The following is a 144,179-nucleotide window of genomic DNA, read 5'->3' on the forward strand; positions in this document are numbered from 1 at the left end:
ATATATATATATATATATATATATATATATATATATATATAATATAAATAAAATAATATAAAGAAAGATCCAGCTCTAATGTATGGTTTTTGTATTGTCCGATTCCTCACTTTCAACCAACCACAATTTCTCAAACACAATGATAATCTACTTGAACGGTAATTTATGTTGGCTATAAAAAATTACCGAGTGACTGCAATTTTTTCAAACTATATATATATATATATATATATATATATATATATATATATATATATATATATATATATATATATATATATATATATATATATATATATATATATTTAAAAATATATATATAGTTTTTGGAAAAATTATATTGTCATTCAGTTAAATTTATATTGCCAACATCGATGACTGCTGCAACATTAGATTGTGTTCATAATCATGTTCTAGAATCTGTGGTGGGTTGAACCTGAGAGAATCGTATAAAACAAAATCCATATATCAGCACAGGTTTCCCCTTATGTAAAAATAATGTAAAGAAATGGGTATTGTTTTTGTCTTTTCCGGATGTTTCTGAAAGAGACCGAGACAACTGTATGGGCCAGCACTCCAGCAGAGGTAGCTTGATAGTCTTTACTGGCGTGCGTGAAGAGTTAAGTGTTGTTTGTCAGTTGAGGGAGTTCAGGAAGCAGTCACTTTAACACTTAGTATTAAGAGCAGCATTAGTAAGTGCCGCAGGTGGGTGAGTGGACCGTTCCTGCTATAGATGTAGAGGGAGAGATTGAACCGTCGCGTGCAAGGAAGACACCAGTACGCCATTGCTATGTGTTGATTCCCAGAAGTGGCAGGATTGCACAAACTAACAGGAACAAACCCTCCTCCGGTAGGCAGTGCTGGGACATCAACTGTGTCACATACAGAAACTGGGTCACCAAAGAACAGTGGATCACATTTCTCAAGTAAGTGACATTTTCATTCATGAAAATCTTTATAACTATGTTGAAACAACCTCAAACAAGTGAAGGTGTTATATCACAGCCAAATAAACGCCTGCTTTTTGAGCTAATGAAATAATGAGTGTTGTAATAAGCTTTTTATTAAAGCTTACCCTATTTTACATTAAATTCATATAGCCTAATAAATTAGCATTAGGGTTACCGTCAGTCCATATAACTTTGGTAAAGGCCGACAACATGGTAAAATTTTATAAGTTGCCAATAGGCTAAGACTCCCTAACTTTAATCTAGGGGTGTTTACTGATTACAATTTTGCTGTATTACAGTATCTATGGACGGGGCCGGGTTATTGTTTTACCTTGTAAGGCTTAATTCGGTGGATTTTTATTTATCATTTGCACATGGGTTCAAAATAACGAGGATGAAGAGCTCTTTTCAAAAAGGTAGGTTACGATTTCATCTTATTAGCAACTTACAAAATAATACCGACAATTTACCATGTTATCAATAAGTTCTCAAACCCCCTGCTATGCAGAGGACTCAGCTGTCAGAAAATGCCTGCCCCACTGAATTTGATCTGCCAGAACACTTAAAGGCAGTACTGTACTTCAATTTTACCATTATCATTTTTACCTGAAAGGATACTTCAAATTCATACTATATTATAGCTTTATTTAAAAGTAAACTCTACCAACTGGCTTTTCTACCAGGGTTTATCATCAAATAATCGAGGGTATCCTACCACAGCCTAACCTTAGCTTAGCAAAGGTAGCGTAACTTAGCATAACTCTCAGGAATGCTGATTTTTCCATCTGTCCCTCTCCATGGACTACGAAATACAGCTTAGGTCTTGGTTAGCTGTGAAAGTCTAAGTTATTTTTAAAGGCTTACCTACCTTAGACTGTACAATGTAAATAAGTATGTTGAATTTCAGGTCAGTATGACTGAGACATGTTACACAGCTTTATGTATGTACCTCCTGGTAATAATTGAAGCTGTACAAATAGCTTATATGTCATGTTTCAAATGCTTTGATCTGGATCTGTACAGTATGTACAGTGTACACGCCCCTAAATCACAACTGTATGAATATAAATTAATGCACATTGTAATTACATGTATACTGTAACTAGTTTCCCTTATAGGATCTGTGATAGCCTTGTAGGTTCAAATATGCCTTAAAATGTCTTCAGATCAGTGTAGGAAGCCTGTTATTAATAATATGTGACATATGAGATTCAGGACTGATTTTTGTCAATTTTGTGTTTGAGATTTCCTGACAAGAACCATGAGCGAGACTGCTACCTTACTTGGGTTAGAAACTGCAGAAGGGATAAAGAACCAAACAGTGGATCATGCATAAGCAGCAAGCTTTTTCTGCCAAAGTACATTTTCAAACCTCCTGGTTTGCATGAGCTTAAGTTTCTGCAACAGACTTTTGAAGTCCAGAATATGTCGAGAGGCAACATTGTGGCTACCAAAGCAGAATTAGCAATGGCAAGATTTACATAGCCCTGCAAACTACAGTGTTAATTGTATCCCTGTTAATAGTATCAGGTACAGTAAATTTTAAAATCGTATAAAATGATTGTACAGACTATTGAATATTGGCTGTTATAATCAGGCTGTTAAACCTAGGCTATTAATAAGATTATTATGCCTATAGATGAAGCTTATATGGGATGACAGCGTTGGAGATGACAACTAGTTTAGCATAATGTCAAATTTTACTGCCTGTCAGTTTGACCCATGAGTAGAGAATGATAATAGTTAATTCTGCCTCTAGAGAGTAAAACTGAAAATTTATGGTGGAAAGAAAGGCATATAACATTGGCAAATTGGTCAACTTTGTGGCCCAGATAAGGAAATTCATGCATGAATTCCAGATGATGATTTCCAGGGAAAATATGTGGTTCTGCAATATGCTTAAGGGATCTCGGGAGCAGTGACATACCCTGGGTCTTGGTTTCATTTTATAAGATATCAAATCCCTGTGCATATTGGCGGCAAGTGTCGATGAGTCGCTGGAGACCTTGCACTGATGGGGAAATCAGAACCATATCGTCGGCGTAACAGAGGTTGTTTATTGTTTCGTTGATAGTGCATCCGATTGGGAATGTGTTCAGTTCGACATTCAAGCCTGTAGAATTGTTAATAGGAGTTGACAGTGTGTACAATATTTTACATCCAGGGTTTATGAAATTTGAAAATTTAGTATTGCTACCAACCATATTTGGTTACGTAGTAACTGGAACCTGTAGTCCCCTCACCAAGGAGACTTATGTTTCCATATTAAAACTAGCAGTGGAAACCGACAACAGAACTATGGCTGAAGGGGCTACTCATTTAAAGGATCTAAGGGAAGATCTTGAAACTGTATGGAAATTAGATCATTTAGGCATTGACTGCAGTGAGATAACTGAACAGGAACGGAAAGTGTTGGAGAACTTTGAGAGCACTGTAACCTATTCTGAAATAGACAAATGGAATGTTGTGACATTGCCTTGGAAAGGCAATAAAAGGAAATTAACTTCCAACTTTGGGTTGGCTTTGAACAGGTTAAAGCAACAGTGTGTCAAGTTTTGGAAGGACACTCAGTGTCTAGAACACTACCAGAAAATCCTGAAGGATCAGGAAGATAGGAGATTAATAGAGAGAGTGGAATATTTTAAAACTGATGAAGACTGTCATTTCTTGGCACATCATGGTGTTAAAAAGGACAGTACAACAACCCCTATTAGGATAGTATTTGACTGTTTGGTCAGACGGGGGAAAAGTGGGTCAAGCTTGAATGATTGTTTGTGGACAGGACCACATATAACAGCTGACCTCCTCAAAGTTCTACTACAGTTTAAAACAAAATTGTTTGTCTGTATTAGTGACATAGAGAAGGTATTTTTAATGGTGCAACTTAGGGAAAAGGTAGAGACTATACTAGATTTTTATGGTTGGAAGATCCAACAGACCCTAACAGTAAGTTGTTGGTGTATAGGTTTCGAGTTTTATATGGAGCTACATGTTCTCCCTTTCTGCTGAATGCAATGATTAAGAAACACCTGTCTATGATAGAAGGTAACGTAGAAAGGATCAAAAGAAGACTATATAGGTAGCTTGCAGTTCACCAGCAATGATGATGATGAACTGGTAAATTTTTTCTTTGAAGCAAATAAGATGTTTGTGTAGGCACATTTATATCTGAAGGAATGGACGAGTAATAATAACTTGTTGCAAACTGTTGCTAGAGCATATGGGATTAGTGCCAGAGAACAAACAACTCATAAGGTCTTAGGTCTGAACTGGGACAAAGAGAAAGATACCTTTGCATTACATCTTACTAATATAAATAAGTCCAGCCAGACTAAGAGAGAAGAGTTAAGAATTGTTGCACAGATTTACAATGAGCACTTCTACCTATTACTATTAGGGCAAGGATATACCTGCAGAATTTGTGGAAGCAACAGCTGGATTGGGATGAACAACTCCCAGACCCATTACAGAAACAATGGGTTGAGTTATCTGAAGACTTGGAAAAATGTCTCGATATTTCCTTTCCTAGGAATACTAGCCTAGGAGAGGGGGACTTCTTACACACATTTTGCAATGCCAGTGAGTTAGCAGATGGTTGTGTAGCCTATAGAGTTAAGAACGAAAACTCTTATTTAATGGTGACAAAGACAAGAGTAGTGCCCATTAAAGAATTAATTGTTCCAAAACTTGAGTTGATGGCAGCGTTGCTAGCAGCAAGAATGACCAAATTTATTAAAGAATCCTTTGAGAAGGATGAGTTTGTTGAACTGTTTGTTTGGTCAGACAGTAAAGTCGCCCTAAGTTGGCTAGTATCGAAAAGTGTTCTCCCTGTATTTGTGAAAAACAGAGTACAGGAAGTAAACTGTTTAATTCCAGAGGCGGTCTTGTCCTATGTGCCTACAGATGGTAGGCACATAGGACAAATGTCAACCAGTGACTGGTTGACATGTGGGAAAAGGACAGAAATGATCTCAGATGGTTCTTTTTGTGGGAGGGACCCCCCTTGGTTGAAAAACTCTGCTTGGCCAGTAAATAGGTCATGGGTTGGTGGATCACTTGTGCAGGTTAGGGAAGAGAACAGTTTGGTCAATACTGTAGGGGACAGCCTGAATGGTGACGCTCACTTGCTGAATGGAGTGCCGCTTTACACATTTTTGGAAGATTAACTGTAGCCACACTGCTTGTATTTCCAAAGTGATGTGCATATGAGGTGTTCATCCACGCACCTGAAACAAACTCTCCTCTCAGGTGTGCATCCCAACCTTCGTGTCTGTAAACAGAAGCATTTTTGGAGGGTGGGGGAAAGCTCAATGGAACTCCCTTCAATAGATTTCTGTCATTTGGCCACCCTCTTAGGTCTTCATAAACTTCTGACTCAATGGCACAAGTTGTGAAGAGGGATCTTGGACAGTGGACCAGTTCTGCATCAGTTGCCACTGATGCTACCATAAGTGAATGATTGCAATAATATGGAGTGCTGCTCCAGCTTGGCCTGCAGGGGTTGCAGAAGACAGACCTTCAGGGGCTGAGAAAAAATCTCACCAGTCTTCTGCTCCCTCACTCGTCCCCAGTCTTTCCTGGAACCAGACAAACTTCTTGTCAGAGAAGGCAGCTGAGATCCAGCCGTTTCACTATCATAACAGAATTTTCACTTTGACCCCCCTGCCCCCCTGCTCCTTTACTTGGTTGCAACCCAGTAAGAAGACAGGGGGGAAGAACTAGAAGGTGCACTGCCCCTCTCACATGGCTAAAGCCCATGCAACAGAACGTGCATACAAGAAGTGGAACAGATCAAAGGACACCTCTCCCTCAAGCAAGAATGCTTGGATTGCACATGCCCTGAAGAGAGCAAGATGGGGGTGCTGGTTTCTCTATAGGTTCCCCCAACGGAGTGTGTGAGGGTGAACCTTTCCTGTTGCCAGAACTAGTCTAGAGACCATTTGTGCACTGTACAAACAGGTTGTGCCTGCTCACCCTTTTGCAAATCCATGGAAATTAGGGGAAGGGGCTACTCTAAGCTGCAACACGCAACTGTCGACCAACCCAGTATAGGTAAAGCAAGGGGATATCCAGATCCATCCCAATGTGAGCCTAAGAACACACAGGGGGATGGGGAAGGAGCAGTCCTCTCATCTTCAAGTGGACATGCATGGAGGTGACAGACCCTACCTTTAGGTACAATGATCACATGGGTGCTGTGGCACTTCCACTCCCCTGCAGTAAAGTCCTCCTGGACTACTTATATTCTCCTGCAAGGAGAAAGTGAGTATGGGGACGAGGAAGAAGAAAAGCTGAAAGATGACAGTGACAAAGATCATAATGAATAGGAAGAACAGCGAGTGTTTTTTCATACTTCCCTGGTATGCCCTACTTGTCTTATGCACTGAAGGGTTGGTTGCAGCTGGAAAGGGAGATATTGAAACACCTGCCAGAGGGTTGGCTACTAGAAGAACCACTGCAACTGGAGGATCCCCTTCCTTTTTAGAAGATGATGAAGCTGTGGGGGATACAGGAAGAGCAGCAGACAATTTAGAAGGAGACTTCTCCTTTTCTACAAGGTTGGTGAGGAATGCAACCAAAGATGGACTCCCTGGAATGTTTCTTGATATACAAATGACTACTCTTGAGCATCACCGGTTTCGTTGTTCCCTGACATGGAACAAAAGGGTCTCTCACGTTTTGTGGAGCTAACCCTCCATAAAGGTGTAGATCCAGGAGTAGGAGGACAAAGAATGTAAGTTAGTAGACGGAAAGAACTGGAGTTGTGCGATGGCATCACCAGGGGAATGTTACCTCCCAAAGAAGTGGACAAATGACTTTGGCCTCTTTCTTCCTCTTACCAAACTTTTCCAATTGGGAGGAGGACCAGGAAGGATATATGGCAGTCTTATTTTTTTGTGTATTTTGATGTGAAAACTAGACCAAAGTGAAAAAAGAAACAATATCAAAGGGCGGAAAAAGAAGCAAAAGTAATTGTAAAGCAATGAGGGAAGCAAGTTTCTTCTCCAGTCCAATGAATAACACAGGCTAGAGAGTGAGGAAGCATGTCCTCTCTATCTGGCAGCTGAAGTGAATGGCAAAATTGGGTAAGTGAAGGGCATCCCACTGCTCTCCCCCCACCAGTTAACTACCTTGTTGCCAAGTTCAATGAACAATCCAGGTTGTGCTGAAGGGTACTACAGTACTATTATATTATACAGTATAAAATTTGATGTTTGTATCCCCAAAGGAACAAATTATTTATTTTTATTTATAGTCTTTTAAAAATGGTATGATTTCTGAGTTTGTGCATTTTCATATCTTTATTTTTTTCATTTATTTTTTTACTGAATCTACTGTGCGTTTCAGGGCCGTGTCTAATTGATTTTCTTCTATAAAATCTTACCAAAGCATCGCATATGGATTGTATTTTGGAAATGGCTAATTGAAGCCACAGCCTAATTGGTGGAAATATGCAGTGATGTCTAATGTTGATAATTAAGGCACGCATCAGAGTAAATCCAAGAAATTTAAAGGGAATCTAGGCTAAATGTAGCAGGCTCATAGATGGAGGCGAGTAAAACGTCATTACTGATGGCCCTCCCACTCATTGATACTGTAATATGATGTACTTTACTAGACACCCTGCCCATGTACTTTATGAATAGGAATTGGATGTTAGTACTGTAGTAGTAGTACTGTACAGTAAACGCACCGGATTCGCGCTCTCACAATTCGTGGAATTTTTTGTGGCACCTATCTATAAATTATTTGCAGGAAAACACCCATTCGCAGATTTTTTCATACAGCGCTATTATGTATTTTCATATTTTCTTGATTAAGATAATGATTTATAGTACTAATTTTCAAATATTAATACAGTAATACCTGGATGTTACACAATTCGAGTTGCGTGAATTCACAGACACGCGAACTTTTCATTGAAACCTAACATTGTCACACGCGATTTTTTTGATCCATGAGAGAGAGAGAGAGAGAGAGAGAGAGAGAGAGAGAGAGAGAGAGAGAGAGAGAGAGAGGAAGGGTTGTCCTTACTTAAGAGAGTGAAATTATTTATCAGTTATTATGGAGACAGAGAATAACACATGAGAGAGAGAGAGAGAGAGAGAGAGAGAGAGAGAGAGAGAGAGAGAGAGAGAGAGAGAGAGAGAGAGAGAGAGAGATTGTCCTTACTTGAAATATCAAGTTAAATTATTTATGAATTATTGCACAGAGAGAGAGAGAGAGAGAGAGAGAGAGAGAGAGAGAGAGAGAGAGAGAGAGAGAGAGAGAGAGAGAGATAGCACCGGAAATCTTTTGATGCTGTGGGCAACGATTGACACGTCTGACAGCTTTGCCCTCGCCCCTCTCTTCAAAGGTTTCTCATAAGATCGGGAAATGATGTTTCTTTGTTCAAAATATCACAATTTACTGTAGAAATGTAGAAATTTTGTAATTACAGTTATAAATTATTATTATTATTATTATTATTATTTGAAAATTAGTACTCATTATTAGGTAAATCATCATTTATTTGATCATACAAAACAAATAAACATATAGGCTACATGTAACCATGAAAATTCTCTTACAGAGAATTTTTATGGTTACATGTATATGTTTATTTTTTGTTGATAAATAAATGATTTACCTAATAATAAGTACTAATTTTCCAATATTAACAACAACAACTAGAATAATAATAATAATAATAATAATAATAATAATAATAATAATAATAATAATAATAATAATAATGAACCAAACAAAAACTTCTTTCAGTTTTCTTCTGAAGATGGAAAGAGAAACCCACAAGATTTTTGTGTATAATTTGTTTACTTGTAAATATTTACATATTACAGTACTTGAATCTCAAGTACTTTCAGGTCCTAACTGTGACCCTTTTTCAAGGTGGTCAGGCTGGTTCAAGGCCCAGCGATCTTCTGGAACTTCTTCCTGTGCTGTCATTTATATGATGGCTGTCCTGGTTTCCATGCTCTTGAGAGTTGTTAATCCCTTCCTGTGGGTCTGATATCCTGATCTGATGGTCAGTGGGATTAACCCTTTTGGTGAGTGAGTGGTCACCATCGGTCTGTTGGGCAGGAGACCTAACCTCCAGGTCAGAAGGGTCGATCTTAGCTTCTTTTAATATTAAAGCTCAGCTTATGGCATCTTCTGAGGTAAATAATTTGTTTCCGTCTATCACTACCCTCCTATGACTGATGTTATTGCTTTTGTATATAAGCCTACTGTTTTTAAAATCTATCCTGTGGTCGTTTTCCCCAACAATGCCTAGATATAGCACTCCCCTGTGTAAACAAGTAAACAAGTTATACACTGGAATCTTGTGGGTTTCTCTTTCAATATAATAATAATAATAATACAACTGTAATTACAAAATTTATACATTTCTATAGTAAATTATGGGATATTTTAAACAAACAAATATCATTTCCTGATCTTTTGAGAAACCTTTGAAGAGAGGGGCGAGGGCAAAGCTGTCAGACATGTCAATCGTTGCCCACAGAGTGTCAAAAGATTTCTGGTACTCTCTCTCTCTTTTCTTCTTTCTTTTTCCTTCATAAATCATGAATTTCTATCTTTTGATATCTAATGTAAGAATAACTTTCTCTCTCTCTCATTTGTAGTTAGCGCTCACACATTTTTACAACTTGCTATTTCTCTGTATGTCTTTACCTGTACAGTAGATAGTTTAAATTGATCTAATTTTACCTGTACTGTCTATGAACTGTAAATGCACTAGTGTGGCAAATACATTCTAAAACAGACGTAATAACTGAGAGTTGCAAAACATAGAGACATAATAATTAAGAGTTGTATTAGTCGAAATAAAAAACACTGCTTGTTCATGAAAAAGCATCTCAGAACAAAGAGAAAGAGACATAGAATGAAGAAGTTATTAAAAAGGGGTTGAGAAGACTTGTAAAAATAGATTGGTTGGAAGGGGAGAGGGAGAGAAATTTTCTTCCAACACTATTTTTGTCAATCATTTATTTCTTTTTTGAAGGGTAATGTATTAAGCTAACTTTTAAATGAAATTATCATAACTTTAATTTCATTTAAAAGTTAGCTTAATAATTTGGGAGCATGATTAGGGTCAGATTTAGTGTTAAACTTTAGAAATAACCGTTTATTAGCATTTTTAGAGACCGTGCCAAACTTACGTGAAAATTGGCCTTGCGCGAGGGGTTGTGGAACCTAACCTTGTGTAATTTCGGGGCATGACTATCAAGTTTAATAATATTGAGTAATAACATTAAATGAAAATAATAATTCTCTCTCTCTCTCTCTTACAGAGATGAGAGAATTTTTATACATATGTAATACATATGTTGATTTGTTTTGTATGATGAATGATTTACTGATTTTCAAATATTAATACAGTATTGATGTATGAAACACAACAAAATATTAGTTCATTAAAGAAAATAGAGTGAATCAGTAAGATCTTAGTTCAGTATAAATTCTTTTCCTTATCTTTTTCTGAAAGCTTTGGAGCGGAGGGTGGGGTGTAACCTGTCGAATATCATGATATACTGACCACAAGGGTAGATGATGTTGCTACTTGGTGGTCAAATATCTTATGAAGGATACCAAAAAATCTCTCTCTCTCTCATCTAATCTAAATTATGTTCTTTGTATTTCATATCTCTCACAAATTTTTTTATGCATATGTAACTTATGTTTTTTTGTTTTGCATACTGTAGTTTTATAGATAAATGTGACACTACTTTATTAATTTTTTCATATTTTCCATGCTATAATTACAACTTTTTGCATTTGTATAATAAATCATTAAAATTTTAAACAAATACATATGATTCCCAGTCTTGTTCTTGGATTCTTCAGAGCAAGGTTGGTTGCAAGTACCTGTCAGTTAACTTGACATATTGACATAGACCACGAAGGGGAGGTAATGTTGCCCACAGATGGTCAAGAATACTGAAAAATCTCTCTCTTTTTCCTTCATAAATCATGAATTTCAATCTTTTGATATATAATGTAAGAAAAACTTTTCTCTCTCTTTCTTTGTCATCATAAATCATGAATTTCAATCTTTTGATATATAATGTAAGAATAACTTTTCTCTCTCTCTCTTTCTTTGTCATAATGTGTAAGAACAAATACCCTCTCTCTCTCTTTCTTGCCAATGGTTACTCAGAATGTGAGGGAGAAAGAGATAGATAGATAAAAAGGGAGAGTGGTTGATAGAAAGATATACAGTGAACCCCCCGTATTCGCGGGGGATGCGTACCGCACCACCCCGCGAATAGCCAAAATCTGCGAATACTTAAAACCCCTTTAAAAACACTTAGAACTGCCCATTTTGATGGTTTAAACACAAGAAAAACCCTGAAAAAATGCTTATACCTGAGTATTTTAATAGTTTTATCACAAAAAGTCATTTATTCATGAAAATATGAAAATACAGTAATTAGTGAATATTTCTCAGTGAAAAAAACCGCGAATGGGCGAATTATCCGCAAATAATGGGTAGATATGTTCCACAGAGAAGCGAATGGGTGAGTCCGCGAATCGTGAGAACACGAATACGGGGGGTTTACTGTACTCTCCCTCTGTTATTGGCTGGAAGGCTTAGAAGTACATATGCATATATTTTTAAGGGTAAAATGTTTAAGATGACTTTTAAATATTATTAATATCTTTCAAAGATTAATACAGTAATATGATAATAGTTTAAGGTATATTTGAGGTAGGATGCTAGTTTAAGGTATACATTTGGTATTCGAACTTTTGAAATAGGCAGTTATAAGCATTTTTAGAGGCAGGGGTGGTAACTGTTCACGGATTTAAATATTCGCAGGGGGTTGTGGGTTGCATCCCCCACAAATACGAGGGCCTTACTGTATATGGAATTCTTACATTGTTTCACACACTCAAATACCTACCTTACATTCTCTCTCTCTCTTCTTCTTGATGAGTCTTGTCTCTTAAGTGTAGTACAACAACAAGGGAATGAACATAAAATGAGAATATTAACTGTTTAATACAGTTCCATGGCTCAATTCACTTTTCCTTTAACTTGAAATATGCACCAAGTCTTACAGTAATGCACTCTGTGAAAACAACCATTATCCTGGAGTTTCTGTTGCTTCATATTGTCTCCTCAAAAGTCCTGGGTCACGTGCACCTGCTTAGTCCTGATGAATGAATGTGACATCACGCAAGTGTTCTAACCTTAACTTCCTTAATGCATGATCAGTCCCATAATAAATCCACAGTGCTTGGTATAGCACCCTACTCCCCCTTCATTATTTTATTTGTTGTTTCTGTACGTTAGATTCATTTACTTGAAATTGACACTTAATGTTTGTTGTAGGGTTGTTGAGTGATTATCAGCAATTCTATGTATTCCTGGTTTTAACTATTTATGTATTTTTCTATGGATTGGAAGTTACTCATTCTTTCAATTTTCAGTTATTTTGGTTATTTCATGTATACTGTTTATTATCTATATATTTGTATTTTATATATATATATATATATATATATATATATATATATATATATATATATATATATATATATATATATATTTTTCATATAATTATAAATACATTGTAGTGCTGAATGATACTGGTAACTCACAGTCCAAGTGCTTGGGCTATGCCCTAAGTTTTATAATCCACTAATCCATTGATTATGCTGAACTTTGTTGAAATTGAAGGAAATATGAAATAAAAAAAAAAATATTGTAATATAAAAGTATATAAAAGGATATGCTGTTGTTTAAGATATAAGCCAGCTTTTTGTGAATCAGGGTCTTGTGCTTTGAGCGGACTACAAGTGAACTTTTGATGGAAATAGAGAAAATAAAATTTCAATAATTATCACATATCGTAATCAAGGTATTGCTTATTGTACAAGAGGGTCAAATATTTGTGTTTCTATGATCATTATCATACTACTGGGAACCCTGCTGTTACGTCTGATGTCATAGTTTACATCACAACTAGCTTCTCTCTGGGTGCTTACTAAATTTAGCTAAGGTTCCCTTTAAATTTCTTTGATTTACTCTGATTAGTGCCTTAATTATCCATATTACACATCACTGCATATTTTTGCCAATCAGGCTTTGGCTTGAAATGGCTATTTCCAAAATAAAATCCATATCTGATGCTTTGGTAGGATTTTATCAATGAAAATCTAACAGACACGGTCCTAAAATGCACATTACAGTAGTTTGTCTTTGTTGATTTGTTCACTTTCATTATATATTTTTGGTAAAATTACTGTTCCTTGAGTGCTTGTCTTGTGGCAGATTTATTCATAACTGATGTGTATGCTGTATTAATTTTCATGATTGAAAAGCATTTATCAAATTGTTAAATCGTGGTTGTTTCTGTAAGCCCTACAGATTTTTTCCTGTGCCTACCACGAATCTTCGTTTATAGGATTGATGAATCTTTCTAATCAGCTGGCCTTGGGATTTGACCTTGATATATGCCATGCTCCTAAAGCCATGGGGGTTGTCAGTCTATCAAAGACCTAGAAATTGGGCAGAGCTTTGCATCAAACTTTCTCCCTGCTTGACAAGCCAACAGTTTAGAGTTTATGAGTGATGATGCATAGTGTCCAACCTCACTCTCCTCAGTGTTAACAGAAGGACCAGAAACAAATTCAAAGACAATTCAAAAGCCAAAGAAAATTTGACTTGTAACATTTATTATTCCTTTACCTCTGCTGTGACAAAGCTTGCAGGTTTATGACATCTTTGCTACTGGCATATGAGCACAGTAGTCATTTTATTTGTTCTACAATAAGAAAAGTTCTATTGTCTGAAAAATAACAATGCAACAAAGAACTGAAATAATCATCAATTATACAGACTTTCAATATTTATAATAAAAGGACACACATTCACCAAACATGAGGTGGGATGTATTCAAAAGAAAAGCTTAATTATCCCTAAACCAACATTAGTATTAACCAAAGAAAATGTGTAGCACCAACCAAGCAGTACAAATAAGTGACATTGACTATCCCACCAGAAACGGTGCAAACAAAATTTATGAAAAAAAAAAAAAATACATGTATATAATGTTCAATGTAAAGCCATCAGGACAAAAAATAAAACATTACTTGGTTGAATGTGACAGGCTAACCTTGCCCTTTGATGAATTCATACCTGGCATGATAAAAAAATACTGTGCAGCCCATACAATGCTTAATGCAATGCATTACTAGTACAGTAATGTTATTAGGTTTCTCCATACAGTAGTTGATTTCATAATGTATTTCACTTATATAACTGCAGATTTTTTCACCAATTTTCGCCAATGTAAGGTATAAAACATTCAAGAGTGAACTAGATCTAACAGCTCAAACTCATCCTTAAAAGATGCAAGTACAAATTGAAGTAACAATTGCCACAAGTTATTTAATGCAACAGGACAGTAATTATACTATCAGGACTATAAAAGGAAGAAAAAAACTTGATTTATACTGTACTGGGAGTTTTTGTATATATATAAATATGTTCTGAAAGAGAATGCCTTTACAGTCAGTATGTAGTAATTACTGTTTCCAAAAGGATTTATCTTGCTTACAACTCACACTTCAGTACATGTTTCCTCTGTGCTGTATAAAAATAAAACCGTGCAAATAAATTTCTAAATGACCCTTAAAGGCTAAATTACATATGGCCCTCAACTACAGCTGTTATTTAGTAACTAAACTATATTAGTGATGTTTGCCATCTAAAATACTGGAGTTCTAGTGCAAATGTTAAGAGCATAATCTGAAAGATTTAAACTGCAATTAGGAAAAATAGGTTAAATATGATGGACTGCAAGTAGAAACTTATTTAATTACTGTACCTTGTTTAAAAAAACTATGGCATAGGAAGTATGACCAGTATCAAAACAAATTGCACCAAAGTCTCAAGCAGTACATAATTTATAATAATTCAAGCTTTCAAAAATGTATTAACACAAGTATCCCACTCCCTTTAAAATATCGACATATAGTTGATTCAGTCACACTGAGTTTATTACTACAGTTTGCCAAACACTTACTATATAATGTACAGAGAAATACTTATAGCTTCGTTTAATTTGAAATAGCTGTTTTCATAATTTTATTACTACTATTCTCAGATGTTTAAATTTTCATTTCTGTCAAATTAGCACATGGACAAAGATGAGTTGGCTTCAGTTCAGCTCTTAACTTCATATGTACTAAAATGATGTTTAAAAATGATTAAGCTAACATCATGTACATAAAAGAATGTATCTGACAGAAATTCTTGCAAAACACATTGATGAAAATATAATTAACAATATTCACAAATTAATATATATATATATATATATATATATATATATATATATATATATATATATATATATATATATATATATATATATATATTTATATATATATATATTTATATATATATATATATATATATAGTATAGTATATATATATATATATATATATATATATATATATATATATAGTTATATATATATATATATATATATATATATATATATATATACAAGATTATAATGACTTTCAGTTTTTCCATTTCTATGAAAATATGATACTTCTAATAATTTTAATAGATTACGGGGAGCCTACGATTCCACTTAATAAACATGAGAAAAATGTAACAATGATCAGGAAACTGTTGGTATCATACGTACTGGAAGTTTGTTAAATTTACAATAAAAATTTAAAAGGCAATTTCCAGGTAGGGTAGTTATTTACATTAATGAGTTACCTGAGATCATGTATTGTCTAACAAGGAAGATTGTCCATCTGATGAATGCAGAAAAAATTGTGGCTGTAAAGGAAAACGTTAATCATGGCTGATTACGGTAACCAAAACCAGCTAGATCATTCATGCTTGAGCGAATACATGAGTGAATAACATGGACTTGCAAGAAACTTCATATCTTCTGCAAACAATGGACCTACAGCACGTGCCACATATACATTTATCATTACTGTACAAATCCAAAGGCTCCTAATAAGAATACGCTGTATATATGAAAGAGTGCCATATGTGGTCTTTGCAAGACGTGCAGGCATTCATTCATCCATGAAATTTTGAAAAGCCCTTGGCATATATTCACAGTAATGTATTTTTTATTGTAACCATCACAGAATAGCATGAAAATGGAATATATAAAATGACTTTCACACAGAGCTTCTGATTATGATTGTGAATACTGACTATATCTGCAGTGCCCCACTGTGAATTTTTATAATGTACATTGGCAGTAAACCTTGAGAAGGTGTCACATACTCATGAGTTAGTAGTGCATAGCTGATTCAGATAACACTCATAAGTAGCAATTTTTCATGATGATGATCAAAAGTGAATACTGTAGTAAGTTGATTATTCTGTTCCTTTTGTAATTTATTTGCAGTGAAAGGTCTAATTAAAGATCTTTTAAAAGTAAATATATTCTTTCTTTTACTTTTCTTCTTGAATAGCTGACAAGCATAATTGAACCTATATCACCTTGACTGAAGGTGCAATTGATATAACATTATAAATGGCATGCTATCTAATGTTTTTAGAGTTTATATTGGCTTTTATGTGCTTTTAAAATGCACGTGAATTTATGATTGGGATAATTTTTAATAATTTCTAATGGTAAACTGTAAAGTATGAAGCTCAGCAGTATTATACTGACATCTAGCTAAGTAATGAAAATTCTTCAACACCTTCAAAGTGAATGTACCAATCCAAATGATCTTAATTTGTAACATTTAAGGATAAAAATACATTAACAGTAATACTATTTCAAAAGAAGCTGTCAAATGTGCTAGAATAACCAGTGATAATTTCCTGTTAGGAGACATTTAAAAGTAACTATACCAGCCCAAGTTAACCTGATACAAAACACTTGGGGAAACTTGACTTTTATGTATTTGAAGTTTTCCTTGTTATTGAAGTACAGTATTAGTAGTTATTTGTATATAAAATAAAGTCAAATTATTGATTTAAAATTAGAGATAATAGAAATATACAGTATAAAATTTTCAAGTAAATGACAAAATTAACGTTAGCAAAATGCTGTTCACCCACACATTTTAATAATAAAGTTTATATTTGTTATTACAATGCCCAAGTTTTATAAAATACCTAAAACCACATCAAGAAAACGGCATACAATGAAACATTTCACAAACATTTAATTGAATAAAATTTTGAAGTCATCCACGGTTCATTCATTAGATTTAACCCTAGAGTTAAACTGGGATGTATAAACATTGCAAGATTCAGCTAAAGAACAGTACACCGACCAATTTTTTGCATAAACCATTTAGTAAGTAGTATGGGTTAAACTGCCAGAATTGAAAAGGCACACAAATGAGGTAGGCAGTGCCAGGAGATTAAAAAAAAAAATATTTACCAAATAAATTTTGCACAAGGTTTCATATTTAAAGTCCATGTAATTTCAATTCAAATAATTTGGAGATACTTGTTATAACCCTTTACCATTTATATAATCCTAGACCATTTATAAAGTTGCATTAATCTCCAGTTTTCCAGGTTCAACAATCATCACAAGAATGGTACTGTAATCTTTTAATCTCATTCAAATGTCATGTTGGGTGCAAATTGTTCAATTATTTATGAAATACTGTACAGCCAGTCTCAAGGTTGCTCATGTCCGACTCGCTGACAACTGATGTTTTATGAAAAAAACTCCAATAAGGATTATTTAATTAAAAATTCAAGTTACATAAAATGGTTCATAATAAGGAAGTGTACACTAGTAATTTGTATTATAAAAGAAACTGTAAGCTTGACTGTTCACGTGGTTTCTCCATTCCTCCAGTTGGAATCTGAATAAACTTGGTTATTTCATTCAAGTTTTGTATCTTAAGCATTTGAAGTATGCCTCCAAACCAAAAACCTGACGGTGCATTAAAAAAACAAAATAAAAACCTCAAGTGAAACAAAAGTAGAAATAATAAAGCAATATTAAAAATTATGATAGTCTGTTGGTGATCAAAAGAGTACTGTCCTTGGCTATAGTCATGACTGGAAAAACTTTTGAAATGGATGCCTCTCTCATTACTAAACCAGTTGCTACAAAATCAGTCCTTAATCTTGTCCATCATCCCATTAATATCATAATATATGTTAACTGGTACCTTTTTTTCTTTGAGTTTACTGTTAAGTATTTTACTAACTCTAATGTATATTAATAGTACTGTTAATTGTGATTTCTCAGGTAAAATAATGCAACGTTTGAACATCTGTTTTTTAGGCAAAATCTAAGTGAACTAAGTACAGTATAGTACAGTTAAGACCTTGAGCTTCTGTTTATTTTTCACAACTAAAATTTTATTACCAAAGCTATCCAACTTATCTATCTTTATCAATAATTATTTATATGATTGTATGTGTTGTATTCATCTAGCGGTTACAAAATACAACATAAGTGGCCCTGACAAAAGTTTTCAGTTGCTTGCATATGCATAGCCTGAGCATGATACTACCTATCTGTAACCCCTCCCCTCCCCAATACACAATACAGGCAGTCCCCCGGGTTACCTCAGTTTTGGCTAACATCGTTCTGAGCTTACAGCATTTTTCAAATACATTAAAAAAAAACAACTCTTCCAGGTTACAGCGGATGTTCCAAGGTTACGTTGTTTTAGTCTTATGGCGTGCTGTAAGTGACAGAAGAATATTTGTACATAATTGGAGGAAATTCTACAAGATCATGGATGCACACCTCACCAGATGCAAGGTAAATCAATTGAGAAATTTCCAAGGCAACCAAAGGATCAAAGGTAAGGCTTTCATCACTTTATTTCTTATTGTTAGCAATTTTTTAGTATGGTTTTCCATCTTATGTTGTGCTTCAGGAACCTTGGGGATGCCTGTATATTTATAAAAAGCATGGCTTTATTAAATTAGTATTGCAAAAGGAAAACTATCTTTTTACTGCACATTTATTCAAGTATAGCATGTTTAAAGTTTTAGATTACATAAACCGCCACTTATGATTGGTAAGTACAATTTCTTCCATGTTTATTGTTCATCACTACTATACTGTTTTGATATCTTTTTAGTTAATGATTTTCAAAACTGCATAATTGCATCAGTTGGTTATGTTATAGCCACCATAGTATAGTACTGTACTGTATTACATTTTAAAACCTTTTAAATCTGCTATGATGAAAGAATTTACATGGCGTGTATTATAAAGTCAAGCATTTTTGAGATACAAAGGTTCTGCCTTACATACAATTTTGGCTCAAGGACAAACTTGAGAATGGAACCAACTTATGACTGGCTGCATACAAAATGACTTTTTTTCAACAAATATAAAAGTTTTTATTTTACCTATGCTATAATTCCCTGGATTGATATGGCATTAACCAAGAATAGTCTTCAGTATATGGGAGAAGTCTTAGGTCTTTTTATCTGATGTCCATCCCTTGCTCACTGCATTATAGGTGCCTCAAAAGAGATGGAAGATACAAGGTAGAAACCAGCTCAACTTCCCAGTGACACTCCTAATGAAAAGACTTGCCACCCTCCACTTTTGAGGAAGTTTTGGTGAAATTAATAGTAACTGTACTCATTTCAGGAAGTGTGCTACTATATGGTGTTGAGAGATGCTAGGCAAAAGACAGTACATCCTAATGAGAGGCTTTTTCAGTATCAGAGTATAACATATATAATGGATTTTTCAGATATTTTTGGAAAATGTGGGAATAAGTCAGTAAACAAGAACTAAAGTAATGGGCAAGATTAAAAAACTGGGCATCCTTCAAAAGGCCTTACTGAAACTCCAACAAAACATGAGGCTGTGAAGGTTGTATAGTGCCAGGACTCGTGCATGCAGCACTGATTTATGAATGAACCAATCACAAGGCAAATTCTGTATTTTCAAAACAATTACAGATATTTATATATGACTGTACACTAATTATTAGTAAAATCTCTCTGGCAAGCCTAAGCCTACGAAAACGACACTACCTTTAGTGGTCTTATCAATTTCTCCAAGGAGCACCCACTGCAATAAATGACTTATGATATGCAAGAGAGAAAGCATAGTAACATATAATTTCTCTCAAAGCAAAGCCCCTAGTAATGATTTGTATTTTCACCTACCTTTGTCTAAATCCACTCTCTTAATGATGCTACTTGCCCAAGACTCAAGAACTAGTAAAGACACAGCTATGACTTCAGTAGCAAACTCATATTTCGTTAATACTGGATTGTGTAAATGGATCCGCAGTTACCATAGCTTCTTATTTTAATGCATTCATATTTGTGAATACTTATTACCAATATACTACTATACTGTATATGAGAAAAAAGAATGGAAAATCTATGGCAAGCTAATACAAAATTAATGAAAATTGTAAAGATGAAATAAAAGCAAAACAGAATTCTGTAGACAAAGTTTCACAACAAGAGCAAAGAAAAGAGCATTAAAACTAAGGAAAGGTAATATAACACAAACTGTCTATAATTTGGGAGGGATACAAATTACAAAAGAAAGGATGTAATTGTCAAAGCTGCTATAAATACAAGTGAACCAGGATTTAGGACTTGGTTGTAGCTTAAGAATAACCAATTCTTATTTAAGCTGGAGTGTACCAAACGAAATTCTATTAGCCTCAAATAGGTATATGACTCATAAAGGAACATTGTTTAAATTTGATATTTCAAAACTTGAAAATTTTGAAATCTGAAAAGAAAGTGTTTTTAAAGAATTCTAAATGCAATTGAAAGACCATATTTGACTTATGAATATGAACCTTTTTAGAAATTTAAAATAAATATGAATCAGTAATTCAGTGCTGTGTCCAATAAGATATACTTTATACTCTAATAACTGACGGGCATTTAAATACATGATTGAAGCTTAATACATAAATATGCAGTGTTTAGAAAATGTTTAACCTATAGAACCAAAATGATCCTAAACACTAGTCATATTCTGGAACATACTAGTACATGATCTAATAAAAAAAAAAAAAAAAAAAAAAAAAGGAGCACCTGTAATTCATTACTGTATTAGCCAAGTAAATATACAATGAATGACAAGGTATAGCCTACACCTTTAAAATAAAAATACATAAATACATACAGTAAACCCCCTGTATTCATGGGGGATGCGTACCGCAGCCCCCCCCCCCGCAAATAGCTTTAAATCCGCCAATACGTAGAAACCCCTCTAAAAACACCTAGAACTGCCTATTTTGATAGTTTAAACACAAGATAACCCTCTAAAAATGCTTATAACTGAGTATTTTAATAGTTTTACCACAAAAAGTGCATTTAGTCATGAAAATATGAAAATACAGTAATTAGTGAATATTTCTCAGTGAAAAATAATGCGAATAGGCAAATTTTCCACGAATAATGGGTAGATTCGTTGGTAGATACGTTCCACAGAGAAATCCGCGAATATGCGAGTCCATGAATCGTGAGAATGCGAATATGGAGGGTTTACTGTACTGTGTAAAAAGAACAAGAGTGAATGACCACCTGCCTACTGCTGTTGTACTGACCTTAAAGTTACAATCTCTCATTCAGTATGAAATAAAGTCAGTATTTCAGTGCCTTAAAAAGGACACTAGTTCAGTAATTTGATGCATGAATAGAAAACTTAAATTAAGGTATCACATTAAAATATAAACAATATGTGAACTGCATGTATTGTAGAAAAAAAAAAAAGATTTGCCAATCAGTACTGTTTTTATCTAGAAATTTTCTTCTAATCATATACTGTACTGTACTATAATTAAAAGTACATGCAAGTAACTGGACTTTCATATTTCCACTTTATCACCACAGACTCCATCACACGTCCCGTAAACTCCAACCAGCACATGCTTTCCCCTTTTTGCAGCAAGTCCTGTCTTCACTGCTGGACAGTAAGCACAACAGTGAAAGTCAAGTACTGTCCTTCACTACTGTGTTTACTTGCTTATGATACTGTCTGCGTAACACTATACAGTGTCATAAGTTTGCCATACTAGCATCTATTAACTTGCAAAAATGTTTATAAATGAACTACAGTAATTTCTTTCAGCCAGCAATTATTTTTATAAATTAAATATATGAAAGCTCTCTTATAAAAGTGACCACAGTATTGGTTTTCCTTTTGTACCATGTGTATATAGCACTTTTTTATACACTGATTTCCTGTGTAGGTCAACCAATGGCCTTTGGTTAAGAAATCAATAATATATGATATGCCTTTCGTGTAGGGCAGTCCCCATTTCTCTATGGCAATTTTACTACAAACTATATTGGTACACATAGCAATAAAGCACCATTTTTATAGGATCCAAGAGCCCCATTCATTCCTCTATGCCTACACATCTGCATTTTTATCTGAACATGTATTTAATATACCTAACCTCTCCTTCATTGTATAAACAATGATTGTCAAGTTTACTCAATGTAACATACCGGTACAGTCATGATTACCAGATACATTTCTGGACTACTGATGTACTGACTAAATTAATTCACAACTCTTGTAGATGCAGTACGTGCTAAAAAACACAATATGTACATGTAAGGTTGCTTTACTTGACATTAATATTTTGTAATATATAGTAAGTAAAAGTAAATACAGTACTGTAATATAACTAAGATGTACATTAATACCTCCAGCACCACTTACAAATTTTGACCAGTTCTAGGATTGCTTAGTTTGTATGGTACACAGACTAAAACATACAATATGCACAATGGTTATTATATACATGAAAAGCACTGTTGAGTTTTTCTCCAGATTACTGTAGTATGAAATTTTCACAATGCCTTCAGCTACTCTACTGAGTTTTCCACAAAACTATAAAAATGATTTACAGAATCCCACATGTTTCTTATAGATTAAGAATACTGTACTACATTTTAAATTAGATACTAATAAATTTGATTATCAGCTGGATACCATCACAATTTGATGATTTAAGTGTGTTTCAGGTTACACATTACTTTTCTGAATAGTGGGGGTTTTTCTCCCCTTTGGGATCACACACATTTCCTGCTTAAGTATACATTTTACCTTCAGTATTACTGTAAACAAAACTCTGGGAGAAGAGAAAAACTGAAGGACGTTTTGAAGATGGAACACTTATAAATTTCATGTAAGGGACTTAACTGATTCCATTAGGAATGACCTAATGTGTAACTGAGACCATTAATTCCAGCTGTGCCTTGTTAAAAAGCAAATGAGCCAGAGTATTCAGTCAACATAGATTTGACCCTTAATGGAAGGGAATCCTCATACGAGTATTAATATTACGCGCCTTACTGTTTGAATGAATTTATAGGGAAAGAAGTTCATAGTACTTCAGTGGTCCATAAATGACTTATGGCAACTTATTACTTCAGCACGGCAGACATCGATCAGTATACCTTGAGATTTCAGAGGAGGATGTACTGCCTCTTTGCAGCTCTAGGACATCTTTTTATTTATTTGCTCATAAATATACCCAAGGGTTGGTGTTGGTTTTAATTCTTATCTTGTATGATAGTATGTCAGTCATAATTGTAATTTTGCAAGAAAAGGGCAGATAAATATTAGAAAAAACATGTATACCTCACAAAAAGTTACTGCATCTCCCCATCTCTTTAAATCGTGTAAATAATTTACAACAAATATACTCAGAATTTGTTACTGATTTTAGTTCATATCTATTATGATAGTGTGTGAGCTATAATTACTATTTTACAAAAGAAAATAAAAATTATTAGAAAAAGCATTCATAACTTGGTAAAATTAACATTTTTACGAAGGTCTTGTAAAAGAGGCCCCACACAGGGTTGTAAATAGTCACTTTCAACTTCCTGTGGAAGGTAGGGAAAAATTTTTAGAATTTTTTACACCGTGTGCATTTACATATCTTCCTCTTTCCATTGATGTTTTTTTTCTTAAATTGGCCAACCTTAAAGTTTGCCTGGTCTGGGGGTGTCCTTGATATATGTATTAGCCTGTCCCTTAAGGGTTGAAAAGAAGCTTACAAAGTGAAGATCATGCTCCCAATGACTGAACGTGAACATAACTGCAGCGACAAAGGAAGGTAAAATATAAGAAAAAAAATGTCAGAGATACGATTAAGCTGGCTCTCTGAAAAATTTAAAACATAAGTGCTAACAGAAAAAAGTATAACAAGTAGCCAGTGTTGAAGCTCAAGGGGCAGTTTTTCAAATAAAAATCTACCAATTGAACATGAACAAGACATTTCCTTAGGATTGAACCTTTGTCCTGAAACTGGAAATGAAACTAGGCATCTCAGATTTTAAGCAAACAACTGGATGACAAGTTAATAGCATTTTATGGTTTAATAAGCTGTACTGGAGGAAGAATTGAATAGCAATTTTTGTGACTTATGAATGAAACAGTCATGAATAATGTGCCCCTTAGTCACACTGAATCAGTTGGTGTAAAAGGTTTTAATAAAACTAATGGGCAGGCAGAACCAAGGTTTACGGTCAAGCTATTTTGTATAGCTGAATCCACAGCTACTGCTTATGGTAAAACTGTACAGTATTAAGGAGAAACTATTCCGAAACAAGTTTCTAAAATTTATGATCACCCATACACATGAAAAAGGATGGATGTATGAATGAATGCATACAAACATGATGGAAAAATAGTGTGGAACTGGCAACAGTGAGAAGAAAAATTTTTTGTACACGGTAGTTTCCAGTCTATCAACAATATATGTGTTACTGCTACAGTTAAGTAAGAAAATATATGTACCGTGGCTGCAGTTACTGATGGATTAAGAAGTATTGTCCAACTACCAGATGCTTCCACAAACAAAGCATTCAAATATGTGATGTGACTGAAGAGGAACAACTCCATGATGGAAGTACATAAGACGTATACTGTACTGTACAATGGGATATAGTATGTGAACTCCACCAATAACAACAATGTGTACAGTAAATAGTTTGTACAGGGCTGAGAGGAAATCTACTTTCTGCTTGATGGAGGATGATGGTCTTAAAGGTGAAGGTGTCAATCCATACTGTAGATTCTGTTCAGTATGATAACTGGTAGTTGTTTTTTTGGTCCTGAAGACAGTGATGAGGGGTGACTATGGATCTAAGTGAAAATATTAAGAACAGCAGTATTGTTGCTTCATTTTAATATTTTCATTTTGTTCAGATGTGATTATCAAACATTGGTATGAATATAGAGAAACATATTTATAGAGGAACTTTGGAAAATGAATGTTATATTCTTTAAACTGTACTGTGGTATCTTATTTTAGCATGTCAGATAACCGTGTCAACAATCAATGGTTGATGGAATAGTTTGCCGGTGTATGGTAGGTTTCAAAAATTTGATGAACTACAGCGTTCTGTAAAATTCCAAAAGTATTAAAATTTTTTTGTTCACCTTTAATATTACAATTATTTGTAGTGTAACAAGACCAGAGAGCTAATTTATTTAGCCCTCACATGGCTAGCCTGAAGGATTTATCTTTATTAATAAAAAAAATTTATAATATTTTTAAGTTATAGCTTTTCAAAATTTTAAAACTGAGTTAATTTGGAATGGAGATTCTGACAAAATTTAATGTTTCCAGAGCTTGGCAAATTTTTACTAAATTCTGGACATAAGCACAAAAGGCTTAACTGTAACTACATTCTTTATAAATAGGTACAGAATTGGATCATGTGGACTATTTGCCAAATACAGTATCGTGGATGCAACGAGAGCAATTCTACACGAACACCGTTCCTTTTCCTATGGCTTATTGATTGATTTATGAAATCTAGCTGTCAAGCCAAGCACAGGGGGGAACTTTTGGCCACTCAGCACTCAAGACAGTGAAAAGGAGGAGTTGGAGTGGTTGGACAGCAAGACAAAGATATCCAGAAAACAAAAGAAATGAAATAGTGTAAATATGTAAAGGTGGAACTGGGAGACAATTCCACAGTCGCACCAAGAAGCAAAATTAAAGGAAGTGGGGATGGGGGTAAAATATGATGGAGGCTTGACCTGTTTTAATATGTTATTTTTTTGCCATTTGTTGAATACACTGTATAATGGGTTTCATAGATGGTACATAATCACTAACAAATATTTATATGTGATCTTGTCATAGTAGTGGCAGCTTTGGTTGTTTAATTCTTTGTAGTGGCAGCTGTGCTTGCTTATTTCTTTGAGTATCTAAATGGGGAGGAATCCAGCATATGTCTACACTCTGACAGTCTTCATATAATTTGTAAAGTAAATATTAAATTTGTTTTGCAACAGTATCTTTGTGTTATAACTACATAGGGCTTCTATAGCACTTCTGTTAATGGCTGAGCCTATTGCACAATTCTGCTGTGAAAATGTAAGCATTGTTAGGCAAGGAAACTCAAATGTTTTATAGGGTAATATAGCTGCAAAACTCTGCTTGATGAAGACCTGGACCCATCATTATTTTACACAGCACAAACCTTATGCTTAGTTTTGAATATATCTCATGGATGAATTTTTTTGTTAGTGAATCACTGGTAAAAATGTGTGATTCACCAAACAAAAACTTGATTATGTCATGACAATGAGTTAGAGGTGGTTTACCATTTTCAACTTAGATAGAAGAGTTTGGGAAAATGTAAAAACTCCAATGCATATTCAGAGTCCCTCATAATGAACTGGATCCAAACTTTTCAGTTGTATTCCGAGGCTGAACTGTATTGCTGACAGCCATAGTCCAGTACAGACATGACAGTTACCTTGTACCGTGATGTAAACATTGGTATGTTAGCTTTCCAACTTGAGTGAGATAATTTTTATTAAAATTAAATGCATTTTTGCATTTTGCTTTTATATAAGCTATTTGGGCAGTGTGTGTGTGTGTGTAAAAGATTAAGCCCAAAAACTTTGTTGTTTGAAGTAAGGGCATGTGACGATTTGTAATCTTTCAGTTAATCAATTCCTTTTTTTTTTTCACTACATTTACATAAAAGCTGTGGTCTTTTCTATGGATAACTAAAAACATAGTGATGAGGTGTGTGTGTCTTAATCTATGTGTCTAATTTTATTATAGCACTATTGATGATACATTCAACATGTCCTATGTTTGACACTGTGCAGTAAGAATATGGCAATTTTGTCCTTGGAAATATTTTTATTCTAAAATGTTAGTTAGCCTCTAATATTTATGGTTTTTGAGTAAAGAGGGTGCTCACAAGAACAATTTTCTGTGGAACTCCATTTAAACTAACATGAAATGTGATGTTATATCTTGTAATATCTAGTATCTTCAAAATATTGGCTTGCAGTCACTGGATCTTGTAGTAATTTCACATTTTTCATCTACCTGCTTATGTCTAGTACAGTAATGCCTCGATCTTACATGATTCGAGTTGTGGAAATTCACAGACATGCAAACTTTTCATTGGAACCTAACTTATTGTCATAGGTGATTTTATCACAGTTGCGAATCCTGGAGAGAGGAGAGAGAGAGTGTGAGAGATAAGGGTTATCTTTTACTTAAGAGAGTGAAATTATTTACCCGTTACTACAGAGAGAGAGAGAGAGAGAGAGAGAGAGAGAGAGAGAGAGAGAGAGAGAGAGAGAGAGAGAGAGAGAGAGATTCTTACGTTAGATATCAAAAGATGGAAATTCACAGTTTATGAAGGAAAAAGGAAAAATAAAGAAGAAAGAGAGAGAGAGAGTACTAGAAATCCTTCGACATGCTGTGGGCAGTGATTGACATATTTGACACCTTTGCCCTCCCCTTCTCTTCAAAGGTTTCACAAAAAATCAGGAAATCATATTTGTTTGTTTAAAATAGCACATAATTTACTATAGAAATTTATAAATTTTGTTATTATTATATTTAATCTATTAATATTTGAAAATTAGTACTTATTATTTATCATACAAAGCAAACATATACTGAAAATGTAACCATAAAAATGTTTTCATCTCAGTAAGAGAATTTTTATGGTTACATACACAGTACAGTATATGTTTTGTTGTTTTGTATGATAAATGATTTACCTAATAATAAGTACAAATTTTCAAATATAAGATAAAATAATAATAATAATATAATAATAATAATAATAAAACTGTAATTACAAAATTTTTACATTTCTATAGTAAATTATGTGATATTTGAAACAAATATCACAATTTCCCGATCTTTTGAGAAACTCTGAAGAGAGGGGCGAGGACAAAGCTGTCAAATATGTCAATTGTTGCCCACAGTATGTCAAAGGATTTCTAGTACTATCTCCCTCTCTTTCTTTCTTTTTCCTTCAAAAATCATGAATTTCCATCTTTTGATATCTAAAGTAAGAGTAACTTTTCTCTCTCTCTCACTCTGTCTCTAATAATTCATAAATAATTTAACATGATATTTCAAGTAAGAACAACTCTCTCTCGTTATTCTCTCTGTCTCTGTAATAACTGATAAATAATTTCACTCTCTTAAGTAAGGACAACCCTTATCTCTCTCTCGTTCGTAGTTAGCGCTCACACGTTTTAAAGCTTATTGTTTCTCTGTATGTCTTTACCTGTACAGTAGATAGTTTAAATTGATGTAATTTTACCTGTACTGTCTATGAATTGTAAATGCACTCGTGTGGCAAATGTTCCAAAACATTGAGACATTATGAGTTGAATTAGTCCAAATAAAAAACATTGCTCATGAAAAAGCATTTCAGAACAAAGAGAGAGACGTAGAGTAAATAAGTTATTTGGACTAATTCAACTCTTAGTTTTATGTCTCTATGTTTTGAACATTTGCCACTTGAGCGCATTTACAATTCGCAGACAGTACAGGTAAAATTACAGGCAGTCCCCAGTTATCGGCAGCCTCGGTTACTGGCGATCCGGTTTTACGGCGCTTGTCTAGCTTAATTTATTTATAACCAGATTGCCGCTGATAACCGTTATCGTGCCGCTAACCGGGGATCAGTGCTATTATCGCCGATTTTCGGTTGTCGTCATGCTGTCGGGAACGGAACCCCGCCGATAACTGGGGACTGCCTGTACATCAATTTAGTTTATCTACTGTAATTACAGTACTGTGGTAGGACTGGTTGGAAGAGAGTTCTCTTCCAAATCTCAAAAATGTCAACAATTTATTTTTTTTAAGGGTAATGTATTAAGCTTTTAAATTAAATTACAGTAACTTTAATTTTATTTAAAAGTTAGCTTAATAATTTGGGAGCATGAGAAGGGTCATATTTAGTGTTTAAACTTTGGAAATAACCATTTATTAGCATTTTCAGACACCATGCCAAACTTAGGCGAAAATTTGCCTTATGTGAGGGGTTCTGGAACCTAATCACGCGTAAGTTCGGGGTATGACTGTAGTACCAATTGAACATCTTGCATGGCCACGGTGAACAGTGCAGTTATTCTTTGCCAAATTTTTTACATCTTCAGCAGAAAGTATAAACCAGTAAATGAAGTATTTGTGCACTTAGGTTCCTGGGTTACTGTGGGGGTTCCGTTCCAGTGGCCTGCCATAAGTTGGAAATCAGCATAACCCAGAACATCATAAGGAAAAATTTGTAAAAATGAGAGAGATTTATGTAAGCCTGGGGAAAGAAACGGGTTTGTAAGCTTTGTGCTGGTAATAAACTGGTTTTCTCCCCTTCTTATGGTGAACCCTCCCATAGGAGGGACCTCCTTTTAGTGAACCCTCCTGGTGGCTACAGATCCCTAAGCCAGTTTTCTCACCTTGTTAAAGCGCTGGCGAGTTACGGCGCATACAGCGCCAGCGAGATATTGCGCGTACAGTGCCGTAATCTGGATTTTGGCACCCAATTTTTTCATGAATACATTTGAAAGAGCACTGTAAGTATGGAACACCACAGGTCAAGACAGCCATAACCTGGGGACTATTTTTTTTTTTTTTGGCCAAACTAACTACCCTACATAATCATTCAAGATCTTGACCCCCCTCCTAGCTTGTTAAAACCTCATTTGCACTTAAAAGCTATATACATTCTATTTCTTCATCGCAGGTGGCATCCAGATGACAACCAATTTGCTTCCTGCCCCGGCTGCATCTCTACTCAACGGGGAAAACCCCAGAGGAACGTCTAGGTGGCCGGTTTCATCTCAACACATCATCTACGTCACGTCGCCTCCTCCTGCCATCCCCATATAGTTTGCATATATGGAGAGGCTTCCTTCCATGACCTTCAAGATAAACAGGGAAATATGAGTGTTCTTCACACCTAATTTCTTCAAGACCCATACTGCTTGCTTGGAGGGCACACCTCTCCAGTTGATTGTGATTGCAGCAACTTCTGGGGAAAGTCCTGTCAGCTCCAACACCTTCCGCCTCACATCAGGGGTATCGTACTTCTGGATCTTCCTGCGGTCATGTTCTTCTAAAGTGGCGATATTACTGTCTCTGCATATTTGGAGATCCAGGACATGGCTGTTCGTTCCAAACCACACGACAATGTTGGGTTTCCAGCGTCCTTGCGCAGTTGAGATCCGTGGCTCCTTCAGTACCTGGTGGCCTTGATCTTCCAGCCTGCCGACGAGCCAGTTTAAGATGTTATCATGGCGCTTTATCCGCCATGGCTGCATCTGTGGACAGTTCTGTAATATATGATGCAGCGTCCTTCCACGTCTCTTCCTCGTGCGCTTCTTGCCGTAGTTGTCAGTACACCCATCCTCGACTTTACCAGATTACAAAATCGCCCGCCAGGTTCCAAGGCAGTTCCCGCATCTATCCAATTAGCCTTTGGTCCTTTAGCGGCTTCCTTCAATCCACTTCCATCAACTGTAGCATATAGTACTTCCAACGATTTCGAATCTCCTTCTTAGACAACACGCTGTACATTCTGGTGTTTCCTATCTGCTATACTGGCAACTACCGGATCATTTGATTTCCTTAACCTGTCCATTTTATTCTTAACTTCAGTTGGTATACATCGTTTAAAATTTAGGACACCCATTCCTCCATCTTCAAGTGAGGCATAAAGGGCAGCATTCAGGGTGTCTTTAGGCAGATGAAGTGCCTTCTTGATGAACTTGAGAACTTCGGAATCTAGGTCTCTCAGGTGGTGTCCTCTGAGCCGACCGTTTATAGCCATATGTAGAACTCTCAGGATGGCCACCCTCTTCAGTGTCCACAGTTTTTGTTGGGGCTTGAGGGGGGGGCTCTTTGAAGGTTACGTAGGCTATTTTGCAATTTACCAATTGCTTTCTTTCCATTGGTTCTAGTATCTGCTCCTTCTTCGATCCCGAGATCGATACACCTCACCCGTCTTGATTACAGGAATCTTGGTTCCTTGGTACCAAACGGTCTTATGTCCTGGTACCATGTCTTTCTTGCTCTATCCCCGATGATACCTAGGGTGGCGCATTTCTGTAGACCGGGCTCAAGTCCCAGTCTCCCTGCTTCCTCTAGTAGAATCTCTAAAGCCGCTGTTAACCCAACTCGCGTTGTCACCACCAACACAATATCGTCAGCGCAGGCCAAGTACTTGATGTTAGTTCCACCCAGCCTAGCCCCAACTTCAGCTGGTAGTTTGTCCAATGCTGCTTCCAGGGCGATGTTAAAAATTATAGGTGACATAGGATCACCCCGCATAACCCCACGAGTGACCTGAACCTTGTACGAGAGGATCTTTTGTTTTCAATTTTCGGTAGTAATTCGCCAGATAGTTGATGGAATCATCTTCTAGCTGTGGTCATGGAGGACTTTGAGTATGGCCTTATGCCCCACAGAATCAAAGGCTTTCTTAAAATCAATGAAGCCCAAGTATAAAGAACTTGGGTTAGCCTTTGCCTTGTCAATAAGTTCTTCCAAGACCAGCAAGTTGGCACTGACCCCATCCTCGGCCTTAAACCCCTTCTGGCTCGATGAAGTCGGGATCCGCTCCGCCAGCCTTCTTGCTAATATCTTGTGAAGGCCCCGAGTGACCACAGAGGTGACAGTGATGGGTCATGTAGTCACTCGGATCTGTAGGGTTATCTTTCTTTGGAATTAGAGTTGTCCTTCCCAAAGCAGCCATATCCGTTACCAAGTTTCCTTTTAAAATGATGATGTACAGTTGGGCAATCCTTACATTATCTGCTGCTCTTAAATCTTCTGGTCGAACCCCATCAGGCCCAGGCGCAGAATCCAACTTCGTTCTTGACTTAGTCCATTTAATGTCCTCGATAGCGATTTCTTCTACAATAGATATCTTAAGGTTGTTGACATTATCCAGAATCCGTCTTCTCTGTTGATGGTTCACCTCGGGACTACCTCTGGAAAACAATCCTCCCCAGTACTCCTCTGTACCAGGCGGATAGGCAGGATCGGCCAGAGGGTCTTTCCCATCTAAAATATTTGCTGCCATGGTCCCTCGATTTTTCTTCCATTTCCTCTGGATCATGGCATATTCCCTTCTTCTTCTTCTTATTCTTCTTGGGAGGTCCTGGTTGACACTATTCTTCTAAGCGTCTTAGATGGTAGCATTCTCTCTCCGAAGATTTCCTTCCACATAGTACCAACGTCTTCCTCCGTATAGTTGTTAACAAAAGAAGAACTAGAAGACGACGCTGCCCTCGTTGATCCCGGCTCACTCGATGGCTCGGAGTCGTCTCCTGACGAAGAGGGTGCTGATGGTGACGATGGGCATTCCACTTCTCCGCTAACTGACGGTGTTACTACTGTCCTTCCCAATTCCCATTCTTCCAGATAATCATTCATACCATCACGACTCTCCATTTCTATTCCTCTTGTTACCGGGTCCAGCTCTGTACAGAGTACTTTTTTAACTCTAAACTCTTTAGAGTTACCTGGACTTCGTTAATCATGAATAATTTAGAGTTCCCTTGACTTCGTTAACCATGAACGAATAAATAAAAAATAAATATCAGTGGTCATGGTAATGATAGTGGTAGCAGCAGATGAAAATATGGCAAGCTACTGTATCCCCAAATATGACTACATTACAGTAAAGGGTAGACTTGGGACAACTGAACCTCATTCATTCCCATCACACACATTTCAAACAAAAGCAGCTCATGCTTGTGTAAAGGTCGACTGGCCCCACCCCCTGCACTTGATGGAAAAATAAAATTTTAAACAAGACCTTGATCTACACCATTAAATATGGTATACACAAATATGTTCAACAATAAATTCTCCTTGTTTACAGGTATTTCACTGTCTACCCAAAGTGCCTGATGTTATGAAGTAATTTTTAAAAGGTAAATTTATAGAAGTCTTATTACATACAACAATTAAATATAAAATACTTAATCATTAAATTACTTATTACTTTTGGTATAAAATGTGGTACATTCATAATGAAGTAATGTTGATCAATCACAATGTAATTTAAAATGTACTGACAGTTAACTTTGAACTAACTATAGAACCATGGTAATATCATCAGCAAAATCTTGTCCATTAAAGTTTAATGTTATTAAAAAATATCCCCTCTCCCCTCACATCTAACCTATTTGAACTCCACTGTGAGTCTTCAAGTTTAAGTGTATGTACTTTTTTAAACTTCATATAAACATACCAGTATTCACAATGCATCCATAGTCAATAAAACTGTGTAATCACACCAATGAGGCAGATTTCCACCCTCATTCTTGAATTGGTTGTGAAAACTGGATCGGCAAAAAGGTGAAGTTGTCAGCTATACGGAAAGAGAAATGGTAACAAACAAAATTCAGAACACAAAAAGTTCTGCTGCTTGGATGGAGAGCCATGTCAATAACTCCTGAAAATTCCAAAGCTCTGATCGTTCAAAGTGAATCTGATTTTTCACAGATTTTAATGAAGCTATGTTTAATAATCTACAGGTTCACATTTTTGAAAGTCCTGTTATGCTGATGTGTACAGGATGCATATATGCATATATGCAAATACTGTTAAGTAACAGTGTGTTGTATAAGCCTACACATGTTTATGCAAATATACAGTACAGATTACATAGTGAAAAAGTCATCATTATCAAAATCACCACTTTCATATAATTACTTATTTACAGCTAACAATATTGTAGATGCTGGTAACTACAAAAAAGTTATTTTTATAACATCATACAAAATCAGAACAACCCTTCCCTATTAAGATTTAAATTAACTGGTCACAAAAGAATAAGAGTGTCTTCACAGCTAATACATAGTTGTGAGCCTTTTCCTGCTATCTCTATCTTGTGTCCATCCTTCATCTATTTTTTTTGTCCCCATGGCCTTTTGAGTGCAGTCTCTCCATCTTCCCTTAGGCCTTCCTACTCTGTTTCTGTACTTCCATTTCCATGATCTCTCCAGGAACATGTACTGTGTAACTCAAAATCTCTCCTTTTCATGAAGTGACCAAACCATCTCAATCTTGACTACCATCTCAAACATAAATTTTTTTTTTTTTATATTTAAGTGACTAACCCCTGAAGTATTAATTTCTTAACCTATTTTTTCTTGTCCTCCACTCATCCAACTGAGCATACTAATTTCTGCCACTCCTAACTTATTTTGTGATGCCGTTCTAGCCCAAAACATACTAATATTTAATACAGTACCATTAATTAATAAAAAATACCAATGCAGTACAGGCAGTCCCTGAGTTACGATGGAGAACAGTTCCTACCACTTGTTGTAGGTCGAAATTTGGCATAAGTTGGAACAATACGTAATTGGCAGCGCAACACTGGGTTTTCAGGTTTATGTCAGAACCATGGTAATGTTGGGTTGGCATAACGTCAGACTTTTGGGTTTATGTCAGAACTGCAGTAATGCCGGGTTTTCAGTTTTATGTCAGAACTGTTACACTGTTGGAAATTTGGAGTTAAGTCGGAACCAGATTTTTTATGAATACTGTATTTTTTATAGCATCATAAGATCGGAACGACTAGGTCGAGACCGTTGTAAACCAGGGACTGCCTACAGTAATTCATACCAATAATTAATACTCATCATCAATAATAAAATACCAATCATTAATACATACAATAAATATATTTAAGATTAATTATAATGCTAACTGAGCTTGTTAAAGGTAAAACAATATACCAGAAAAACCATGGCAAAAATAATGGTATAAGCATATACAATGTTCTGTATTTGTCTTAAGTTTTTGTCCTTGATTACTTTACTCAATACCAAGTGCATTAATTTCATGGTGCATGAAAAACCTAATTTTCACACAGCCTAAAAGATACATACTTGCTAGATATGAGTTCACTGTATGTAAACTACAAAAAACATGAACAAAAATAACAGCACCACTATATAACTTGAGTAATTTTAAGCTCCTATAATATTTCTTTATACCCATGAAAAATTATAGGTTTAAAAATGACTTCACCTCTTGTGATATACTGCTGCATATGATCACACAAACAGATAAGCTTTCATATTTTTTACAAACCACATCCAATGGATCCTTGAATGTCAAAGTTAGGACAGAGCAGAGGGTAAGTTCCACTCTACTACGCACCTGAAGGTGCACTTTTGGGGCGATATTAACCCTGAGGTTTCAGGGTTTTCTGCTGTCTTTTACCACCTAAGTATAGGGTACTGTATATTGCATAACACTATATCCTCAATGCAGGTCATTTAGGATACATCATTTTCCTATTTATAAAATAGTAACCATTTTAAAATCTCCAACAATGTGGGAATTGATCAGGTGCTAATCCAACAACAACAATAAAACTATATAGCTATTATATACAGTACACCACTGAGCTATAAAAGGATGCTGGGAGTTTCCTGAGGATCTATTTTGAAAGCTTACTTCTGTTATTAATAAATCTTAATCTAGTTTGGCTTCAACAATGTTTACGAGGGTACACTACTAAGTCTACAAATCCATAGATAAAACAATGGATTGACTATTATCTTACTAGGAAGCAGAATTAGGGTGGAAGATCTCAATATTTTACACTTATCCATGGTTATACTTATATAACACTCGCATTGTCATGAAAAATTTATCTTTTTTTAAATTCTCACAAAATTTTCTTACTTAAAAATTCTATAAAATTCATTCTCTAAAATCAAAATAATTGATTCCAACAATGATCTAAAAATTTGCTTTTAATGCAACAAAGTTGCAAGTACATTTATAATGTACTGTATACACTTCTTTAAAAAAAAAAAAAACCTTAAAACTATCTTTTGTCATCTACCTCTGGGATGCTCTATGGCTTCCCAGATTCTTATGCCTCACTGTGTAGGACTATGGAGCTGTACATAATTGGCAGGGAATAGACCATATTGTCCTTTACACCATCCTCTCCACCATCCTTCATCAATCTGAAATGAAAAATGTTATATTTTTCTTTGCGAGTTTAACCTAACGCTGAGCTTCAAACTAAACTAATGGGGTTGGTTTCAATACTAATTAATAGAAACTATCAAATTTTTAATGAAACCAAGAAGGAACAGGTAAAGAGCGACTATTTTCTTTCTCAGTACAGTCCCTCCTGTGCTTTGGAATTCACTTTCTGCTTCTTCTTTCTCTACATGGAAGGTCTAGTGCTCCCTTTGGGATTATACCCCAACTTTTATCTACAATTTTACTTCAATTGCTTTCATCAGGTCTGGAATAGGAAAGAGCAGTACAGTATATTGACTTTATCATTGGCACTGATCCTGTTTAGGAGGGAGAATGCAGGATGATAAAGCAGCAAACAACTAAATATTTATGCTATTACTACAGCATTAATCAAAGTTGAAAACTTAAATCTAGCTTGTTCACAAAATAAGTCTATCATTGATGGGGTGGGGATAGAAGTTCAGTACAGTGGTCTTGTGCCAAACTGGCTTGATATCTACAGCAAAGGCACTTTATTTTCTCCTGATGATGATTATAAGGTAGCTTCATCACATAACTGAGCAAATGGCATCTTACATTATCTGGAAAAAAAGTTATTATGGACCATTTTCTTTTAAATGCTTGAAAGTTAGATATTTTTTTCTTCACTGGTCCTAATGATTTTCATATTTGTGAATACATATCAAATGAATTAAGCAGCTTGCAGTTGTGTCCAGTGGAATCTCAAAAGTTAATAACTATCATACCTTACTATCATACCTTTTGGCTAATATTTTACACAAGTTAAAGAAAAAAAAGCAGGAAAAGACGTACATGTAGTGCTTGAGTTATGATAATTCGCCTTGCGCTAATTTGATTTTGCGATGGGATTAGCAATTAATACCAATACAACAAGATTTTGAAAATATTTTTAAATTTTGCGCACGATGGGTGCAGGCAACGAGAGGGACCAAATTACAATAGACTAACTTCTTGTCCTCCATCTCTTTATCCCATCTTGTTAAATAAGTTAAAAAGCAAAAGAGAATGATGACACTATTGTCAGTAACGTTATACTCGTGTAAATGAGTACAGCCATATACTGCTAAATTTAGACTGCAAGTTGTAGCTAAAGCTGAGAAAACAATGTTCAAGCTGGTAATTACTATAAATTGTCACGCATTGGCAACATGGATGAAACTCTTGTAAACTTTGATGGCCCATCAAACTCGACCATAAATAAAATTGGAGAGAAAAGTATTTAATCAAAACTAATGGGCATGACAGAACATATTTTACTGTTGTTTTCACACCGATAAAAGATAGATACGTAAAGCTCGTATTATGATGAAATCAAGTGAAAATAGCAAACGGAATCTCTTTACTTTTTTTACACAAAAAACATGGCCAATGCCATCTAGTAACAAAAAACTAAATTTAGTTCACAACAAGACGTACTTAAGTCATATTTCGACTTAACACTTCATATAACAAAAAATAACCTTGTCTCATGTAATTAAAGTAAAGTATCTAGAGATTCATTTACCCTAACTAGAAGCAAGAAAACTACTCTGAATTGAGTTAAATATGGCAAAATAAACTCCCCATATAACTGCCTGCAGCTGATTTCCAAACCAAAACATTGATTGCTATGTTCATATTTTATGATACAAGAGAACTGTAATATGATAATATACATACAATATTATTGGATACAGTAAAGGAAAACATAACTTTTCAAAAGGTCCATGGAAAAGATGCATATTTGTTATGTTCATATTTTATAATATGATAGTATTATTATGTAAATATTACATAAGCTAATTTTATATCTCGTGTATGAAGTGACCCTTTAAAATTAGCTTCAAAAGTCGCATGTTATGCAAGCATATATGGTAAACTCTTTAAAAGTAAAATTTGCTGTTCCAATTTTGTTATGCATAACCATCAGCAGCCTGACACCGTTCAAGTATGCCAACAACTTACCAAAATACCCTTACAGTGCATGTATGACTCTTGTTTGTGTTATTGAATTTCTTTTTGTACTGAATTATCATAGTCAATCTGCACTGAACCTCCAGAATTAGATGATTTTAACAATTACTATTCCAAACATGTACAGTATAGAGTATGCTGTATAGTGTAGGCTAGGCTACTGTATACTGTATGTATACTATATGCCATAGTATAAGATAGACTAATTCTTGTTTTTGTTATTCAGTTTCTCTTTGCACTGAATTATCATAAGTCAATCTGTATGAACCTCCAGAATTAGCTGATAATAATGACTATACCTGTATATGTATAGAGTATACTGTATAGTGTAGGCTAGGCTACCATACTGTACAAGTATAGATGGTACTGAATACCTTAGTGTAGGCTAGGCTAAATTCGGGAATGATGGAGTTTTTGGGATAATATGAATACCACTCACTTTTTCAATGTTTGTCACAATGTCGTCTGGATCAAAGGAGAGTTCATCTGTATCCACTGAAATGAAAAATACAAAATACTTTATTTTTGAGAATATGAATTGCAGGGGAAAATACTAATTTTAATATAGTAAAATATTAGTTTCTTATGTATTAGTGTGTTACTGTGCAGTGGCACCTAAACTTGACACACAGTTGTAGGGTCTGCCCCTCCCAATAAGTATTAAAATCTGTTGCACAATGAAGACTGGCATGTAGCCAACACAAAACAGTATGGAGCAATTCACCTAACTCATAAATAACTAATAGCTTATTGTAACTAATATTCTGTAATTTTAATTCAATTTAAAATATCAATTTGCTTATCACTTAATTTTGGAGAAATAACCACAAAAGAATTGCTTCTAAAAATACATACAATACAGTATTGTACAGATCAGCCTAACTAAAAATTAGCAGGCTGCAGTAGTTCCACCAACTTATTGGGTATGCTTGTAAGATATATAAAACACTTCACTGTCTGTATTTTAAATTAACACATAAGTTTAAAACCCTTTACATTTACTGCGAGTCTGTCTCTTACAGTATTTTTATTGACATGTACTAAATGCAATACAGTAATGTAGTGTGAAAGACATAAATTTTTTAGGTCAACTGTGCATTTACTAAGGTTTTTTTTTTACTATTCTCTGTCAAGATTCTACTTTTGAATAAAGAAAAACTCAGAGAGAGAGTGAGAGTGCAAACTCACAGTAAGGTGGTAGTTTACCTCACATGATGCATGAGTGCACAAATATACTGTACATGCAAACATAGACAAAAATATATAACCCTATATTACTGTATAAGTACAATATCATATTGCAGTGAATAAATGTCAATATAATACTGTAACAGAGAGAGAGAGAGAGAGAGAGGTGGATGGTAAGCGCGAAGTGTTTTGTAACTCGTTAAAGCACACACAAAGATGTTTGTGGTCTTTTTTTATATTGCATGATTTTTTTGTATTTTACATATCTTGTAAGCATACCCAGAAAGTAAGTACTGTAGAACTACTGCAATCACATACATTACGTGCTGAATTTATCATGATGCACATGTGTATGTATACAGAGAGAGAGAGAGAGAAGGGGGGGGGCCACCACAGTACATGCATGGCACTTTAGTGCTATGTAACATGATCCTCATGTATGTATATATATGAAGGCATACACACAAAGATTGACTGATTATGGTTACTAAAACTGGCATTACAACATATATGTTATTGATGCTGTAATAAAATAAAATAGGAAATTAAAAAGGGAATAAATTTAAAAGGGGTTTTGAATAAGAAGTATCTAAAAATATATATATATATACCATATACTGTATAATCATACCTGTAAATACATATATACAGTAAACCCCTTATTGCAGGGATGCGTACCACACCCCCCCCATTAATAGCTAAAATCTGCGAATACTTGAAACCCCTCTAAAAATGCTTAGAACTGCCTATTTTTAAAGTTCAAACACAAAAAAACCCTCTAAAAATGCTTATACTAAAATGCTTATACTTGAGTATTTTAATAGTTTTATCACAAAAAGTGCATTTAGTCATGAAAATACAGTAATTAATGAATATTTCTCAGTGAAAAATACCACGAATGGGCGAATTTTTCATGAATGATGTGTATATACGTTTTGCACAGAAATCCGTGAATAGGTGAGTCCGCGAGTAATGAGACCGTGAATACGGGGGGCTTACTGTACTATGCAGTACACAAATACAAAATGATTTAAAATTTGTTGAGGAGGCCCGCTTCCCTAAGAAAAATATATAACTGGTCTATAATACAATCCTCCCTAAGAATTGTAGCATGGATAAAATGTCCATCTGTCATGTCCCCAAGAAAGGAACCTACATCTTAGATCCCAAATGGACTGAGACATTCCATATATAAATATATATATATATATATATATATATATATATATATATATATATATATATATATATATATATATATATATAAGCACTTGCAGTCAACCGAAAATCATACCAGAGACTCCACTAGATGGAGGGGATACTGATGACATACAGTAATACCTGGACCAATTTTGTCAGGTCTTTTTAAAAAAGGGAGTTGGGTCTGCTATTATATTTTCTTAAAACAACTGCCAAATGTTTTAATTTTTTCATTACATGAACTTAGAGGACCTACTTATGTTCATATTCTCCTATTTTCATTTCTATAAGTCTTTAATATAAGAATGATGTTTATTTCTCTGTTACTATTTCATATATATATAGAAAAAGGATTTTGACAAAGGAAAAATCTATATATATATATAAACTTCATTCTATATGGGTGCTATGGATATATATACCTCTCTGTTGGGACTTTTGACATTGGGAATCTCTATAGGATAAGGTTCCGTGTTTTTGTACACACTCCACACACACACACACACACACACACACACACACACACAAAATCACACACACATACACACACACACACACACACACACACATATATATATATATATATATATATATATATATATATATATATATATATATATATATATATATATATATATATATATTATTAGCCTAAAAGCAACTGCAGGGCCCGGCTTGACGCTAAAACCTTGTACAGGGTGTGCACACTATACAGACAAAAGGATGAAACACAGCCAAAGAAGGGAGATGACTCGGTGAATGTGCAAAAGCAGATGCGTGTGCAGGCACAATGGAATGGTCAGGTCAACCCAGGTTGCCGGCGACGTAGGCTTAACAGTTAGTATTTTTTTTTTTTATATATTATTCCATGACAGCCAAAGTGTGCTAAACACAAGTACTCCATACTGTATATGAAAATGTAGGTTTGTATTTGTTTAGGAACAAACAAAATTTCCAAGATTATGATCAAACTTTGGGTTTGTCAGTAAAAGACAGACATGCTGAAGAGTCTTACTCATCAGTATCAAATAACTTTTAAAGAACCCATGCAATACATACAAAAAAGAATGAAATAAGATGAAATAAAGCAATACATAATATGTAATGGAAGTGAATGTGCTGATGAGTTTTCTGTATTGATTTATGTGTGGGTTTGCAGCAGTGGAGATTTGAGCCAAATTCTTCTTATATGTTGTGCACTGAGAAAAATGTACTGTAAATATAAGTAAAGGCATGCAATAAACATCAAGATTACAGTTGTCACTTACTGGCCTGGTAATCATATAGAGCAAATGCTGTGATACCCATTCCTTCATCTGGAGATATGCTCTCAGGTGACAACTCATTTCCATCTTGGGGTCCCTAACAAAAAGGAATGTAAAGGGGTAAGAATTCCATTGAAATAACCTGCACAATATTAAATACGTGTAATGAATATACATAGTTTGCACATTAAAAAATATCTAAACATTTAGGTATTGAAAATCAAAATTAGAAAATTATTTAGGATGAAGTAAATCACTTATTTATGCAGTAGCTGCCATTTTAAGCCTCTGTCTTAAGGAAATAAAACATAAAATGGGAAAAAAGTACACAAGATACATTCAGTTTCTTATACATCAAATGCAGGACAGGTTTACTCAAAAGTACTGAACATAAAAGACAATTTAACATCACCATGCAATAATTATGTCATCAGCAGTACAATATACTTACAAAACATATTTACTACTGCAAGCACAAAAAATATCCCTAAAAAATAAAGTTTTTGATAACCACACAATGGTAAAGACAATATGACATCAACAGTTAAAAACACAAAATAATTTCCAGTTGATATCCCTTTTTGTTATCAACAAACCAACATATTCCCATAAGGCACATAAAAAAAATACTTGCAGCAGAGAGAAAAAGAAAAAACTTTCATTACATTGTACATGGAATGATGAAACATGTATAACCTTTTCAGGTATTAACAGATGGTTGTGAATTTGGTTTATGCAAACCTCAACCGCCTTCATTCAACCTAGGAGAAGGCTTTCAACATTAAAGTTTGGATGTTGAAATAAATTTTAATAACATTCACTGAAAGCCAACCAAAAATTTAGGGCAAACTTAAGTTATGGTAATCTGGATTCCTCAATAGACAAAACTATAGTCTTCTTACTGTAGTTCAAATGCAGTACAGTACAGGGTATTATGAATAACAGGTACATAATAAAATAAAAATGTCTAGAATCCTTAAAACACTGACAGTATGTTCCAATGCATATACCAAAGAATATAAATACTTCAACTTCACTTCTAGCTGGTGATGAGAACAGACTACTATAGCAGACAAAGAGACCTGCTCGATAAGGGCATACAGTGCACCATAATTAGATTTTTAAACAACTTTTGTTTTTTGGTATGTGCTGTAAGGAACATACTTACTAATACCTTCTATGCTGGTCTAGACAGAGAGGCCAAATGTCAAGCCATAACATTCAATATCATTCTTGGGTTGGGAAAGCCATCTTTCACACCCATAGTTCTCACTTCTTAACTCGGTCTGGGACCAGAGTTGTAGGTCAATTGCAAAAGTAGTGCTTCAAGAACTGTATGTGTAATTTACTATAACTGCATCTATGACAAATAATGTTTAAAAATGTTTGGCTGTGTCTGTATACAAGAAAAGTATATTAATCAACTAGTAATAAATAATAGTAATTTTGGAGTGAGGTGTGTAACTCCTGAATTAAAAGGCTGCAATATCCTTACAACTGATACCTGTGGCTTCATTTAAACAGATTATCAAAACTTACAATTTATTTTAATATAACAATTACAGATGTGTTCAGAGCTTAACACCAACCCTGGGCATCTATTATGGAGCCATACAGACTACTAAGATTTTGATATCGATTCTGACTGCTTAAGTTAAATGTGCATTGGGCAGCTGACATCAACGTGTTCAAGGATGAAATCAAAATATATGACAAGCGTTAATGAACCATAATCCTACCCAATACTACCAAGAGTATCCAGGTACATTATTTCTGAGGTATTGTTTACCCATTGTAACACAATGCTGACTGGTTGACATTTTAAAACTTGAAGAGTTAACAAATTATTTGTTTCATAACAAACCCATAACTTACAGTATAATTTTTTTTTCTTCAAAACATACTAAAACAAATCTTCTTCTAACTGAGACAATGGCAGGTTAGCAGATCCCATGTGCAGTAGCACCTAGTAGGCTCCAGATGACAGTTCAGTACAGTACATCCTTCATATTCAGTAATTTTTCTGAAGTTCTTTGCATATAAATATTTTTCACGTATATAGTTGGGGTTACTGTCTGATGACAGTGCCGTTTTCCTTGGGTGGTAGTACCACAAAGTGTAAATACCTGTAGTACTTGAACTGCTATTCAATCCTTAGGATAAGATATCATTAAACTTGCTTTTGTTTTTTAACTTAGGCTCAGCTTAGTGACCATAAAGTTCAGCTTTTTTGTTTTTGGTTATAAACCTTAGTGACCATAAAGTTCAGCTTTTTTGTTTTTGGTTATAAACCTATCAATATTTTCGTAACCTTTGGCTGTATCTAAGAGTAAGAGATTTTTGATGTCTGAGATACATTACAAGAGCAAATAGGAAAAAATGGGAGCTGGGAACATTGTTGCGATAAGTGGGCAATTATAAAAAATAGAGCACCTCTGTTACTGTGAAGGAAGAGATGAGAGAGCAATAAGAAAGAGATTAACTGTTCATGGATAAAATGTAGAAGGACAGCTACATTACTGGTTCATGAAAAATGTCCCATTAGCAAAGACTTCTAATGAGTACATAAGGCTTGTCGACCATACAGTCTTAAAGAGTTATAGCCAGGTACTGTGAGATCATATATTGTTAATAAGTTGTTGGTGGAGAGATGTGGTATCAAGAAGCTGGACAAAAGACTTGAGATCTCAAAGACTCAGATGGTTTAGGCATGTGATGAGAAGATATGAGGAACTGTTGGTCCGAAAAGCTGTAAATATGTAGGTAATACAAAGACGGGTAGGAAGGCCCATTAAACTGTAGCAAAAGGGGGTATATGAAGACCTAGACCAGAATAAGGTTGCCTCAAGGATGGAGAGCTCATTTCATGTCTTGCCACATGAAGAGGAAAACTGATGTAAAAAATAATGATGATGATGATTTTGGCTCTATCAGCCTAAGTATCTAAGATAGAGTTAGGCTACACAATTCTATACATTTCTCACTGACACTTGTACCATATATAATAGTCTTGCATCCAGCAGGTACAGGATTTCTTTCCTTATCACTGTCAGAGACTATGAATCACAGCATATGCAGTATATATTTTTCAGTTCCCCAAACTTTTGCAGTTAGTCCATTTTCATTTACAAGCTAATTAAGGTAAATGTTTTTGTGTAAAGGCTGCTTTTCATTATTACTACTTTAATTATTTTGCATGGATTAATGCTGCAATAATGGATAAACAGAAAAGGATAAGGGTAAGAGAGGATGTCCAGGTTTCCAAGATAAAACCCCATAATTCATAAATGGCTGCCTTTACTTGAGGCCTTATGTATTGTGGTCAGCTTCTCATGGAGAGGCCTGTTTACCTAACTTAATTTGCTCTTCCTGTGTGGACTGGACAAATTATCAATGGAAGGAATACAAAAAGCAATGGCAATATAAGAGATGATCCTTCATGAAAATTTTCCCTCCTCAGTTCCAGATTCAGTGGTATTTCTTGCCACTCAAGGAGATCAGATTGCTTCTTCTCTCACTCCCCTAAACATGTTAATTTCCTCCTGCTATATGGCCATGATGTATCTTCCTTAGCTTCTATATAGAACTGAACCACATTAGCACTTTGGTACCAAGCAGATTCACTCATAGTCATTCAGCTACAATTAAGGAAGCACTAGGGCCGATCTCTTGCTGATGGTTCAAATTGCCAATCAAAGGGACTAGAGCTGTTCAGTAGTCTTGTTACTAGGTCAATCATGTTTCAAGAACCTGATCAACTGTTTTCTAGAGATCTGGAGTTGCTCAACAGCACGGGCACAGAGCAACATTTAACTCTTTTCACTCTAAGCCTTTTACTACAGAAAACACAAACACTCACTGGCTTCAGGATCAAGCTGCCATTTTATCAGATCCTCCTACAGAGGACCTGACATACTCTTTGGTTACACATCTAAACTCTTTGGTTACACATCTAAGCCAGTGGTATATAAAAATCATAAAGTTTAGGCTCAAGATCCAAAACTATTAGAGGTAGGACAACTGAACTGCCTACAGTCAAACACTGATATTGTTTGCCAGTAATTTGAGCTACTCTTGAGACTTTAGAAGGTGGATTTCTTGGTTTCTTAGACCAAGAACCAATTAAAATCCCAAAAATTCTACCTAGAAGAATTTCTTCTTAGGATCAGGCTTTGGAAGCAATTCCAAAGTGAAGCATTTTAAACAGGCTTCTTTCATCTCCAAATTCCATAGGGATAGCTTACACATCTCTAGTTCCTAAGAGGGAAATATCCCCATAACCTGAGACCAGATAGGCTCCTACTTCCTTGGATAGGTAGGATCTCTTGGATCCAATGTCTTCTTAGATTCATAGAATGATAAAAAATGTACATTATGTTATACAGAAGAGTTAAGGTGATATATATGTGACGGCTTTATTAAGGCATACAATAAAGAAATGCCTTGCCCCTATCTTACAATGCTGCTATTTTTACTTGCTACTGCAAGTAAAAGTGAAATCAGAGCTAGAGGTGGCTGTCTGAGCTACATATCCAGGCATGGGGATCAACATAGTAGAAACCATGGTTCAATCTACAGAAGACAGAAAGAAAGATTCTTTGGAGTATTAGAGGAAATCTTGCTGAGCCAACTTCTCCTCATGAGCCTATGGAGAAGACAGCCTCTTACAATCTATTCACAGTTAGTTCCTATAACTACAACATCATGGGCCTGCAGCAATCCAGTCTGAGTAATCTCTGTTACAGATCATGGATGATACACTAACATCTGATATTGGTGGGAGAAGGACTGCTTAGAAAAGGATTCCAATCTAAGAAAAGGAGCAGGAACTAGTTCCTACTCCATCCTGCTCTACAGGTCTTCCTCTCCAGATACTTCAACAGAGGGTTTGGGCACAATTCTTTGAAGACAATAGTACCCATTCCAGGAGGCTGTCCATGAACCAATTTGTTTCTCAACCAAAGTAATTTTTCCAAAAAGATACAAGGTAAAATGGATTAATCTGTTCCACACCCCCCCAGGTGACTGCATATTTAAACTTTTATAACAACAACTCGCTAAAATTGCACGCAACAACGAAATGTGTAAAGTACAAAATTAAGAGATGAAATTTCAAGATCATAACATACTAACCAAGTAACTTTTTTCAAATCTAGTACAGCAGAGTATCAAAACCTGGATTAGATCTAGATTTTAATGGGCTCCATGAACATTCACATATCCCAGCATAACTATCGAACTCTAAATTTTACCTCTCAAGCCATTAAACAAAACAATTTGTGAACGAGTATAATTGAAAATAGGACTTGTTCATAAAAAGGGTATGAGCCCGTTAGCTTAGCAGACTAGCTTCTTTTCCTTCTTGATTTTTTTTTTTTTGGTATAAAGGTACATGGAGTTTTGATCTCCAAGGATTGGTGTATAGTAATTCCTTTGGACAAATATATATATATATATATATATATATATATATATATATATATATATATATATATATATATATATATATATATATATATACATACAGTAAACACCCCAGATTCGCATTCTCACAATTAAAACTCAGCGATTCATGAATTTTCTGTGGAACCTATCTATAAATAATTATGCAGGAAAACTCACTCCTTCACAGATTTTTCATAGAGCAATATTCTATAATTTTCATATTATTTTCGTGACTAAATACTGTACTGTACTATATATACATTTTGATTAAATAATGATATACAGTAATAATTTTCAAATAATATCAAGCTTCATCACAAAAGGTGCATTCAGTCATGAAAATGAGATGAAATACAGTAATTAGTGAATATTTCTCAGTGAAAAAATATCATGAATGGGCGGATTTTCAGCGCATAATGCGTATATATGTTTATAGAGAAATCCATGAATGGGTGAGACTGGGAATACAGGGGTCTACTTTATATACATATATATATATATATATATATATATATATATATATATATATATATATATATATATATATATATATATATATATAACATGTTTTATATATAACATGTTTTGACGTAGGAAAAACCAATTTTTGGTAGCCGATGTGTCTTCAGAGGAGTTACACTCTCAATGGGCCCTCCAGGGCTTCATAAGACAGAACTACCAATTACAAAGAATTCATTTATAGTTGGTCTTGCCCAGAATAGTGCTTGTTGTCACAGTGATAGAACATAAAGTACTCAGGGCAGGAGGGCTCTATCTCCTATCCTGCAATGACTGCCTTGGCTCTCACTACGTCTCACCTGCACAAGATGTGACAACAACATAAGTTGGCGGCCATCTCCATTAGACTCTGGTCTGTCTAAGAGTTCACTAGTCCCCGGGTTGTGGAACAAATTTTTTGAACCCACTTTATGTCTATGCAAGTCAACATTAAGAGTTGGAAAAATAAATTTAACTGATGGAATATCTATCCAAGAGTTTGAGATTGGAGCCAGCACCACAAACCCACAGTGGAGAACATTACTCCAAACAAGGAAGATTAAAGGAGTTAAAACACTTAAGGTATAATAGGTTCATCTCCACTCATTCTAGAATATTTCTGCAAGAAACAAACCTTGAGAAACAGAGGAAGCAATATTATGTATATGCTTTTCAAAAATCAATTTCTTATCAAAGGTTACACCTAGAATCTTCAAAGTCACTGACATTTAAAGCTATACTGATATCATTTAAATAACAATACGGATGGCAAAGACAAAAGTTCTCTGGATCGACTACCACAATTTGAGTTTAGTATAAGCTTCATACCCTAAAGCCTACTTCACTCATGAATACATGGCAGATCTCTAATCAAGGATTCTGTTAATCTAGGCACCCTGGCTTCTATTATTTTATAAATAGGTAATTTCTTACTGTAATATTTTGTACTGTATTATTTCTGTTATAATATTTTGTACAGTATTATGTATGTTAATTCCAATTTCATTCTCAATAAGTAAATAATCACCAATTCTCTTTTACAATAGGCTGTAACAGAGATCTTACAGTAGCCAAGGAATAATCTGAGACTGAACAGTCACAGTATATTCCCATTTGACTGAAAAGTGCCTTGATCGCTCTGCTTACTTGTAACCAGTTCTGTGGCTGATATGAAGAGGGGGCAGTGTATAGGGTGGTGTGTTGGGCAGTGTGTGAACTTTTGTCTTCACAAGTGATAATGTATTAAGTTAATCAACAGTAACTGTGAAATGTATATCTAAACTCTCTCAGAATGTGGATCCTGTGTGAAGATGTTACAGCAATACATTTTTGGAAATTTTGTACCGAGTTTAACTATATATTTTGAGTAAGTCTAAAATGCAGAACCCATTTTGTACATACCAGTTTATAGAACTTATGTTGCAAAGAAAATGATCTCTTAGCCTGTATATTTTAGGTTTGATAGTTAACTCTGATGATAGATTTTAGAAGGTATTTATAATGAATTATGTACTGTTATTTTTTGTAATTACTACCTTTGATATAGTTTAAGGACAAAGAAAAAATACCCAGCTATTCTAAATTCTTCCAACAACATCACACCTATTACATAAAACAGCCAGAATCCCAACAATTTTACTTTCAATTAGACCAGATGTGTTGTCATTTTGTTTTCTCTGTAAAGAATGGCTACCAACATATGAACCAGTTTTGGTGGTTTGGGATACAACTGCGTACTGCACTAGGCCAAAATCCAAAGCCCACTACACTGCAACAACAGACTTAAGGTGTGGGGGAGGAGAAACATCTATAAGAGTAGCATCACTCACACGGTCAAAGGCTGCACTAAAAGCTAAAACGACCATGTGTGCCTCTGCACCCTCATCAAGAGCAAACTACAAGAGGGCAGATATTGACAAAAGTGCATCACAAGTACCAACTGTAATGCTGGTAGCTGGTTATTTATCTTCAACAACCCTACAGAGACCCTTGGTGGCCAGCTTCTGAAAAACCTTAAGAGTAAACATGGGTAACTGAAACTGGCCTATATTCTGAGGAGCAGAGGGTGGCCTTGGTCCCTTGGGTAATGCAGCAATGTTTCCATTCCTCTACACAGAAGGAAAACCTGAAAGTACTACTCATGTTCTGAAAATAGCAATAATCATAGGAGCAATGGAATCAGCAGTCTTAAAATATATGGGAAAGAGCCTGTCAAGGCCCAGAAGCAAAGTTTTGACTATTCTGGACATGAAGGCCACTGAAAACAACTTGGCTCTGGAAAGCTTGACTGAGCAACACCAAGGACTCTTCCATGGAAGGGTCAAGAAAACAAACTCTAACATGGGGCAAGTTGAAGTGGGTCTTCTTATAAGAAGCAGGCAAGGATCCGGAGGCTTCACATCTTAGAACACACTGGAATCTCTGGTACAGATGGGTAAGAAACACTTGACCTACTTATCTAGGTCACAAGACTAAAGAAAAAAATATGGTCTCTTGAAAGGCAGAAGAAACTCTATGATACAGGAACATCAATGGAAGGAAAGGCAGGAATTGGGCAGGCATGAACAACAGGCAGTACAGAGAGAGTTGAGTGGGTAAAGAGGTCATTAGGCATAGAAGTAACTGCAGTTGAGAATGTAGGTAAGCAAACAGCCTAGGCAACAGGCACAGGCTCATTATGACATAACTGTTGCTCCTTAACCAAGGAAAGGAAAGATCCAAAGGACGTTGAAGATTCAGAAGACTTGGACACAGATTTAACAGACATCTGCAGCAGCTTGCGCATTCCTTGGCTTGTAGGATCTGCTCCTCTCCTAACATGACCACCGTGTGGGTGACCAATCCTGACATGTCTCACAGATAAGCATGGACACAACACTGACCACAATGTGCTACATGATGCACTCAATAAATCTGCTAAACAACACAAGTGCCTTATGCACCAAAAATAACAAAATACCAGTGATAGGACACTAACATCCATTTTTAAACTGCTGAAAAGGAAAACATTAAAGATACCAATTATAGGAAGCAAGAAGGATATGCCTGATAACAAGAGAAAAGTCTAAATAATAAATAGTACAAAATATATTACATACAAAATATGATGCACTAAAAAAGCAATGCAGCTAAAACCCAGAATCATTACTTAGCACACAACTAACCTGAGATGGTGCAACTGGCCTACCTCTTGGTGCTATTTCAAATATGGAGCTTCTTGTTTAGCAGTTAGTGTACAAAATATACAATACAAAATAATTAAGAAAAGCTATAAAAACACCTGAAACACTAAATTCCACAGAAATACTATACAAGGGTGACATTCACAGCAAAAAGTGAAAAATAGGCCAGTTATACTTATTACAGGAAGCAAGCAGACAATACTTTTAAGTAATGAAGGCTACACTTTACATCTTAAAAAAAAAAAAAAGAATAGAAGAAAGTTGAAACAGAAAATTTAACTGTGACATGATAAAAAAATATCCATGATTGTTGATAACTACGAATTGTTCAAGAATGATGAGCGAAAAAAAAAAAAAAAAAAAAAAAGCTGCTGAAGTGCTGGCAGAGTTGTGGTGACACTGCTACAGACACAAGAACTATGAGAAAAGCAGTTAGCATTTGTTGGTGGAACCATAAGTCACATGAATGAATGATTGTTCTTCTGTCTTTAAGAAAAGAGACAGCAGGTCTGGGGACATTCAAGAATGTAGCAAGATATGATTAAATGGGGTTGGGATGAAATAAACATTTAATCTGTGGGCTGGGATGAAATAAAAATTTAATTTGTACTTTTAAACACAACTGTAAACCAAAACTCAAGTTTTGTAAAAACTTGGTACACTAACATCACAACTGGCCAGCATATAATTTCACTAAGCATAATGACATTAGATATTGTATATAAAGAAAAGTGAAACCAAACAATGACTTCCAGCAGCATAAATAAAGAAAACGGAATTTGGGAAGGGCATACGTCCAATAACTAAGATAAGTTTAGGCATAAGAGCTTTTAACAATTAAGATGGGGGTTAACCCTCGTATGGAAGTCCCCGGGTAGTGAGACTCTGGTTTAAACAGCTATGTATCAAGCAGTTAGTCTGTCTGCTCTTAACTATCATTTAGGCATAGATAAAGATAAGAGGTTTGTAATTCACATGAACACGTTTTAACAGACTTAATAATAATTATCAACCACTAATGACTTAGTTACTTACAATCTATTCCATAATTTTGTCTGATTTTCTTATCCACAGTTTCCTTTGAACAAGCATAACTTTGAACAAGAGTACCAGTTTATGATAATTTCTTGAGAAGACATGACTTAATTTCATTGACTTGATAATAATATAACTGGAAGGGTTCTTTGGTTTGTATATAAATACGAACATAGTTATAAAACATTATGCATTGAAATGAATAAACTACACTGCTGTCATACTAAGAGCCTGAGGTAATGTGTGTGTTCAGAAGGCACTGGTGTTGGCAAGCCTTCTTTATAAGATTTCGGTATGATAAAGTGATTAGTCATTCAAAAACAATCAAAGTTGGTTTTAGCACATTACTTACTAAAATCTCTCTTCTTTAGTTTTGTTACTGTATAAGCAAACTTGTGAAGCACAGTATATTGGTATTGCTCCCTTGTTTATTAGTACTTCATATCAAGCCATCTCAAAAGTTTGAGTCCTCACCAACACCAGATCATTAGTTTCTGAAAATGTTTGAGTTAAGTATATGGAACTGTCAAACTGGAGGTTCCTCATGCCTTCCACATGACAAAACATGTAAGTTCAGATTACATGAGAATGAATGAAAATGATTATTGATGTAATCAGTCACCTGTGTGTTGCCCATGAGAAGCTGTTCTTGCCTGCGAACTTCGGCTTCCAAGCGCTCCTTCTCTGCCCTGGCCTCCTCTTCAGCTGCTGCCTGCTCAGCCTCCTAATGCATATACATAATGTCCAAGCAGCCTCAGCAGGTGCAGCAACTTAATTCTCTCTCAAGCTTAGCCACATTCACATTCTCTCACAAACATTCGTTATCAGTAAACTCCTAAAGTTAAAACTTCTAATTTATAAAGCATAATCAAGCAAGCTACTGCTATGATTATAAACCAGACAAATTTGGAAGGGATAAGACTAATCTTTAAATAAAATTCTACTTTACCATTGACACAAGCAAAGCCATTTCTGAACACGTACGTGTTCAGCCTATGGGTAAGCGTACTTTTAAAACTGTGATTCTGTTGCTTTCTTTAATAAGGATTGGTTGGAAGAAGGAATTTCTTGGGCAATACAGTATTCTAATGTTTAAAATGAGATTAATATTTATTTATTTACTTTGAAATTTATCCCTACAATAGAATTCACTTCCATACTCATGAACAGCAATGGGTCTTTTGAAGTCACTTCCTGATTGTTGAGGAAGCTTTAAATTGAATAATGTTATTACCTATACCTCTTTCCAGAAGGGAATGCATCAAGTAACTTCAGTTTTACAAACACTGGGCAAAGATCTCAAGTCATGGAATTTTTTCTTCATTTTGTTCAATTTTCATGTTTAGAGTGATAGAGCAATTTAGCTTTGAACCAATGACAGTAATTTTCTATGGAAGTCAAAAAACATATAGCTAAATAAACTTTTACCATTTAAATATATGCTCTAAATATAAATTTAAGGTATTTTCTGGATCACAATTACCAAATACAGTATTTTTACCTTATACCACTTCAATATATAAAAAATGTCACATTTTATAAATACATTCATCTCATCATATTTTGCTGTACAGTACTTTCTACGGCTGTGCACTGTTAGCCAAAAACCATGTCACTGTGAGGGAAAGGAATTCTTCACTCTTCTTATTTGAAGAGTATCCATCAAAAGAAGCCATCACACTCACTACCTTATTACTGTTATTGCTGCTGAGGTGAGCAGAAGGAAACATCGAAGAAACAAGTCGACAACAGGTAGAGTAGGATAACTAGAGTGAAATAAGATATCTGTATTTATGGATCATAAAAATCTGATTTTTTTTTGGTCCAACAAAAATCTTTTAACCCACTGATATTTTCATAATCTCAAACCATGTCATGCAAATTTCAACCCTTCAGATTTCAGTGATATCAAAAGATGTCACCTGGAAATTAAAGATTAACCATATATATTTTGACACAAATCACATCTGGAATGTGCTGTATTTAGCGTTATCTCCTGTGCAAGAAGGCTGAGGAGAATTATAACTAAATTATTCCAAAATATGGAATTATTATTATTCAAGTTTAATCTCTAGTTGGGGTTACTGTTTTTAAAGAGCCTCCTCCAGTTATTTTTACCTTGAATGGCTTAATGATGACTTTATGGCGATTTTTAAAATAATAGGGTAAAATTACACAAACTTCTGGTTATTTATGCAACTATACGGAGGTCAGTAACAAATGGTAAAACTAAAAAAAAAATAGAGAAATAAAAAGTGTCAAATCACAAAAAAAGTTTATATAAAATAAAATAATACATGAGACTGTGATATACAGTACAAAATAATTCAAAAGGTTCAGCTGTATAGTTTCAGCTTCAGCCATGAAAATTACAAAAGAAATAGTAAAGTGCCAAATCCCATAAAAACAAATGTTAAAATATATAAAATAATATACCTGTACAATAATGTAAAGTACACAATAACACCATTTAAAAGCTTAAAAACAAAAAAATACTGCCATAGTATATGATGTTTGGTAGCAACAGGTCAAGAGTTTGGTTGTGTGGCTGGACTAGTTCTTAGCACTGAATTTGCACATGCACTTGTGTACGTTATTCACAGTGTCTTGTTTTTGTTAAATTGGTGCCTCTTATTAGTCCCACAGCTTTGAAGATACAGTAGAAGCGTGTGCTACGGTTGGAAAATAAGGTAGCCACAATATGCTACAAAAATGGCAAAAAGATTGATGTCATGGTTAGTTCTCATATCTTGAGTTGGACTACAATTATGTCAATAATTCTTGATAGAGTATGGATCTTCAGCCATGTCAAAGATGATGTGCCAGGGATAAAGAACACCATCAACAAGAAAAGAGGCAAGATCTAGCATCTTTTACTTTGGATTGAATGGCAGACTTATCAGTGTATCCCAGTAAGTCAGCTTTTGATTCAGAAGAAAGCGGTCTTTCTTAGCAGACCTCATTAAGAAGTTTCTTGATGAGGAAGAGAAGTTCATGATAATTTATATATCTCAAGCAGTGATAAAACCTTCATGACACTGGGAATCAAGGCGAGTGTGCATTGGCCCACGAGTTAGCAGTGTCTGAATTTCCTGCCTTGTTGGCAAAGATACTCAAGAGCAGCAGTTTCTTCTAGAAAAAATAATATGACTTAGCCTGGAAAATTCCAAACCATTCATTTACATCCAAGGAGGAAAAGGCTACAACAGGCTTCAAGGTCTCGTAAGACTGTTTGAACCTCTTGGTGGGAGGCTACTGTGCAGATGACTTAAAGCTACACTCACTGCTGAATCCTCAAGTGCTGAAGAAAATCCCAGGGCCTCTCTCCCAGTTATACAGATGTCAAATTCCAAGGCTTGGGTGACCAGCATTATTTCTGGGATTTAATCCTTCAACCACTTTGTACAAACAATAGAGAAATACTGTAACAAAAAAATGCATCCCTTTTAAAATCTTATTTCGGACGCTGCTCTTGGCCACCAAGAAAACATCGTTGATTTTCATCCAAACACCACTCTTGATTACCTACTTCTGAACACCACCTCCTCACAACCAACGAACCAGGGGATCAATTGCTAATGCCTTAGGTGAATGCTTCGGTACATTGTAGATGCAAAGGATCTAAATAAGTTAACAAGCCATGATTTTGGGAAAGGATCCACCATCTACAAGGTATTCCTGAATACATATGCTGCTTGGAAGTTGATGTCATTTGAGGCAGACAAGTAGCCACTGATGAAAAAGGAGTTGCTGAAGCTTTATGAGCAGCAATGCTATGAAGGGAAGCAAGCACCATAACTATAATCCCTCAGTTTCATCTTCAAGAAGATGAAGAAGGTCTTGGTGCATAGTGGCAAAGGCCCTGCATACAGTGTGCCTACATCATTTTTTAGAGTTTATTTGACTTACATCTTTTTTCAAGTTATTTAGTGTGACTTTGAATTAATTAATGGAATGGAGTAACTTCTTACTGTATTCTGTAAGCAGCTGTATCATCACAGCTCTGATGTCCTCCATAATATCATTCTTAATAAATCCTAGTATCATTGCTGTTAACCTTGGAACACACGAGAAGGCAACAAAAAATACTTCAAGACTCAGTAAGGAGAAATACTTCTTCTCTCTAACAAATACTAAAGCCAATGAAGGTAGATAAATCTACAGACCAATAACCCTTTCTACCTACAAGCACAAGATCTTTCTAAATCTTCAATTAACTGGTGCAGAAAAAAAATTTCTCTGCATTCCTCCCACAGAACAAAGAGATGGAAGCATAAGGAATCATAAGTACAGTAATTACCATTATCAATTACTTGCCTATCTACCAGGTGTTTTGAAACTATAGCTCCCCCCTCCACAGAGCAAATGGAAAGTTATGAAGTTTTCTGCTATAGCCTATCTCCAAGTACATTATTTTAAGTTTCTATTAAGCTATTTTTCATTTTACATTTCTTGTATTTTCAGACTGAGTGATGGAGTCAGATACAGGCATGGCTAACGACTCGGAGGAAATCAGATGGATTGACCGAATCCGGGCTATAACCTTCAGAGAGGCCAGGGATGCTGGCACATCCTTCATTTCACATTCCTGGATAGCTAAATACATTAAAAAAAGAGATGAATCCTTTGTTAAAAGAAACTGGAACAAAAATCCACATGACTGTCATTGCAAAAAGAGTGACAATCTTGGAAGGCCTGAATTTCTTTTTCAGGAGTCAAAAGACATCATAGCTGAGGCAGTGGGTAGACCAAGAAAGTCTTTACATAAACTGGCGCTTGAACTAGAAACGAAGAGGGGAAAGAAGAGAAGTTATAGTGCTGTATATTGTGAGTTGAAAAAAATCTGGTATCAAGCCATTTCATGTTATCAGCAAGCCCAACATCACTCAGCAACAGAGAGAAGACCATGCATGGTTTTGTGGTTCATTTCTTAAAGATTGGGATGAAGCTGACTTTCTCCATGTTGCCGCATCAGATGAATTCTTCTTTACACAGTCAGAAAGCCAGATCATAAAAATGACATCATTTGGGCTGCAAAGTTGGATATCAGCGATGACGTGCAATATCGCCAAGTTGTGAAATTTCCTGAATGTTTAGGAATTTTTCTCTGTTTCACAGCCAAACGATTAATGTGGATCATCAAAGAAAAAGGACAGTCATGGAATGGCGAATACTTCAGAGAAACTGTGCTTACTGGTGGAGTATTTCCTTTCCTCAAAGATCCTGAAAATGTGTTATCTGTTGAAGAAGTCACATTTTTGCATGATAAGGCACTATGTTTCAATGCCCTTCAGACACAGGAGCTGCTTCAAAACAGTGGTATCGATTTCTTCTTGTCAAGTTGAATTTCCAGGTAGCTCCCCTGACCTTAATGTGTGTAAAAACATTGGTAGTATCTTAAAGGATCGTGTTGAAGCGCACACAGTGAACTATGATGGTATACCAAGCCTCGACGACCTGTGAAGAGAGGTGACCGAAGTGCTCAGGGAAATGGAGTTTGAGTCTCAGCTTTTTTGCGATTTGCTGAAATCATACCCCTCAAGAATGCAGGCTGTGGTACAGGCAGATGGAGGCCACACAAAATATTGAATACTCAGAGAGAAACTTAAATAAATACCTATTCTGAATTACTTTTGTTTTTGTCCATATCAATTTTAGTTTATGCTGCAGAGGGGGGGCCTCTAATTTTGAAACACCCTCTAGACACAGCATATTCACCCAAGAATACAAGAATGTTAAGATTAAACAGAAATAGTATATTAAAATATACTATTTCAAATATTAGTTTAAAAAGTTTTTAGTATAGAACCAACTTTTATGTGTGGTTTTTGTATTCCCAAACCAGCAGTACAGGCAGTCCCCCAGTTAAGGAGGGAGGGGGTTCCGTTCCTGGCCGAGCACCGCTAACCGAAAATTGCTGACAACTAAAGTCGGTGATAATAGCACCGATAAACCACTTAACGGCACCGTTAACCAGTTATCAGTGCCGATAAACTGCTTACCAATGCCAATAAACCGCTTACCAACGCCAATAAACCACTTACTGCTGCCGAAAATCACTTACTGGCACTGAAAATCTGGTTAATGACATTGCTAGCCAAGTGCCTTAATACTGAAACGCTGTTAACCGATGCCGCCTGTAAGAGGGGACTGCCTGTAGTACCATGCCTTGAAGTCTTGGCACTGTTACTGCAGTACTTAGCTTGTTACCAGTGGCATGGTTACCATCCTTCATTTAACTCTGTCCATAGAGCTGAGCTGTCAGGATTAGTCTCTACAAAAGTCACTGCCCTAGTTGTGACTGCAATGCTGGGAAGAGAAGTCCTTGGTTGGCTCAAGTAGTCATGGCCCTAACAGTTGTGCACTTATTGGCTAAACTTTTTGTTGCTAGTGGAGCAAACATCCAAAGACAATGTTACTGAAGAGGCGTGTTCCTACTTTCAGATCCCATGATTTGGCTAGCTGTGTACCTCTGTCTGGAGTTAAAATATGGTTGTTCCATCTGGAGGCAGTAAATTTAGGTGACTAGTCCCAGGGAAAGGGGTACCTTTAAGCCTGGGATGCAGTGAACAATCACAGTTGAGTCATTTAACTGCACTGACTGTTCCTGCATAACATCCTAAAATTAAGGGAATGACTGGTCCTTCACACGAAAACATAGTTCTCACAATCAATTTGATTTAATCAGATTATGAGGTTTAGCCTAAGAGTTAAGCACTTTAACATATCTTGGTTGTTTGGAGCTTTTCTATCCACAAAAGTAGGAATGTCTGCTGGACTGAAAGGATTCAAGCTGGTTGAGCTGGCACGTGTATTACTGGCTGCACTTGGTCACTCAACTGTAATTGTGAGAGGACAGGTAATCCTTTACTGCTAACCATGAGGCAGATAGTCTGTTAATGAGATGAGGATCACAGTTGAAGACTGAAGAAGACAGTGTATATATCTGCAGAAGCTCTTCTGGTCCATTTCATCTTGTATGTTCTCCTGCTGCAGTGGCACAACTTCTTGGCAGGTGAACAGTTACAGCACATCTCTCAGGCAAGTGTCCTCTGCACTTGCTACATAACAGAAGTGGGTCTTTGTCTACAGCTGACATGAACGCAAGACAAGAGTTAGCCTGGAAACCCTTTACATGTTTGTTGAAGCATAAAAAATTAATGGGAGGACAAAAAAAGCCAAAATCAGAGCACAAACAGTACAACACACAGCAATCGCAAAATCACAAGAGCTGAAGAACCATTAGCATACAAAACACAAAATGGTAGTTTAACATGTAAAAAATGTCAATAAGAGAGTTGTAAGAGGTAAGTATATGGCTATGAACACTTGATCAACAAGATCACCACAACACAGCAAGAGACAGCAAATGGTTATAGAAAGCACAACTTGGTAATTCAAGCAAAAACTCATTACGACATGAAACACATAATAAAAAAAACAGCCTACCTAGTAACAACCATACTGCTTCCTAACATTAGGAAGGTAATACCCATAACAATAATTGAAAAAAGATAAGTAAGAGCATAATAACTAAGAAAATATAATCAACCTTACGTTAGCTTATACAACAGCAAACGAAGTTAAAAGCACCAATTACTTAACCCCTTAAAACACTCGTTTACTAGTTAGCAATAAAATCTAAAAACTCAATCAATCAACAACAAAATGACACAAAACGTAAAAATTAAAAAAATCACTGAAAAAGACACTGCATACATCTCCAGCAGCTTAAAAAGCATTTTTCACAAAAATAAAAAGCACTTTCTAAATATAAAGCCAATGAGCCAGAGGACAGAAAATGGTAATGGATAACTATCTGCTAGGGTGTAGACATCACACTTCAATTACTTGCAGAAATATAAATTTTCATAAAATTTATTATTTGGATACTTACCTACTGTTAAAGTTAGCTTACATCTCCACGCTGATAGGCGAGTCAGTATTCAAACAAAAGATTGAATGGCTGCTGGGATAACTGTCTAATTACCCTGTTCTCTACAAGGTGTGTTACGAATGTTTAAGGTCTTGTCAGAATTCTCCTTGACAGCCCACTAAGTTGTGGGGAGGCTGGGTGGGGTCTACTTTAACAGTAGATCAGTATCCAAATAATAAATTTTATGGTAATGTATATTATTTGGGATGAATCCTACCCACTCTTAAAGTTAGCCGATTTCCACATTGAGAAGAGGATGGTGGGTAGTGCAGCTAAACCAAATCCGTTCAGCCAGTCGAGCTTAAGGTTTCTTGCATGAAATCCAAAACTTCTTACCTGATATGGAATCCTTTCTGGATCTTACTGCTGCCAGAAGTTGGATTCCATTCAGAGGGGCAAGGCTCTCATATGTTTGTAGCAAAGAGCAACCTTGCGGAGAAAACCACTTCAATTCAGCTTGAATGAAATGGAAGCAGCGTGAGGGGGACCCCTGTGCCTGGGTCCAAAAGCCCTATAAAACTACAGTCACTAAAAATAAATACCTTTCGGATGTAAAGGTACACTCCTATGCAATGCATGTACCTTCATGCTCCCCAAAATACTAAAACCCAGGATTTAAAACAAAGAGCCTAAAAGATTGCTCTTTCCTCGGTTCAGAAAAGACTTTACCTGCTACTAGTAGCGGACTAAGGGCTTTACTTTTACTGTTTCAAACCTGATTCTGCATACTCAAGGTCCTGAGGGGCAAAACCAAACTGAACTTCTACCGTGCCGCAATAAACTCATCCTCATGTGACAGTTTGTCATCAAACTAAATGAGGTAGCAACAGCTCTCATATTATTAATATTTACCTTCAATAAAGGTAAATGGTATGGAGCTGGTTCTCATGCACTTGCCCAGTCGAATATGTCCCAGAGAACCTTGAGTTCTTTGATAAAGACATTCTAGGTTTCTAAAACCAAAAAACAAAAGGTTAACTTTGCCTCTTCCAAGCTTAACCTTTGACGAAAACATCTAGGTTTTCTAAAACCACAAAACAAAATGGTAATTTTGTCTTCTCCATGCTTAACCTTTGACAAAGACATTCTAGGTTTCTAAAATCACAAAATAAATGGTCAACTTTGCCTCTTCCAGGCATAACCCTTGGCAAGGACATCTACATTTTCTAAAACCACAAAAGAAAAGGTTAACTTGCCTCTTCCAGGCTTAACCTTTGACAAAGATATCTAGGTTTTCTAAAACCACAAAACAAAATGTTAACTTTGTTCTTCAAGCTTAGCCTTTGACAAAGACATCTAGGCTTTCTAAAACTACAAAACAAAATGTGACAGACATTTTAGGTTTTTAAAACCACAAAATAAAAGGTTAACTTTGCCTTTTCCAGGCTTTGCTTACTCCAGACTTAACCTTTGACACAGATGTTCTAGGCTCTAAAATCACAAAATAAAAGGATAACTGCCTCTTTCAGGCTTAATCTAATTAGTAAGCTTTAACTGCCCCAACATGACTGAGAATTGTTTCTTCTTCTTCCCCACCAGAGGTTAAATGGAATCTTACAATTCTCTGAAAACTTAGGCTGAACCTCATTCACACTTATAATGCAAAAAGATAAAATAGCATTCCCTTACAACAGCTTTCAGGAGAGTGCTCGTGATGAATTTACTCTTTTTAACTGTTGATAGTACTAGAGAAGTTTTCACAATAAATAATTCAATGGAACTAATTCCAGAGGTTCAAAAGAATCTGCAGACAAGCTTTTGCCCTGCATCTAAATCCAGAGAGAGCGTGTTACAGTACTGAGTTGAAGGAGCTCCCAACTCAACTGAATTCAAAACCTTATGGTGCTGATCCTCAGCCAGATCTAGTAGCACATGATGCAAAACCAAGGTAAGTATGGAACAATAACCTTGAAAGTAGACAGCAAAAAAGTCTTACTGTATCTAAGAAAGCAAAGAAAATTTTGATATCTGCAAGTTTCCAGGAACTGAAAATTCCTCTAGAAAGGCACCCTGAGCAATACACAAACTGCTGCTTCTGAGCTTCTGATAATAAGCCATGGTTGTTCTACACTTGATTAAGGATAGAACCCATGAAACCTTAGAAAATCTCCTATTGGGAGGAGACAGTTGAGCATCTCCAAGTGGTTAAGGGTGAGATGCAGAAGTTAGTGGAAGTACATGAAATTCTGTAGCCTGAGTCATTTCCTCTTAACGGAAGAACAATTGATATTTCTAACAAGAGAGCTAGAAAGTTCGAAAATCATTAGCTATTAGGTCTATACAGGAGTCACTGAGCAATTCTTGAACACGAAATTTGCTCAATTCTTCCTTAGAGTAAATAGAGGGGAAAGGCCTGTTGAGTCTGAATCAGGCCAAACTTAGAGAAACACATCCACTGCTCAAGCCTGAGGGCCCTCAAAGGAGTAGTAATCGACTGGATGTTCCTCTTCATCTGCATGCTAGTAAGTCTACATTCAAGTGCTCCTCTAATCCCACAGCAACTGTAGAACTTGAAGATGTAATGGCCACTCTGTAGGTGAATTTGTTCTTCTGAATCCCAATTACCAAAAACACTGTTATTCCACAGAATGAATTGTCCAACCAAATCATTTGTTCATTTCACTCAAAGAAGCAATCTTTCCACTATGACTTGTTTCTGACCAGGGATAAAGCTAGGCTAGGCTAGGCTGCTAGGCATCTTCAATGGTCTTTCCACTGCCCTTACATCTATTAAGCTTTACCAGGTATAGTGTTGACCCTTCTAAGTAGTATGTAAGTGTAATGACACTAGTAAAAATTCTTTGTTTCGTGTTGCATGACAGAAGGGAAAAAGCAAAACCTGGACGGATGTTTAAGAATAAAATGGTCAGCTCTTGGTTTCAGCATCCCTCCTACAGAACCTGGCGACAAATGGTCCTGGATTACTTTTAAGTTTAATGAACATTAGCTGTAAGTTGTAATCTCTAATGCTGAGACTGTACTGCAACTGAGTCTGATAATTCTGACAAAATCCCCGGTGAGGCCATGTTTCTTAACAAAGAAAGCCCTTACCACTTAGGAAGCTTCCTTCAGGGCTAAAATTCTACAAGAAGCAAGTGCCTATTCGTCTTCTGACGGACAAGCCCGCAAATTCAAGTATCATCCCCACTACTAGATAAGAATGAGGAGGAGTTAGGGAAGTCGACTGAAAATCATACTGCATGGAGACTGTGCCAGGTGAAGCAGCAGATCCTTGGCCTTGGCATACTGTTGAGAGTTGGCCAACTTGAACCAGTTGACTTAGAAGAAAAGATTTCTTGCTCCTAAAAATGACCCCATCCACCTATGGGCAACACCCTGTGAATAATTATAGAAGCGCTGTATACGGGCCCCAAACAAAGCGCCTTGAACAGCAATACCTCCTCTGTAAACACACCTCAAAGGAACTTGGGTGATTGAGGATGTACTGGTATGAGAAAAATATCTCCTGCACATCCATCAAAACATCTGATCGTTCTCTGGAAAGTCACTAAAACCATGCTGGAAAACAAAAAGCATGGGGACAGACATGTAAAGTCATTCAGTCTCAATGTGTCCAACAATGGCTGCCAATCACCAGTTGCTTATGGAGCTAAGAAAAGTTAAGAGGTAAAATCCCAGCAAATTACCGACTGGTCCATTTCTTTCTCTAATTTACAACCTCCTACTAAAGAAAGAGAGACTTCTGCTGGAGAAGACAAAGGAACAGATATAGGCCACTGAACCAGTGGAGGGTGACCTAAAACTAATCATAACCCTCCTTCACTGCCTCCACCATGTAAAGTTCTGCTCCTAAGTCTCTCCAAGCATGCCAGGAAGCTTGCAATTGGCCACCTACCAGAACCTTATAGCCTTAACCTGTGCAACATAAGCCTTTACTACAGACAGGGGCATAAATGTTCTCATTTCTTCCCAATCGAGTTAGTAAAAGCATGAGAACATTAGTATGTAGCATCAGAAACGAGTTAAAAACTAACGCTCTTCCTTGCTAAACTCCCGCTGGCACCAAAAAACCTTAAAGCTGGCTTCACAAACTCCCCAAGCTGGTGCCAAAAACACTAAGCTGGAGCCTCTACCTCAAGAAAAAGGTAAAAACTTCAACAATCTAAACTGAGACTCAGTTGCAGCATGTCCAAAGCACTTGTCAGTCTCGAGTTCGTCTCTTCACAGGAAAGAAAAGAAAATCAAATATTCTACTGAAGTCGGTTTCAGCACCTGTATTGCAAGAGTCGGTGCTCAGCAACTTCCTAAAAACCAGAGGTCAATCCCCAGAGACCTAAAGGGAGCTTTGTGTGCCTGAGTACGAGAAAACTTACAAAATGTGCTCTACTTGAAGGAGAAAGTTTGGGTTCTCTTTCTCCAAATGCTTAAAGGGCGCCAAAATACTTGAAAACAACTAAGACCTATTCTCTATGTGGTCTCTTTCCTCAACTAAATTAGGATGCAGCAAAGGGCAACGCTCCAGCAAACACCAATCAAACAGAAGAGATCCTCTAGATATTCTAGCAGAAGGTAATAACTTTTCAATTAATAATATTCTCTTCCTAAACAAAATTAAATTGCTCCAGCAAACACCAATCAAACAGAAGGAGATCCTCCCCTAATTAGTTAAAGTTTTTTTCTTCCACCTTTTCCCAGCCCGGAGAGGATGATAGGAACAAATCATTTGTCTTCCGGCACCAGAGGATGATAGGAGACCGTTGTCTTCCGGCAACAGGAGGAGACAGCTGTCTCCTGGCAACAGAAGAGACAGCTGTCCCCAAGCGACACCTGGCGACAGAAGATGACAGCAGCTGAGCACCTGCATCGCATCCACAACTCAATGAAAGGTAGACAGGAAAAAGCAGTCTAAGCAACTCAGCAGAGCAAAAGAAAATGAGGTGTCAAAAGAAAATGGGAAAGTTGGGAGGTGGGGGGGAAAGGAGTTACAGTGACATTCCCGCCACGTCTGAAAGTGAGTCAACAGACTTAGGAGCATTCCCATATGCCATAAACTTAGAAAGCTGTGTAGCTAAAATATTATCTCACTTGGAAACAACAGAAGATAATGTAACCATGGTAGATTTGTAAAGAAAAACATTAGAGGCAGAAGTAAGAGATTTTCCAATAGCCTTAGAAAACGGATGATATAAAGAACAAACAAGAATTTAGAATGAGTAAAAGATGAAGAGTTTGGTTAAACAGTCGACTGAGTTGACATAACATTAGAATAAGAAAACTACAGACATAGTATTCCAAATAAAACTGTCTATACTTATATAATTAGTCCTATCGGTACTAACAACCTCATACTAGGTGCCGATGACAGCAGAAGTCGCGTACATAGTGAAGATTAATGTTTACCAAAACGATCTTTCAGCTAACACATTAAATGAGACTATGAACATCACAAACGGAGAGGTAGGTGATGGAGGGCACAAAACCACATCACCCCGAGAACCAACCTGGTTCCCTGGCAGCGGACTTCTTCCTCAGAATTCAACTGCTGCAGGGCAGTCCTAGGCTCTGGCTACAGACCGGTGAGGGCACCGACACCTTAACTCTTATGAGGGACCGTGAAAACGATCGCACAATGGGGGTCCTGAGAGGTTCCCTAACCAATTAAGACAAACCTTATATTGACCAAAATAAGGTTTACGTCCTGTTCTAAATTCTCAATATGCTTTTCCAGAATACTGTAGAGAGGGGAGAGGAAGGTGGAGGTGTGGAGCTAAAGAGGAAGCCTTAGTGCTAACAAAAGCATTAGCTAAGGAAAAGCCCAGACTGAGTATGGATAACTACAGACAAAGGACCTGGAGAAGGAGGAGAAATGACAGGTTGATAACCTGACCTAACTAACTGCTTCACAATCTAACTGCTTCCCTTCTCTTCCTGTAGCACTAACGAACTTAAGTAGAAAGTCCTTCAAAAATCCGTACTTCCTCACATCTATTCTGAAGATCACACTTAAAACCACTGCAGCAGGCGTAAACAGTATGTATCTCCTGAAACAATCAACATTCCGCTAACACAGTAATCATTCCTACAGAACCTGATGTTCTTAGCCTTGATTCCAGTGGAGGCATCCTAGGAAAAATACATGTACAGTACCATAATAGTACCAAAAACCCATGAAATACCAACAAGTGCCTATACCCAATGGCAGCAAGGAGAATTCTGACATTTGTAACATACCTGGTGGAGAACAGGTGAACTAGACAGTCATCCAGGCAGCCAATCGATCTTTTGTTTGAATGCTGACTCGTCTATTAGCACAGAGATGTAAGCTAACTTTAACAGTAGGTAAGATTCGTCCAAATAAAATTAAATGAAAATGGCAGTCAAAGAATTGAAGTGGCTGAGGAATATATGGATTGCTGAGTTGGGACTAATGAAGACTAATAATCTTGCAGTGAAAAAAATAATAGGAAATTCTTTTTGACTGTTAACAGCACTGCCAACAGACAAAAAGTACAGTGATTGACTAATTAGCACCCAAGGCTCCAGACAACACGTGCCATCCTACTACTGATCCTTTTGTCTAAAGATATTCAATGACCACAGAAAGGTTCTCACAGACAAAAAATAGTACACTAATAAAAGAAAACCATAAAGCATTAGTGTCAACTTGCCGTACCTCCAAAGACACTGGTGATCAAGGACTTCCAGTCTTTTCTATTCCTGTCATCTACATCCATCCTGTATCTTTTCCCTCTCCTCCAAGCCCTCTGCATTCCATTTATATGTTGCTCCCAACTTCTCTCGCACACTACTTCCCTTGAATTTTCCTCTCAAGCAAATGCTCTAAACCCTCCCCTCTTAACATACCAGTATAACCAAAATTTGAAGTTGGTTTCTAATCATTTTCAGCATTTCCCTCTCAAATTCTGTTTTCTAAAAATTTCCTATTTGTTACTCTCTATCCATGACACATACATAGGTCTCCTCCACTTCCACATTTCTACTGCTCCAGTCTCTTTTTACATATTCAATCTGAGTTATTACCTAAGGCCAAAACTAAGCAAAATATATATAAAATTTGAAACAAATTTTATATAATTGATTGCACAGTACTTAATAAAGCAAAAATATCATCTCTGCCATTGTAAACAATCTTATACTTCAATAGTGCATGAATACAGCTAAACACTACCTTCATATCTTGCTATAATTAATATTTCAATATTGCATTAAGATTGCTAAACAACATCTCTCTATCTCAATATAATTAATGATACAAAACTGAGATAACAAAGAGTAACCAGTAATGAGACTAACACACATGCATCCCAAGAAAATAGCGGCAGCAATGACACTGGTAATTTAGTGAGTGTGGGCGTTCCCTCTACAGGAAGGTATATTCACAAGAGAGGGAGACAATTCTTCCCTGACTATTGACGACCCATTTCATGGTTAATGCACAGTGAACTTAGAAGTTTAATAAAAGGAAAATAAGCCGTTTGTACCTTGCATACATATCTATCTACTAAAGGCAGGTTTAAAGAAAATATTATTAGAATGAAATATGTTGTGGTACGATCAACTTAGTAGTTTTTTAAATATAAAACTATACTGGTTTACAGCCCTTTCCTGTACACAGTATTGGTACCTTCTATATAAGTTTCTCAGCAGTTCTGAGACTGTTTCAAAGTGCAAATAGTGATACTGTAGTAAAACTTATCAACAAAATCTAGTAACTTATCTTTATAAGTTTGTGAATATCCACTCATTAATTACAAGTAAAAAATACTGCCTTAATTAAAAGGAAGAAAAATGCTGCATGAATGTTACAAGCAAGAAAAATACTTTTCATAAATTAATTATTCATTGATGTATGCTGATTTCTTCCCTTTCTAACCAAATGCTTTTCAATTTAAAAAAAAAATCCCTATCACAAACCAATTCCTGTTCAGTGACTTCTAAATTTCTTCTTGCCTATATAAATAATGACCTTGGAAAGATTGTATCATCTGGTCACAGCAAAAATACAAAATAAAAATTTTGCTTTTAAATAACATAGCTTAAAATAAGCCATTATGAAATTCCATGCTAATAAAAATATACCATACAATACAAAAGTTAATAAAATCTAAAAGTATGAAAAAGTAGCTCAAAATGTCCCTTGGATGAGTGTTATAAAAAATCATAATGCTTAATTACATGAGCAAAAATGGATACCTAAATCATCCAAAAAATAAAAAAAATTCAAATTACATATATTCTTCAATGATCTTTTATTTTACTTATGCACTCAAGCCCAGAAAAGGCAGAAGAGCCAAAAGCTGAATTCCAAAATACACATGAACTTAGTGTAGTCAACATTTCAGGCTGATCACTGGCATTCCAATTGTCATTCCGTGGGAATATCAGAGAACATATATAAATCTACATATATAAATCAAAGGGATTGGGATGAGGCTAATTGTAGTAAAATAAAAATTTTGTGCTCATGGCATATATAAAAACTTTTGTATGTGCCCATCAGACCAGTGGGTTGAAATTTTCAATTTTCAGAGGGCTCAGCTAAAACTGCATGCATCCAGCTGAGGAACCTGTATGTTGGGTTCATCAATTTGTACCTATGACTAACCGATCTGAGATGTACTTGGAATAAGTCAGGACTATCCTGGGAAGTACTTTTCTTATTGTAAATAAACAATGTACAATGTATTCATGGGTTATTGATGCCACTGTCAAGTGTGAGACTACAGTACAGTACTTATTAACATCAGTGTGTTCATAACAAGGGAGGGACTAGGGTATGGTAACGATGAAGCTAAGTAAACATCTGTCCAAACGTAACCTTTCGGACATGAATGGTACCTCTTCACAGTGCACAACCAGTACTACAGTATTTACTTTGAGAAACAGAAATTCCTCTTGACATGTACATGTTGTAATAACCTCCATAATAATCCAGGTCCACCACTAGATTTTTTGCACTTGAAGCCATCTCCCTTGGTCAGAAAAAGATACTTTTTTATGTATCCTCTAAAAATAGTGATTTTGAAGATACAGTCTTCAGCATCTGGGTATGTAAAATCTCAGTTTCCTTAAGTGAGGTACTTTTATTCAAGAGGAAATTGTTTCCTACAGCCTTTTGAACAAACTCTGGATCACAGGGGAAACAAACAAGGAATATTCTGTTTTCCCTGGTATCTGATTATTAACCAACATGATAGGAGCAAATGAGATCCATACTGATAATCATTTGTGGGTGTAGTATAAGTCCTGGCTGTTAACAGCCCATGCATAGCCACAGTCCTAGAAGTGGATGTGAACACCCGGAAGAACACTGTCTTGTGCATTTGATGTTTAGTGGATGCCTTGTCCAATAAGGCTTTTAACTTTTACAGTTCATTAATTAATCTTCTAAGAATGATTAAGATCATACTTCTGTGATATCCCACCAGTCAGTGAAACTTCTAAGTTGAGATTAGTACTCTACAGTCTGCTCATCATATCAATGATTAGAATCAACAGATTATGTGGGAAGTAGAAGAGAGACAGTTCCTGTGGATGCTGAAGGATAGAGAGAGCCTCCTTGAGCTAGTATAGAAGGGTGGGAAGAGTTGGAATGTGAAGGCAAGAGGCAGTGGCAAAAGAACGATGGCCAAGAGAAATGGACTTGAAGGTTCATCTTCTAAGAATGTTTCTCCTCCTCCTAAATTCCTTCTTAGATCTGTGGAAGCTTATGCATTAAATACACTGTTGTGCCACTCCTGGGAGTGTTGGGTCAACATCCTGCTTGTAATTAATTGCATTCTCAAGCCATCCAAGGATGTCCCAAAAACACTTGATGTTTAACATTTTATCAGTCACCTTTAAACTTCTTGCTTCCCTGCATGCTCCTAACCTGTCACCATTAGTCAGTGACTCTAGCAGCTTGGTAACATCCTCTTCATCCAACTCCTAAAATCTGGCTTAGCATGGTAACTTGATATCTGTACAGATACATTTGACTGAAGTGAACCCAATGCAATCAAACTGTATATATCTACCACTATTCATTGTTGATAGATGTAGCTCATTCCAAGCATCTACAATTAGTTGATGGCATTTCAAATATTTAGGTACTTCTAGAACTCAAACTTCTTCATCCCTGTTATAATTTGCATCAAGAAAAAGGAACCCTATTTTCTTCATCCACCACTGGTAATAAGGATGAATGTTGGGAAAATGCCTTGGTCCATACTCTGGATGAAAGAGGTGGAGGTGGAAAAAATCCTTAATGATCTCACACAATCCTCGTTGACCTTAAAATGACTGGGAGCTTAACTAGAGTGGAGGTCCCTTGCCTTGAGAGCAATTTCCACATAAAGCTGTCTTTGACAAACCCCCTTGTGTACATTTTCATTCTCTGAATGACAAAAGGAACAGGGTAATAACTTTAGACTGCACTCTGCACTGGAAATAAATGCAAGGGTGACATGGGCACCCTCCTTTTCCCTGGGCAACCAGTCTCATGTTAGACATCTTTTATATCACTGCATTATCACTACAAAACAGTAGCATAATGATGTCCTGGAACACTTTTGCAGCTTCCTCATCAACTGTGGCTTGCCAAATGGTCTCCTTGGTAATATGCCACTCCTACATGAGCCTTAAGGTAGTAAAAAGATGAAAACAGATAAAGCCTTTGTTATTACCTTAACTTCTACTCATGTCCTCAATCCAGATGACCAAAAAACTTCCCCATTTATTAAATTACTGAATCACATATTCCACTGGTCCTTTTAACAGCCATAGATGATGGTAAGCCCAACCCTAGAATGGCAACTTTTTCCCTAAAGATCATAGATACGATTGAAAAAAGGCCAATTTCCTTGCCCATACTACCGGCTGTTTGGTATGCCACACAGTGTCCAGCTTCACTTTTAAGTTAATCTCTTGAGAACATTTCACTACATTTTGCAGAAATTTCATAATGTTCCTTAAAATCAATTCACTACAATTCCAATTACAACTACAATATTCACTTCAAAATTCAAATTGAATGTAAGCATTTAATTTTTCTTACTCAAAGATTTACAATCAAAAGAAATTTTCTTTAAGGAAATTTAAGAATTATATGACACATTCAATTCAGAATTATATGACATTCAATTCTTTAAAGTTCTTAGGAAATTGCTTTAATTACAGTAAATAACACAGATCTGGGAGTCAGTATCCTTTCAGGTAAAGGCCAACAGCCTACTGGACAGAAATGCAGTCACACACAATGTTCTATGCATTTCCAGCATGGTACCCTTTTTTAAAGTCATGTTAGTTTATAGAAATGCTTTTTACTACTACTATGTATTCTGCACCTACAAAAGTGGAGCAGTTTTCACACGAGATAAAAGGATTTCACAGATGCTGTTGTTTTTGTACCTACTGGTGTAACTGCAGCAAGGGCTGCACAGATTTGCTTTTTCATCTTATGTATGTACCACACAACTGAATCATCGAAGCCATAATGGCAGGCAATAACCTAGCAACTCCATCTTTTCCTTTTCCTGCGCAGTCTTCACTTTTTGCCTCTTGGTGGCACTTGGCAGCACTAAGAGCTTTACATTTTTGGATCAAGACCGAACTGAAGATTTTAAAGCTGTATCACACTAGAAATATGAGGTGCAAAAACTTTGGACTTTGTGAGAAAAATATGTGAGTAAGGCAGGGGGCTGAGACAAAGCTGCTGGTATCCCCAACAAAATGTGTGGATCCAGTTTTTTTTTATGGAACTGTCATTTGCAATTTTCATATAATTTCTAAAGTGAAAATTTAATGTTATGCAAGAGTCATTTTTAGGTTTTGTTGCTACTATGTTTGCAAAAATTTTCTCCAAATATGTTGCTTACTACTTTTTATATAGGACTATTGCTGGTGATGTCTGATGCATATATCTCCATGATATTATCTTTGTCTAAATTTTCTAACCTTTGCAGAGTTTGTGGTATTTTAGTTTTAGTGTGTCAGTTTCTAATAATTTTGTAATAATTTCTAGTGGTTTCCTTTTTGTAAAGGATGTCATTTATCAGTTCTGTTAAACCTTTTGTTAAGGTGTCTGATTTTTCAACTGAACATTTTTAATTCATCAATTCTAATAATGGTCTCTAACAACCAAAGTACTTTGTTAGGATGTGGTTAAGAATGGGATATGGCTACATCCGCTTCATTTTCAATAAATTTTTAATATTTCATTAATAGTTTCATTGTGGTATCTCATATACAGTATATTAAAATGGAGAGATTTGTCTTGTGTAACTGATATACTTTCTGGTCAGCTTTGTGAATACTGCAGTAAATTAGTGGGATTATTTTGTAAAAGTGAAATTAAAATTGAAAAATGATTACTAGTATACAGGTCATCATGGGTGCCATTCAAATCTATCTATGTTGGATGAGCTAAGTGTACCATCCACTGATCAAAAAGTCCAACATGTTTTTGTTAAATTTGTTTTTTGCTTTTCTTTTTCGTGCCTCTGAAACAGCATAGACTATTTGAATTTATAATCATTTCTACTAAATTTCATACAAGACCCAGTGATATACAACTGGCATCCCAAAGAGGGTTATAAGCATTAAAATTGTCTAACTTTAAGAGGGGCCCTTGAGGATTCCTGTACATTATTTAAATTATATATAACTCTTCATTAGGCTGATTATATAGGTGCAACGGTATAGGTACTGTTTTCTATTTGTAATTTGATTGCTGAAACTGTAAACAAATTATTCAAAATTATTTTATCATAAATTACTTTAATGTAATATACAGTATACTGTTATATTGCTGTTCCTAAATTGCCTTTGTCTGCTTCTTGTGATGTTGCTAGTAAATATTTGCCTATTGATTGTACTGGTTTGTTTACGTTGCAAACATAATGTTAGGGGTACATAACCTTTGAGGAAATGCTATATTTTTCCAAAGTGTAATCTGATCTTAAGACCATTTATTTATATTCCACTCTATTGTAGCACTTATAGAATGTCTTGTGTAAGCACAGAGGTTTTTATGGTTTATCATAGTTGACGTGTTACTGTATCTTATTATAACTGTAGTTATATTTTTGTTGTTCTTTAGAAATTTCACTTTATGTACCGTATGCACTGGCGTATAAGGTGACCTTTAACCTTAAAAGATCTCCCCCAAAATGGGGGTTGTCTTATATGCTGAGAGTATAAAAAGCAAACCTTAAATCCTTCTGAGATTTTTAATGATAGGCTAACCCCTGAAGTGTCACTAGTTTTGTCAATAGTTAACTACCATCACAACTATCGACACTGTAAACAAAACTGTAATAACGGTAAAATCCGTAGTTAATTTAAGTGAATCACTAGTGACAACTATAGACACTGTAAACAATACAACTGTAATTACAGTAATTACCATAATTAGTTGTTAGAATGAGTGAGCTCTCACTTTGTTACTAGCTTTATTCAGAGTACCATTAGTATAGGGCAATAATATTAGACAATTTTGTTATTGAAACTCATTATACAATGCCCTTTTAACATTGATAGTTAATTTGAAGTTACCGAAAGGGTAAATCAGGGTAGTCTAACTTTCTTGGTTACGAAACATAGCCATGTTCATAGTTCCTAGTCATGCTCGACTTACGAACCTTGTTGTTTACTAAAGGCCAATATTTTTTTGTGATATCAACAGTTCCCCAGTTATCATTAATGTTGGGGTTCTTTGCGATTTTAAAGGAATACATTCATGCAGGTCTACTTACAATGGGTATTACTCCACCAATAGTGACATCACAGGTGTTGAGCATTTGTTGTGATGTTTATATTTTTTGTAAGGGAATACACAAGTATTTTTTCATAATGGTGAGCTTTGCCAAACATTTTAACTTGCGTCAGCTGATAGTGTTATTTAATTTAATAAATTGGGAGTTGTCTTACATATGGTGAACAGACCTCTAAACCTACATTTTTACATGAAAAATAGGGGGTCGTTTTATACGCCGGCATATACAGTACGGTAATCAGTTTGGCTTTCTTAGGTTTACCTGTTTCCTGACTAGTTTCTTTTTTTGAATCTTTAATTTTGTTCTGGAAATTCATATGCAAATTTTAATTAAACAGTGCATCTTTTTTCATGGATTTCTGTGTCAACTGTTTTTTTTATTTCTACAATTTATGAACTTTCTTACTGTGGCTATTTGGCTGCCTTTTCATATATTCTCAATTTTTATTGCAGAGTTCAACAAAGCATGTATTCCATCCACATTGTGTTTTTCTGTCTTTTTGTATTTAATGAATTTTTCGTGATAAGTACTGGTGATGGGTTAATTATATCTCTTCTTACATATTTGTATTGAATTATGGTTTTGGTATATCTTTATTTTAAGGTGCCCAAATATTCAAATCTGTGACTTCAACGCAATAGAATTTTGGACAACTGTTTGTGTATGTATGTTGTATTTATATATGTACATTTGTATATATGTATATACATATATATGTATTAAAGAATTTACTTATACGACTTAATAAATCTGAGAAAATAGACATACTGCGAAAAAAGGTAAAGCGCTCATGTACCTCAATAGTCTATACATTTGTGTCACTGATACACTAGAGTTGCAAATAACATACTGTACTCTAAATCTTTGAATGATGTTAAAATTGTCTTAGGAGGGCTAGAAAGAGTAAAAATCAATTTAAAAAACGACAAAAACCACCTATGCTTATGGCAAAGAAATGGCTGCCAACTGCACATACTGAGGAAATGAAGAAAATCCAAATAAAAGCAACACTGCTCCCAAATACCCAAAAAGATTAAAAGGCAAACCTTACCACTAGAGTATATACAACCTTTGTGGCATTCTACTAGTTGTTCTTTGGAGGGGGTGGTAGAGCTTTTAGACTGGCACGCTGTTGGCCCAGCGTTACTCTCGAGCCGCTGAAGAATTAGAGGAATTTATTTCTGGTGATAGAAATTCATTTAAATGTGGTTCGGATTCCACAATAAGCTGTAAAGGTAACCAGTTGGTTCTTAGCCACGTAAAAATAAGTCTAATCCTTCGGGCCAGCCCTAGAGAGCTAACCAGCTCAGTGGTCTGGTTAAACTAAGATATACTTAACTTTGTGGCATTCTACTGACAATATGAAAGCATAAAAGGCAAAAAAAAAAAAAGTAGCTAAAAAGTCTCATCTGTCTCATATTACACAAATAATGAATATTTCCAGAGGAATAACTAACATTACAGGCAGTCTTTGCTTATTGGCGGTGTCGGCTAATGGCGTTCTGGTTTTATGACACTTGGCAAACGCCGTTAACCAGAATTTCAGTGATGGTGAGCGATTTTCTGCATTGGTAAGCACTTTACCGGCGTCGGTAAGCAGTTTATTGGCGTCGGTAAGTGGTTTGTCAGAGACAATAAGTGGTTTATTGGCACTTACAATGCCGTAAACGTCATTTATTACCATAATTATCTGTGATTTTTGGTTAGCGGCGCTCGGCCGGGAACGGAACCCCACCATTAACTGGGGACTGCCTGTACTATAAATACTACATAATCTCAAAGATGATGCAAGGGAAGAGCACTGTCTACCACTTTTTTTATCACAGTGAACTGAGCACTTAACAAAAATATATGCACATGAGACTCCTTTTCCTACCGACAGCAAATCCCATCATGAATATTAGCTATATTTTTAGCAATTCTACAACTTGGAATTCAGCACTCAGCTATTCTGCCTGTTTTAGGACATTAAAGCATAAGTGAGATACTGTTTGCTTACTGTGTGGACAAACTTAGTCTGTGAGATCATACTACACAAGGGGCAGTTTAATCCATTACCTATCTTCTAACAGACTGATACTTCCAAGGAAAAACACCTTACATTTGCAAAATGCACTTCACTGATTTGCCAAGAGAAGTCTGCGAACTGCTTCACAGCATTATTTTTTTTTATCAAGTAAGAAGAGTTTCATTGCATATATAGCATTCCTAATAAAAACAAAATACTGTACGCAGTACAAAATATCACCCTTCTTCAATAATATGCTAACTTAACTTCCTTGGGATGTTCCAAAGGAGGTCCTGAACTGATTTACAATTGCAAAAATAAAATCTCATCCATAATAAGTTCAAGCTATTCTGCTATCTGGTTTTTCTTTAAATGAGTTTCTGAATCACAAACTGTAGCTTTTTCATTTAAATAACTTCTTAAATTACAAAATACTGAAATCACTCAAAAAAGTTTAAATTAATTTATATTTAAGAATCTACTTATCTCAAACTTGGATGCAGTAGGTTTGAACACATGAATATAAAGAAAAATCAAACTTGTAAACAAAATGGTTTCCTTGGTATGTGATGAAACAGATTAAAATGGAGAAATTATCAACAATAATCTACTTTGCCCATTTTTCCCCTTCAATAGCATTCTTCATTTCTATGTAAGACGATACTCTACTATAAAAAGTTCATGGGCAAATAATTTCAGCCCTTTCTCTGCTTACTGTTAAATTTAATAAAAACTGAAAATTAGTAGATTTATACTTAACTAACCCCATCCATTGTATAAGACCAATTTTACTTATGTCTTTATAAAAAATGCTAACATGGAAGATTGGGGCAAATTTCCTTTTTATTCTGTTTCAACACTCACAAAAGTAAAAATGGCAATGCTTGTTTAACTCAAATGATAAAACCACACACCAAACTTACAGCTATTATAATTTTGACACAAATCATAAATGAATTTTATATGTCAGTAACATGAGCTGATGGCAAAATTCTCTTCCAGGCTTTCTGAAGTATGAACTGAATTGTCTGAAGGCATTATCGTACCTGCCTCATATGATAAGCAAAGGAAATTTCTACATCACAGCAATGTTAACTGTTGTACTTGTTGTACTAGGAACTACTGTAATGGACTTGGATTTCCTCACATCACTGTAGTTACACTAATCAAAAATGTGTTTAACCAATTAATTTTTACATGGGAATTTCTTTTCATGAGTGCTGGAAAGTTCTACCAAAGCTTCTCTCTTGGAATCAGTTTAAGTGCTTTCTGTATGGAAATATTAACCATTAAAAGAAACGATAATGAACAATACTGCTTCCTCCTTCTGCAATTCTCACACTGCAAAAATATTTCATTCACTTGCAGTTCAGTACCTTTCAAACAGAAAGTGAACATTAAATGAAAATTTGTATACTCTATAAAAACCATAGATCTTTTAAACTTCAAAGAACAAAAAATCAAATCTTCTTTACTATCAACCATGTTACTAGTTACCTTTGATACTGTCAATACCACCATAATGTTACCGATAAGATGTCACTGACATTTTATTCATTGAAAAGGAAGGAGGAGGTGGAGGATGAAGAGGAAGAAGGAAGGCCTTATATAACAATAAACAATATAGTAAAATGTAGTACAGTGGACTTGTAATGTGCAGTGATCTATCTCATACAGGTATAGCTTCTCACAAAAACGTTCCTAATGATTGGAAAATTTCTCAGAACACATGCAAAAGATAAACCAGTTAACATCTTGATGAAGTCTGCAAATGGATTTTAAATATACAGTATAGCAAAAACAATAAGTGATAACATTATGCACACATTAATAATTTTTATACTGATCATATAAAAGCACCATATGGGATACAACCCATGGAGTGGCCTGTGTGTTAAACTGTAAACAATCCTGAATATTCTATACAGCTTACCTTTTGCCCCAAAAGGACACTGCTTACCACCTTTACATTTCACCTCTTCCCTTTACTGTCTTTTCTCAAATCTCCACAACCATGGTGCTTTCTTCTTATATATTCTTCATCTCTGACAAATGACTGCTTCACGATACCCTAATGAATCCTTCAGATTGACTCAATGATCAGGTTATATTATTTCACACTGATGTAATAGCTATTCCTGTATATATTTCTCCTTTAGATTTACAGCCTAAAACTTGCAGTAAGCTGTGTTAAGATGATTGTCTATAGACATTGCATGCCCACTGTGCTACAATGTGATAAAAAAATCTGAAATGTACTACTGTATATAGTAAATATGGTACTCTATCACAGCTCACCATAGTACAGTATAACATAGCATATTAGAAGAATAAATAAAAATAAGTAAAATAAAGTACAGTGCATCAGCATGAAAGATTGCAGCTGTGAAAATTTCAAAAGTAAAATCAGCATTGAGAAAGTGGAAATTTCATTCTATTAATATAAACTTGAAGTTTAAAGTATGTTTCTTTTTCTTGATGATAAAAAATCAGCATAAGCAGAAAAATTCAACAGGGTGTAGGATACCAAATAATTCATATACTGTAGTAGTTTACTAAGTTCCTCCCTATATTTTGTGGCTTTTACCTAATTACTGAGGTACAAGACTGCTCCCAACCTACCACACAACCAACCAATACAGTAATACGTTTAATGTATTAAATACTTAAATTGTCTAATGTTTACTACAAGCTAAATCAGTTGAACAGCTGGTGTGTTTACCAGTAAGGCACATAATCTTTTCTCTCATTCAGACACACACACACACAAACACACAGAGGACTGTCATCAGCACTGGTGGTATTGGTAGTTTAACCATGGACAATGTTCAAATTGGTTCCCCAATAATAATAGACTACAGTGCCAAAACAACAGCTCAGCTTCCCTGAACCCTTGGTCAAAGTAAAATTGCAAAGCATTAGTCGACAGTCACGTTGCTTCAATTTCTGAAGCCTGTTTTTCAAAGCATTACTTATATAGGTTTAAAATTCTACTCGTCTATAATTTTTCAACTAATTCCATTAATATTTCACAAAACAAGACTTGACTGACACAACAGAACATTTCTTTATCCAAAAAGATAAAATTTTGCAGATTTTTCAGTGACAGGAAATGGAAATCTAAACATTTATGTATTTTCTAGTCTGTGATTTGGACGGAGATTTCTTTCTATTTGTCTAAAGCTCTGCAGAAAGACCTTGTGCCATATTAAAATTAAATTTAATATAAGGCAATTAGTACAGGAAGAGTAGGTATTTAATTTTTTTATTTCTATCTGAGAGGGTAAAAATGGATAGGTCTCAAAAATAATTTGGCTGAAACTGATGTACATATGCTATTACAGTAATATCCCAATAAATAAAGATTTTAGCTCCTAACCTGGATAGACCTTTAAAAAAACTTCATTTCTCTTGCCACAAAGGATTGGAACTATCTTAATCATAAAATATGCAAATGACAAACCACCCAAAGAAATTAAGAGTTCCTAGCTGGAGATTTATTCAAGACAGAGAGGTAGCCTTTTTTTCCAGCTCTACATCCACTACCGAAACTGATTTGTATTCTCAAGTGCTATGAAAATTTTCAGTCCACTCTCTTTTTTTTCAGGTACACATTTTAATCTAACCTCTAAGCCAATGACAAAAATTCCCTCAATTTGCATCAAGGTTTGTTAGGTATATTTTTTGGAATAAGTACTTGTCCTTCAGCAGTAAACAGATACCATACCATAAAGCAGTTTTAAAGTACTGTATATCCTCTTCCAGTATGTGGAGCTTATAAAAGAATAAATCTACTATGTATCGATTTTTTGGAGAGGACTACTGATTGTTGACAATACTCTTTAATCACTGCCAAAATTTGCTCTAATCACTTTAATTTTCTGATCCTAATAATTTTTTCCAGTCAAAATATAATGCGGAGATCCTGAGCCACAATATTCTACCAACCTTGCAACTTTACCAATACAAATCTGATAGCTGACTTTACCATCCCATCACTGAGGTTAATACAAGTCATTTTATTTCCCAACCAGTCTCTTTAATTCTTCATTTGTAATGCAGTTCAACCAATATTTTCTCAATATTTTGGTACCTATTTTTACTTGAAGTAGGCACCAAAATATTGAGAAAATATTGGTACCTATTCTTACTTGGAATTTAATTTGCTTTTAAGCAGAAAGGCACTGCCTTGTAAAAAACCAGAGAGAAGTCTTTCAGATACAAAGTTGGTATATTAATAAGTTACTAATATCACTTCTGATAATCATCACATTCATCCACAATTACGCTGTGTTTAATACTTTAAACTACAATGAAAAATAAGGAATGTCTTGCAACTTAAAGACAAAGTCACCCAATTCAACAGCATAAATGATGTACTGAAGTTATGAATACATTACTGTATTATGGTGCTGCTTTGCATATGACTCCCAGATTCCCTCTCAATGCTATAAATCACCTAGCAAGTAAACTACAGGGCTTAGAAAAAAAATGAACTCATCTTCTCTCGTATTAACAAGACTTAAATTTTCTTTCACCTATCAATAATGAAAACCTTTATGAAAATAAGCAAAGCATGAAGCAACTCAGCCAAGCTAGATTAATAGATTAATGTCTTGTTTCAGGTGTGAATGTACTGAATTCTCATTCTGACAATAAGAGACAAAAATTCTCATTTTAAATGAGAGCAAGCATTCATGCCCTATCAGGTGATGCTCTTCCCGTGGAAAGGAAGTTGCAATTACATAATGTTATATAAAATAAATGAGGATGAACAATACCAAAGCATACAAGAAATACAACAAAACTTTCCCACAAAGAAACACTTCAACTACATATGTGAGTGCTCCCAATACTTGTCCTTATACCCCACCCCCCCCTATTACAAAAAGCACTAACAATAGCTATCTAGGAACCAGAGAGAAGCTGAATTGCTAAAGTGAAAAATTACTAAAAGTCATCTGCAAACTGTTTAACTTATATCTTAATAATTAACTGTGTGACTGGATATTATGCAGTCCTAGAAGTCTGACTACAGGGTTAGGGAAACATGATACATATCTAAGCAATCCAACAAAATTCTCAAATTCCTGTTGGTAAAGTTTTTTGTTTTCTTGTGCTCTGGCATGGAAAATCTTTACGCAGAAGCACTCCATTTCAGAGGACACTCAAGTAGTTTGGAGAGTCTATTACATAGTCATTTTTAGTTATAACCTAAGGTTGTGTAGCATAAGCTATACAGTTTTTTTTATAATTTCTTCATGATGAACTGATACCTTTCAAATTACACACATGCAAGCATATGTTTGTGAAATGCAAATTTGTAAAACTCAATCGACATCTGGATGATGTAGGGTACGCAATCCATTTGTTGTGTGCCCTACAGCACTGAGTGTGAGCAAGATTTTAACATTAATTTGGCTATGTTTCATATTTATATTGATGCTAACATGAACAATAAAAATTCAGGTCTACAAAACAAAACTGAACGATACAATGTTAATGTATTGCACGGAGTTCAGTTTCCTTCGTTTTGTTTTACTCAGACTCACGCTGGTAATTTGTTACTCTTTATGAATAAAAATAAAGAACAGTACCAAACTACCCTCAGAAATTTCCTTCCTTCCTACTGAAGGAAAGCCATCAGTATTAAAAGCAAGCAACAGAATTATTACAAAAATATAATAAACCAAAACATAAAAAATCTAAAATCTACAAAAAAGGTAATAAAATTAAGGATTTCTTAAGGCAGAGGTTAAATAACTCAAGTGATATGTGGATGTGAAATTCCACATATGTACTCAATGTGAAAGTCAATTAATGAATTACTCAACTGATCACATTTGTATTAATCAAGTATGCAGTTTAAAATATCTCATGAATTATAATGATGACAATAATATTAATAGTTAATACCATAATAATGTTAATGTTATTATAATAAGATGCCTAGTAAAATAATTCAGCCTCAGTTTGTACAATTTCACCTAGCTTGAAAACTATTAAAAATATAATTTTTTCATTTCTTTGGAAAAAAAAAATACTACTCAATGTAAAACAAATTATATACCCTTGGAATGCAAGTTCTGGATTATTAGTGTTCAAATACTATTGAGACTGTATTAATTTATTTCCATGACCCCACGATTTTATGGTCTAGCACTAAGCCAAGCTTTTTCATTTGTTTATAATGTTATCTTTTCCAATAAAAAACCCCCATCAACAGGATAAAAAACATAGAATTCTGACGTTATAACTGACTTAACATTTCACTTAATAAGCTGAATGACAATGCTATGCATAGCTTTTAGTACAGCCCTTAACAAATATAACTTCAATACTGCAGTCTTACAAAAATTACTAACAAACAGGGACTGCTACCAGAAAAGTTACAACCTATTATGATAACATTTAGCAAAATTTTCATTTCTTCTGGGTAAAAGATTTTTTACTTATTCAAAATATTTCCCTAAATCCACAACTGTATATAACAGATTAATATCAAAGATTATGCCTTTATTTCTGAAAAATGTAATTCCAGCATTCCAGTAACAAGTCTATGCAAAATAATTAAAAAATAAAACGCTGCCATAGTGTAAAAACTATTCTAGTTCATGAGGCGCAAACCATGCAGTTTCACTCATCTATAGTCTAAAATCTATAACTTATTTTACAAAAATTGTTAAGAAGTTCACTTCCTCCTCTTCTCTCTAGGCCATTACCCAACCTAGCTCCTCTTCCACAAGTTATAATTGGACTTGTTGATTCAAAATAAATTAGTTAAATACCCTAGCATTCGATTCCTCATGAATTTATGCATTCATAAAACTTTCAACTACTAGTTATTATAATGATGTGATTCACCAGTGGTATAACAACACAGAATGCTAGAGTTTTATGAAAACTGGCAATTAAAGGGAACCTAAAAAACTAATTATGATGGTAATAATGGAGACTGCAAATGAATACTGCATCCACAGAACTAAAAACAAACACTCTGAACCTCTTCAAAATATCATCCCACTTACCTGCTGCTGCATCTTCATAGCATCCTCCTCTGTTTTCCTCCTCTGCATCTCTGCATCCCTGAGAAAAGATTCCTTTGATGTAATGACCACAGAGCTAAAACAGTACGAGCCCTAACACCATGACCCCCTCACCTGACTCATTACTGTAGTGTTAATTTTAGGGATCAAACAGCCATCTTCCCTTCTTTAATGTGCTGTGAAACCCATGATGTTAGTAATCATGGACTCTCAATCTTTTTTTTACTTCTGTATCCTTTTCCACTTAACAAAAATTATATGTCTTCAATCTGAAAAAAAATGTGACCATTTTATAACCTACTGCTTATTTTCATTTACAGTAATAAAGAAGCCCTATAGAGAGAAGGGCTACGCAAAACAAGAAAAAGACAATTTTTTAAATCTTTCTAGAATATGCTCCCAACATTGGGGGGCATCTCAAATGCTGGTATGCCTTGTGTACCAACAAATGCAGGATTATAATGAAAGTTAAATATCTTGAAAAGTTAAAATACAGGCTACACTGCTACACTGTATGGTCTCCTGTCACTTATCAGGTTTTGCTGCTTATCAGGTGGCCAAACCCCCTGGAACATCTGATAAGCTGAAGGACTACTGTACAGTACTCCTATATGCAGTCAGAGGAAGAATCAAAGGGAGATCTAAAAAGGCAGCTTTTACTAGCTTTTAGTTTACACTCAGCCTTTGTCTATAAGGCATGGATTGTTAGTGGAAAGCAAAAGGTTTTTCGTTCACATGAACATATGAGACATCTGGTTAACCACAAAATGTTTAGTAGTACACTGAGCATATAAAAAGGAAAATATACTTACTTCTTTTGCTGCTCTTCTTGCCTTTCCTCTTCCTGCAGTTGTCTCTGGATCTCTTGTTTTCTTTTAAGAGCTTCCTTCTTTCTTTCATCTCTTATTCTTTCTTCCACTTCATTTTGTCTGCGAATCTTCTCCTCTTCCTCTTGTTGCAGTTCCAGCTGCTTGCTCCTCTCCTGAAGAATGACAGCTGTGTCTCCTTCAAGCCTTTTTTTTCTCTCCTCTTCAAGATGTTTCAGTCTTTCTTCTTCCTGAGTCGACGCTAAGTTTTCAAAGTGAGCACGAAGGTTATGTGCTTTTTCACTCTCTAAGTAAAAACAAAGTGGCAAATAAGCATTATGTATCCAAAGTAATAATGTACTTTAAAATCAAAGTATTCTTGAGTGTATTCATACAAAGAATGCACTACCCACTGCCTTTCTAAAGTACCTGGCCATACTTCTTAAACATTTCTACTACTCCCTCCACTCTTCCTCCCATTCCCCCCCCCTAGCCTAGCCAAATCTTCTTCCCACTTGTTGTTCAGGAGGAAACAGGTCTATGGTAACAGTTGCTCTATTAAGGCAATGATTAGTATCTATGAAAAATCTTTAAATATAATGTAAAATATAAATTTTTTTAATACAAATCCATTACAGGCACTCCCCACTTATTGGCAGTATTGGTTAACAGCGTTTTGGTTTTACGATGCTGGGCTAACAAAGTTATTAACCTGATTTTCGGCGCCGTTAAGCGGTTTATTGGTGTCAGTAGGTGGTTTTTATCAGCGGTTTTATTGCTGGTATGTGGTTTATCGGTTGGTTTATCAGCAGTTACGGTGTCATAAACGCCATTTATTACTGTTTATCGGTTAATGCGATTTCTGGTTGTGGTTTATCGGTGTTTAATATCTTCTCACATTTTCACCATCTTCAGACCCTATTGACAATTTCATTGCTCATGCATGGGTGGAGTGAAAATGTAATTTGTTATGCAAAGGTATTTCTTTAGATTAGAATTTAGAAGGGTTTCTAAAACACTTTTCAAGTCAAAATTATATGTCTCTGCAATGGTATATCTAATAATTTTCATGGCTGGTCCTACTGAAAATAATTCTGCAGTGAAAACAGAAGCATTGTTAGGCAAGGGAAACTGGTGTGTTTTGTCGAGTGATATTGTTGCAAATCCCATGCTTGACAAAGATTTGGATCCTTCAGTGTAAATCAAATAGTATGTACCATGACATCTTACATGTTTTATTGCGTGTTACGGGGTATACGTATAGTTTTTAGATATATATTTTAAGTGTGTACGAGTTTGTATCTTATGAATAGCCCAAAGGAGGAGGTAGTTCTATTAGTAGAGGAAACTGTTTATTAATATGTTTATTCAAACAGCCACTTGGCTCTAATTAGGTCAGGTGTTGAATTGTGAATATTTACATCATAGAGATATCAATATATCTCTTTGATCAAAAAGTGTTTTTGTTGATGAATCGCTTGTATTTTTACAGCACTATACATTATACGTATTACTAAGTCACAATGAAGAGTTAAGAGATGGTTCACCATTTTCATCTTAGATAAAAGTGTTTGAGGAAGATTTAAAAGCTCCAGTTCTTATTCCGAGTCCCCCATAATGAACTAGATCAAAACTTTTCAAAGTTGTATCTGGGGCTAAACCTTATCTTTGACATCCATGCTCTAATATAGACATGACGGCTGGTTTGTACAATATTGCCAAAGTTGGTCTGTCAGCTCCCAAAATTGTATGAAATAATTTTTAATAAAATTTAAGGTAGTTTTGCATTTGTCTAATATAGGCTATATGGACTTTCCAGTTCAGGCATTTTTCAAAAATTAAACCTTAAGAACTTTGCTCTTTGACTTATGGATATGTGATGTTCTCTAATCTTCAAGTCAATCTCTTCACAATTTACATTACATTTTCATAAAACATAACTGACAGTCTTTTCTATGGAGAACTCAAACCTATTGATGAGGCCCATGTGTCTACTTAGTTTCTTGTTCTTTGTTACCAAAATCCTGAGGGGTATTTAGAATAAAGAATGGGGCTTGAAACTTGTGGCTTGACCTCGGACTAGAAATGTTTTTTTTCTTTGGGTTGTTGGGATTAAAATTTGAGAACTTAAGCCTTTTGTCACCTGTCAGTATAAAGCTCCTTGAGGACAAAACTAGCGACTACACTATCAAAAAACAGGTTTTGGTAGTCACTGTTGAGTTTCAAAACACTCCCACTTTACATCAGGTAGTCACTGCTGAGTCATCAAAACCCTCCCAGTTCCCTGATGTAAAGGCATGGGATTTGGGTAAGGGATCATCCTGCATTGACCAACAGAGTAATGGTTCCCTGGTTCTGTGCCAGTCCATTTGTAGACAATATGGCGGACGCACATGCACAAAAGTCACTTCTCCTTCTTGCAGGTTTTGACATTGGAAAACTCGGTTTAACTTCATGGAAGATAAGGGAAAATGCCCTCTTATCTTTGAGTCCATTACATACTCCATCACGTTATAGTGTTTATTATTATGACACAATACTGGCTACAAGACTAGCTAAAAGACAATTCTTTGATATTGGTTTGGTACCATGGAGCTCTGGTAGACCAAGGAAGGGTAACTCCTTGAGGACTAAACAGCGACTACCAAAAATGGGTTTTTCCTAAGTCAAAACCTTTTTTTTTACGAAAGTACTAGATAGTCTATATTATGATAATTAATTATAATTACCAACACTAAAACAACCAGAACTTAACAAATTATGAAAAGGAACAGGAATTATGTAAACCTGCCACAAAAAATTAAGCATAACATTAGCTATTCCCATCTTCAGACAAATGAAGACTTAAATTTCCATAGCTATATTGACAAACCACCATTCATTTCATGTAAGATCAATCCACTTCAACTAAATAATCCCCTCATATTCCCCAAAACTAAGAAAAATATGCTAATTTCCATATACAGTAGTGTAAATTAAAAAATGTACAAAATTATAAAGGAAATTAATAAAGGCAATAAAGGAAACCATGATTGCAACAGTGGGACATCTGGGAACTTTCTAAAAAGTTCTAATAACAACACCTGAAGCAGTCTGAGACCCTGGGATCTACCTTTAATTTTGCAAGAGGGTGTCTATCATTGGTAGGGACAACACTGGGCTTAGTGCGTTTGTATGGCCACAATGAGAGCTAATCATAATTATTTGGTTTGCAATGAAAATTTTTATCTCATACCAGCATTGTGATACCTATCAAAATATCCAATCAAGGGAATTTATATCTCATCCACTCATATGAACGCAGTGATTGCATTCAAGCTTTTTAGGTACAATAAAACTGAGAAGAAATTGTATACTTTGTGCAGTTGGTTTTGTAGGTTCATAGTTGGTTCCTATTTGGCCTTGTTGTTCTGAATAACTATGGGCGACTTTATCCATACGATCCTTCTGTATTCCAAATTTACCTCCAAAGCCCTGAAAGACCATACAGTATTTGTATTATAAACACAATATAAAAAATCTGACTGTAGTAACTGACTGTAGTAACTGTTTCATGACAAACCCATCAATCATTATTAGCCTTAATACAGCAGTATCAGTATCTAGGCCCACAACTTTTGAAAAAAGAACAGTACATTTAACAGAAAAACACTTAGTAACTATATACACATGCACCTTTGACACCTTCTGTAGGAATGGATTACTGGGTTCTTTATTCCTCATCCCCATTAAAACAAGAAACCTTTTGGATTCTCCAAAGCTTTGCTTTGCATTATTTTGAAAAGATATTCATCATAATTGCTTAGTAGACCTCACCTTTTAGGACTTTGTTACTTAATGTACCCGAGTCCAGCAAAAAAATTCTTGTACAGTACTTTAGTGTTTTTGCTTTTGCAAATAAATCACTATGTGTCTTTGCTTTTTCTTATGTGTTAAAAGTTCTAACTACAGTAAACCCCCAGTATTCGCGCAGGATGAGTACCACACCCCCCACAAATAGCTAAAACCCGCGAATACTTAGAACCCTTCTAAAAACACTTAGAACTGCCTATTTTGATAGTTCAAACAGACACAAAACAAACTAAAAATGCTTATATAGGTATTATCCTACTTACGATGGGGTTAGTTAAAAAAACCATTGTTTGTTGGAAAAAACGTAAAAAACTACCAAAACGTATCTCCCACACAGCCTAGCCTACACTAGGGTATTCAGTACCATGTATACTTATATAGTAGCCTAGCCTATCCTATAAAGTATACTCTATATATACATGGTATAGTAATTATTAATATCAGCTAATTCTGGAGGTTCATGCAAAGCGAAATTGAATAACAAACAAGAATTAGCTTAGCCTACACTATGGTATATTGTATACATAAAATGGTAGTGTAGCCTACATTATACTGTACTCTACATTCACATATCGTATTACACAAACGTCAACACAACAAATATGCATCTTTACCATGGATCTTTTGAAATGTTATGCCTTAATTCACTGTATCCAATAATATTGTATATATATTCTTATATTGCTTTTGTATTATAAATTGTGGTCATAGCGATCAATATTTTGGTTTGGAAATCATTTATGTGGTGTTTATTTCACTGCATTTAATTCAGTTCAGAGCACTTTTCTTGCTTCTAGTTAGCATAAATGAATCTCTAGATACTTTATTTATTTGGGCCAAGGTTATTTTTCATTATATTATATGAAGTGTTTTCAAGTTTTCAAATATAAGTCGAAATAACTAAAATCGTCTTGTGAAATTAATTTATCTATTTTTTTGTTAATAGATAACAATGGACGTTTGTTTTGTGCAAAAAAATTCAAGATTCCGTTCGCTATTTTCACTTGATTTCATCATAATAAGAGCTTTGCGTAATTATCGTTTATCGGTGTAAAAATAACAGTAATGTGTTCTTTCATGCCCAATAGTTTTGATTAAAATACTTTTTCTCCAATTTTAATTATGATCGAGTTTCATCCATGTTGCCGATGCACGATAATTTACAGTACTGTATAGTCATTAGCAGCTTGAACATTGTTTTCTCAGCTTCAGCTACAACATGCAGCTTAAATTTAGCAGTATATTTCCTTGACGATCTTTTATCCATATCGAATAAGGGTATAATGTAAAAATATATCAGTCCTATTCTACTTAATGTCATTTGTGCTATACCCTAGGGTAATTGTTTATTACCGTACGATGGTTGAAATACCAGGTAAACGGCTGCTGTTATCCAATTTGGTTGTAAGCAAAACACCAGTTTCTTGATCGGTTGTTTGTGGCTGTACGCATTTATGCAAGAGTATAACGTTACTAACAATACTTTTATCATTCTCTTCTACTTTTTGAACTAGAAGATGGAATAAAGAGATGGAGGAAAATTTATCTACTGTAATTTGGTCTCTCTCACTGCCTGATTACGCTGCTGCCTGCGCCCGCGTAAAATTTAAAAATATTTTATAAATAATATTGTTGTATCGGTATTAATTGCTTACCCCATTGCAAAATCGAATTATTGTAACTCGAGTATTACCTGAGTATTTTAACAGTTTTATCACAAAAAGTGCATTTAGTCATGAAAATACAGTAATTAGTGAATATTTCTCAGTGAAAAATACAGCGAATGGGCGAATTTTCCGCAAATAATGGGTAGATACATTCCACAGAGAAATCCGTGAATACGTGACTTCGGGAATCATGAGAACGTGAATACGGAGGGTTTACTGTACTGTACAGTGAACAATGGTTATATATTTTAATGTATTTGCTTTACATTGTTTTTAAACATGAAATGGTCACTTTTGTTCATCTGGCAATCATGTGCTTAGAAATTATGAGACATTTATTAGTTAAATAAAGTATCAGTCTGTGTATACTCTGTATGTACTGTAGCTGTATTTCAGAATAGGTAATTACACTACTGCAAATCAATATTAATCATCAATCATATAAAACAGTTCCTTACATGATTTTTAATGTGACTGCGCCATGCTTTTGTTTCACACCTATAAAAAGTTGTCTGTTCAAAAGTTTTCCATGAATTATGGTAGGTAGTCTTGAATACCACTGGTATACAGTTTTCAATACTGTACCCCATGTACCCATGTACAGTACCAAACTCTTTGACATATAGAAAATGCAGCAATAGTTTGATTTTATGAAATTTAAGCTGTCAAGCCAAGGACTGAGGCACTTTCTGCTGTTCAGTGCTCAAGAAAGCGAAAAATGGGAGATGCAGTGTTGGACAGCAGGATAAAGAGATCCAGAAAAATCAACATGAAGTACAAAGACCTAAAAGTGGAACTAGGAGACAACCCCATGGTTGTACTAAAAACTAAGAGTCAGTGATCTTGGACAACAAGATGAGAGAGAGAGAGAGAGAGAGAGAGAGAGAGAGAGAGAGAGAGAGAGAGAGAGAGAGAGAGAGAGAGAGAGAGAGAGAGAGATGTCTTATGAATGGTTATACATTTTAATGGAGAAATATGCCCTCACTCTAATTTTCCTCTCTTCTCTTTCCACCCAAACTGTGTCCTACAACAGTTTTCTTAAAAACTAAGTACCTAATTCACTCCTTAGGTCAACAAAAGCAAACTGGATTTTTAGAAAAGTTCATCTGTTCCTCCTTGCCTGGCTTGAGATTTAAACACAGGTCATCAGTGAAGTAGACAAGAGAGAGAGAGAGAGAGAGAGAGAGAGAGAGAGAGAGAGAGAGAGAGAGAGAGAGAGAGTGTGTGTGTGTGTCTTAACAGAGGTTATTTATTGCCCATGTCTTGACTAACCTTTGAGTGATCAGTCTGACTTTCATGATGATCAACCTTTTCAATATGATCCCAGCCAACTGCTGTTTTGTCTTGTCGGTCTTTCTGCACACCAAATTTTCCACCAAATCCTACCGAATAATCTGAAAAAGAAAAAAACATGATATTGCACAAACTATGGAAAAGAAAGTCATTCAGGCATTAACAGGAAAATACTTTTTAAAACTATAATGTTTTCAGTCAATTCAAAACAATAAAAATAGCATAAAAAACAAATTTTTCAAATAAATTGAATTTTGCCTAAGAATACAAACAAGAGCCTTTTATTCAGGATATATCCCTCAGCTTGAGCTGGAAACAGTCACTGAAACTGAGTTACAAGTAGTTAACTGGTGGTAAGATGAATGTGGGGGTGAGGGGGGGAAATCCCCCACTCATCCCCTCACTCACCTGCAGTTACCAAGCCCTTTTTCCTTTGTCATCAAGGACTAAGTAGGTGGTTGAAGTGGGATTATGATAAAAAGCTGTGGTTTGTATGAATACAAAAAATATAAATTACTTTAAAATATAAATTACTTTAAATATGTTATTTTATGTATGGCACTCATTGTCATCTGCCTCATAAGCCAAATTTCCACCTGGAATGTCAAGTTCTCTGCCACCTCCTATTAATACTGGCATAGTTATGACAATGTTACAGCCCAGTGCCAAAATGAGATCTTGCCCAAAAAGGAAATCCTCAGAAAACCAAGTGTGACCTCACACAGGGTGACAAATAGAAAGGCAACTAAACTTGGCCAATACAAATGATAGGTTCAGATTATAACTTTGTTAAAAGGGGAACAGAAAGAGTCACAATACTATCAGCTGAAGCTCTACAACTGGACACTCAACTGAGTGACCATCAGTCTCTGTGGCATTCACTAAGTTGAGAATCCAGCTGTAGAGCTTAGGCTGATAAGGTGTGACTCTTTTCACTCTCCTTTTAATAAAGTTATAATCTGAACCAATCATTTGTATTGGCCAAATTTAGCTGTCTTTTGATTTGTCACCCTACCTAAGGTTGCACAGACTTTGACTGGAGAGAGATTCCATTTACAACACCAGTCAGAGAAGATGGCCTACTTCTTGTAAATGTTAGGCAAGGATCTTTAGAGGTACTCTGACATCTGTGTAGTTCTGCAATACATGCCTCTCTCTTGTAGGAGCTGCACTGTTGATCAATCAGTGGATCAGACTGAATAGAAAAAGGTAAAACATCCAGACTGTCTCAGGAGTGCTGGAAGGCATCCTCCAGGGACACTCAAAGATCTGTCACTGAAGAGCAGAACACCCCCATAGGACACATGTCAATTTGCAATGTTCCTCAGAGCTTGACACCCTACTCCACTCAGAGGTTTTAAGACTGTTCTGCCACTACTACCTGTCCTTGGTAGCTGAACTGGTCTGAAAAAATGTTCCACCTGCCTAGGATGTACCTAGTTGATGGTATGGTAAACACCCACTCAAACATTTGCTTTGCAAACAAAAGGTGATGGTAAAATGTCATTCCTGCCACCATGGTTGTATTGTTGTTCATCAGTACTACAGAATGACCCAACACATGATTTTGGAATGCTTGTAGGGCCAGCAGCACCTCTCACATCCTGTCATTGCATTTGAGCTATAACCTCAGTCCAGATGAGCACCTCAACCCTCCATTGATGTGTCCAGGAACAAAAGCATCCTTGGATGTGGGGTGTTCAAGGGAATTCCCACAAGATTCCTGTCATCCATTCGTAAGGCAAAATCCACATTACCTCCTCTCTTGTCTCTGCTACCTTGCCTAATGGCATAACAGGCATCACCTACTTAAGGCGGCTGGAGAGAGATGAAGAGAAGATGATCTTTCTGCAGAGCACCACGTGCTAAGAAATTATCCCTGTTGTAAAAATAAAGAAATAACTAAAGCTGCGGATGTTGTTAAAGGAATCAAAATTGTGACAAAACAGAGGTCTTAAATGCTTGAGGAAGTGGGAAAATTGTTGTCAATCTGGATAAACAAAAAGTAGTTAATGGGTGGAAGTGTTACCAAGATAATGATTTATGAAAAACAAAAGGTAAAATGAAGTTAGCTTACGCAGAAATGTTTTTGTATTTAATCTTTAATGTTTCCTCTACTTATGATTATATTGTACTGTAGAAGTAAAATACAAGCCCATCAATGCGTAAAATGTCTTAAACAATATCGTTTTCTGGGATGGTCTGGTATCAACTAATTAATTTTACACTATTCTTTATGGGAAACATTTGTTTGGTACTTCTTGTTTTCAGCACTTGTCATGTCTTCTGGAACCAATTAAGAATGAGCACTGTAATGAGGTATCACTGTATATTCAGCAGCTTCATCCTTTCCTACCTCAATTATGACTCAGACTACAGGATTTGCAGAGTAGCAATCTTTTTTCAAAATATTTTATCATACAAACCCATTAGTTATTCTATAAGGTTCCCTTTTCCCAACTCCACTGAATGCTTACACAGCTAACAGTCCACACTACACAAATTAACTGCTGGAAAGTCAGGGATACATAAGTGCATGAACAAGACTATTATTTCTCTTCTTTTGCCTATTTAACATTAGACAGAAGTGTATAGGGCATTCAGAGACTGAATGTGTGCTGATTATACATAAAGTCACGCATTTGTATAAAAAATCATTTATTTTTTAAAACATCCGATGTTCCCTAAAATGTGGAACACCCACTTAAAGGTGGCCTTGTGCTGTACATGGCAGGTGGTACTAATGGTTCTTCGCAGTAACTCTCAGGTCCCTAGCACCACTGCCATCTAACTTTTACTTTCCATCTATTGCCTTTAGTCTCTCTCCACCTAACCATCCAACTTCTTAAGTTAGACGTTGCTTCTATTTTCACCCCTCATTCAAATGACCAAAAAAAGTGGTTTCCCTTACCACACATGACAGGATTTCTTGCCATCTGTGGTAATAGAATAATTTTTTAAGTGTATGTATGTTAACCCACCTTAAATCATTTGGCCATGTCTGAAAATACAGTACTATTGTGAAAGTTGTTTCACTTTGCTTCACAAGAAAAATTTCCTTCAAAGTCCCTCCACATAGACCCTAAAAAAGAGGCAGGCTCATTTTTGTTCAGCTTGAGAAACTGGGATAATCAATTGGTTACACGTTTTAAGCAGTTTCTCAAAATCCAAATAGCTTTCGTATTTCTTTACTGCTCTTTCACTCACTTTAAACTCTTATTCGATCAAATGACTGGCATGTTTGCCTTATAAGTTGAACAGGTAAGAAATTTATATCAAGAAAACTTTTGAGCCAAAATACAGAAATTAAAAATCTATATAATAAAACTGCTACTAAAAACATTACAAATGATAAATAATTACCTTTCTGGCTTTCATGCTTCTCCACCTTTTCAATATGATCCCAACCAGCTGCAGATTTATCCTGGCGATCTGACATAACTCCAAATTTGCCACCAAAACCCTGTGTGTAATCTGCAAAAAATAAAATTACAGTATTTGTACAAAACAGTAAATATGTAATGAAGATATGTGCCAAAGGAAGACTGATACGGAATAATTTTCTCAAAATATGTATAGGGTCTCAGTATAATGAAATAGAAGATAAAATTAAGACAATATTCTAAGGCAGATTTTGACTCTTGCAAAGGCAAGGCAAGCAGTATAAATTACCTTACCTTTCTGACTCTCATGCTTTTCAACTTTCTCTATGTGGTCCCAACCAGCTGCCGATTTGTCTTGCCGATCCTTCTGTACTCCAAACTTTCCACCAAAGCCCTTTGAATAATCTGTTGGGAGCAAAGTTGCAGAAAGCTAAGCAATATGAGCAAATGGAAGCGCACAAGATTTCAGCAATGGCAGCATTTTAAATAGTATAAAGCATAAATTTCATCAAGCTTTTAATCGTACATAATTCTCCCAGTAAAAAAACTGTAGTGATCTACAAGGACTACAGGACATTTTGCTTACATCTTCACCTATTTTCAGAGTTTTCATATTTATGGACAGATCTGATAATTTTCAATTAATAAAATAACTCAATGTATTGTGCAAAGGCCTGTATGTCTTTAAAAGCAAATACACCTGATTAAAACATCCAAATATACCAAAAAGACTAGCTCAGGAAATTCTTTATTTCATATATATATGTACTTAAACTTATTAAAACATTAAGTAAATAAAATTACAGGCAATTTATGAACCAGACCTACTTCTTAAAAAGCATGTGAGCAATGCAAGGCCATAGGCCAAATGTTTAATTTGCTTTTTCTTCCTTATCAATTATGTAAGTGCTATATGTCCTATCCTGAGCTCAGGCACTCATAATTCATACTATAAACTTTGTTACATTTCAGTGAGCCATTTTCAGTGCACTACATTTCAATGAGCCACTTTCAGTAGACAAGATCTTTGAATGTTTAATACATAATGAGTGCACACTTAACCTATTCTTACATCCCAAACTGCCTATAGCTTTTAAGTTTGTATTTTAGCAATTTGTACCTTGAATTTCTTACTTTTACCCAGGTTCTGCTTTTTCCTAACATTACCCATTCATTGATGCTGTTTCTGAAATAAAAATAAATTTAGGCAGAAGTCCTAGCTTTAAATAGTTTTGGAGTTGAGAACCTATTCGGAAAACAGCAATGACCAAATAACCATTCTAATTTAATTCAGCAGAAAATCTACAAGACTAGATTTATGAAGTGCTACTTTTCTCTGAATGCTTCTATAACTTCAGTGGATGGGACAATACAAGGGGAGAAATTCAAACTTTCAAAGATCAAGAGAAACATAAAACAAAAATTACATTACTTCAAAAACCTAAAGAATTAAATTTTCCTCATTGCTTGCTTTTAAGAATTTTAGGACTAAATTTCTTGAGCTTGCAACTTGCTTTTAAGAGTTTTAAATAATGGTCTTGTTTATCAGTCATACAATAACATGCCATAAATTAAAATACTATATACCTTTTTGACTCTCGTGCTTCTCCACTTTTTCAATGTGGTCCCACCCAGAGGCGGACTTGTCTTGACGATCTGCCTGGATTCCAAATTTTCCACCAAACCCTTTGCTATAATCTGTCAAAATAAGCTATATCTGAACTATATCTGCATCACAGCAAACCAAGTTCATGCTTGTTCATCTCTGAGGAAGTTAGTTATAAAAACAGTTTAAATGATCCAAAAAAGCTTAGCTCTCACTGACCTGGCCATCCCAGATGAAAAGTCCTTCTTCAAATGATGTGTTCAATTACAGTCTAAAATTACTTTTACTCTTTTGTTTCCGTGACACATAAGAATGCATTCTTCATATTCCTCAGAGTTGCTGAGGGCTCCTCCATTAATTCCTTTTGTAGAAAAACTGCATATATAATTGGAAATAGCCTAGGCTATAGCTCCAAGACAATAAATTACGTTAATATACAAATAGCATAAATGCTAGAAAAATCATTTAGCCAGTAGTTATAGGTCTCATAATTAAAAAAAATACAATACATTTACTTCATCACTAGAAGAGGGACAAGAAAGCATAATAGAAGCAAATAATGTATAACAAAATAGAAGCACAACAAAGGCTGTAAGTCAGCATTAACTGCCAGGCATGAACACCAACAAACAATTTCACTCCTTGAGAACTAATCAATATCTTGTCTAAATCAAAGATTAATGTGAAACAAAGTGTGACTGTATAGAAATATTGACTTTCTGATACTTTTCAACCAAATGAAAATTATGCACCAGGAAAACAATATCAATGCATACAGTACCATGAACTAAACAGAATATTAGCTTTAAGTGACCAGATTCAGCCATCAACCTTGAAATTCATAATCCTCTTTAAATGAAAAGCATCACTTAAAACCAGGGACAAATAGAAACATATACCTAACCTTTTTGACTCTCATGTCTGTCCACCTTTTCCACATGATCCCACCCCACAGCGGACTTATCCTGACGGTCAGCCTGCACTCCAAATTTACCACCAAAGCCAGTGGCATAGTCCTTTTGGGACGCATGTTTTTCCACCTTTCCAACATACTCATGGCTTTCAGCACTTTTGTCCATCCTAAAATTACCAGGAAGGTTAAAACACAATAAAATGTCCTTTAATGACTCAACTTTGATTTTTTTCAATTTTATCTATTCAAAAAGTAACCAAAGATAATGAAATTCATAAGAGGGTTTCCTGCATTTTGCCTTAATAATTGGGAAATACAATAATAATAAAACTATAACAACAATAAAAGTTATGGTGATCACAACAATGCTGGGTAATCAAACCACAAAAATAAGCCCTGTAATTTGTACTGTACCTAAATATAGCATGGAACACTGGGCATTACGAGTTGTGGCAAAACTATGTACCCAACTTTTCACATATACGGGCACTTTAAAATGCACATTAGTGTACAGTAATGTAAAATACATATTTTAAAATATAATATACAAGAAATCTAATACATAATAAAACTTACTGTATATTGAATACAAAGCATAGTACAAAACAGAACTGCTGTATAACAGAAGAACAAAGCTATACAATATTGCAAACAACTTTTATACACAAATTATAATACTTCAAGTAATGCTGGAGCATAAGAAATGAGTTAGGTTGACAAATATCTAATGAATATTTGAGGACCATGACTCAGGACCAGGTAGTGGTTTATAGCACAACACTGCCGATATTCCCAAGCTTACCTAATGCCAGGTTACATTCCCAATGACCACACACCCTGTCTTTCTTAGCTCTCTTATTTATTGGTACTACCATCTAGAATACACTAATAGGTAATCTAAATAAACTTTTTTCACCATTTAAGCAGATTTTAGGGATTAATTCTTTTTAATTAATGCAAAAGCTTTAACAATTTCTTTACTTACATTCATTGGAAATACTGTCAGTTGCAAGTGTAGATTAAATTGGACAGGTTGTAATTTAAGAACATACTGTATTGTTATACTAAAGACATGAAGTGTGCCCATCAACACCTTACCTGTCCTTCTGAACTCCAAATTTGCCACCATATCCATAAGAAGCCTTGGGACCTTCTTCAAGTTCACGACGTTTGATATCAGCATCTGATTTAAGAGTGGCCTCTCGGAATTCTTTCATGCTGTAATTCAGAAGTACAAAGAAATTACAAATTCTTCAAAAACTGATAAATGACTCAAACACTTCTCATAATTCTACTATAATTTTTTTCTACATGCTGTATACATAGCTTGACACATATTTAATGCATCTTGTACAGCTTAACAGGCAGACTGACACCTCACAAATGAAATGTTCAACCCCCTCTGACCAAAACTACAATCTTTTTTTATCATAAATCACAGACTCAATTTTAGAGGCTGTCTATTCCCAGTCAAAACAGAATTCAAGGTTAAAAACAACAAATGCATATCTCAACTCCCTATTCATGAACTGTGGTGCGAGAAGTTACTCAGGCAGTCATCTTCTTTGGTTAACATTGTAATATATCTTGTTGTTTTAATTCTGTTTTTCAATTTATCTAAAAAACCAAAGCCTTTGCAACCCAAAAATAAACAGAAACTGACTTCACAGGACACTGGGATCTGGTCAAAGTAATAATAAAATCAAAAAGATATTCTTCATGAAAAGAAATGCGCTATCCTTCAAAAACAAATTACAGGCTAGTACTCTGAGTTGAGAAAGCTGTCAGACATGTTGATTTAACATGACAAGAAGGAAGAAGTGTTGCTGATTAGCAGGTCAAAGGTCTCTCTCTCTCTCTCTCTCTTGTTCATAGTTAGCGCTCACACACTTTAACTTATTATCTCTCTGTACTGTATGTCTTTACCTGCACAGCAGATAGTTTAAGTTGATCTAATTTTACCTGTACCGTCTACAAACTGTAAATGTGCTAGTGTGGCAAATATGTTCTAAAACATAGAGGCATAATAACTAAGAGTTGTATTAGTCCAAATAAAAAATACTGTTTGTTCATGAAAAAGCATTTCAGAACAAAGAAAAAGTGAGTAGAATAAAAAAGTTATTAAAAAGAGGTTGAGAAGACTTCTAAAAATAGATCAGCCAGAAGGGAAGAGAGACAGAAATTCTCTTCCAACTCTCTATTTTCATGTCAACCATTTATTTCCTTTTTTAGGGGTAATGTATTAAGCTAACTTTTAAATGAAATTACAATAACTTTAATTTCATTTAAAAGTTAGCTTTAATTTGAGAGCATGATTATGGTCATATTTGGTGTTTAAACTTTAGAAATAAGCATTTATTAGCATTTTTAGAGACAGTGCCAAACTTACGCAAAAAATCGCCTTACGGCGGGGGTACTGGAACCTAACCTCGCGTAAGTTCGGGGTATGACTGTATTCCTGCATCCCAATTTCCTTCCAAGCTATTTTAGATGAGTTCCTACATTCTGATTACCTTTCTGAGGTATTTTTTTTTAGTAAGTATTAATACTCAGAGCAATTCATCATTTATAGAGTTACAGAGAATCCTCTCTTAAAAGTTACCTGATTCAGGGAAATCCATTATGTTTTCATAGATAAGTTTGTACTTATCTTGGAAAACAGACATGGGTCTTAAAAAGACAATGTAGATTTTTGGAGGTGTGTGACTGCAAAATGCTCAGACTCATGGACTGAGTATGTTAGAAAGAAATTGCAAATAAGGGTGCTACTGGGAAAAGTGGTTCCAAAGGCTGAAAAAAGAATGAGATGGTTGAGGTATAATGTATAAGTGAAGGGAAAGAAGCAGATAAAGATAAGAAATTACAGTAGAAGGATAAAGAACAATGAGAAGGCCCAAAAATTTATGGTTGATTATCAATGTAAACTTAGACAAGATAAAAATTCAGGAAGAAAGAGCCAAAAGAGGGAAGAAAGTTACGTCTTGACACTTCTAAGCGTGTCTGGTCCAATCCTATTTTGCATATACAGGTATACAACTAGAGTGTCCAATGTGCTGTTGAGATTTGGGGTGAAGTTCAAGCCATTTGTGGATGATACCCAGTTTTATTTCTCCATAAATGACACTGAGGATATAAGTGATAAAACTTAATATTCTTACCAGTGTTTAGAAATGGATGATATTTGAGCAACCAAAACTACATTAAAAAAAATGGAAACAAAAAATTTATATTTTGTTAATATCAATTTTTTTTTCAGCCAACAAGACAAAATATATTCAATATTTTTTAAAATATTATTAATATGTCTCATCGTACATCTGTACTTATCACCTACATTAATATGATGATATTTGATGCAATAAATTTTTAGATAAATCTCTAAAATTGAAAGTTATGTGTAAAGTATAGGTTATTTCATCCTAGGAACTCTGGAATTTTTGTTGGCTGTAGGACAGCCTGAAACCTGTCAAGTACAAGCTATACGAAAGGGTCTTTGTCACTTATCAGATTTTGTTGCTTAAAAGACGGCTGTCGAAACTTTGACAAGAGAGATTGTACTTTTCCGCAACTTGTGGTGTAGTTTTATGTATTCTTTCTAAATTTACAAAAGCGGAATGCGTATTATGTAGAGGAAGGATATCATGTTATGTTGTGTCTGTACTCAGTTGTGAAAAGCCTTGTTTGGCTGTTTCATGTATTATATTGTAAGTATGTATGTGTAATTGCACTTAAGTACCAGTCATTGGCTGTTTGCTGGTAGGGTTGTTAGTCGAACATTTGGTGTTGGTCAGTGATGGCCATGAAGTCAGTCTCATTACAGCTTTGGTGCAGTGGTAACTGCATCTAGGAAGGACTCAGGAAATGCAGCCATAGTTGTCAGTGCCTTCAAATACAATTAAGTATTTCTTTTCATCTTAAAGTTCATTTAAGGAGATTTTCTTTAGAGATATATGCATATCTAAATGTAAGGACAATTTCTTGGAGTGTGCTTTGGATGAGGGTTACAAAGTAGAGATTTTGCTCACCCCAATCCCAAAACTCAATTCACGCTAAAAATATTGAATGCGCCATTTGAACTAACAGTAAGTTTGTACCATTTGTGTCTTAGATAATATACACAACGCAATGTGGTTTTGATTATGAACTAGAATAATATAGTTGAAGTAACCTGGGTGTTGTAGCATAAAACTTAGGCTACAATTAGGTTAGTACATTTCAAACTGTTTAGGCTATATGATCACTTACGATTTGAAATGTTATACTTATTCTGAACGAGTCAGAATAAAGGCCAGACCCCCAAAGAATCTGATATGCTGAGGAGCTACTGTAGTTATCCAGTCCTGACTTTTGATAAAGCCCACGGCTTGGGTGTTGCTCCTCAAATATTGCTTTTGTTACAAAAATCTTGATGAGTGGCCTATTAACAAACTTGTGATTAACTGTATTATTAATACAGTTGACTACAGCACATTAGCTTCCAAAAAGCTAAAATACCCCTATTATGCATAAAATATGTCCTACAATCAATTGAAAGGTGTCAACACAAGACTAGTTACAGATGGTTTCAAGTTTTCTAAGCCAAGATGTACTCTGAATGTTGATCTTAGAGCCTTCAAGATTTTACAGTAGGATCCCACTTGACATCGGGAAGACTCAAAATATCTAAAGATTTTCTTATTTCATAAGGAAAGTCTGCACAACTGTGCACAGGGCAAATAAATTTTAGTCCTGAGGAGAACCTTTGGTGAAGTGGGACTGCATAAGAAGCCAAATGTAAGTATGTAATATTTCTGATGTCAATATGTTTTCCTATCAATAATGCGCAAAAGACCTTCAATTTACACCAGAAACAATAAAATTTTTGGGAGGTGTGAAGTTGATTATCCAGGATCAGCCTAACTTTGTAAAGGAGCACAGTAATAATGATGATGCCCACAACAAAAGTTAATAAGCAAAAGCACAATACAGACCTACAAATCACTTACAACAGTATAAACACAGGCTACCCACTAACATCTATATTTAACAGACCTCAATTTAGCAGACTTCTGCATTTATCAGCTGCATTATTATGATTATTTTTGTTGAACTACCATTGTAGATGTGACACACTTTTAGATAAATACCTTAAACTGAATGATAAGTGTAAAACACAGATTAGTTTAAGTTAGAAACTATGTGGAATTGCTGTTAGCTGTAAGATAACTTGAAAATATTCAACTACAGGCTATATTATAGGGTCTTTGTTAAATTAACAGACCTTCTTACTGATCAGAAAGCCAGACTCCCATGCATCTACTGAGCTCAGATGCCACTGTGCAAATGAACAAGACTTACTTAGTTGATCCTACTTACTTAATTGATCCTAGATCACGTTTGGTTCCATATCTCTGCTCCTCCTCTGTCATTTCATTGACAAAATCAGCATCAGTCTCCCAGTCATCATCATCGTTGCCATTATCAGTGGCTGAAATCTGATGTCCAGCTTGTGCCTTCCACATGGTTTTATAAAATGATCAAACCTGTAATGAGAAAGGACATAAGACAAAATTAAAATACATAAAATATACAATAAAGACATTTGTCGATCTTATCTATAACCATCATTTACTTTTTCCTAGACTTTAAAGAAAATATCATCCACTGTCACATCTTACTATCAAGATCCTTCCCGGCTTGACTTCTTAATCATAACATATTTCATAACCAGCAACCAGAGTTATGGATCATGCCAAAGTTCATGAACTGGCACAGCAAAATCTGGCAGAATCCAATGTCCATACATGGAAAAACCAATGAATGGTGCAGTGATGAAATGCATTCGAAATACTACACATATAATCAATACCAAATAAGTAATTACAGAACCTGATCACATACTTAAAATATACCTTAGTTTAACCAGACCACTGAGCTGATTAACAGCTCTCCTAGGGCTGGCCCGAAGGATTAGATTTATTTTACATGGCTAAGAACCAATTGGTTACCTAGCAACGGGACCTTCAGCTTATTGTGGAATCCGAACCACATTATAGCAAGAAATGAATTTCTATCATCAGAAATAAATTGAATAAGCAAGGAAGGAAATGGACTTGGACGTATCCTCAAACTATACCCACAGGGGGCAGTGTGGTTAACTGAGTCTCTGTACAAAATACTTCTTTGCATGTATTAATTTTCTTACTTCTTTGCATGTATTCATTTTCTCATGTGAACCAAACATTTTCATAAGTATTACAACAGCAAATTGTCATTTTATAAGTTTCAACTCCTGAACATTCTGAAATTTCAAGGAAATTCTTGAATTTTTTAAACTGGCGAGAGCTAATTACTGTACATAGCCTGTACAGTACAGTTTCACCTCGTGGGAGTTAGATCTGTTTAATCTGTTTCTTCAACTATTTGTACTGCTGTTGCCTTGCATTCAGTTCTTTATATAAACACATTAAAGATGTGTATAAAGGATAACTGAAATAATCCTTAATCAAACACTAGCCACACCCTCCCAATCATCGTAATCTGACATTTCACGAATCCTTTGACAGCTGTTGGTATATTTCTGTATGTTCTTCATATCCTAAGTCCTACTTGTTATTCCATTCCCTGAAAGTGAACTGCGTAGGCTTAATCCAATGTTAATGTATATCTGTCTGAGTCCTGCTCTAGGCTACTGTAGGCCACAACTAAGGTGTTTGCTTCAGTGCATAAGTAACACAAACTTCTCACTGCGCAGTAATGGCATTAACAGTATACAAGCAAAACAACAGTTGAGGGGGAAAAGAAGCAATTACATTTGGAGACAGGCTAAATCATGTACAGTAATGTATCTGCTACAAATATTGTCATTTTCTATACTCAGGTTTGATACTATGCAAGTTTGCTAGGAGTTATAATTTGGCCAGAACAAAATTTTGGAACAGGTTGCCTAGTGCAGCTATGTTGTCTTCAGATCCCTAAATGTTTAAGCGAGGAGTAAATTCATTCCTGCTTTCTTTTAATGTCTCCTGAATTCAGGTGTATTCACTTTATTTGCTGTTAGCTAGGTTATCTAGGATAGTTACTTATCATCTTTATTTGTCTCTCTCTCTACAAGCTGAATTCCCTTTGGAGACCTCTCAGGTTTGTATACCCCTAGCTAATGGCAAATAAAGCAAATACACCTGAATTCAGGTGACATTAAAAGAAAGCAGGAATGAATTTGCTCCTCGCTTAAACATTTAGAGATCTGAAGACAACATAGCTGTACTAGGCAAACTATTCCAAAATTCTGTATAGCTATAACTCAGCAAATTTATGCAATCAAACATTCCAAAAAATGACAATGTTTGTAGCAGAAAATAAATCTCTAAAGAGGAAACACAAAAGCAATTTTGGCCTCCCACATCCAACCTAACCTAGCTAGGTCCTTTACTTTTATATACCCGTTTCGCTGGTTGTGGCACCCAAGGTACGGAAAAAATCGAAAGTGGTTACACTTCAGGGTAAACTATGACTTTTTCTACAGTTTTTTGGTTGCTAATTATGAATTTATCTTTCATTATTGGCGCTTGAGTCTAATTAACCTGTAATTAACCCCCGAAGTCCATCCAACAAGGGGTTTCCATACGTGATCTTCACAAGACAGAGCATGGGTTATGTCTGTTTTGAACGGTTCATATCCCGTCCGGCAAGTGCAATAACTTGTTAACGTATGGGTACCCAACTGACCCCACCCCCCGGGCCAGTACTAAACACGGCAAAGGGGCATTCCATTTGGCCGACAACAAACAGATGCACCGCCAGTATCAGAACCCCTAAAAATGTAGAAAAAACCAGTTGAAAAGGTAAAAACAGGCATGGAGCTAATACTATATAGAATTACCCACTTCAGAACTATGATAATCATGCTATGAAGCCTGAAGTAAAAAATAAAAAATAGAACACACAGCATACTTTTATCTAGACCTAAGATGGACACCCACTTGCTTCTCCCGGTAGAGCATCATTAGCCTACCTTTAGGATGGTTTTAAAATGTTCTAGAGCGCCGGTTTGTACTGAACTGGTCTGGAACTGTCAAGACTTCTCTTCCCAAAATGGGTTGGGTCTATCCAAGGTAAACTGATGGTTCTCTACCGTAGTCTATGCCTACACATCACCTGTACATCATGTGGCCCGGGCTAGCCTAATATCCGGCACAAAACCCCCCTATCAGACTAAGTTTGGACTACATAAAGTCCTTTTTCGAATTGCAACACAAATGAAAATGAAAACTTCTTCGGGCTAATTAGGCCTACATACTATGCGGCCGACTCGGAAAGAGAATCCAACTTAAGAATGGAATGCTTTCTATTCAAACACAGCCTAATGACTGTACCAATAGGATACGGCCACGTGCGCATACCTGCCCTATTTAATCCTAGCTCATATACCTGTCCTAATTAATCCTGGGCCGAAATCCGGACCTTCAGACGAAACGAGATCTGTCACAGCGATGCTTCCCAGCCGATTTGACATTCAAGTAGCGTAGAGCCTATAGGGTGGCTCTCCTCTAGGAACCACGCAGAGAGAGAGAGAGAGATTTTAGCGACACAGATTTACACTGCAATAGTCTCTCATTTCAAAACAGTCCCACAAAAATTCCCTCCTCGTCCCCTACTCACAGATTTTTAAGTGATTGTTAGTTTTCTCCCGGTGCAAGTGACAGCAGTTGCGTTATCTACCTACTTCCTCCCAACTCTGTTATCAGCCGAGCAGCGTTACCAACGCCCATTCTTGAATTTCCGGATGACTCACAGTCGCATATCCTAAGTGGGGCATGAAATAAGCCAGAGTAGCGATGGATCCGGCTATATAAATGGTTTAAAGTTATTCCCTTTTGTGACAACTCTGGATATTATATTTGGAAATCACCATGGACCTACTACTTTACCGGTAGAGTTACTGAAACTTTTATACGGTTTATTCTACGTCTTCGCTATGGTTTGTAAAACCCAGTCACTTTTATTGCTCCCATTTCAAGCAGTTATATTCATACACGAAGTAAACGAATCATCTAATCAATAGGACATAAATGAAGTGTTAAAGCTGCTATAGATTTGAATAAAAATTACACATATCTCACAGGATTACTAAAACATCATCTTCATGCAATCTATAGCAAGAGTTGGCTACTTCAAATTTTAAGCTATTCCACTTCTCGAAATTTGTTCACTATTTTTACCATTATTTAAATTATATTCCCACCAGATTTTGTTGTTTTTATGTTGAATGACCATATAATGATTGTAAATGTATAACAATTGAAATACTCTTAGTGTGAGCAGAAGATCTGGCACTACAGGAAACACTTGTGTGGAAACAGCATACAGCCAAACCAGACTGAACGATGGCAATGCTCTCTTGTGACTGAAGAGAAATTACGAAGTCGGAATGTTCCTAATTAAATTCAGAAAACCAGTCAATGCATTAATGCTTTGAATGTTACATAGATACGGCCATAAACCGGTATAAAGTGGAAAGAAAGACAGTGGAGTCCGCTAATTACAGCTACAACTCCACGCCACACTCACATCCGGTTTGTAAGGTTGGCAGATTTGAAGATGTCAAAGCTCCTTGCTCGTACTAAACGGCGCCAATACAATAACACTTAAAGAAGCAACAACTTTCTAGGAAATACAAGCTTAACTTTCCCTGGGTGCTGAATGTGAATGGCATAAAGAAGGTGGAAGTTGTAGAGGTGAATAATAAAGGTGAGAAATGTGAAGACTCGTAGGAGCGGTAAAAGGGTCAGTTTAGGTGCACGGATGGATCAGTGTTTTTATTGTGATGGTACGGTCACATGGAAAAGATGGAGGGTGATAGTTTGGTGAAAAAAGGTATTCAATTTAGAAGTGTAACGAGGTCATACGCAAATTTTTTATTACCTATATGCATCCTCATTATCGGTTCCCAATTATGTTATTTAATTACAACTTTTTTCTAACTAAGGAATGAAGGGATGAAACACAACAAAAACAGGTATAGATAACTTGAGGAAACTTATTACTAATGATTTGTTTAAAGAAAATAAGAATAAATTTTATTAAAATAAAAGTGACGTACGGAAGAAAGCTCACTAGGCAATTCATTCGATATTAAAATAATATTCTTATTGTCAGCGTAAATAGTTAACAAAAAAAAAAAAAAAAAAAACACGATTTTCTAAGGAATGAGATTAGAAATAACTGTATTAAAATGAAATGACACCAGAACTTCTACTACGAGAGAAGCACACGGGTGCAAAGTACAACTACCATCGACTATCTGTCTATCTCTATATCTAAGAGACACAGGTTCGAATCCCAGGGGGGGCGGGAAATACACTTATAATTCCCAGTGGGTGTAAGTTATTTCCAAGACAAGATAGAGAGAGAGAGAATTCGACATTGTGACTGAAAAAGTCATGTGTGAATGTGACAAAACTATATATGTAAAATCACAATCAGCAAGAATAACGACAAACTTTCACGTCTATATTCTGATAATCTTTTGATGGTATTATACATTTTGACAGCAATGAGCCTCACCTCTGGCGTTTCTGTCTCTCTTAAACCTACCTATATAATTCACTGCTCAGGTCAACAGAGAGAGAGAGAGAGAGAGAGAGAGAGAGAGAGAGAGAGAGAGAGAGAGAGAGAGAGAGAGAGAGAGAGAGAGAGAGGATTACCGAACTCTAAGGAACGAACACTTCGTCCCCTCCTCTTTTGATTCGAGTCACTGCGGAGAGAGAGAGAGAGAGAGAGAGAGAGAGAGAGAGAGAGAGAGAGAGAGAGAGAGAGAGAGAGTCAAAAATAAAAAAAAATGGCAAAGAAAAAAGAAATGTCGAAGATGAGAGAGAAGAGAGAGAGACCAAGTATGTAGGAGAGGAATGCGGAGAAAGGCTCTGTCACTGTGAGGTAAATGTCGACTGCTCACCAACAGCAAAACATAAGTCACAGGAAACCCCGCTTGTAAAGTGTATATCCTTGCGGGGGAAGTTTTTGTGATTATCAATAGCTGTTGACGATATCACTCAGCCAGCGATGTAATGTAGGCTATTGACGTTGAAGACCTTTGTCGATTACACGCGGATCTTTACATTCTAGGCAAATGTATATCCGCCTTGTAAGTACGTGTATTTAAGTTTTGTGTCGCACATAATCAAATTACTAATTGTTAGGACAATCATATAAACGCTTTTCACCATTATCTCGCATTTCTTGTCTTAAAAAGCGGCCACTTTATGTTCTGACGTAACGAACTGTAACCTATTTACCATGAAATGTTCCACATTCTTTGAAAGTGTAGTTTTTTCCTATTTTATTGTTTTATAGGTAATGTAAGTCTTACTTTCAAGCAAGGCTACTTGGTGAAGATGTGACCTATAAAGTTAAACAACTGTATTTCCGTAAATTCTCAAGTTCAGCCCCTACTCCAGTATTTAAACAATGGACTGAACATCAGCCTAAATGTGTTTTTATTTATCCACAAAAGAAAGAGATACGTCTTGTTGAACTGAAGTAATTAATCTTTAAGATCTATTGCAGTTTAAAAGTCAAATCCACACAAATATGGCTTAAAAACAAATAGGAGTGGAAATTAACGGATTGATGTATGAATGACAGAACATACATATTGTGCCTGAAACTAAGAAGGTGATTGGCACTGGCGGATCCAGAAATATTTCATGGGGTGTCCACCAATTTTCATTTATACATATATATATATATATATATATATATATATATATATATACATATATATATATATATTATATATATATATATATATATATATATATATAAACATATGATTCAATATTTAAGTAGAAATTATGAAATGGACAACAATCGCCTGTTCTGTCAGGAAACACAGAATCCATTATTATTACTATTAAGATTCTTATTCTTCTTCTTCTTCTTCTTCTTCTTCTTCTTCTTCTTCTTCTTCTTCATATTGATATTATTATTCTTTTCTCAAAATTTTATTATTATTTCTAAAACAGACTTTTTATTTTTTCCCATTTTTATATTTCTCATTTATGTTATTATAATCTAAATCTTCACTGTTATTATTTTGTCATTAATTTTCATGGGGGTGTGGGGAAGGCCACGTGCCCAGGTTCCTCCCCCTGGATCCGCTAGTGGACAGATCGGTGCAAGTGCACGCTGCATAAAAAGTGAGACGGGTAAGGGAGAGAGACGAGGATAGAGCAAGAAAAATGACGGAGAAGAGATGTGAGGAAACACGAAGAGGGAAGAGAAGAGATACGACAAGAAAGAACCATTCAAAAGAGAGAATCCGGGAGGAAACATTGGGTTCATTTAAAACAAATGTAACGATGGAATGAAAAGAGACGGCATATATGAGCTACTTGTTTTATTATTATTATTATTATTATTATTATTATTATTATTATTATTATTATTATTATTATTATTATTGCTAATAGATTCACAATTTCGTGAAAAACAATCTGTTCAATAAAAATCCACAATTATATAGTAAGTATATTACTATGTAAGATATGTAAAATAAACCAGACTTTCGAACACTTGAATGGTGTTCTTCATCAGTGCTAACGTTAGCACTGATGAGGAACACCGTTCAAGTATTCGAAAGTCTTTGGTTTATTTTACATATTTTACATAGTAATATATTTACTATATAATTGTGGATTTTTATTACACACATTATTATTATTATTATTATTATTATTATTATTATTATTATATTATCTATACATACTCGAAGCAAGAAAAGATGGCCATCAACTTGCTGGAGAAGAAACACGGAATAGAATTTCGACAATGCATGTAAACATGCGAAAACGAGGAAATTAAGTCATGAAAGCGAACTCGTTGGGAATGAACAGGAGCGCGAGTTGACAAAATGGTTATTTATTTCACGTGGTCATGGCATTCGCTTTATCAGTCAGGGGTCAAGCGTTTAATTTTTGGCAAAACAAAGTGCTATAGACTCGCACAAGCAGTAAGAAGTTGCCCTTTTGTTGTTCGGTAAGTAATTGTGGTGAGAGGTTACTGGCCTTATGGATGTTGTAGTAGCTTCTCTTGGTGATCACCCATCTATATATATTCTATATATATACATGTGTGTGTATAATATATTTATATATATATATATGTATATATATATATATATATATATATATATATATATATATATATATATATATATATATATATATATGATCATATATAAGCTATAAATATATATGATATAACCTCTCACTAATACTTACTGAACACCGAGAAAAATTTTATGCTTGAGCGAGTCTACCAATTTTTTTGCCAAAACATACATACATACATACATGACAAATACATACATACATAAATAAATATACATTTCATCATTACGAAGTATATATATTTTAAATCTATAGTAGATTTTTAATTTTTTCCCCATTTCTATATAAAAATTTCTCATTTATGTTTTATTATTTGAAAAACTTTAAACTATTATTATTTTGTCATTATTTTTCTAGAAGAACATTATTTTTAAAGAGATGGTAACCAATAAGATATCAAAAGAGTACGTGAAGTAATTCATATTGTTGCAACTGGCATCTATTTAACTTGAGTAACACAATTTCATATATATTATTTATAATTAGTATATTTGCAAAATATCAGTAAATAGCATTTATTATTATCGTATATTCATAAAATTCAATGCAACTATAAATAATTCATTATCGCCAGCATAATCAATCAATCAATCAGTCATTTATATATATATATAGATGGGATGATCACCAAGATGAACTCACAACATCCATGAGGCCAGTAACCTCTCAAGATCCACAATTACTATTTCTTCCCGCCTCATTGTCTTAACCTTATTAGTCCCACTGTATACCTCTTCTAGGGAGGGTCGGCCACCCCAGTGTATCCCTCCAACTATTTCTGGTTTTCTTGCATCTTCCTCCCCTAGTTCCACCTGACCCATATCCTTCCTCACCGACATCCATCCATCTGATCCTCTAATTCTGTTATTTGACCCCTACCCCCCCATCACTGGCAATATTCTTCTGAGCTTCTTATTTTCAAATGAAAGAATTTATTATCCAAATCACTTGTTACATGGCCACTCAGCATCTAAATCAAAATACTTCCTAACCATTACCTTATAAATTTTGATTTTTTATACCAGAAAAATTGCTTCTTCCAAATATTTTTAAGTCCCTCCTTTCCAGTTTTTAATCTTTCCATAAATTCATCTCACCATCAATCATCTAAACAAGTACTTTTTAAAGTCCCACTCCTTTTACCCTCAATAAGGCAATCCAAGCATTTTCAATATTCCCTATTCATGATTTCAGTTTTTCCGCTATAATAACCAGACCAACCTTTCGACCTTCATCTTATAAACAATCCAACATTTTGAAAACCATAATGGCATAATCCAAGTCAAGAAACAACTCCAGTTACTACCTCATCCATTTTCGCCATTCTCACCAACAATAATCTTACTAAACAAACCAAAGGGCAACCACCCTGAATCACACCAGACTTGACTTGTTTGGATCCAAAAAACACCCATCAACCATCACTGATAAAGATATCATGACCATGTGAAATAAATATACATTTCGTCATTCCGAATGAAATTATTTTAAATTCCGTCTAAGTATTTTATCAAAGGCCTTGTTCAAAATCAACAAAACAAAATTTCCCAACGGAGTTTTTATTTCCACCGCAACAGCATTGAATATAAAACTATTTTTCTGATTAAAAGCAACCTTATTCACTTTTTAAAACAACCTGTTCATCCCTCAGTACATTTCATCAACCACATTATTTCTAATGGGATGGTAACCTATTAAATTATATCAAACTATACGTGATGTAATTAAAATTCCCCCAATTAACTGGCATCTATTTTGGGACTTTAATGATCACACCATTCTTCCAACCTAACTGGTATTTTCAGTCACCCACATCTCATTGAAAATATCAAGACAAATATCTATCCTCCTTATTAAACATTTTTACTGAATAAAAATCAATCTCCTGAAACTAAATAAAACCTTTTTACCAACTTATCGATCCAGCATCAATTTTAAATCTTCCTGTTAAATCAAGGCAATTATACAATATTTCCCAGTCAACAAACCTCGATTTGTAGAAAATGGGAAAAAACTGGTGTATACAGAAAACGGAAAATAATTTCACCTATGACATGTATATTGTGACGGATCGCAATGCCTATTTTTATTTATTTATTTATTTATATATTTATTTAATAATTTATTTATCTATCTATCTTTGCTGAGGATAATTTTTAGAAACAGAGGCATAAACAATCATTAAAATGAAAATAAGAAACCTATTGTTTTACGATTTGACTGACTTTACGACAGATTAATTGTGTAAGGTTTCAAGAACCTGTCCCAGCAATATAAAAAAGATTAAAAACTGGTGAAAAATGAAAATATGTACATTTTGTGAAACTATATGTATTCACAAGAATGAAGACAACAGAGGCATTAGAAGAAGGGCATTTCATTTCGAGTCACTAAGGCCATTCTACTTAGCCTAAATCCAAAATATTAAAAAAGGTGGAAACTTGAGTTCAAGAATTAAACAGGGCTTATTTGTCAAAAGGACAGCTAGGTTAGCAGACTAATTTTCGTGAAAATCATGTAAATCTTTAATTTAATTTACAAATAAAAATAGGATCACTTATGGTTGGCTGACAATAAAAAAAAATAGTAATTACTTTTACACTGCAATCTCGTCGATACAACAAATCATTTACAATTGTCCGGTGGGTAAACTATCTAAATGTATTTATGAAATGGAGTAATTTGTATTTGAAAGCTGTTATTCGAAATGATATCTTCAATTCTACAGTCTTATCCTGGCAGCTTCATAAGCGTGTTAAGGAATTGCAGGAAATAAGAGGCCTGGTGTGGACCTTTGAACGTATTTCAGTCAAATAAGATGATGGAAATGAAGTTGTGCACATATATATACATATATATATATATATATATAACATTATATATATATATTATATATTAACATTATATAATAATATAAGAAGGCCCATAAAACACTATAAAACACTATATATATATATATATATATATATATATATATATATATATATATATATATATATATATATATATATATATATATATGTTTTTCTTCTGTCACTTTTAACGTGCTTTTTAATAGCCATTTTTTAACTATGGGGAAACGTTTGTCACTACAGTCTTAAGATCCAGGTTTTATTATATACATATACATATATATATATATATATATATATATATATATATATATATATATATATATATATATATATATATATATATATATATATATATATATATAGAGTCTACTGGTCACTTTTTTTACCAGATACATATGTAATTGTAATAGCAACAATGCCCTCTCAACTTTTCCAATTCTTCGCGCTTTTTTGGATACGCTGGTCACTACAAAGCGTTAAGATCCAATTGCAAGAATTTTGAATACATACATACATACATACATATATATATATATATATATATATATATATATATATATATATATATATATATATATATATATACAGATATTAACACATGGAAGGCTCCATCTACATAGCACTAAAAATACCAGAGCCAAAACCCAGAGTAGCATTGTTGCAGATTTATTGCGACGTTTCAAGTGTCACCGTAACTCATAACCTACAATTAACATGAAATGGCCGTTAATATATAATCATAAAATACTCTTAAAATAAAAGTAGCATTAGTATAATGACTCTAATCCTTATGAATGTAAAATACTACAAACTACGATAAAGGCACCAAGACAATGCAGGAAGATGAAAGAAGTAAATATAGAAGATCTCACTGATAACGTCCAGGCCTCTTGAAGACAAAAACTCAAAGAAGAGTAGCGATGCTGTTACTATAGTTTTTTTTGTCAATGAACCTAAAAAACCTCTGCTGCACCACATACTACTGTCGTAATCATTTTATGTGCTTAGAATTCATATCATCCCATTTCCACTATGATAGCTGACTAGTACGTTTAAAACACTTGGCTAATTGTGAATTTATGTCACTCATTCACGCATGACTCTTTTTATATTCACAAGTATTAAGACACACATATCGTTAAATATTGAATTCATTATATCTTGGAAATGACTGACACTCAAGGTGAATTCTAATTTGATAGAATTCTCACCTAGGCCTTTGGTTTAGATACAGAAATAGACAGTCGACCTTAACCATCCGGCTTATTATTTGCGAACGTAAAAAGTCAAGGTGGATACGCGTAATTAGCATAGTGTCACAAACTTACTTAAGTATGTCATTATGTATCGCTACTGTAACAAAATGCAGATTTGATAAATGTACGAGTTTTATTGATGTATCTAGTGTGCAAGTAATTTAAAGTTTCTGTTGATTTGAAAAAAGTCTTACAAAATGACCTGCTCTCTGAATTGCCAAGAAACCATTGGTACTCGCCATCCTGAAAAAGGTAGAAAATCGCATTCGTCTAAGTGCTGTGACGTCATTCAGCATATGTTTACTTGTTCTGAGTCTTGGACTCCTCCTTCGAGAACGACGCTCTGAGGTGGCGCGCCTTAAAAAACCATTAATGTTAACTTACTCTGTAAGCCCCATTAATCTTGTTTTCGCTGGTACAGCAGTCACTGTAAAATTAATATTTTTAGTAACTTCTTGAAACAATCTCTGCGTAGATTTTTCAAAGGCTCTAAAGTATCACTCCAAAATCTTTTACTGAATTCGATCTCTTAGTTTATCTGCCTTTAATTAATTTCAGCCGTTTCATTTTCCTACATTCAATAGCTATGGAACTAAACTGTATCTGCAACTACTCCGAGTCAGTATCCAGATTCCAAGGTCAGTTCTTTTTCCAATCATCTCAGCCTCCTCCTCAAATGTTTGACATCTCTCCTTCGTGAGCTGCATGATTCACGCTAGACTCATGAAATCTCACGAAACTCAAGCATTTTTTAAACCGTAGAATTAGTTTTTTGTTCCACGATTTGCTTCACATTTGCACAACATGGATCATCCCCTCTGTTCTGTGTGCCCAAACCTTTGCCAATATAAATAGACAGAGATGTGATGCCTGTCTCTGACAATATGTCTCCCACTTTAGTTTTACCCCACCATAATTCTCATGAATTAAATCAATAGCAACCAGATCACATTTCAGCATGTAATGTCTAGGACACCTAGTACTTGGCTTATCAGAAATAATTGAAATCTTGCTCTTAATATTCTCGGCAATCTGCAAATATTCATTTCTTGCAATCCGTTTGCTTATGAGATTTTCTTTTGAATCTTCACTCGATATATTAAAGACCACAATTTTGTGTGAAAGCGTCTTCACCTTTTTATAGTTACGTCGTAAACACTGCCAGTCTTAAACAAAGCACTGTCTCTCTTGACCTCAGTTTCCTACGCCTTCTCTCTCTCTCTCTCTCTCTCTCTCTCTCTCTCTCTCTCTCTCTCTCTCTCTCTCTCTCTCTCTCTAACACTCCGCTCATTATCTGCAGCCTCAATAATTACAAGATTCCTCTTAACACTTTTCTTCTTGACCGCATCAGCATACGAAGAATTCGACGTGTCACAAATGACCTCACCTTTCACTTTTTCCACTTTTACAGCAATATTACCAACTATCTGCCCTAAATTCCTTTTCAAAGATTCCAGTTCATATTTCAAAATGTCTCACCACTTTCCAATCATCAACGCACACATCTTAGACTTAATTTACTTCAATCACAAACAAGTCACTGAATAGTTTACCAACCACCATAAGGCACCGTTGGCTGAACACTAAAATTAAATAAAAAAACACTTCATTGTTTTCATTAACGTATTTTTAGATTAAATATCTATTTCATATGTTCAAAGACATGGTGCCAGTAGTTAATATTTCATATAAATACTTGCAGAGATTTTCATGAACTGCAAATCATGAAATTTTAACGCTATATGATATTTGGAGAAACAATCGTCAAAAACTTAAAACATTCTTATCTTAGCCTTACGATGATAAAATAACAATGTTTTATTTGGTTCCTTACTGCATAAACAAAAACTAAGCTGGAATTTATTTGATTCATACTACGAATAAGATGGAAATTTCTATACCTCTGGCAACGAAGTCTAAATGAACCTTAAAATTTAGAAGTTTATATGGTTATTTTTACTCAAGTTAGAACTTTATATCATACTGCCTCCTAGATTCACTGGAATAAATTATTGCCGTTCTTAAAATAAAAACTTTTGGATATCAAGAAAAAATCATTCTGGCGAAAGGCGAATGTGACGAACAGGGACTGAAATAGAGTGATCATGACGTCATTCAGTAACATCGATTAACCAATCAGGAAATCCCACTTGTCATAACGTTATTGAGACGATTAGTGACAGGATTGGTTAGTGTTAAAATTTTCGCACATACAAATTGTCATCGATATGTGACTACCCATCGTTACGGGCTGCGCTAGGAGAAAGATTGGCTCATTCTAACAACAGCAAGAAATGATTAGCAATCATTGTGGATGGGGAAAAGCAATGGCAAAAGGAAGGTGGGTTAGGGATAGGATAGGGTGAACTTGGGTGGGATGGGAATTTGCTTTCTCACGAAAGTTCAAAAAGAGTTTACCTCGTTTTCGCATTCCAAGAATCGCATCAGAAAATGGCGTCGTGAAGCAGGTACACAGAATCCCGTTTTGTGACGACAATCTTACAACTTTGCAATAAATTTCACCTACATCACACGCTCCAGACACCAGAAAATAACCGAAAATGAAACTGACTTTAGCTAACTGCGCACCTGGCTCTGAGTGTCGGAACCATCTATCGTTCAAACCTAGGTCTAGAGAATGCATCTCTGCTTCTAACTTGATAACTGAATCGTAGGAGTTCTGCGATGGTCGGTAGTTAAGCAACTTCAATACCTCCTCACAAATGAAGATAAACATTTAATAACATAAACATGTTAAGAGCAAACACATTCTGTGCCGCACCGAGTCAAGGATATGTCAGAAAATGTGCAACGTGAGTTACTCAGTCTATGTATGGTTCTTTTGGCGGCTTATCTTACTTGTCGGTATTTGAGTTAGCATTACAGGGCTTTAGCAAAATGTTTCGTTCAATTTACGGAAAACATTTTAATTGAGTTTATCTTAAGTAACAAGTTTTTACCTCTGTATATCATTATATATATTTGGGTGTATAAACATAAGTATACGATATATATATATATATATATATATATATATATATATATATATATATATATATATATATATATATATATATATATATATATGTGTGTGTGTGTGTGTGTGTGTGTGTATATATGTATATATATGTAATATGTATATATGTATATAATATAATATAATATAATATAATATAATAATAATAAAATGCATACTTTCCCGGAACGCAGATTCCTGAGATGTATGCCAGTATTGGCCCATTCCCGGTTTTTTTTTGCCGTACCCCTAAAGGTTAGTTTAGGTAAGGTTGGTTTAGATTAGGTTATATTAGATGACTCCAACACCGTTAATTTGGGTGTGGGAAACATAATGAGATTATTTTCAAGAAAATTCTAAGGTTAGTTTTTAGGATACGGCGTCCCGCTTTTTTTCAGGGAAAGGTCCCGTACTCGGTTACATCTCGGGAAAATGCTGCCAGAACAACACTTTAAGCGATGAGACATTGCAAGCCATCTGTCTGTTGATATCCGAGTTGGTACAAACATTATTACAAACCACGTTACCCGTTTAATTACATTCATGGCGAACAACTGTAAACACATTTGATGTCAAAGTGACAAAACCATCACAAAACGTTATCAGCATCGTGGACTCTATTAATTTTCATTAACCAAGGATTTAAGCCAGTATGAAAGGCAATCCAGAGGGAGCTGAAACAGTAACCTTTCCAAGTCCAAAAAAAATAAATAAATAAATAAATAAATAAATAAATAAATAAATAAATAAATAAATCACGTAGAAGTAACTAGCACTGCAGCCAACATCCAACTTGGATGACCGCCAACAGGTGGCGTTATTCTGGCAGTATTTCCCAGCGCTTGTTTTCGATCCGATTTTCCTGTGATGAGCATAAAGTGGACTGCGAATATAGAGGACCTGGAGCCTTTATTTTGGTGATAGTAATACAACAGATACAGTATCTATGGATGCAAAAAAAAACAAATAATAATAATAATAATCGTTCTCGTTATAAATATCAGGACTTACATGTCAGAGTTTGATAAACCCTTCACACCAATATGGGACTTGGTATCTTCCTTACCGTTACAATTATAACTAATCCTGAGTTCAAAAACCATCTTTCATTCATCGCAACCAGAAAACTGAATAAATAAAAAAAATAAATAAAAAGAAACTTTGCCAACACTTCCAAGCGAACTTTGTGGTCGAGTGCAGAGTTAGTTGTTGATCATAATAATAGTTAAAGTCGACTGCAGGAACTTTTGCTACACCACTGGTACCTTTTACCGACAACAGGAGGCTGGTGGGAGTGGCAGCTGGAATGCAGACTTCAATAATAATCAACAGGATATCAGGCCATTCGATTTTCGGAAAGTAACGATCGTGAATATTTGAATAGAACTACGACGTCTGAGGTCATTTTTTTTTCTTTGTCATTTTAAACCACTGATACAAAAAGTAATTGGGAAAAAGATTTGCTTCTTCTGTATCGGGAGAATTGAATTGAATTGGATTTTAAGATTTATAAGGCGTCACAACTGCCAGGGTCATTGACGCCGTTGTATCGAGGTAGCATTGGAAAATTTTGGCTGCACGTTTTAGCTTTCATAAAAGAAAACTATTGAGATGGCTTTGTCTGCCCGTCCGCGCTTTTTCTGCCCGCTCTCAGATCTTTAAAACTACTGAGGCTAGAGGGCTGCAAATTAGTATGTTGATCATCCACCCTTCAATCACCAAACATACCAAATTGCAGCCCTCTAGCCTCAGTAGTTTTTTTTTTTAAATTTTATTTAAGGTGATCGTGGTTAGTCTGGCATAATCGTGCGTCTGGCAACTATATAGGACAGGCCACCACCGGGCAGTGGTTAAAGTTTCATGGGCCACTGGTCATATAATATTATACCAAGAACACCGAAAGATAGATCTATTTTCGGTGGACTTGATTATACGCTGTGCAAAAAACTCGATTGCGCTGAAGAAACTCGGAGCACTCTTTGCCTGTTTTCTTTTACAATTAATAAGGCCTTAATAGAAAAAAGCAACTAAAAACTTTACAACAAACAGCTTTAAAAACGTTCAATAACAAAACATCGGGTTCTGGTACTTACTGTAGACACAATAATCACACCTGCAAAGAACGGAATGTCATACAAGCCGACATTTCTTCTGTACTTCACTAATCTTTAACTGGGGTTGGTATTCCAAAACATTTTAGTTATTTAGTATTAAGGCTAATTAAACTATATATCTAAACTCCCCAAATACTGCTAGTTACGCAGAGACTGCAAAAATTAAGAAACGAAAACGCGGGAAGCCGAATAATAAAAAAAGGAGTATTCATTACTTAACCTCAAAAAAGAAGAAAAATAAAAAAAAATCCAATCTTCACCCCATGAAAAAAAGCGAGCTGATAAGGGAGTCTAAGAAATAGTGACACTTAAGTGCAACCATTTATCAGCTATGACACCAATTAACTCTGCTTTAGGTAGGTAGGGAACGGTGCCAAGGCCTTTGCCAAATGATGAGCGAGAAGCGCGAGCGGATGGGGACGAAGGATGAGGAATAAGAAATAGACTCAGGTCACGCAAGAGCACCCAAAATGCGGTTTTAAAAGACGACAAACGGAAAAAGATAAAAATTTAAAATAAAATCTACATCCACCGTCTCACAATGGGCACCTTGCAAGGTAAACAAACAAACTCGCGCTGTAAAATGTCTAAAAGAACGAGATTACTTGACGACACATTTAAGATTACCTGACGCACGTTACATTTAGCTTCGCTGCTTCGCGTGTATTTAAACGTCTCTGCTCCTCATTACTTCAAGGAAGCGTAATTATGAGTGCCATAAAGACGCTCACAACCATTACTTTTAGCTTTTTCAAGTCGCTGTTGCGGGAATGACTGGCTGTCAAGAGCTTTATTACGGCTGTTCATAGGACTTACTTTCTGGCTCATTTTTCATTGACCAGAAATAGTGCGGCTTCTCCACTGGTTCAGTTCTTTCCCTTCTCTCTTTCTGTTAGATGTTCGGGCCCTAGTGTTACCCATTGCACTTCCGCTGCGGAAAGATTGTAACGGACCTTACGTGTCAACATTGTCAGGAAGCAATTGGTGGCCCGTCTCCCATTCGAGTATTGACGAGACCCAATGTTGACGGCTTTGCTGATCGAGAGGAGAATGGTGTATTGCTTCATAGTGAAGTTTCTAATCCTTTTGTCTGTCCGTCCGCACTTTTTCTGTCCGCCCTCAGATCTTAAAAACTAAAGAGGCTAGAGATCTGCAAATTGGTATGTTGATCATCCACCCTCCAGTCATCATACATACCAAATTGCAGCCCTCTAGCCTCAGTAGTTTTATTTTATTTAAGGTGAAAGTTAGCCATAATCGTGCGTCTGACAACTATATACAGTAGGTTCTATCACCAGAAATAAATTCGTCTAATTCTTCATTGGCCGGCCGGAGAATCCAACGCGGGTCTAGCACAGTGCTAGCCGAGTACGATATCGACCCATCCAAAGAGGATATGAAAACGGATCAGTAAAGAAAGAAAACAGAGAAGTGAAGAATAACCTACCCTATGGGAAATAACGAAAAGCAAATTATATATAACAAAATTAAACCATAAAATAGGACTCAGTTAAGCTTGCTCTACAGGAAAGTACTTACGCCCAATTCGAATTCTAAAATTCCAACGATTCAACTAAAAGACTAAAATATCATTCCATAATTTGTTCAAAGAGAAGGGAAGAGGTATAAAAAAAAATAAAAAAGTGAGACCTGAACACCTTAGAAAGTAACAGACGTTTTGTCTGAAAAATTGGAGAAAAAGGAATTATGGGAAATGTCGACAAGTAGAGAAACTCACGGTGCTCCTTCACCCTCGAGCGTACTGAAATTCTAGGTCGTTTCTTTTCGCAGTTACGTAACTACAGGGGGTAAGGGTGGTGGTACTCATGTCATGTATCCAACCCCCCCATCCCCACCCCGGCTTCATCCACCCCCACTGGAGAGAGAGAGAGAGAAAGGTAGCTTTTTACTCTGTGGCTAAATCACGGATATATTAGGCATTTGCGGAAAAAAATAACCTCAGTATGTAATCAGGCAGATATTACTTTCTCTAAAAAATGTAGCGACATTATAATTTTGAATAATGAGTTTTTCGAGTGTCTTCGGTATTAAAATCCCATATCTATCTTATTTCTGTATGCTCTTGACGAAAAAAGCATCTAAATCATATTTGTGCCTGTCACCATCTGAATTTTAAATGTCAGTACATAGTATTTTAAAAAATGTTGCTTGAGCTTTTAATTAATAGGAAAGGTATCCGAATTATTAAAGGATTTCAATCCTCATAATTGGAAAAGAACGCCGATGTTGTTCTTCTTCTTCTTCTTCTTCTTCTTCTTCTTCTTCTTCTTCTTCTTTATTATTATTATTATTATTATTATTATTATTATTATTATTATTATTATTATTCAAAACATGAATCTTATTAATATGGAACAAGCCCACAAAAGCCACTGACTACAAATTCAAGCTTCAAAAGAATATGGTGTTCATTTAAAAGAAGTAACAGAACGTAATAGGAGATAAGAAGTCAGTTATTAGAAAAGAATAAATAAATTAACAGATTAATAAATAAATAGTAGTATGTAAGTAAATTATACAATACAAGGAGAACTGCTTTAGGGTAGTAATACGTTGCAACTTCGCCTGGACTTTTTAAGATTCCAATTGCACAACTTCCTTAGGGGGAGTGTTCAGATCTTGTGCGATTAACATTAGCTATGATAGAGACTAAATTTTGATTCTGAATATTATATATATATATATATATATATATATATATATATATATATATATATATATATATATATATATATATATATATATATATATATATGTGTGTGTGTGAGTGTGCGCGTGTGTGTGTTTCTGTCGATAGACAGAGAGATGATTACGCAGATTCTATATTTATTAACAAGATATTCAATATATTCATTCCAGATTCATATTTCTAGTTATCTGAGTGAAGTACATATATATATATATATATATATATATATATATATATATATATATATATATATATATATATATATATATATATATATATATATATATATATATAATATATATAAAAGTCTCACAAACCGAACCCAACGCCAGACGGCTGGCTACGCAGTCTGAAATGATTAAAATTCAAATGACGATAAGTGGCAGCAGTTATAGAAAACCGAAAAATTGAACACAAGAGCAGCCAATTTCGCAAATGGCCGAGGAAAAGTGACACCGAGTACCGCATAGACCTATATGGACACTGGGCCACATCCACGGTTACACATATGGCCCCACAAACTATCGCAAGTCATCTGGATGCTAGTTACTAAACGACCGAATGGAAATCGGGGAAAAGAAAATAAAAGAAAGAAAGAAATGAAGGCGAAGTCGTAAATAAACATGACATTTAAAACGAGGGAATCCCATAACAAGCCCGGTAGGGGGTAGATGGTTCTGAGAAGAACGTTAGATCCCTTTCCAAGCCTTCGACCGAAAACGCTCGCTTCTGAGAAGAATTGAATCCTTTTCCAAGATCGCTTCTGGTGCTTATACCATGAGTGTGACTGCCGGGACGGATAATGTACCGTGGAGAGAAAAAGATAAATAAATAAATGAATATATAAAGACGACACTAAATGAACAGGAAATAATTTTAATGGATGTTAAGAGATTTCTTGTATTAAAATTTATACTCCTAAGTTTCTTGAGTAAATTATTTTCTTTACTGTATTAGATTTTTCTTTTATAAAATGTTTGAATGCGAAAAATAGGAGAAAGTAAAAAGGAGATTTTCAGCATCTATAACGCTGATTAAAATTTTAATTAAAATCAGTAAGTAGTTATGAATAGGTATGCGTTTATCTATGAACTAAAAATATGAATAATATACACGGGCTAAGAAAATCAGCTTTTACAGATAAATGTTATCCCTTACAAGTGGTCACCTTAACGGAAAACAAGAAAGCGTTCATCTCCAGTGGGAAATATCGAAAAGAATTATTATTATTTTTAATTATTATTATTATTATTAAAAATCAACATACATTTATATAAAAAAACCTAAAAGGTCATTGATTACCAAAGCAAGTTTCCATGAATAGAACGCTCAAATGGGCAAAGAAGGAAACAAAGAATAAAAAGTATATTAAATGTTATATGAACAAAACTGAATAATGACATATTCAACGGGACTAGGAGGAATGAAAGAAACTCTAAAATAACAGAAGACTCATCAGTAGACGCAAGTTAAACAGCTGAGATGTTAGTACACATATATACCTCAGCTACTGCTCCTACTGAATAATTATAACAATTACACTCTCTTTCCTTTCGGTAACATATTATTGAGCTCTATAAGTTCCAGTTTCTGTTACCTGCATTCCCCTACGGTGTGCGGTGAAGGGACGCCTGCCTGCCCAAATTATCAGGTAATTACTTTCATCCCCCTTTTTTGTACATCGCAACATTCATCGGGTCTTCCTCGCTTCTGAATTGCGGGGCTGCGTTTCCGGAATAACTACGCGATTATTCAATCGTAAGGCAAACAGCTACTTGCAAGCAAGAATTAAGAGGAATATTATTTTATTTTTAAGTCTGATGCTGTTTATTTCTGTTAATTATACTGGTTGTGTTTCATTGTAGTTATTATATGCACTGATATCGGCAATGTTCTCCACAATCCAATCATTTGCCTCTCGGATAATACCTCCTCCTCCTCCTCCCCCTCCTCTCCACAAACCTGCGGATGCTCCTCCCCCAATTCCCCTCCCCCCCACCAAGCAAAAGATCCCTATAAAGTCGGTCGCCACATTTCTGTGGCTCACTGTGCAACGTCATTTGCTCGCACGGCTCTCCCCACGGAACTGTGTGCCTCAGTGTTTCTCGAACATTACGGATCAGCCCGTATGCATATTCGAGCTTACAATGCCACCGGTCATTTCAGTGACCGTAAGTCAGGGTGCCATTCTGACCTTATCTGACACCTCGTTCTCAGTTTCAAATTCAGATCCAGCATCGCTGTTATCAGTGACTGCAATAAGTGATATCTGAGTTTGAATAGGAGAGGGTATAGACACGGTAATTTTCCTCCTCAAGTGTGGAATCTACCATAAGGTACTCTCTCTCTCTCTCTCTCTCTCTCTCTCTCTCTCTCTCTCTCTCTCTCTCAGTCACATGAATTGGGTTATAACTTTCTCTTTTATACACATCGTGTATGTAACCAATCAAGAAATAATCCTGGGGATTAATGAAGCATGAAGTGCACCCAAGGTTTGCAATAACTAATAATAATAATAATAATAATAATAATAATAATAATAATAATAATAATAATAATAATAATATGATGATTCAGCATCACAGCCCTGTTCTCAAGCTTTCGCAATGAATTTGGAAACTGGGAGCTATTCAGGGAGGAAAATTAAACATTTATATGCAAATTTCATATATATATATATATATATATATATATATATATATATATGTATATATAATATATATATATAACATATATATATATATATATATATATATATATATATATATATATATATATATATATATATATATATATATATATATATATATATATATATATATATATATATATATATTTATATACATATACATGCGCACTATACATTGCTCTAGTCTAGTGTCACAGCACAGTCATTATAATTGAACTAGAAAGCTCAAATGAAAAGTCACCTCTTGAAATTGTTACCTGAAATTTAATAAGACCTTATTAACTTCCGAACGATGACATTTAGCCTTTCAGAAATGTCAATGGATTTCATTCTACACTCGGAAATAAGAGATAAAAAAAAATCCACCCGACGTATGTTTTTCCTATCACAGTATCGGTAACTCGGTGAAATTTCTTTGGCGGGAGAGATGCGACAATGACGTTTCTTGACGCGATTGAACGAGTGATGATTGGGTACACTGTGGCTCTCATCGAAGGCCGAAGGAATGTGAAAAGATACTGACAAATTCTCTCCTTTGTACAGAGGGGAAAAAAGCAAGAGAAGATACGTAGAGTTATATGGAGATGCAAGTAACAAAAATATGATATTTGTATTTAAATGGTAACTTCAACAACCTTGAGTAAAATACTGAAGTAGTATCATAATTATGACTTTGTAATGTTGGAAGTATGCGATCTTTAGTCACTGCTTCTGCATCTATGAGTGCGTTTTTTTAAACAGAAAAGAAATATTGCGATCAGAAATACAGAAAAATGCGCACATAGCCGCATTAATATATAAGATTCTCATTTACTATCCATTTCAGGGACGGCGAGTCATCGTTTTTCTCAAATATCTTTCAAACTAATTATTTGATCGAAATGGTACTTTGACACAGTGTACAAAACACCTCCCGCTAATTTTTGGTAATATAGTGCATTGTCAAATGGTGTTAGTTAAGGCGTTTACTCTTGACTTTTAAAGGCAAAGTCGCATGAGTCAGCAGGACTGATCTATGCGAACGAACGTCCGCTATCCCCCATAGACAGGAAAGGGAGGGGGAGATGGGGAGGCCAGGAAAGTGGGTTGAGGGAGGGATGAGGAGGGGAAGGGAGAGGAGGGAAGGGATGGGGATAAAGGACGTTCGAATGCATAGTTTGGCGATGCTTGGCAACACCATGTAAGTCTAGAGTAAACGCCTAACTAAAACCATTTGACAATGCACTATATTACTAAAAATTAGCGGGAGGTGTCTTGTACACTGTGTCAAAGTACCATTTCGATCAAAAAATCAGTTTGAAAGATATATGAGAAAAACGATGACTCGCCGTCCCTGAAATGGATAGTAGATAATAACTAATATTATTAAGTCCACTAGGAAGAAACAGGTCAACAATCAGTGGGCGATCGGATGCATTCTTTGGCCGCTGTTCCTATTATATTTATTAAAACCGATAATTTTACGTCATACTATTTTGTATACCAGTTGCAAGTGAAACGGCGAACTTCGCCTTCATTTCCCTTACTAATGGTGTGCATTTATATCCAGAATTTCATGCTTATCTAATTATCTTATTTTCATCTGTACGTTACTAATCTTCTCTATCTTGGACTGCTTATTCTTTCCTTCCATATATATGGGCATTCTGTTCTACAGAAGTCTCTTGAGCAGTTTAGAAGATTTGACTTGTTCTACTGGTATGGGTGGACATTGTGGCTTATCATAAAATAGCATATGACGCAATTCCATGCTAATCGGAGTCCTACCAAGCACAAAGTAAGAAACCTCTATTACGGGAATAAATAGAAAGTCTAATGATTATAATGATAATAAAAATGATAATAACAATGACATTAATACAACAACAATGAGATATGTAATTATAATAATAATAATTGTGGCATAAACTCAGGTATATCACGGTAGTGGCCATGTTAATGATAATAATAGCTATCAATATCTTCATGCAGCCAAGGAAACGCAAACTTAGCATCTTTGTTTTTAAGAAATAAATGAGGACATATTTTCCTGTATTTCAGGGCGATCTTTGGGATTTTGCAAGATATTCCTACATCGACTGTCTTAAAGTTTCATTAGACACGTTTTATCTGAAAGCCGAAGACATGAGCTATATACTGCAACAAGTTCCTACGCCACTGGTTTTCCGACCAGTTAAACAACGACTAGTTTGGTCACTACCTGGATGAGTGGCCACCACATGAATACAGTAATATGGACGCTACGTCCCTGCAAGAAGCAAGGCTAAGATGTACTTGAATAGGACCGCCAATTAATACTTCATGTCGTTGGTGTAAGTTCATGTGACTCACCATCGAGTACCGAGGCCATAACCATTGACCAACCTTAGCCGGAAGAAAAGAGATACTTGTAACAGACATCTGGGGTCTGGTTGAAGCGGCAAAGGGTTACATTTTGGCCAGAGAAGTCAGTGACTTACAATACGTTCTGCTCTGGTACCACACATCCTCCAGTACAGCTTTTTCTTTTTTATTTTCTAAAAATGCCCAGATTGAAAACTAGTTTTGTTGATTCAAATTTCATATCGTATCAACGCCTCCATACTTCATCACAGGATCTGCAAAGTTTCAGATGTTTTCTTGGATTAATTCCTCTGGTACAAGCTTCAGCTAAGTCCATTTCGAACCATCACACTAATAGCTCACCTCTGAATATTATTGATGATTTTGATGGCAATTACGTAAATTGAATTTATGATCAGCAGCGTATTTCTGATTCTATGGGCGGTACTATTACAACCTTGCATCCATCGTCATTACCTTTTGTTGACTGAATTATTTCCGCACTGGGTAGTTAACCCCTTTACGTTTTCTCAGTTGACCTATACCTGTACAAATTCCCCATTGGCCAGGTCGATATCGTTCTCGGCTAGCACTGCGCTGGGCCCGCGTTCGATTCTCCGGCCGACCAATGAAAAATTAGAGGAATTTGTTTCTGGTGCTAGAAATTCATTTCTCGGTATAATGTGGTTCGGATCCCACAATAAGCTGTAGGTCCCGTTGCTAGGTAACCAATTGGTTCTTAGCCATGTTAAAAAGTCTAATCCTTCGGGCCAGCCCTAAGAGAGCTGTTAACCAGCTCAGTGGTCTGGTTAAACTAAGGTATACTTAACTTGTACCTGCACACAACTACAGTTCATATCTGATCGGTGTTAAAAGTTTGTTATTATTATTCGTCTCTCTTCCCGACAAACCTTATCCCTAACGTTACTTAAAACACAAGCAGTAATACCAAACCCCAGGTAATATCCATATGGGTAGGTGTCCATGTCACCGCCATCATAATCTAATCCTCCTTATGCTGAGCCGCATTCCCGCTTTCTCATTTTCACTCTTCCCGCCAAATTTTTCCCGTCCATTCTCAGCTCTCCAATTACCATGAGGTAATTACCTACATCTTCCTCCATTTATCTCAGGAGTAGGTCATTGTCAACCGCACAGTGGGCAGTAATGGCCAAATTGGTTCCACACTTGTTAGACAATATCCCAGGAGGGGTGCCGCCCACCACATGTAACGGGGCGGGGGGGAGTGGCCTACTGCCAAACCGCCTATCTAGTACCGCATCACACATAAATGTTTTTTGGCTTGAAGTCACGCACGCAGGTCCCTTGCCTTATCCACATTCCTTCAGACCTCTGAGGAGATTTTTATTCTTTTATTCTTCGTTTTTTCTCCATAGGCCTTTTTTTTTTTATCCTTGGAAAGGTGGTGCCAGAAAGGTACTGCTTTCCAGATTCTTAGAAAATGATCAAAAGATAATGTCGCAAGTCTCACTCCCTTTTTCTTGACCCCTACAGGTGTTGGTATCCATTATCAGGTGGGTTGACTAGTGAACCCTGGTCGTGGCAAACGTGATCCCCGCGCTGCACCACTCAGCCACGGCGCCCACTTGGCTGCTTGCATCTTCCAGGGGTGGATGATTGAGACGCCATATTCCTACGTCGACTTTCCAGAAAACTAGTGACTGCTTCGCAGCCTCTGACACAACCTCATCACAATAAAGAAAAAAAAAAAAGTCACGAACAAGTCAAATTTTAAACAGTTATCGTTCTCCTGCTACGTGACATCCACGCAACTAAAAGAAAGTGACTTAAAACTACACAGGAGTCCCTATGTACATTTACCATACTGTTTCCCGCAAAGACTTAAAAATCTGAGCCTACAAGGATGCCTCAAAAATCACACCTTTAAGGCTATGACGCAATAGTACGGCATCTTTACACGAGTTCTGAACATTGCAGTTTTCCCTAACCAGATCACCTTTAATTTTGCTGGGTTAGGAGGTGAAAAAAATTGTTCAGGCGTTTTATAGCAATTGGGCTAACCTCCACTTTATGAAAGATTAGTCCATTAGTTAAAAAGAATAAAATTTGAAATTTTTTCAAACTGGCATCAAAGCCGGTAAGTGTCATGAAAGAAAATGTCCAAATGACGAGGTTACTAGTGAATCCCTATTCGTCCAATAAGATCGAAATCTGAAAATGCATGGGCCCCTGCTGAAATTATTACTATTATTATTATTATTATTATTATTATTATTATTATTATTATTATGGAGAATAAAAGAATGGTTTATCATTACATAAAAAAACAGCATTCGTCCGATAGACAAGGGCGAAAAATAACAAGAAAGTATTAGAGAATGCTGGTGCAATGGAAACAGAAATACAGTAACCAAAGTATTTTGGGTGGTAATAAAATACAAACTGCGACAAGATCTCACAGAACGACAGAGAGGTTTCGAAAGCCTGCTCAGCTCTCATTAATAATGAGAGCTGTGCAGGCTTCCGAGAGCTTTCTGTAAGCATTTGAATATCTGGATATCGTAAACCATTGTCGAATTTAGTTTTCATCTGATCAATCACTTTACCGTGAACAATACAAAATAACAGTAAAAATGTTCTTTTTTGGAATATGATATAAATTGATAACCACTGTTAGTCACATACTGAGGTCAAATATATGGAATTGGCAACATGTATTCTATGCAAATTTATTACTTTTAGTTATCTGAAGTAGGCTAGCTTTGAGCTGCTACTCAATGTTTAAGAAACATTCTGTCTATTGTATTGTTATACAACACAATGGTGTTGCAAAGATGATGATGATGATGATCACAAGTACATCCTATTCTTAACAAGCCTGCTTTACAAATAATTTGCCTTTTTATTGGTTCCATACGAATGCGCGCTTACGTTATGTGGGAGAGTTATTGAACTTTATGAAAGCACCAGTGCTAGTAAACTTTTACCGACAGTAGTAATAAAACATTAAAGAAATCGTAAAAACATGTTCTGCAACATTTTTTCGGTCTGAGCTACGTTATAAGTGAGGTTTTATGGTTAGCTGCATAGCATTCTTTTCAAAATATTCTTTTACCGTTTTCAAAATAATTTCTGTCACGAAAACATCTACTGAAGTAAAATATGAACGACTAATCTGGTGACAACTTGCTTAACTACAAGTGAATTTTCCCTTGCATGTCTTTGAGTAATATGAAAGCGTGTCACTTATCCTATTTCTTTTTAGTAAAAATAACTAATTTGGAAGTCAGTCTTTATTCTGATCTCTCTCTCTCTCTCTCTCTCTCTCTCTCTCTCTCTCTCTCTCTCTCTCTCTCTCTCTCTCAAAGAATTGAGTATGCTACTTATTTTTTCAAAGAATTCTACCTTTGTGTGTGTGTGTGTGTAAAATTATAAAACAAGTTCAAGGGAAATGCATTGCCCTTAATGTTGAGAGAGAGAGAGAGAGAGAGAGAGAGAGAGAGAGAGAGAGAGAGAGAGAGAGAGATTGCTGGACTGACTGTGATGGGAGGAGGTTGATGTGCTGCTGATGAGGCTTCAGTGTAGGAGTATAAAGCTGACTTGAGTTTTTTTTTTAAAGGGAACTATACTTAATGATTGCGAATTGGCTTAAGCGTTCACCGAAACATCTAATTATCTTACTTTTTGAGCTACAAAAACAGATAAGATGCAAGCAATCTCACTTTGATTTACTTAAGCACAATTCTTCCCTAGTCAGCAACAAACGTGCTACAAAAACTGTAACTAATTTGTAACTGTGTTAGTTTTCTTATAAGAATTCTACTCCCCATTACTTATAATATTAAAGCTCGCCGACTTCTCATTCTTGTGTTTATGGTTATGACAACACGGGCTCTTGCTCATAAAGCATCCCTTAATCCTGTGTACTGATAATTGCAGTTCAATTTCAAATAAAAGTGAAATGAAACGTCTGCACTAAAGCAACACTACTTTTGTTTATAATGATAACAGAAACAGTCATCATCAAGATAGTGATGCATTCTTACTACGACTGTTATCATTAGCATGATGGTAAACATAGGTTACTGGCATCGTAAGGACGGAGTCATGGCTCACCAGAACTTCCTTAGTCTGATGTATGGAACGTCTCGGCATTTTTTGTCCCCCCTTAATGAAGCATCGCTATTTTCTGGACCAGGTTTCCGAGAAGGTAAACCAGAAACCATTATTTGTGCCCAGCTGGTCACCCGGTCTTTAATGGTCAAAAGGTCTCGGGTTTCCGCTCCGACTCTGGTCCGTTTTGCGGTTTCGAAGACTTGGGTGGCTAATGGTAGACCGATGTCTTCGACTGATGTCAGCGAAAAACGGCGATAAATGAACGCGCCCGAAGTGTTGGCTTTCAGAGGAGGGAACCTAATGGAAGGTGATGGTCTTTGAGTTCGGGGTAATGTTTAATCACTATGAAGTCGGTAAATGAACAGGAGAAATAGGTATCCAAAAATGCTCGTGAAGCTTTGTTTACCAACGGCTATAATTTGAGTAATCCGCGGATGGGGAGACGTGGTCGTCACCTGCCTGACCGGGCAACCCCAGGTAATCGTAATCAATCTGAGTGATAACGCCGGGAGCAGAAGAAGAATCGCCACCGGAAGAGAAGCAATTTGACGCCTCCATCAACAAGTGATAAAGAAAGGAGAGAGGAAAGGGTCAGGTATGAAGGAGTCGTTGGGGGCAATCGGAATGCGCGATTTAATTAAAGGAAACTTCAACGACGAGAATTGTACGTTTCAGGAGGAAATGGGCAACACATGGCAAGCCCCTGGGTGCTGGTGGCCAGGAAACGTAGAAAGCCATAAGAGAAAGCACAAGGAAAGGCGAAGGAGAGAAAAACACTCTCCGTTATCGAGAGGAACATTAACATTTCTCCGTTTCCGGTTCGGTTCGTTGTCGTTCACATGTTCCTCCCCAGACGAACTTTAATGGGGCTATAATTGACGGTCTTCTTTTATGACCTTGGGTGAAGGGCTTCGTTTCATATCTCAGCACGTTTTAAGTTAGTGGTTTAAGGTGATGATACACACACACACAACACACACACACACACACACACATATATATATATATATATATATATATATATATATATATATATATATATATATATATATATATATATACTAGCTGACCAACCCAGCGCTGCCCGGGATAACTTTGACAACCGATAAACTTTCTCTCTCTCTCTCTCTCACTTTTTCCCTCTACCTCCTCTCTCTCACTCCTCTACTCTCTCTCTCTCTCTCCTAAGACCCTCTCTCTCTCTCTCTCTCTCTTCCCTCCCCCTCTCTCTCTCTCTCACTTCCTCTCCCACTCACTCCTCTCTCTCCACTCTCTCCCACTCTCTCTCTCTCTCTCTCTCTCTCTCTCACTTCTTTCCTCTCTCTCTCTCTCTCTCTCTCACTTCTCTCCCTCTTTCTCTCTCTCAACCCTTCCTGTCTCTTTCCCTCTTTCTCCTCCCTAACACCAAACTCTCTCCGTTCTTTCCTCTTACTCTTTTCCTCTCTCTCTCCCCTCTCTCTTTCTCTCACTATTTCTCTCTCAACCCTCCATGTCTCTTTCCCTCTTTCTTCTCCCAAACACCTCCTCTTCTTCTCTTTCTCCTCTCTCTCTCTCTCCAACCCTCCCTGTCTCTTCCAATCTTTCTTCTCCCTAACATCCCCTCTACTCTCTCTCTTTCCCATTTCTCTCTCACTCTCTCTCTCTCTGTCACCCCCTTCCCAACCCCCACCCCCTTTGGTGCCATTGATGTCTTACCCCACAGTATTCTTTTCCAGATAGTAAGTCATATGTATACCGAAATTAGATATGATAAATTCGTAAAGTTACTAAGTCTACGACATAACCAACTCCGTTTCAAGGGCAGAACCAGCCCCTTTCAGGGAAACTCTTCCCCCCCCCGCCCCTTTGGTGCTACTGACGTCTTATCCCAACAGTGCTGATTTCTAGATAGTAAGTCATATGTATACCAAGTTGGGTTTAAATTGCTCAATGCATTTCAGAGTTATTGACACATACACACACATGCATCTATTTATATATATATATATATATATATATATATATATATATATATATGTGTGTGTGTGTATATATATATATATATACATATATATATACATATAAATATGATATAATCACTTTTGTGCGTGATTCATTTATCACATATATATATATATGAAAAATATATATATACATGTAAATATGATTATTAACTTTATTTCCAAGCCTTCGTCAATGGCTTGGAAATAAAGTCGAAAAATAAGGCTTTATCCAAGTCTCTTATTTTTCACCTGTGGTAATGTGATATATATATATATATATATATATATATATATATATATATATATATATATCTCTCTCTCTCTCTCTCTCTCTCTCTCTCTCTCTCTCTCTCTCTCTCTCTCTCTATATATATATATATATATATATATTATATATATATATATATATATATATATATATATATATATATATATATATATTCATAATTTCAGCTGAGGGTCATATTTAGCCGTTATATTCACAATAATTATATTAAACATATCAACTTCTCTTCTGGGTTGCCCCTCTTTCCCATTTTAAACACTTCTGACAACCAGCTTGGATTTAAAGACAACAACTCAGCAGATACCTGCATTTGTATCCTAGAAGAATTGCAGAACTACCACTCATCATCAGCCTCTCCTGTCTTCCTGTGTTTTGCTAACGTGCAAAAAACTATTTACTTTAAACCCATTTGACAAAGTAAACAAGCTTTAAAGTCGTGTTGAAGCTTCATCAAACGAGGAATACCTTCATATTTAAGTGGGATGTTACACCGCATATTTTCCACGTAGCAATTGTGAGTCAAATGGGTCAACGTGTTATACAACCTCGGCTCCAGCAACGGATTTCGTCCAGGTGGCTTTATCTCGCTGTATCTCATTAATATATACACGTGCGCTACTGCTAAACTGGAATCACTCTGACTGGATGCGCTATTCAACTAAATAACAACAAAAAAACTTCCACTACACTGAAAATCTTTTCTCTGTCGTTATTCTCGCCACTGAAAATGAACTAAACTAAATAACTGTCGCCTCCGACGCCGTGCGATGCAAAGGACTTCTACGAGATTCCCTTGCCATCCCTGCCTCGTTTCGAAGTTGATCCTCCCACCTCCGTAGTTACTATCAACGTGAGTCTTGGCCTTTCCTCTGGTCTACGATTATAGAACAGTGAGATGTCCCTGAGTCATTTTTATAATATTTTTATTCAGTTTTACCGATATAATGTCCGCTTTATTATCTCCTTCCAAAGGTCGCTGCCTGATAGTCATGCCTATGTTCTGTTGTGTATTTTTAAGTCTTAAGTGATAACGTCTTTTTGTTGGAGTCGAAATGTGTCAATGAACATTGAGATTTCAAGTTCTTTTCCGTATCTTGACAATTATTCTTACTAGTACCTAGTAATGATACATCCTGTCTTATTTTGAGTGCATTCAGTGATGTTAGTTTCATCCGTCGCTAACATTTTATGAATAAATTATAATCATCATTATTATTCTCTTCATCAGTATTTTAACAGATCGCTACGAAATGTTATAAGTGTCGATGACCAGTTTTTCTTTTTAGCTGACTGTATTTTGTGCTGACTGCATACTGTGTGTTTGTTTGCTCTGAAATAGAGCATATCATTATCAAATAATAATGCATTAGTGTGGTTATGGGAATCTCAAGGGATACCACAACAAGAAGCACAACGATACCAGTTATTATAAAAAAATGCTATAAAGATACACGGGTTACAAGCAACTGCATAAGAAGCAAAAACAGGCGAATTAACAGTAATCTACCTGATTACGTCCAGCAAAAGTATTTTCCATCAGACATCGCTAAATAGTAGAAGAACAAAATTGTTACCAGTCGACTTCGATCATTCAGCTTTCAAGACCGGGCAGTTGAGCTTATCAATGATATTTTCACCGGGGCGTAAGTTACTCTAAAAGTGTAATAACTTCGACATTAAATGATATTTGTAGTTTCAGTTTATATATATATATATATATATATATATATATATATATATATATATATATATATATATGTATATATGTATACATTATTGTTTCAGTTACATATATATATATATATATATATATATATATATATATATATATATATAAACATATACTGTACATAAACATATACATATGTGTGTGTGTATCTATGTGGATTAACCTCTTTGAGAGACAGAGAGATCTGCAACCTTATGGCCTCATAACCACGATACCTTCACAAGATAACATAAAATTAACTCCTCCAGTTATCTTATCCACAAACCACAATAAGACTTGCTCTGCTCTCTCTCTCTCTCTCTCTCTCTCTCTCTCTCTCTCTCTCTCTCTCTCTCTCTCTGTCTCTCTCTCATCTATATATATATATATATATATATATATATATATATATATATATATATATATATATATATATGTGTGTGTGTGTGTGTGTGTGTGTGTGTGTGTGTGTGTGTGTGTGTGTGTGGTCTGGTTGGGGATTGTAAGCCTAAGATGTAATTCACATCAGAATTTTTTACTATAGCCACTAAGAGGTTTAGGACAAGTGATTATTAACAGCTCATACTACCAAATTTAATCTGAAACTAATCAGAAATTGGAGAAGGCCCTCCATCATAAGAAATGTTTCAGATACAGACTTCAGAACATTAAGTTTTACAGAATGTAGTATTAAAATTTCACTTGGTACTTGTTTTTTTAGAAGTTTACTTTCTGCCAAACAAAATTAACAACAACAACAACAGCAACAGCAATAATAATAATAATAATAATAATAATAATAATAATAATAATAATAATAATAATAATAATAATAATAATAATAATAATTATTATTTTGAGGTCAGAATCTACAGTGTCGTCTAGTTCATGAGAAAGGACGGAATCAACATAATTATTAGTTGTTTCTATTTATTAAATATTTACATAGACTGTCAATATGTAAATGGCAGATCTGACCATTAATGAAAAGAAGTAAAAAAAAAAAACCCAGTTTAGAAATTGTTCTTTCACCGTCTCCTCTTTCCGAGGATCCTCAACCCATCCCTCCCAAACCCCCGTTTCTCCCCTTCATGTTACTTACTGTCTTCATGCACTTCATGTTTCTCCCGTGAGTCAACTCGTTCTTCCTTGCCTTTCCCTCCATCTCATTTTCTTTGCTTTCTATTAGCAACAGTAAAGCACTATTTCTTTCATGCTTGCTTCTCTCTCTCTCTCTCTCGAGGGCTTAGATCTCTCTCTCTCTCTCTCTCTCGGGCTTACCAAAAGAAAGAATCTACTTCTCTCTCTCTCTCTCTCTCTCGGGCTTGCCATAAGAAAGGATCTACTTCTCTCTCTCTCTCTCTCTCTCTCTCTCTCTCTCTCTCTCTCTCTCTCTCTCTCGGGCTTACCAAAAGAAAGGATTTACTTGGTGGCCAGGTGATTGTTGTGGATTGTCTCCGCAGGTGGAGATGCATGGAGAGAGGAGAAAGGACATAGATGACGTAGACATCTGCATCTTTGTATAACACTATATCATAATTATATGGGAAATTCTTACGTGAGTTTAACATTTGCCAGTCTGGGGTGGGAGGACCAGGCACCATATGTATATACAGTATGTATGTATGTATATATGTATATATATATACATTTATATATGTGTATATATATACATATATAATGGTTTTCACCAAATCATTTTTTGTAGAAAATCTTTCTTTGCCATAACTGGAGAGTAACCTTTCCGTCCGCAATTAAAACCCACCGTATCTCATGACAAGAGCGAAGATGGTTACGCTTTCAGACCTGTATCATTAATATCCATCTTCCACCTTTGAAAATCGCTGGAGACAACGACTTCTTTAACGTCAAACTCGCATTCGCCCCACAGACTCTTAAAAACCACTCACAGTAACGTACAATGTACCTCAAGTGCCGTAAGTGGACGAGTCCCAGCGTAAACACGAGTTATTTCTCCATTTCGTATGCTAATGGATCATTTGAAATATTACTCCCGGCCAGCATCCTGAATCCCCTCCCTTTCTATCCGCACCTAGTGTGTGCATAGGTGGTCGCTTAAACCGGCAAAGCACTGGAGAAAAAAACCCCTCAAAGTTCAAGGATGAATCATCTCCTGTTCTTCGGGTGTTTCGCGCCAGATTTATGGCCTTCCTTATTTGCTTATCTGCTCGCTAATGTTTACAGTACAAACCTCTTATTTACGGCAGATCTTCTCTATTTCCGCATTCATTTTCTCTGTCGTGACATCTTAAGACTACAAATGTCCTTATCCGGAGTCTCTTCTTGACGAAGTTTACGGTAGAAGACTTTAAGTCTTTTTTTTTCTTTTATTTTTTGTTTTAACATCTGTTACTCCAGGTCCCCCATTTGCATTAGTCCTCATGGTTTTTGGGCCTATTCGCTTAATCACATGTTTCTTTTTATTTAGTCTAAAGTGGCTGACATTTGACGGCATCTAGTCTGTTTCTTTTTGATACAAAATTAATTGATAGTTTACAAAACAAAAACATCATACCCGCTAGATATTTTCTGGGATAAAAAATAATTAATGCATAATGGGTCTCAATTGGCCAGATGCGTATCCCTTTGTGCATGTTCTAAGAGTACAAATTGTCTTTTTTTCCCCCTCTCAACATACAACGGAAAACTGGCGCGCACACACACACACACACACACACACACACACACACACATATATATATATATATATATATATATTGCATATATATATATATATATATATATATATATATATATATATATATATACATCTATATATATGTATATATATATGTATATGTATATGTATATATATATATATATATATATATATATATATATATATATATATATATATATATATATATATATATATGTTGCATCACATCACCTAACCTTCTATTCCTGGTACAATCTGTCCGTGAGAATGTCATCCGCACTGAGCCTCCCATCTTCTCTTTTTGCTTTTCCTATCTCTGAAGTATTCGAAACCTTACACAATTCTCTTTCTCATTCAACACAGATCCCAACCCTCTTCTTTCGGATCAGTAGTTTGGCTTCCGTATGATAAAATCTACTGGTGACCTTTTCTGTGGTAATAATGTTTAAACATTTCTCACAGATTTAAAAAAATCTTTTGACATAATTCTCAGCATTTCTATGGTATTTGACAACTCTGGCATTATTGCACTGTTAACCCTCCTCCCTGCCTATCGCTTCTTTCCTTCCCTCTGTAAGCGTATTTCTAACTTAATACTGAACTCCTATACATATTGTGTTGATGGAGCAACATTTGTTTGTTCTTTATCTCATGTAATTTTTTTTTACCTAAGCCATGTCCTTTCATTGGGATTCTGTACCCAAGTAAAATTTATTGCATAAATGACACAATTTATACATACTTCTTGGTCTTTCTCTTATTCCATTATTCCATATTTTAGATCCAAATTAAGCTGAGGTTCTCACTGCTTCCAAATCTTGGTTGATCAGAAAGCTAAATATACCTCTTAAAAATTCGAGTCTACTGTTTAGATGCTGTAAATTCTTTTCTTCACAGTTCTTAAAGCTGTCTGAAGGACTTATTCGTCCCTGTCCGGAGAATTGCTCAGACATTTGTATGTTTCATTTTTCGTATCCTTCCTCAGTAGGAGTGAATCTAAAGCAATTCGTGTGATCAGTGACCCCACTCTTGCCTCGTCTCTGAATCTTCTTCCTCTCTCTTGCAAAGTAACTTCACTCTCTTCTGTACAAGTACTAATTTGGTGGTTGTTCCTTTGTGCTCAAAAGGAGGGACTCTTCTGACTTCAAGCGGTTTTGTAACAACTGTCAGTCCAACTCTTCCTACATATACTTTGTAGAAATCATTAATCTTTGGACTGAATGGATCAGTGATTGCTTCACTCCCTTTACTGTCAAGCTTTTGAATTCTTTTCCTGCTTTTGTCGTCCCAGAGTATAATAATTATACTTTTATAATCGTGTTCCATACTTCTTCCTTCATTTGCGTTTTTCTTGTTTTCTTTGAGCCTGAAAGAAAAGAGTATTAGGTTCTCCATCCCATTTGTCTTTGCTCTCTCTCTCTCTCTCTCTCTCTCTCTCTCTCTCTCTCTCTCTATATATATATATATATATATATATATATATATATATATATTATACATGTATGCACACACATATATATATAATATATATATATATATATATATATTATATATATATATGTGTGTGCATACATGTATGTATATATATATATATATATATATATATATATATATATATATATATATATATATATATATATATATATATATAAAGCATATAAAGCACGAGTACTGGTGCATACCTAGCGTACGAATATGCAGCATACAAACACGAAATATGTTTGTGCCCATTTCATTTCAACCATCCGACTCGTTATATAGTAAGCAGAGGAGGGACGGCAACTTCATGAATAATCATGACTTTGCTGTAAACAACAGAAGCAGTCTGCAGCCAACACAACTGTTACAAGAGACGGGAAAAAAACCTGACAAGAACTCGGTCCAAATGAAACCAGGGGGAACACGCGCCTCCATTTTTTCCCTCCCAAGTTCGTAATTACGTTAGCATGACAAAGTTAGACTCACGACTCTCTCGCACACGCATTCCCTTCATCTCTCGATATTTTCCATTCCTTCTCCCTTTCTCCTCCTCTCTCTCACTTGCATTTTTCTTCTTTTCTTTGTACTCTTCTATTTGCGCGGTGTATAGTTACTCCTTTTTTGCAACATTTTTTGGTTACTTCGGCTTCTAACGTTCTTGCGTTTCACGATTGCTCTTGGCTAGTCGGCTCGCGTGTTTGCTTTTGACTGTTTGCTCGCTTCATCTCCATAGTTCTTGGCTTACCTGTCCATGAAGAAGTTCCTTATCGCTGTTGCAAATTCCCCTCTGAAGTTGCAAGCTTATATCATCCTATCAAGCTGACAGACAACGATCGGCTATGAGCTCTTCAGGTCATTAATTTCTTGCTCTAAGTATCCTTCAGTGAGGGGATGTAAGTTGGTCGTCTCTCCGTCTTTCTCCTTGTATAATGTATGACCCAGTTAAGGTAGAACGTCTGACTGTTTTGTGTGTGTGTGTGTGTGTGTGTGTGTGTGTGTGTGTGTACGCGCGCGCGAGCGTATGCTGAGAAATCACAGGGACTTGTGAAATTCAAATGCAAAATATCAGAAGGAATATGAAACAGAGGTTAAATGTTAGACTAAATAATTTGGAGCTGTCGATAAAATTCACTATGGAGGTGGAAATTCATTTTAGCCTTCCCTTTTTGGGCTGACATATTGATAATAATGAGCTAGAATTTACTGTATGCAAAAACCCACCAATAGTTCTGCATCTGTACATTTTTATCCGGACCACGACGACAAAGTGAAGAAATCAGTATTCGCATCAGTGTCTCTTAAGAGAAGTTCGTTTATGCAGCCCCGAACTGATAATTAATGAAATAGTCCTTATTAGGAATGAAAACGAGAAATTAAAATATCCGCATACTGTATCAGGTGATGCAAGGAGAACGGCAACAGAAGCCCTTTAAGTTTTCTGAAAAGAAAACTATTGCGCCGGCTTTGTCTGCCCTCTGATCTTAAAAACTACCGAGGCTAGAGGGCTGCAAATTGGTGTGTTGATCATCCACCTTCCAATCATCAATCACGCCAAATTGCAGCCCTCTAGCCTTAGTAGTTTTTTAAAAATTTTATTCAAGGTTAAAGTTAGCCATAATCGTGCCTCTGGCAAAGATATAGGCCAGGCCACCACCGGGCCGTGGTCAAAGTTCCTTGGGCCGTGGCTCATACAGCATTATACCGAGACCACCGAAAGATAGATCTATTTTCGTTAGCCTTGATCATACGCTGTAGCGGCTGTACAAAAAACTCGATTGCGCCGAAGTTCCTTCAGCGCATCTTTTACTTGTTTATTTTTTGTTAGATATTAATCATCCCATTAATTGGACAAATGCTAAAAACTGGTATATCTAACTGTGTTAGAAATAATTATAATTGAGTGTAGTTACGCCTGGTACAAAAAAAAAAAAAAAAGATACATTCCCCATTAAGAAATAGTCCTGATCAGATGTCCTGCGAAAAGATTTATAAATAGCTCTCTCTCTCTCTCTCTCTCTCTCTCTCTCTCTCTCTCTCTCTCTCTCTCTCTCTCTCTCTCTTATATATATATATATATATATGCATATTATACTTATATTCTGCTTTCATACTAGAATGGACATTGAAAATTTATTCTGCTATGCACCGGTTATTTTGGAAATAACTGAACAGACTGTTCCAGTCAGGAGCATATACTTTTATTTTTCTGTATTTATTTGATCTGTCTCTCACTCTCTGTGTGTGTGTATATATATATATATATATATATATATATATATATATATATATATATATATATATATATATATATATATATATATATATATATATATACACACACATATATGTATTACATATATTACATACACATTCACATTATATATATATATACACAGGTCCCTCTCTCTCTCTCTCTCTCTCTCTCTCTCTCTCTCTCTCTCTCTCTCTCTCTCTCTCACTCTGTAACTAGAGTCACTATTCCATTCTCCTGTAACACGTTACCTCAGCGAAAATAAACATGCCAAGGTATACCTTTGGGGCACCTTTTTCTGCGGTGGCCTCGGGCAACCTTGATCCTTCGCCTTCGAGACTCTCTGTTCGCAAAAGAAGAAGAAAAAGAAAACGTAAAGAACAATGCATCTGTCATTTATACTTGCTTGTTGTTCTATTATACTAATTGAAAAAAGCACAAAATCAAAGCGATAACCTCACCTCTTTTTTATTACTCAGAATCTGCCAATAATAGGGAACAATAAGAAAATATTGGCAAACAAACTTTAAGATTTCTTATGTAATTGTCTTAAATTTTAACTTTCTAGAAAAAAAGCTGTGAAAAATTAAATGACACTGACTTTCATTTGTCTCCATACTGAGTCTGGGAATAAGTAGAAATCGTGATGGAGATTGAAAAAGAATATTGGGAATAACATTTTTAAATAATTTTTATATATTATTTTATGGGATCTGAAAATGAAAACGGTTACACAACTTGCGAAAAACTAGAAACAATACAATGAATAAAAAAGATTATTGAATAATTTCTTTTTTCGTGAAAAAAAAAACTGTTCTCTTCTCTTCTTCTTCGCTCGGGTTTGTGAAATGAATGAAAAAATTTATAAAATAAACTTGTCTTTTTTTAAACTATTCCAAAATGAATGTCGAGCTTGGAAGTTTGGAAATTTATATCTAATTTTTATCCAACTCGACATGTGCACTCTGAAATTATATATATATTTTGGCGTCTCTCCGATTATAACTTACATTTAGTAAATTAAAATGCTAAGTAAGAAACTCTGAGAAAAGAATAACATTCTGTTTTTATTGTTCTAATTTTTTAATCTAAATTGTAACAAAAAATTGGTGAAAACTGAATAAAAATTATCTCTGTGTGGGTAAACGTAACTATTAAATATAATGAAGAATAAACAAGAACGAATATTAAAGTAATATATATACAAAATTTTAAAAATTAATCAATGTTCACTTTTTATTTCATACGAAAAAACAAAATCGATATTAAAATAGAAATATGTCTTCTCCTTATTTGCTGGAATTTTACCGTTGATAAATGAAAAGTGATGACCATCCTGAGAAGTCAGTTTTTAGTTTTCTGTAAAAGAAAACTATTGTGCCGCCTTTGTCTGTCCGTCCGCATTACAGTGTACTCTGTCCGCACTTTTTTCCGTCCGCACTTTTTCTGCCCGCCCTCATATCTTAAAAACTACTGAGGCTAGAGGGCTGCAAATTGGTATGTTGCTCATCCACACTCCAGTCATCAAACATACCAAATTGCAGCCCTCTAGCCTCAATAGTTTTTTTTTTTTTTTTATTTAAGGTTAAAATTAGACATAATCGTGCTTCTAGCAACGATATAAGATAGGTCACCACCGGGCCATGGTTAAGGTTTCATGGGCCGCGGCTCATACAGCATTTTACCGAGACCACCAAAAGATAGATCCATTTTCGGTGGGCTTGATTAGCCTATACGATGTAGCGGGTGTACAGAAAACTCGATTGCGCCGAAGATACTTCGGTGCATTTTTCACTTGTTAACTTTTCTTGATTCATTCTACGAAATTCCATACTTTCATTCCGTCATTTCACGCTCATGTCGGTAATTGAAATTTTTTTTTTTTATAAATGTGGCGGTTCTAAGCCCGGATAAGATAGGATGCTTGTAAAATAAATGAATAAAAAGGCACTAAAACTTCTACCAAACCCTAGCGGCTAGATGCCAACGGCTATGGGTCATAATGAAACCCTATAGCCAGCAGAATAGTAATGAGCGAGAAATTCCACGGTTTGATGTTTATGAAATATAAGATGAAAGCAGTTGTTGAATGGAATAGATCCTCTGAAACTGCAAAATTATTTTCTTTAACAAATAGAGATACTTTCGCAAACTGCAAAAATATTTAAGATTGTTTATCATCATCTAGATTTATTTGATATAATGTGAAAGAAAAAATCCATCTCGTTACGAGAAACAAAAGTAAAAAATGCGCCGAAGTTTCTTCAGTGCAATCGAGTTGTCTACACATCGTATACTGTACTCAAGGCCACCGAAAATAGAGCTATCTTTCGGTGGTCTCGGTATAATGCTGTACGACCCGCGGCCCATGAAATTTTAACCAAGACCCGGTGGTGGCCTGGCCTATATCGTTGCCAGACCCACGATTATAGCTAGCTTTAACCTTAAATAAAATAAAAAGAACTACTGTGGCTAGAGGGCTGCAATTTGGTATATTTGATGATTGGAGGGTGGATGATTAACATACCAATTTGTAGCCCTCTAGCCTTATTAATTTTTAAGATCTGAGGGCGGACAGAAAAAGTGCAGACAGAAAAAAGTGCGGACGGACATACAAAGCCGGCACAATAGTTTTCTTTTCAGAAAACTAAAAATGTAAAAACAAAACATGATGTAAGGGATTTTTTTCTCGTTTCTCCTTTATTGTCTTCATTTCATTAGTGATTTTTAGTTCGTAGAGTTCAAGAACAAATAAAAAAATATTTTTACAAAGATCTGTATTCTTTCTCACCTACTTCTTTCTTAATCAGTTCACATCCCGTTGTAATTTACGCATACATTCGCATACATTTATTATTGATATTTACTCTATCGGAGCCTTTCATCAGGTTTTAATATGCTTTTTTATTATTTCCATGTTTTTCTTCATCTTAGTTTTCAGTTCTAAGGCTTCAAAGCCTCTGAAAAATGAATGCAGGCAAATGTTAAAAGTTAAGTATACCTTAGTTTAAGCAGATCACTTAGCTGATTAACAGCTCTCCTAGGGCTGGCCCGAAGGATCAGACTTATTTTACGTGGCTAAGAACCAACTGGTTACCTAGCAACGGGACCTACAGCTTATTGTGGAATCCGAACCACATTATGACGAGAAATGAATTTCTATCACCAGAAATAAATTCCTCTAATTCTTCATTGGCCGGTCGGAGAGTCGAACGCTGGGCCAACAGCGTGCTAGCCGAGAGCGCTACCCACCCCTCCAATGAAGAACAGAATATAATGCAAATGATAATTATACTGACTAGAATAATAATTTGCTATTATTAAGGTAAATAATAGTAATAATAATTATGATAG

General features: G+C 35.5%; 1 protein-coding gene and 2 long non-coding RNA genes across 11 annotated transcripts; 1 reads left to right on the forward strand and 2 right to left on the reverse strand.

Moving 5' to 3' along the window:
• The first annotated feature begins 789 nt into the window (after nucleotides 1-789).
• Nucleotides 790-25,756, forward strand: LOC136854639 (uncharacterized). Its single transcript, XR_010857750.1, has 3 exons — nucleotides 790-926; nucleotides 18,569-18,738; nucleotides 25,599-25,756. It is a non-coding gene; the product is annotated as an uncharacterized lncRNA (long non-coding RNA).
• Nucleotides 17,645-17,983, reverse strand: LOC136854640 (uncharacterized). Its single transcript, XR_010857751.1, has 2 exons — nucleotides 17,853-17,983; nucleotides 17,645-17,733 (listed from the first exon to the last, which is right to left on the reverse strand). It is a non-coding gene; the product is annotated as an uncharacterized lncRNA (long non-coding RNA).
• A 9,098-nt stretch (nucleotides 25,757-34,854) lies between the features above and the next one.
• Nucleotides 34,855-105,012, reverse strand: Cortactin (cortactin). Of its 9 annotated transcripts, none has more exons than XM_067131193.1 (15): nucleotides 104,872-105,004; nucleotides 101,587-101,753; nucleotides 97,330-97,449; nucleotides 96,223-96,398; nucleotides 95,300-95,410; nucleotides 94,007-94,117; nucleotides 93,693-93,803; nucleotides 90,309-90,430; nucleotides 86,874-86,991; nucleotides 83,524-83,824; nucleotides 82,694-82,751; nucleotides 52,608-52,709; nucleotides 41,829-41,922; nucleotides 38,612-38,667; nucleotides 34,855-36,176 (listed from the first exon to the last, which is right to left on the reverse strand). In XM_067131193.1, exons 2-15 carry the CDS (start codon nucleotides 101,730-101,732, stop codon nucleotides 36,087-36,089), a joined length of 1,716 nt encoding a protein of 571 aa, XP_066987294.1. In that variant the 5' UTR covers nucleotides 101,733-101,753; nucleotides 104,872-105,004; the 3' UTR covers nucleotides 34,855-36,086. The 9 variants fall into 9 exon arrangements, with proteins under 9 accessions (XP_066987294.1, XP_066987295.1, XP_066987296.1 ...); XM_067131194.1 differs by having other exon boundaries at nucleotides 104,641-104,910; XM_067131195.1 differs by lacking the exon at nucleotides 104,872-105,004 and adding an exon at nucleotides 104,613-104,632.
• Nucleotides 105,013-144,179: the final 39,167 nt, after the last annotated feature.

This window comes from Macrobrachium rosenbergii, chromosome 29 (genome assembly GCF_040412425.1).
Source record: "Macrobrachium rosenbergii isolate ZJJX-2024 chromosome 29, ASM4041242v1, whole genome shotgun sequence".
Lineage (NCBI taxonomy): Eukaryota > Metazoa > Arthropoda > Malacostraca > Decapoda > Palaemonidae > Macrobrachium > Macrobrachium rosenbergii.

Bases quoted from the DNA above. Each gene is read 5' to 3' on its own strand.
- Cortactin (XM_067131193.1), bottom strand. From the start codon at position 101,732: ATGTGGAAGGCACAAGCTGGACATCAGATTTCAGCCACTGATAATGGC. The intron at 96,399-97,329 runs GTAAGGTGTTGA...TGGTAATTTTAG, and splicing joins TTTGGAGTTCAGAAGGACAG to GATGGACAAAAGTGCTGAAA. The intron at 90,431-93,692 runs GTAATTATTTAT...TTTCTTTTTCAG, and splicing joins GAAGCATGAAAGCCAGAAAG to ATTATTCGGTAGGATTTGGT.